General features: G+C 37.2%; 1 protein-coding gene across 1 annotated transcript; it reads left to right on the top strand.

Annotated features, from left to right (window-relative positions):
* The first annotated feature begins 25,877 nt into the window (after nt 1-25,877).
* PTH2R (parathyroid hormone 2 receptor) lies at nt 25,878-133,947 on the top strand. The gene is made up of 13 exons (XM_068543799.1): nt 25,878-26,352; nt 61,434-61,536; nt 79,959-80,069; nt 80,179-80,300; nt 88,055-88,152; nt 91,431-91,620; nt 92,551-92,704; nt 99,161-99,221; nt 105,044-105,110; nt 126,941-127,035; nt 130,174-130,312; nt 131,826-131,867; nt 133,293-133,947. The coding sequence occupies exons 1-13, from the start codon at nt 26,290-26,292 to the stop codon at nt 133,686-133,688; spliced, it is 1,641 nt and encodes a 546-aa protein (XP_068399900.1). The 5' UTR covers nt 25,878-26,289; the 3' UTR covers nt 133,689-133,947.
* Nucleotides 133,948-144,179: the final 10,232 nt, after the last annotated feature.

Raw genomic sequence — 144,179 nt, 5'->3', positions numbered from 1 at the left:
GAAATTTCATGTTACCACAAGAACTGATCAGCAGAAGCTCATTTACAATCTGTAAATTGATTTGTAAGAGGGCCCACAGGGTTTTGCTATTATTTTTGGACTTGCTCCCCAGCCCACACAGGCAATTAAGTAAGAATAAGAAAAAAGAAATCTGAATCATCAATTAAAATCTAGGTTCCACCCAATGAAGTAGCATTTTATTTCTTCATTCATAATATTTAGCACATGCCTTGGTCATATTCAAATATATGAGCTCTATCCTCTGCGGTACCCAGTCCCCCTTCCATCTTTCCTTATTATGTGCTCCCACTCCCACCCCTGTAATGGAAAATTTCTCTTTCAGGTATCTAAGATACATTTGACAGATGATTGTCTTCAGCACCTAATGCCTCCCCTTTCCTTTCCTCAGGGGCTTGAGAACATGTGCTTTTCTTTTTTCTAAAATGGGCTGTCTGTACACATAAAACCAGGAATTCAGATTCAAATGGGGGAAAAACTGTTATTCAGACATGTTTGGTCTCATAGGCATAGCTGGTATCCTTCCTTAGTGCCTAAGACTGACTTGAGCTCTTAACAGAATTCAGATCTGTTTTGGTTTAATTTAATTAAGTTATCAAGCCAACTCAGTGGGCCATTCAGGAGTTTCCAGGTGGCACTGACTTTACAGGGCACCTGACAGTATGGGTTTTCTCCCAGTTCCTACCGCTCTGTGTATTTAAAAGCATTTAACAAATATTTTAAAATGATTAACCCAGACCTTTCATATGAATAAATGTTATAACTAGTAAAAAACTATAAGTATACATGCGGGAAATATAATGGCCTCTTCATGAAAGCTCAAGAATTTCATAAGGACATGGAAAAATACAGGAAGGCAAGAAAGTAGCCAAATTATTTAAGGATTGTTGCTGGATTTGTATTAGGCTCCTATGAATTTAATTTAAGCCTGAATTCACAGGCAAGCATTTATTGCTAAATTAAGATCATGGAAGTTCTAAACAGAGCCTGATCTATGATTCTATAAATTTTGGTAGTTTTTCTTTGTTTGTTTGTTTGTTAGTTTTCTTTTTTGACTCATTTTGCTGGCAGATCTTCACTTACTGAAAACAATGACTCACATATAAAGAGTACCCTTTATTCTGGTGAAAAGTTATTTCTGTTTCAATAAAATTCAATAATAGCTACTTCCTCTCAAACAGGAGTATTGCCAGCAGTACCTTACAGAGATACCTCTTCTCAGCTATGCTCTTAGGAGTCTAACTAGTTGTTACTACAAAGGATGTAAAAAGTTTCTTTGGTGCAGTCATGATTTTTATTCTTTTTATTTTTTTTTTAAATTTATTTTTGGCTGTGTTGGGTCTTCGTTTCTGTGCGAGGGCTTTCTCTAGTTGTGGCGAGCGGGGGCCACTCTTCATCGCGGTGCGCGGGCCTCTCACTATCGCGGCCTCTCTTGTTGCGGAGCACAGGCTCCAGACGCGCAGGCTCAGTCGTTGTGGCTCACGGGCCCAGTTGCTCCGCGGCATGTGGGATCTTCCCGGACCAGGGCTCGAACCCATGTCCCCTGCATTGGCAGGCAGATTCTCAACCGCTGCACCACCAGGGAAGCCCATGATTTTTATTCTGATACACTGCCAGCCCTCACAAGCCCTGTGTGGTTCCGTCTTACATTAGAGGTAAAATTCTGGTCTATTTATATGAATCAAAGTGTATAATTGTTTTGTTTTTTCCCCCAGAAAAACAAATTTTATATTCATTTCCAATTTGTTTGCTGCATAATATTATGGATCCATAGAACCTATCTTTAGTAATTTCTTTATTCTCTAATCAGGTTTATGTTTATATCCAGAGAATAGAGAAGTTACTAAAGATAAGTTTTACAGACCTATATTCTATGCTAGTAAACAAATTGGAAATGAATGTAAAATTGTTTTCCAGGAAAAAAATAGTGTTGTTTAACTCCTGACATTTAACCAAGTGGGCATGTTTCATTCTTTCCCAAATCAGCCTTGAAATGAGAAACTGATTTCCATAAAAACTCTAGCAAACTATTTTTAGTAATAATCATACAGGCCCCATTTTTATGAAGTCAGCACCATAAACAATTGATTGGACATATTAAATATTCATATATTTTAATAAAACAAGAAACATGTGAATGATATTATTAAAATCACTATGATGGAAATATTCAGAAAAATACAGTTTTCTTAATAATGAGTTATTTTTTAAAAAGTGTTTCATTTTTTGACTACTTTTTTCCTAAACCAAACTTGGAATAAAAATCTTTCTTTCTTTCTTTCTTTTTTTTTGAGGAGATGCCATGTATAATGGAATGCCAGGTTTGGTAGAGGGGACATGCCCCTAAATATCAATCTCAGCTCCCATCACTCATTAACTCTGTGACTTTGGGCAAATCACTTACCTTTCATGGAGGCTTGTTTATAAAATGGGGGTGATAATAGCTACCTTATTAACTAAATACATAGTCGTGGAATTGCTAGGTCCTATGATAAGCATATGTTTAAGATGATAAGAAATTGCCAAACTGTTTTCCAAAATGGTTTTACCATACTTGATTTTTAAAAGAAGAAATAGGCTAGCTCTTTGGATGCTATATATACACCAACTTAGAGAATCAAAAAGCTTCCCCATCAATGTAGGAATTGTCCAAGTAATACACGGAGAATGTGGATGGAGCAGGTACATGGGAAACTTGCCTTGGAAAACTGCCCATCCCATCTCACTGCTGAGTCTGATCTCCTGAACCCCTCACCTTTAGAGGTAGTCTTCAGGCTTTAGGCCCTTTTCTGCTCTAGTTACTGAACCATCAGACAGAGGCATGAAGAACTTAAGCTATTTCAAGGAAATTTTGATATTACTCTGTACTTATGGATCCCTGGTTGGCCATACAGGTCACCCCCAGCTGCCAACTCAACCTGGGGTTTATCAGCCCAGCATTGACCAGTACGCTCTGTTATTCTCTGAGGTTCATTTTGTGCTGTTAGTGTGCCCTGGGTCATAAAGCTGGGCCTTCAGCATTGATTCCACTCTAAGCTCCTTGCTCTGCCTTCCCATTACTGTCCCCTTGGGAGACCTGGGGCTCTGGCTTATCATTATTATTAGTCTAGTCTGCCTAAGAACTGCACCTGGGCACTAACCAGTTTACTCTTTCTATTTCACGCTAATGGGTAGATCTAGGGCTGGCCCAAACCCTCAATTTCTGTGCCAAGACTGTTTTACAGTCACACTGTTATGTTCTCTAGAAATTCATCAGTGAGAAAACTACTCCAAGGGAAGTAGTTAGAGATTGTAAGGTGCTAAATATTTTTCTTTCTTTTTAAGTGTAATTTGGATATAAAGCAAGGACAATTTTCCTTTTATTATTTGTACAGCATATACCAATTGATTCTTAAACTTTGGACAGAAATTTTTTAAAGATCATGGATATGAAGTAAGGGTGTATCTGTGTTGCTTCAGAACCTTAGGCGCTCCCTGGGTGAAATCTGAAGCTGGCCCCTGGACATGGATGGCAATGAGAGACCAAAGATTGGTAGGTGGCCAGTTTAATTAGCAAAGGAACTTACATATGAAGCTTGTCTTGGGCGGCCACAAGAAGTAGATCTCTGCACCTGCCTGCCAGAATCTTAAAAGTTGATATAGAGGTTTTATTTGAGTTCAGTGTCCAGATGGTCTCAATAACACATTGCTCTCTCAAGGTTGCATCCTTGAAAATGGCTCCGGCTATGGGAACGGTGGGCAGAATGTACATTCCAAGGACAGGGGAGAGGGTGGGGAGCCTCCGATTGTCCAGGTACAGCTTATATGTCAGGTGTCGTTCACGTCCTCTTGATGACCTCCTCCAACAATCGGGCATCTCTGCTTAACTGCTCTCGTGTAGCTACAAGGCAGAGGTTTACAAGGGGAGCGGTATACACGGCCAAGGAGAAATAATAACATTGTCACGGGCCCCAAGGCACTTTAGAAGATGTAAGGAATTCTTTAAATTTCCTAGTAGAATTGTTGCAAAAGGTAGAATTGCTTAAATGTTGAAATGTCCTTGTGAAATTCAGACAACATTCAGTGACAACCCTAACGACTCTCTAAAATTTCATATATTCTGGCCATATTGTGCAGCATAGAAAAATGTGGTTATTTTTAGCTTCTTTATCTAAATTTCTTCTAGACTATAAACGGTCTCAGGAAAACAATCTAGAAATACAACATTTGATTGAAGTAATGAATGGGGAACATGTCAGTTGCTAATAGCTGAACTTAAAGTCTGGGTGTGAGGGATGGTGGTAATGATCCACAATGAAAACCATTCACTATCAATTTTGTGCTGAGACTCAGGGAATCATCCCATCCTGCACTCCCTTCTTAGAACAGAAATAAAAGCCTTTGCTTTAAAATATTGGATAGGGAAATTTTATGTGTACTTGTCATTCTCCAAGTTACAATTGTTAACCTGATAGTGATAATAATACTTTCATTTAGTACCTTTCTTTAAAAAATACAGAGGAACAATCTGTTCCAAGAAACCGTGTTCTTTAATTGGACATGTGGTATGATTATTTTCAGATGGCCTGTTAGGTAAAGGACACGAACAGGTCATTTAAAAAACAAGCAGTAAAAGTGGTTAATAAACACGTCAAAAATGTTGCCTCACTAATATTCAAAGAAATGCAAGTTAAAATGATGGGATGTGATTTTGCCTCTCAAATTAATACTTTTAAAATTGTTGCATAAATTTTATGGATAGGGTTGCAAATCAACACACATTTTGGGAGCGCAAATTGATGCACATAATAGAAACTTTAAAAATATTTTTATGTTTTGACCCAGCATTTCCACTTCTAGGCTTTGCTACGTAAAGCTCTGTGGTCATTGGAAGAAACCCTGGTGAGGTTTAGAGGTGTCAGAGTAATGTAAAGATTGGGAAACGCTGCAATCCTCTCCTGGGCTGTAGTCTTTTTTGCAGTGGTTCATTCTCTAATTTTCAACCACATATTACCAATCAATCTCCTGGGTCAAATTTATGTGTAGGGCTCTGGATTTGAAATGGAATCAGGCTTTCAGCCTTGATGTGACTTCTCCCAACTTCATAGTAAAAGACTTATGAAGACCTAGACCCGGAAGATAAAGAAACAAATTTGACAGATAACTTATTGCCAAAATTACCAACTACCAGGACAACAGAATTAAACTGAGAAAAAAGTTCTTTTATAAGAAAAAGAAGTTTTTTTCATATTAAACCAAGCAGCTCTTCCCTCCTGAAACACACATATGAAAAAACTCACCACGCCTACACTGACTCAGAGACCCAGAAATCTGGGCATTCATTTCTACCATGTTCTGTTAGTAATCATTTTAAGTAGCTAGATTACTGTTCTCCACTCTTGATTTTACTATGTCTCTTCAAATACAGAATCCTTGAAAAGATCTGAATCATCAGATCTTTCATTTGTTTCATATATCTGACAAAGAAGGTACCCCAGTTACCTTATTTCAGAGAAAGTGAGATTTAGACTTATATCCTTCATCATATTCATCTTCTGGACATCACAGGTTAATCCCTGAGGAGTTGTGCTCATATAACTCACATGAATGTGTGTATACATTGTGTATGTGTAACACATTGTGTCTGTGTTGTGATCCATGGATTTAAATGTAGATACACCCAGATGCTACAGATGGCTGTAGATACAGTATTGACATAGATACAGACAGCTGTATAATTACATCTATATACATCTATTACATTTCATATACATCTGGACTGTATCTACATCAATACAATAATGAGTTGTGAGGCTTAAATAAATTGATACTTGTGAAGCTCTGAGCACTTGGCACACTGCCATCAATTAATAATTAGTGAGAGAGTTGGAGAGACAAGCAGAGAGAGTCACAGAAAAAGAGAACCTGCTAAGAAGCATAACAGTTTATTTGTATAATGTTTTAGTTCAGGCTGCTGTAACAAAATACCATAGGCTGGGTTGCTTACATAACAGACATTTATTTCTCACAGTTCTGGAGGCTGGGAAGTTCAAGGTTAGGGTTCTTGCAGTACCCTCACATGGCAGAAAGAGAGCTCTAAACTCCACCTCCAAATACCATCACATTGGGGGTTAGGGCTTCAACATATGAATTTTGGGGGTACACAAACATTCAGCCCATAACAGGTAAGGTAAAAATTTCAAGAATTTATATTCTATATTTAAAACATAATTAATAATTGGTAGAATTTTAAGTTAAAATGTTAATCCAACAGGCAGTTCCTGACTTACAACACTACGCACCCTCCTAAAAGTCTCCCTCCAGTACATTCTCTGTCCCTGCCTTCCCAATCGCTGGAGCTCCTGACTCCGCTGCTTTGATTCCTGTAGGACAAATTCCTGGGGCTTCAGAAATGAAGAGCCACTTAATCATATGAGAATTTTATCCCCTCTTAAAAGTGTGGCTCTGTTCTTTGCAATTAGATCATTTTCCATAATGAAAATGACTGAGTCAAAATGACATTGGGGAGATTTTGCTTTGTTATTCTACCATCATACTAGTACACTTCGAGGTATTGTAATCTTTTTACTTGACTATTCTCTGAAGGGGAGAGACCACATCTGTCTCAGTCACGGATTCCATCATTGCAACAAATCTCTGATATAGGTATCGTTCTCCTCTGCTTTGCTTTACAAAAAGCAGGAAACTGGTGCTTAAGGGTTAAATAACTTATTCTAGGATCACAGATGATTCTGGCACTGACAGAACCTGGCTTTGGGTGCAAGGCTCTCGCACCCAAAGCCAGTTCACAAACTCCTTGGGGAGATAGGCTACATAGTAGTAGATGAGGTCAGGATGAACTTGCAACAGCTTAAGACCAATTGCATTGGACCTAACACCACTAAAGTTAGAATTTCACACATACCTTCAGGAAGGTCTCATCTTGGGTAACATTTCATGCCATCCCTCAACACTGCCATGAGATCTCTTTCTTCTATTCTGTCCACTCATAAGTCCCATTCCATCAAGACTTGGGGTAAACTGTTAGGTCATATTTATCTATCTACCTACTCTGTGTTGGTATCTAGCTATTGTAACTCCTGAAATCCTCTATCTTTGCATGAAATACATGTTTACGGATTGTGTGATTTGAAATATCAAGTAAGAGTAACTGCTCTGGAATAGACAAAGTAGAAGTGGTGAAATAAACATGACTTTAGAAAGAAAACTGTCAAAGATGATGGCCAAACTATTAGGATATGACACACACCAATTCACTGCCCAAATCCCTGAAACTCTGCTTCTTCTGGTTTTTGGTTATCATTCTACTCACCCAGGGTCTGATACCTGGTAAGAACTCATGGATGTAAGCAGTGAATATCCTGTAGCCCAGGTTCCTTGCAGCATAGCACACACATAATAAGAAAGCAATGAAAGAATATTTGAACCTTTAATGAATATGTTGAATTGAATAAAGTAGCCTTAGCATCAATATCTTTGCCCCCTTCATCTCAGAATCAAAAGATTATGATTATGGACTTCCCTGGTGGCGCAGTGGTTAAGAATCCACCTGCCAATGCAGGGGACACGGGTTCGAGCCCTGGTCCGGGAAGATCCCACATGCCGTGGAGCAACTAAGCCTGTGTGCCACAACTACTGAGCCTGCGCTCTAGAGCCTGTGAGCCACAACTACTGAGCCCGCGTGCCACAACTACTGAAGCCCACACGCTTAGAGCCTGTGCTCCGCAACAAGAGAAGTCACTGCAACAAGAAGCAGGTGCACTGCAATGAAGAGTAGTCCCCCACTTGCCGCAGCTAGAGAAAGCCTGCACGTAGCAACGAAGACCCAATGCAGCCAAAAATAAATAACTAAATAAATAAATTTTAAAAAGATTATGATTAATAATAAATGGGCGTTCATAATGAGAAGATGCTTTCATTATATCAGAATTTAAACATCAGAAAGTATTATACAGTCAAGCTATTGGAAAAGACTGAATTTCTAAAAATTTATTTTCCATTACTCTGAATGTTAGGAATATGCTAATACTTTATAGAATGATACATTAAAAACAAGCACACACACACACACACACACACAGTTTATTAGGGAAAATCTGCAAATAAACTGTCTACACTCTTTTGTGCAGCTCTATAGAATTATGCACCGTTTCATTAAAATTCTTCCTTCACATTATTTTTAGCTCTTGACAACTGTTCTGCTTAATTAACTCAATCAATTGTGGATTACTGCCAGTTGTATTTGCAGAAACCATGGCAGTTTATTAACTCTCATAAATGTCAAAAGATAACAGAAGCACTGGAGGACTGATAATGAAACGCATCTTTTAATTTCTAGCTTACAAATAGGATTTAGCTCCTGTTAGTTTGCAGGTTGCTGTGGGTATGTAGACCTGGAATAACACCTTCTTGCCAAGTCTAGGCTGTACATGACCCAGAAGGGGAAGTCGTGAATCACGGTTAAACTGGCTCTGCTATTACCTCTAACACAGTGCTCCAAACACTGATGTTTTATTGCAGACTATCGATGGGCAAAATTTTAAGATCCTTGAAGAAAGATTTTTTCCTGATTCTAAAAAACTATGGGTGGCATGGACATATATACACTACCAAATGTAAAATAGATAGCTAGTGGGAAGCAGCTGCATAGCACAGGGAGATCAGCTTGGTGCTTTGTGACCACCTAGAGAAGTGGGATAGGGAGGGTGGGAGGGAAGCTCAAGAGGAAGGGGACGTGGGAATATATGTATACATATAGCTGATTCACTTTGTTATATAGCAGAAACTAACACACCATTGTAAAGCAATTATATTCCAACAATGATGTTAAAAAAACAAAAAACAAAAAACTATGGTATTACCACAACCTAAAAGCATCTGGCACACAGTAGGTGTTCAATAAATATTTTTTGGAAAGATAAACAAGTTGCTTTTAGTTCTGTCTTTGAGAGCATAGTCATATTTTTCTTGGTTTCCAAATACTACATATCAGAAGATATTAATTGAAAGTATTTATTATTCAATGAATAATAGTAGAAATAATACATGTGATTTATTACTAGAAAGCAATTTATCATCCAGCCTAAAAATAAAGTCAAAGAATAGAAAATTAGTTTTTTGGATTTTTAATGTTCTGTAAGCCACAGAAATCATGGACAAAAATGAATCTACTACCCTAGGCATTTTGTTCAAAAATATTAGTTTCTTTTTCTCTCAGAATGAAATATTTTAAGTCCCATAACAGATATATCTTCATTATCTGTAATGAAATAGTGATGTTTCTGAATTTTCAATATACAGAGTCCATGTCACACTTAGTACTCCTTGGAATTCTCTTCAAGGATCTGATGCCAGAATGGCCATGAAAGGCACACACATGTTTTATGCAAGAAATGGAACAGCAAACTCACTGTGGACTTATAGTGATGGTTGGTTGGAAGTGTTTATTTTTTTGTAGCAGCTGCCATCAGTGCTTCACCCATTTCCAGTTACCATTGTGATTTAGTGGAGGAGTTAAATGTGTGTCCTTAGACATAGAATCTTAGACACAAAAAAAGGGAGAAGGAAGACAATCACACTCTTGGGTTCAAAAGGAAAAGCTTCTTTAGGGACATATATTTATTTAGAGAGAGTCATTTTAAAGCCCATACATTGGGTGTATGGATGTGGTTTGGGAATGCGATTAGAACATTCCACTAACAATATTTAAAGGGACTTCTGTCTTTCCCAAAGTTGTTATATTACCAATGTATTTGCTATTTTGATCTTGTGCCATTTGATTCATACCTAGAACAATGTGTCTTAAAGCAGAGAATAGTTGTCTCATTGACCTATGTCCTTGTGATAACACAGCAGAGGCTTGAATTTTCAAATTAGACTCTCTTGAATTCTAGCTCTTAACCAGCACCAAACTTGACTAATGATTCAAAAGATCAAGTAAACACCAGGCACAAATAAGACAGTCTTTTCGTGGAGAAGTCTGATACCTCTCAGCAAATGTCCCTCTGAAAATGTCCCTATTCTCCTGCAGTAGAATGAGCTTTGGTTTTAAATTAAACAGACGGGTTTCTTTCTAAGCAATGTAGGCAGAGACATTGTTCAAACCAAGGGTGTAATTCTGGTTATGAAACACCTCTTCTTCACACCCTGTTAATTAACTTTGCATGGTCATCTCATTTTGTAGCAAACTATATCACCCATAAATCTGTAAATTCTAAGTTTATTTGTAATAAACAGCATACATAGTCAAGATATATCCTCCTAACAACATTTTACAAATATAGATCTCTCGCCATTATCTTTCCATTCTTAGTAAATACCATTTGTATCTTTACTGGGAAGTCTGGTCATTAACGTGTGTGCAGGAGGGGGTTAGCTCAGCAGGCCTGGGTGGATCTCCTCCTGCACATTCCTGCAAAAGGCCAAGTCTTCAGGATTGGCCCTTGGGTGACTCCTGAGAGATAAGCTCTGAGCCCCGGCAATATTCTGCTGGATGAAAGTATTTTTGTATGCCTGAGACCTTGCTGACTTGACCAGATAGTTTATGCTAAAAAAGGGATCTATGTTTGATCATCCGTTTTGGCTTGAGGTAGGGGGAGGCTGGAGTAGGTGAGGTCAGTAAAAACCCTGGACACTAACGCTTGGGTGAGCTTCCCTGGTTGGCAGTGCTTTGCATGCATCATTGCTGAGAGAATTAAAGTCTGTGCAACTCCACTGGGAGAAGACACCTGGAAGCTTGTGCTTGGTTTCTCCTGAATTTTGCCCCATGTGCCTTTTCCCTATGTTGAATTTAATCTGTATGCTTTCTTTGTGACGAACTGTAACCACGCATATAATAGTTTCTGTGTCCTAGGAGTCCTTCTAGCAATTCATCCAGAGTGAAGATTGTGGGATTCCCCGCCCCCCCCCCCCCCCAATACAGCATGTTCACAAAGAGATTTGAGGGTTTTTTCTCCCTCTGATAGAGAAAAGTTCGCAGGCTTGCTGCTTACCTTTTCCTTTCCAGCATCTGAAGTAGAGATGCAAACCTCATGTTAATATTCCTCCAGCCCTTTATAATGACACTCATTTTATCTGGAGCCTTAAACCTTCATTAATTACCTCAATGAAAATAAAACTTTATTTCAACAGGTCTTCAGTTAAATCACCTGGAAAATGAAATCTTCTCTTTCTAAATCTCAGACTACTTCCTTGAGTTATTTGACCTATTTTGTCTTTGCAGATAATGCTGCTTTTTATAGCTTATGAAAATAAATATTGTATTATAGTAGTTATATGTCCAGAGGCTAGTACAGTACTTGTTTATTGCAAATAAAACAAAATATGAATTCTAACTGGTGAGGTCCAAATTCATTAAAAGGTAAGTGGTAGAATTGACTTTAGTAGACGTCTCTCTTTTGTAATATTGTAATATCCTGAGAAGTACCTGCCAAAAAAATCTGCCCAGTTATTGAGCTAGTCATCAGTACCTATCCTTGGGACCACCTGAAATGAAGGGCTATGGCTATTTACTCTGTGAAGGGATATTCTTTTATTTTCAGGAATGGCAAGAGCAATTTGAATTTCTCATTAAAGCCTCTTTTTTTTTTAGATGTCTAGTTTAACCTGGTAACCTAGTAAAAATAGCATTACCCAGGTCACTAATGGATGGTTCAGAATAAATTATGTTAGTGGTTACTTTGGTATTAGGTTTATTACATTATCTATAACTTTTTATACAGATCCCATTGATTTATTTAATTTAGGGAAAATTATTAGATCTGAAAAAATTAGACAATAACTTAACTTTATCTAAACGTTTTTCAAATCAGGTCAGCTAGAGTTCAATATATAATGGCTCTATTAAGTTTCTTTAATTTCTAAAGCCTATTTATGTCTTATTGGAAATACAGTGTATGTCTGTTATAATTCAACTAATCAAGATAGTCTTTTATCAAAAGATATTTGACGTCTGCACAGATATTTGTATCTCTTGAACTTTTCCGTACAAGCAAAAAAGTTTTGTGGAGAGAATAAACGCACATTTCATAGTGCATCTTAATAAATGTTTGACAAGTGTTGACCTCATAGTTCCAGATTAGAAACCAACTGGATATTGATATGTGAGAGTCAGTAGAGCTAGTTTACCAACATCCTGCTCATTTGTTAATTATACTCCAAACGTCTGAAGGAGGCATACAACAGGATAATGCTATACTCTATGTATTAGATGTGTGTGTACAAGTTCTATGAGAAAATAATTTATATTCTCATTACTTTGAGTTTCTTCAAGTAATTCCTGCACAGGTGGTCTCGGCTTCCACCTGTATCTGTACGATTCCTAAATCTGGCTCTAGCGCTCATCTTAGCCCCACTCTCCAATTTCACATTCTCTTCAATCCCCAAATTCTTCCCCACCTGCCACCTCTATGTTCTAATATTACCTGAAATTTAATACGAGGAAAGTCAAGATTAGCTTCTCTTCCCTCTCAAAACAGTACCCTTCCTGCCTTTCCATTACAGTCAACACTATTCCCATTCTTTTCATCCCCAAGACCTGCAAAACGTGGGACTTTCTAAAACCTCATCATCCCTTTTATCTTCCCGTGCCAGTCGGTGACCAAGTCCTGTTAATATTTGCTTTCAAGTTTTCTCTCAGCTCTGCCCTTTCTTCTGTGTTTTCCTGCTTGTCATTGTCATCCTCAGGACTTGCAGCTGCACTTCCGCTTCCTTCTCACACTGATGTTCCATCACGCTCTCCCCGATCTCCTTCCCTTTGCGCAGACTTTGCTCCCCACCTTGAATGTCCTCTTCAGCGTCCCTCCCCTGTGTTGACTCCCACGTAGCCGCTCTTCACACTCAGTTCCCACGTTTCCCCTAGAAATCTTCTCTCACCCACACAGGGTGCAGTGGGCTTCCACTGCGTCCGCTGCTCTCTCTTGGGATCACATCAGAGACAGGACGAGACTGTCCTGTCTGAAGCTCTAGTACCTAACACAATGCTTGGTGTGTTATTATTGCATGTGGACCTCTTACACAATACCCTGGCTCCTCCTCACTGCTCTACACAGAGCCAACAGAATGCTTTTCCTATACAGACATTTTCATACCTCAACTTTCCAGTCGTGTATGACTGGCTGCCATGCCATTCCACATTCCATATCTTAGCCCGGAAGGAGGGACTCCCAGCCCCTGCTGCTTCTCACCTTCCCATTCTTACCAACAAGGCAGTTTTCTTCGTGGTTTCTTATACAGATTAGAAAATTATAATATATAATATGTAATACATCCAGCTTCTTGGTAAGCTCATGCCACACAAAACACATAAAACACCTTCTCCCTCCGTCATATCACCTAAGGAGCTTTGCATATCTTCCCACCTCCTAGAACCTTTAAAGTAACCTCAGCCCCAGAGTGATCATTCCCTCACTCCGCAGCCTGTAGCTACTTTTATAATACCTTATTTTGTCTATGTTGATACTTTGCTTTGTCATATAAATTCTTTAGGACACAAAACAATATGTTCTCCTTCTTTGTTTTTATCAACATTTACTTCTTACAGTGAGCTTCTGTGTCTAGAAAGTACTGAGTATAAACTGCTAACAAACTGTTACGCTCCATAAGTCTTAAAAGCCTTAGCCAAATTATCTTTTTCAAGGGTTCTTGCACCTTTTTTTCTTTTTTTAAGAAATAGAGGAATAACTAGTTCAAAAATTTCAATGTTCTTTCCTAATCCATCCCCAAGTTAAAGGATCATTCCTTTGCTTATCTAGGTTAAATTTCTCTTTTTAGTGTTATTTGGTACATTCTTGGGAGCATATGGCTCCCTGTGTTGAAAGACTCAAAATAAATCAGTCAGAGATATGTCATACTGTCTGAGATGTGACTAATCCTGTAGTTTAAGAAGAATATCTTTAAAAATGTGATTCTACTAAGAAATTATCTTTGTCGGAGAAATGAGAAAATGAAGGAGAAGGCACTTAATAGATCTGTGAAGTTCTATACGAATGCTAAATGGTGCGTCGTATAAAGGTAGGATAGGATAGTAGGAAAAGTGATAAATGTGAAAACAGAAGACCAAAGCTTAAGTTCCTACTTGCTGCTGTGTATTCTTCTGCAAGTCACTTAGCTTCTTTCGAGTTGCAGTTTCCTCATCTAAATGGGTACCATCATTAAAATGGGCGCCTTCGTTTACCTAACTATTTGCTTGTTTGAAGGACCAGGATATTTTGCTGACACAAATATTTTGCAAGGTATGAATTTTTGAAGGGAATTTGTAAAGTTTGTAAAAATTTTATACAACACTATAAAATATGAGTTATTGTTATAGTCAGCCAGCTGTAGCCATTTAATCTATGGTATTGGCTAGTCCAATCAGTTGTTTTCCATGTAAATCTCACTACCTACTGAATTAGTAAGATTTTCATCACTTGAATTACTTTTATTGAGGAAATATCGCTTTAGATTTGTAGGGGCAATTTAAGTATTGGGAAGAAGTTGAAAGTTTGAAAATTTCAAATTCCAGTATTCTGTGTCATTTCTAGAGAAGAATCATAGTTCTTAGAAATTCTGGACAGAAGAATAAGTCAACTCTGAGAAAGCCAGTAGATTTTGGAAAGCCAAAAATAGAGTTAAAAGGACAGAGGAGGTCACCTGTCCAGTCAACAGTTGGTCAGGATTGAATCCTGGTCATGAGTGAACTAACGATGAAACCAAATTATTCTCATATCCTATGCCATCAGCTAGATAAGATTTTTTTCAAGATTTAATTTTTTTAAAGAGTAGTTTTAGGTATACAACAAACTGGAGAAAAAGGTATGGAGATTTCTCTTATACCTCCTACCCCCACACATGCATGGCTTCAATTCTGTGTTCCAGATTTTGGCCATTCTAGAGGTATGTAGTGGCATCTCACTGTTCCTTTAATTTGCATTTCCTTAATGATGCTGTGGGGCATCTTCTCATATGCTTATTTGCCATTGTGAGGTAACTGTCAAGGTCTTTGGCCCATTTTTAAATTGGGTTGTTTGTCCTTTATTGCTGAGTTTTAAGACTTCTTTGTATATTTTGGACAACAGTCCTTCATCAAATGTGTCTTTTGAAATATTTTTTCCCTCTTCTAATTCTCTTGATATTGTCTTTTGCAGAGCAGAGTTTTAAAATTTTAATAAAGTCCAGCTTATCAATTATTTCTTTCATGGATGTTTGGTGTTGTATCTAAAAAGATATCACCATACCCAAGGTCATCAGGTTTTCTCCTATGTTAACTTCTAGGAGTTCTATAGTTTTGCATTTTACATTTAGGCCTGTAATCCATTTTGAGTTAATTTTTGTAAAGGGTGTAAAGCGTGTGTCTAGATTCATTTTTTTTCTGCGTGTGGATGTCTCATTGTTTCGGCATCATTTGTTGAAGACACTGTCTCTGCTCTATTGTATTGCCTTTACTCCTTTGTCAAAGATCAGTTGACTGGATTTATGTGGGTCTGTTTCTGGGCTCTCTATTCTGTTCCACTGAAATATTTGTCTGTTCTTTCACCATTACCACACTGTCTTGATTACTATAGCTTTTTAGTAAGTTTTAAAGTAAGATAGCATCAGTCCTCGAGCTTTTTTCCTCCTTCAATATTGTGTAGGCTATTCTGGGTCTTTTGCCTTCCATATAAACGTTGGTAGGTGAGCTCATGAGGCCACAGGAGTAGCAGTTAGATGGCATGGTAGTGTTTGGTTGTGACTACAGCATAACCTGCCAACCCAAAGCGTAATGACTTAAAGTAACTATAACCATTCATTAGCTCAGAAATCTGTAACTTGGGCAGGGCTCATCTCTACTCCCCACAGCATTAGCTGAGGAAGCTCAACTTGGGCTAGAGGATCCATTTCTGACATGGCTCACTCATATGGCTGCCTTGGCATTGGCTGTTGCCTGGAATATCAGTTAAGGTTGAGAGCTAAGATCCTTAGTTGTCTGCATGTGAGTTTCTCTGTGGGCTTCTTGGACTTCCACAGAGGATGGAGGCTAAATTCCAAGAGTGAAATTGAGTCCTTAGAAGTGGAAGCTGCCAGTTTCTTAAAGCTAGGGTTTACTTCCACTGTATTTTATAGGTTGAGCAGTCACAGAATCAAGGGGAGGAGACAGAGACCATCCCCCACTTCCCCCAAGAAGGGAAGAGTTTCAAAGAATTTTGGGGACAAGTTTTAAAACCTCTATAGATAGAGAATACAAAGAGGGAACAGAGGGCAGAAGTCTTGGAGGGAAGGTTGAGTTGAGCCGTTAGTTAGCTATTGGGAAAGACATTCTCATCTAATTATTCAAGAAATGAAAGAAAAATATTGGGTATTTAACAAGCCAGGGCAAATGTAGATTTAACAGAGAAGAAGTGGTGTTTGCCTGTCTCTTTCTGACTTACTTTGCTTAGTATGATCATCTCTAGGTCCACGCATGTTGCTGCAAAGGGCATTATTTCATTCTTTTTGATGGCTGAGTAATATTCCATTATATATATATGTACCATATCTTCTTTATCCACTCATCTGTCAATGGACATTTAGGTTGTTTCTATGTCTTGGCTATTGTAAATAGTGCTGCTATGAACATAGGGGTGCATATATCTTTTCAAATTAGGGTTTTGTCTGGATATATACGCAGCAGTAGGATTGCTGTATCATATGGCAACTCTATTCTTAGTTTTTTGAGAAAAATCCATACTATTTTTCCATAGTGGCTGCACAAATTTACATTCCCACCAACAGTGTAAGAGGGTTCTCTTTTCTCCACACTCTCTCCAGCATTTGTTATTTGTAGACTTTTTAACGATGGCCATTCTGATCTCTTATCTGGGGAATCTAAAATATGACATAAATCAACATATCTACGAAGCAAAAACAGACTCACAGGTATAGAGAACAGACTGGTGGTTGCCAAGGGGGAGGGGGTTTGGGAGGGAAGGACTGGGAGCTTCAGATTAGCAGATGCAGACTATTATATATAGGACAGATAAACAACAAGGTCTTACTGTACAGCACAGGGAACTATATTCAATATCCTGTGATAAACCATAATGGAAAAGAATATGAAAAATAATATATATATATAACTGAGTCACTTTGCTGTACAGCAGAAATTAACACAACATTGTAAATCAACTATACTTCAATAAAATTTTAAAAAATTAAAAGAAAAGAGAGAGGAAGTGGAAAGGTGCCAGGCACATAAGTGTTCAAATTCTTAATTTTCTGTGGCTTTATCTTGACTAAGGTGGGTTCTGAATTAATTAATTGTTTTCTTTAATTCTCAGTAGGAAAATTTTAAGATTTGCTGTTGTTTCCTTTTCATTATTTTCTCTTAAGCTACCAATTAATTACTAAGTATTTTATAATAGGCTTTGCATATTAACAATTACAAGTTGAGTGTGATAGTGTACATGAAAGTATTCTGTAAATACCAAACTTACTATCATTTATGTAATTCTGTGCAACTGGTAAAACTTTCTTTGACGTTGTCATTATCTTGTTTAATTCTCACACAAACATTGTAAGGCGAGTGGTTATTACTAAGAACAACCTTCCCAGATGAAACACACAGGAAACCACTTGCATATGAGCCACTGAACATCATTCTGGGGTCCAGACAGAAGCCCTTTCCTTGTGGAGCACATTTTCTCTTCTGGGGTAACTGACCAATAACTGTGTTTAAATGGCCAGGCTTTTTCCTGCTGCTATCTGCCTGCTTCCTGAGTTCCAGCCAGAAAGCCTTCAAGACTGGGCCTTCAGAGGGCTAATTTCTTACAGCTCTCCAAATCTAACAGTCAGATACTCAGAAGAAACATTGCCAACTGTTTGGTAGGGGCTTTTGACATCTGGATTTGATGAATGGGATTCCGCCCTGGATAAAATGGACAGATGCTCTATCAAACCTTGCTATAATCTCTAAACGTCTTCTAGCATAGTGGCCTTATGTGGAGCCGAAGTTTTGATTTTAGAGCCATCAGCAAAGTTCATTCTCCACCTTTCTTCAAAATATCTTCCTCATTAAACGGATGGATTCTTTAATAAATGATGCTGTGTTAACTGGTTACGTACTTGGGAAAATGGTTAAATCACCATTTTTAAAAAGTCAATACTTTAAAATGTTAAATGTGAAATTACGAAATAGTAAAAAAACAGTTAGGAAAAGATCTGATGAAAAGATGTTCTAATTTTTAGAGTGCAATTTCTTTCTTGGCTTAAAAACTAAGAAAGAAACTATAAAAGATTGATAGATTTAGATCCATAAAAGTTTAAAAAAAAAAACTTCTGCACTGATTAAGACGTTTTAAATTAAGCCAGAAACAAAATTGAAAAGACATTTTAGTATTTATAACAGAAAAAGACTTAATATTCTAAATAGAGATAGTACTTTTCTACATAAATAAGAATCACTCAAACTCACCACAGTCCTTTGCCCATTCACACACTATGGTCACAAGACTAAAATCATTAATAATAGTAATAGTGGGGCTTCCCTGGTGGCGCAGTGGTTGAGAATCTGCCTGCCATTGCAGGGGACACGGGTTCGAGCCCTGGTCTGGGAAGATCCCACATGCCGCGGAGCAACTGGGCCCATGAGCCACAATTACTGAGCCTGCATGTCTGGAGCCTGTGCTCCGCAACAAGAGAGGCCACGATAGTGAGAGGACCACGCACTGCGATGAAGAGTGGTCCCCGCTTGCCGCAACTAGAGAAAGCCCTCTCACAGAAACGAAGACCCAACACAGCCAAAAAAAATTAATTAATTTTTTTAAAAAAGTGGTAATATACAGAGCAGGACAGAGAGTCAGTAGCATAACCAACTGACTGAGATATTAAGTGTTGTTGGACAAAAAAAAAAAAAAAATAGTAATAGTAAATAAAACAATACTAATCACAATAGCTAACATTTATTGAGCATTTCCGCTGAACCAGATATGTTCTTAGTGCTTATGTTTGTTAACTCACTTAACTTTTCCAACAAACTTTTGAGGGAGGTACTCTTATTTTCTCCATTTTACGATTGAGGAGATTAAGAAAAAGGAAGGACATTATGTAATTTCCCCAGGGTTACACAGCTAGGAAGTGGCAGAGATAGAATTCAAACCCAGGCTTTCTGCCTTCAAGCTGTGTGCCACTTCATTCTTCCCTCAAGAGGCAAGAATAAGTTTTGAAAAGAAGTGACACAATTGGCCAATAAATGTATGCAATAGTCAACCTTATTAATAAACTAAAAAGTGAAATTAAAACAATAAGGACATGTCGGGAATTCCCTGGTGGCGCAGTGGTTAAGAATCCGCCTACCAATGCAGGGGACACGGGTTCGAGCCCTGGTCGGGGAGATCTCACATGCTGTGGAGCAGCTAAGTCCATGCGCCACAACTACTGAGCCTGCGCTGTAGCGCCCGCGAGCCACAACTACTGAGCCTGTGTGCCACAACTACTGAAGCCCACGCACCTAGAGCCCGTGCTCCGCAACAAGAGAAGCCACAAAAATGAGAAGACCGCACACCGCAACAAAGAGCAGCCCCCACTCACTGCAACTAGAGAAAGCCTGCGTGCAGCAACAAAGACCCAACATAGCCAAAAATAAATAAATAAATAAATTTATAAAAAAAAATAAGGACATGTCATCTTTCCATAATGGACAAGATTCTAAAACAAGGATACCAGTGAAAGCAAGAGAGTAAGGAAATGCTTCACAATGACTATAAACAAGTTCAGTTTATAAATATCTACAATAAGCCTTAAATTTGAGCATATCTTTTTACAAAATTTTTGATTTAAAAATTTAAGACAATATTCAATGATTTACATAAAAATACATGTTCAAGGATAGTCATCCCAGTGGATTTTTTGTTTCTAGAATATTTAATAACTTTTTGTTTCCAGAATGTTTTATCATATAATACATAGAAAGTATAGAAAATTAAATTATAAAACCCACCCAACTGAACATTCTTACTGAGTCTGTTTTTCATCCTTTAAAAAATGTTATGTATAGGGAGTCAAGATGGCGGTGTGGAAAGATGCGGAGTTAGCATCTCCCCACAACTAGGGTGCCTGCTGGCCACTGGTGGGGGACTCTGACGCCCAAGGAGATGGGAGGAACCCCAAAGTGAACAGGTAGGATGTGGGGGGACAGAGAGGGGAGGAGAAGTGGAGGCCAGACAGGATTGGCGCCCCTGAGGCTGGGGAGATCAGGAGAGGCAGGCGAGAGGGACTCTCTGGGAAAAGCTGGAGAGGAGGGAGGGTGTTTGCCCTGCCCACTCCAGCACGGGGAGCCTGCTGAGCTCCCAGGCTGGTCCCCTGCCCTCCAAGGCCACCTCTCCTCACTGGCCATATTGGTCCTGGGGGTATAGGAGGGAGGCCGGGGAGATCAGGAGAGGCAGGTGGGAGGGGCCCTCTGGGAGGAGCAGGAGAGGAGAGGAGGGCATTTGCCCTGCCCACTCGAGCCCAGGAAGCCTGCTGGGCTCTCAGGTGAGGTCCCCTACCCTCCGAGACCAGGGGTGGGGGGCATGCCTGGGTCCCTTCTGTTCCTTGAGCCTAACCGCCCCCCCCCCAATCCCCTGGGACATTTTCCAGCCCTGTGGGTCCTAAGCATAGGCCCTGCCCACCACCCAAACCTCGCCCTTGCTTAGGCCCTGCCCTTCACAGCCAAGGCCTTTCCACCCTCACCTTTGTTTTTTCCTTTTCCCTCCTCCTCTTTTTTACTATTGTGGTACTGATGTACCTTCCATTTGTTGATTCATCTATATATTCATTTTTATATTCTTTCTAACACATCTGTTAGTTTCCTAGTCTAATTTTATTTTTTACTTTGTTATTGTTCTCTCTCTCTTTTTTTTTTTTTTTTGGCAGCCCCACGCAGCTGCAGGATCTTGGTTCATGAGCTGGGGGTCGGGCTGAAGCTCCTGCGGTGGGAGCTCTGAGTCTGAACCACTGGAGCCTTAGACAGAGAACCTCAGACCCCAGGGAATATTCATTGGAGTGAGGTCTCATGGAGTTCCTAATCTCAGCACCAAGACCCAACTCTACCCAATAGCCTACAAACTCCAGTGTTGGAAGCCTCAAGCCAAACAACCAGTAAGGCAGGAAGACAATCCCACTCATAAAATAAATAAATAAATAAAATGAGATGGGGAAAAAATCTGTCACAGATGAAGGAGTAAGGTAACCCACAAGACCAAATAAATGAAGAGGAAATAGGCAATATACCTGAAAAAGAATTCAGAGTAATGATAGTAAAGACGATCCAGAATCTCGGAAATAGAATGGAGGCACGGATTGAGAAAATACAAGAAATGTTTAACAAAGATCTAGAAGAACTAAAGAACAAACAAACAGAGATGAACAACACAATAACTGAAATGAAAAATACACTAGAAGGAATCAATAACAGAATAACTGAGGCAGAAGAACGAATAAGTGAGCTGAAAGACAAAATGGTGGAAATAACTGCCGAGGAGCAGAATAAAGGATGAAAAGAATTGAAGACAATCTCAGAGACCTCTGGGACAACATTAAATGCACCAACATTCAAATTATAGGGGTCCCACAGGAAGAAGAGAAAAAGAAAGGGTCTAAGAAAATATTTGAAGAGATTATAGTTGAATCCCTAACATGGGACAGGAAATAGTCACCCAAGTCCAGGAAACACAGAGAGTCCCATACAGGATAAACCCTAGGAAAAACACACCAAGATACATATTAATCAAACTAACAAAAATTAAGTTCAAAGACAAAATATTAAAAGAAGCAAGGGAATGCCAAAAAATAACATACAAAGGAATCCCCATGAGGTTATCAGCTGATTTTTCAGCTGAAACTCTGCAGGCCAAAGGGAATGGCGGGATATACTTAAAGTGATGAAAGAGAAAAAACCTACAGTCAAGATTACCTAGCAAGGATCTCATTCAGATTCGATGGAGAAGTCAAAAGCTATTCAGACAAGCAAAAGCTAAGAGAATTCAGCACCACCAAACCAGCTTTACAACAAATGCTAAAGAAACTTCTCTAGGCGGGAAACACAAGAGACGAAAAAGACCCACAAAAACAAACTCAAAACAATTAAGAAAATGGTAATAGGAATATACATATCGATAATAACCTTAAATGTAAATGGATTAAATGCCCCAACCAAAAGACACAGACTGGCTGAATGGATACAAAAACAAGACCCATACATATGCCATGTACAAGAGACCCACTTCAGACCTAGGGACACATACAGACCGAAAGTGAAGGGATGGAAAAAGATATTCCATGAAAATGGAAATCAAAAGAAAGCTGGAGTAGCAATACTCATATCAGATAAAATAGACTTTAACATAAAGACTGTTACAAGAGATAAGGAGGAACACTACATAATAATCAAAGTATCAATCCAAGAAGAAGATGCAACAATTATAAATGTTTATGCACCCAAAAGAGGAGCACCTCAATACGTAAGGAAATTCTAACAACCATGAAAGGAGAAATCGACAGTAACACAATAATAGTAGGGGACTTTAACACCCCACTTACACCATGGACAGATCATCCAAACAGAAAATAAGTAAGGAAGCACAAGTTTTAAATGGCACAATAGACCAGATAGATTTAATTGATATTTATAGAACATTTCACCCAAAAATTGCAGAATACAGTTTCTTCTCAAGTGCACATGGAACATTCTCCAGGATAGATCACATCTTGGGTCACAAATCAAGGCTCGGAAAATTTTAGCCAAGAGATCACTGAAGAAATCAAAGAAGAAATAAAAAAAAATACATAAAAAAAAATGACAATGAAAACATGATGAGCCAAAACCTATGGGATGCAGCAAAATCAGTTCTAAGAGGGAAGTTTATAGCAATTCAATCTCACCTCAAGAAACAAGAAAAATCTCAAATAAGCAATCTAACCCTACACTTAAAACAACTAGAGAAAGAAGAACAAAGAAAACCCAAAGTCAGTAGAAGGAAAGAAATCATAAAGATCAGAGCAGAAATAAATGAAATAGAAATGAAGAAAACAATAGCAAAGATCAATAAAACTAAAAGCTGGTTCTTTCAAAAGATAAACAAAATTGATAAACCCTTAGCCAGACTCATCAGGAAAAAAAGGGAGAGGACTCAAATCAATAAAATTAGAAATGGAAAAGGAGAAATCACAACTGACACTGCAGAAATACAAAGGATTATAAGAGACTACTACAAACAACTATATACCAATAAAATGGACAACCATGAAGAAATGGGCAAATTCTTGGAACGGTATCCAAGACTGAACCAGGAAGAATTAGAAAATATAAACAGACCTATCACAAGTAATGAAATTGAAACCATAATTAAAAATCTTCCAACAAACAAAAGTCCAGGACCAGATGGCTTCACAGGTGAATTCTATCAAACATTTAGAGAAGAGCTAACACCCATACTTCTCAAACTCTTCCAAAAAATTGCAGAGGGAGAAACACTGCCAAATTCATCCTATGAAGCCACCATCACCCTGATACCAAAACCAGAAAAAGATATCACAGAAAAAGAAAATTACAGACCAATATCACTGATGAATATAGATGCAAAAATCCTCAACAAAATACTAGCAATCAGAATCCAACAACACATTAAAAGGATCATACACCATGATCAAGTGGGATTTATCCCAGGGATGCAAGGATTCTTCAATATACCCAAATCAATCAATGTGATACACCATATTAACAAATTGAAGAATAAAAACCATATGATCATCTCAATAGATGCAGAAAAAGCTTTTGACAAAATTCAACACCCATTTATGATAAAAAAAACTCTCCAGAAAGTGGGCATAGAAGGAACCTACCTCAACATAATAGAGGCCATATACAACAAACCCACAGCAAACATCATTCTCAATGGTGAAAAACGGAAAGTATTTCCTCTAAGACCAGGAACAAGACAAGGATGTCCACTCTCGGCACTCTTATTCAACATAGTTTTGGAAGTCCTAGCCATAGCAATCAGAGAAGAAAAAGAAAGAAAAGGAATACAAATTGGAAAATAAGAAGTAAAACTGCAGCATTGTTTACAATAGCCAGGACATGGAACCAACCTAAATGTCCATCGACAGATGAATGGATAAAGAAGATGTGGCACATATATACAATGGAATATTACTCAGCCATAAAAAGAAACGAAATTGAGTTATTTGTAGTGAGGTGGATGGACCTAGAGTCTGTCATACAGAGTGAAGTAAGTCAGAAAGAGAAAAACAAATACCGTATGCTAACACATATATATGGAATCTAAAAAAAAAAAATGGTTCTGAAGAACCTAGAGGCAGGCCAGGAATAAAGACGCAGACGTAGAGAATGGATTTGAGGACACAGGGAGGGGAAAGGGTAAGCTGGGACGAAGTGAGAGATTGGCATGGACATATATACACTACCAAATGTAAAACAGATAGCTAGTGGGAAGCAGCCGCATAGCACAGGCAGATCAGCTCCGTGCTTTGTGACCACCTAGAGGGGTGGGATAGGGAGGGTGGGAGGGAGACTCAAGAGGGAGGAGATATGGGGACATGTGTATGCATATGGCTGATTCGCTTTGTTGTGCAACAGAAACTAACACAGTATTGTGAAGCAATTATACTCCAGTAAAGATCTATTTAAAAAAATGGTATGTACAGTACAAGGCCAATCTTAATTCAAAATAATTATGAGTAGACAAAAGATTAGGTAAAGAAATTTGGTTGGATTTTATTTTCCTCCTTGTGACTTTATGCATTTGCAAAATTTTCTCTTCGAATATGTATTATAATAAAAAATGTGACTAAGAATTTTAAAATATATCTTTTCCCTTGAGTTTCCAAAAAAAGTGAATGGAGAAGATACATTTATTTCTACTTGCTGTTTAAAGCACTACTGAAATGAAAGAAAATGCATATAATGTGAGCTATGGGGAGTGGCAGATGAAGCTTCCATCACTCACCGGCTGCTCACCTCCTGCTGTGCCGCCAGGTTCCTAACAGGCCGCTGACCGCTATCGGTCCGCAGCCCCGGGGTTGAGGACCCCTGATTTAGATCTTGCTATTTTCAAAAAGCACATGAAATCGTTTATAACAAATATCTGTACTATAAACAATAAAAATAGAGATAGGAGTGAACTATTTCAGGCAAATAGAATTAGAAATGAAAGTCATCTATTTCTAGTGTTTTAGACCTGGCCAGTCATTAGTTACCTGTTTTAAAAACAAACCCAGTTTTCACTTTGGCACTCAAATGAAAGCCAATGGTGACAAATGTCAGATCCTCATTGTGTAGAGGAGGTGAGGGAATTTTTGTGTTTCATCTGTGGGACTCATTCCTTCCCAACTGTATCAGATCCTCGGAGACTGTATATTCTTCAACTCAATGTCTGTGAAGCAAGGTCTCTGGCATCTTGATGATTATGCCTGTAAGAAAAATACAGAAAAAAACTTTGTGTCAAACGAAGGTGTTCACACACAAAAAACTGTTAAAGAATATTAAATAGTTGTCTTTTTTTAAATGCATGGATCCAAAAAATTTTCGACCCAGAGATTTCTGCTGGAGCAGAATCTCTCTCTCTCTCTCTCTCTCTCTTTCACTCACACACAGACGCACACACGCACGGACAGTATTATTACAGTGGTAAGGAGAAAGGCAACCAGAGAACTTTAGCGCTGTAGAGACTGCTGAGCCCAGAGCCCTGGATGGAGAATGCGCCTGGCCTCGGAAGCCTTTAACCACACTGCCAAAGTCTCGGTGGCTAGTGGTCAGCGCGCGTCTGGATAGGAGGGAACTTTCGGACACTCCCGACGACCCAGGGCGCCCCTAGAGACAGGGCGTTGGAACCTGGGACAGAGTGGAGGGAGGAAGAGACGGTGTGAGTCGGAGGTGGCGGCAGCAGCACTCTGGATCTGTCGCCCTCGGATCCACCGGGCTGCGGGACAGAGAGACTCGGAAGAGGAGCGCGAGCGCCTTCCCGCCGCTCCTGCAGCCACTCGGGGCGCGCACGGATCCACTGGGCGCTGGGGCCGCGAGTCAAGGCCGGGACTCGAGCAGCTCTCCCCGGAAGTAGCAACCAAAACGCGAGCCTCCGCGCGGCAGGACGGAGACCGAAACGCACGGGGCGCGGACAGCTTGGCTCCGGGCATTCCCCGACCAGTGGTCTCGAGCCCGACACCCCAGCTGCGCCGCGCTCCCGGCCACAAGTTTGCCTCGCGCCGGCCAAGTTGCGAGTGTGAAGCTTTCCCCGGGCTTCGGGAAGAGTGTCTCTGTTCCTCGCGCGGGCTGGCTCGGGTATGGCTGGGCCCCACCTGTGGGGGTGGCTGCTGCTCGGCGGCTGCCTCCTCGCCAGAGCCCAGGTAAGAGCTCCTGTCCCGCGGCACCTGCTTCCCGGAGCCTCCGGCCGGTGCTCAGCGTTAGGGCGGCCGAGACCAAGGCGCGCGCGGGCGCTGACGCTTACACATCCACGCACTAACACACTCAGAGACAGACAGACAGACACACACACACAAGTGCACCCGGCAAGGTTTGACAGGCATTTAGTGGAGCTGCAAAGATATGCTTTAGGTGAATGATGTCCTGGGGTGGGCACTGTTCCGACCAGCATCTTGGCATCTGCAAAGTAAGAGGATATTTATGAACAACGGGGTTCTGGATCAGGAGGGTGACGTTGAGAGGTGAAGAACTTTTCTTACTCTTAGACTCCTTGATCCCCGTTTAATTAATTCAAATTATTTTTTGTCTGCTGACAATTTACCGTCACTTTTGAGAACTTAGATTTCTAGGATTGTTTGTGACCACTGTCTGAAAGGATAATTGACTCTTCCTGTTACAGAAGCACGTATCATTAAAGCGAGGAGACTAGATAGAAAAATATATATAACTTGTTAAAGCTGAGTTGTTATGTTTAGACTAAATGGTAGTTGTCATTTTCGTACTTCTAATGTCGTTTAGAGGTTTTCTGGGTGATCTTTCACAATGGAGCCTTTCTAATGTGCAAGCCACAATTCATCCTCACATTTTTTTGAGTCAAATAAAATGTAGGGTTTACACTCAGCTTTTTAGATGAGCTAGAAAGAGATGCTTGCAGTGTAATGCAATTTAAGAGCCCTGTGACTTTAAATGGAAATCAACGTTATTTCTCTTTTCTGTTCGGAAGGGGGCGCACTTTGACCGTCAAATAAAGCCCCAAATTAGGTTTTTTTTTTTTTTTCTTTTTTTAAAAAATTCTTTCCCCATGAGAAAATTAAGGCATTAATTTATGTACTGGTTCTGTCTAAACGTAATACTATGTTCTTGGCTTTCAAATGGCCAGTTTAAATTTGTTATTCTAAACGTGCAGTTTTTTTTGTTTTTTTGTTTTTGTTTTTTAACCACATGGCTACATACATTAATAGAAATAGGTGCTCTCCTAAATACTGGGCTTTACCTAATATGACCAGGATATTTCAAGTGAACTTAATATGTTAAAAAAATCAAACGATGTGTGTTATACATTGACTAATAAGATGGTCAATGAATGCCTAAAAGTAGAGTATGCTCCAACCTGAAAAATTTCACCAAGATAACAGAAGGAATATGAATGAATGGAAAAACTCTAAGAATTTGGTGACAGTTACAGAGCTCGGGTGATCTCTAATGTATTTCCTGCATTTCTCTCTCATAAGATATTTGGATAATATGCTTGAAAACACCACTTCCTTGTATAAGGGACAAGTGACCTCTAGCCATTTATTTTATTCAGCGTTCCAGATTACTTTTTCTAAGGAAATAGAGAGACATTGTTTAGTACAACGAAGAAGAAAATCACTGTACGATTATGGGAAGAATATTTAGCTTTCAAAAAAACAATCAGGACATTGAACACTTTTTCTATAATTTTAAACCAAGGTTTCTCAACATTTTGGGCCATATTATTCTTTGTTATGGGGGCTGACTTGTACATTGTAGGACATTTAGCAGCATTCCTGTCCTCTCCACTAGAAACCCGTAGCAGCTCCCAACCCCTGCCTGGCTGTGGTAACCAAAAACGTCTCCAGATATTGCCAGACGTCCCTTGGGAGGCCAGATCGCCTCTGGTTAAGGCCCATTGCTTAAAACCCATTTCCATTTATGTTTATAGATTAAGAATTATGTGAAATGAGTTTGTGATAATACGTTACATTTTTGGCACTTTAAACAAAACCTGAAGGTTACATTAAAGTGATTTACGTTGACACACTGACACCTTCTTTGATCTTCAGTTTCTTCATTCCCAGCAAAGACATATATTAAAAAAATTAATATGTTGATAGAACAACAAAGGAAACTCATCCAAGCTGAATGAGCTTGTGTAGAATAAATGTTTACTATCTGGCAAACATTGGATTACATTACACAATAGGCAACATAGGCTAGTACTTGCAGTTGTTTTAAATATCCCTGTGGTTCTTGGTTGATGAAGATGCTGCGTTTGCCTCAGTGCACAGTTCAAAAGCCATGAGTTCATGCATCAGGCATCATTGAAGAGCCCAGCAATGCAGTTCCTAGAGTCAGCGTTTCACACGGTAATGAGGACAACTGTGTGAATATGTGTAGTATTTTCTTTACTGGAGGGTAAAACCTGAGAAAGGTAACGGGGTGGGGAAGCAGGACTGGACAAGGAGAGCCTCAGACGGGGCTGCAAACCTGACAAAGTCTTGGCCAGCCCCATGGAGAGCTCTGGGGCAAAGGTTGGCCATCATAGGCATCCCACATGGTGAAGAAATGGCCAGGTCCTGGTTCTTCCGCTGTGCTCAGTCATCGGCTAGGGTTTTTTGTATGATTGTTGACTGGGATCCAGAGCTGAGACAGATGCTTGAAAGCACTGCAGCTGGAGGCTGTCAGCCAACTGCACTCCTTCCAGACAGATAGCTGGTTCTTTCTAGAAGGACTGTCTCAGTGGTGCACCTCCATGGCTTTTCCCTCCCTTACAAAATTATCAAGGAACAACACCACTGGTTTTGCTGGGCTTGAGAATGGGCTGACGCCACATGATGCAGGCACCTTCTCCAGACTCCAGGGCTGCAGATCAGTGTGGCTCTCAGACAGTGTGTGAGAGGAAGTGAGTACAAATCCATCACCACAACTGGAAAAAATTCCCAGGAGCTCGTGACATACTGAGTGGAAGTACATCAGTTCCATAGAGGACCAGGTGTGAGCAGATGCCAACGCAGGGCAGGTTTCGTTTTCTAGTTATTACTCATTTTTGCCTGAGTGGAATCCCAGCACCACCGTGGACATTCTGGTACAGGGGAAGGAGCACTGGCCTGGGGACCCGGAAAGCTGCATTCAGATCCCTCCTCTGATAACATGCAACCTCCTCGGGCATGAAACTTGATCTCTCCATTCTTCCTTGGTGCAGTTAGGAGGATGGGCTTTACTGACCTTCTAGTGTGACGATTCAGGGTCTCCTGGAAAGTCAGAAATCTCTTACTGGGTGGGAAGAAAATGATGACCACATACCACATACTGTGTAAGCACTTTATTATTATTTCCTTTAATTCTCACAGTAACTTTATGAGCTAGGCACTGTAAATTGTTCACGCTTTATAAATGAGAAAATGGGGCTAAGAGATGTTATGTAGCTTTCTTGGGTCACACAGCTAACAAGTAGAGTGGCCATGAGTCACACAGGGTCTTCTGCTCCTGAACCCACCCCTCAGACTGGTGCCCTCATCGTGGAGATCAGCCGGGCACTGATTAGCTGGTTATGTATACACACATGCTCTTTCTCAGCAGTATCCATCCCTGGGTCTATTTCTCCAAGAATTTCTCACACAGGTCCATAATGGTTATTGCATAATTCTGTGGTGTTAGAGAGCTGGGAACAATCTGGGTGTTCAGTGGGGTATCAGGCAGCAATAAAAAGCAATGGATTCAATGTACACAAAGCAGCATGAATGAGATCCTTAAAATAGGCTGAGATACAGCACAGAAACAATGAGATGTATATTACCATTTACGTACATTCAAATACATGCACATAAAACAGCAATACATATTGTATCAACATATTTAGTTAATATTTTGTATATATATTTCACGTAAATGGTTGTGTATGGGAAGGTAGAGAAGGAGGAGTGGGGTATAGAGATACAAGGGGATAGATAATCAATCAATCAATCAATCAAATAAAGCAACATGCTGTATTGGAAATTGTGGTGATAATAAATGGAATTACCAACAAGCCATTATTGGTAGACTTAAGAATGAAGACATAGGGCTTTCCTGGTGGCACAGTGGTTAAGAATCCGCCTGCTAATGCAGGGGATTGGCAGGAACACGGGTTCAAGCCCTGGTCTGGGAAGATCCCACATGCTGCAGAGCAACTAAGCCCGTGTGCCACAACTACTGAGCCTGCGCTCTAGAGCCCACAAGCCACAACTACTGAGCCCACATGCTACAACTACTGAAGCCTGTGCGCCTAGAGTCTGTGCTCCGCAACAAGAGAAGCCACTGCAGTGAGAAGCCTGCGCACCACAAGGAAGAGTAGCCCCCGCTCGCCACAACTAGAGAAAGCCCACACACAGAATGAAGACCCAATGCAGCCAAAAATAAATAAATTAAATAAATAAATTTAAAAAAAAAGAATGAAGACTTAACTGGGTCATCGTAGCTTTTCCAAGGTGGTGAGCCGGGGGACTACCCTTAGCAAAATCAAACTGGAACTTGACTGCTCATTATATATTATTATATCGTGCTTATTTCCATAAGCACTATTTTTGTCAAAGATCCAATGGTTGGTTTGTTCTTCTTTCCTGTTGACAACTGGAACTTTTCCCATTTGTCTTCTAGTTATAGAGAAGCCTTGTATCCCTGAGGGGTAGACTTCTTGATGACTGCACTAATTCTGGGTAGTCTCTTCAGCCCCAGGGACCCAGAAGCAGCAAGATGGGAGGAGCCAGATGTGGCTTTTTCTTGGCAGTGTACAGTGAGTAGGTCTCATTTCCTCAGAGCTTCCTCAATTCTTTGTGAATAAAAGTAGAACATTTTCAACTAACTATACATGCCATTTATTCCCCTGTCTTGAGCATTGATTGGTTCTGTCATCTGCTAGAATCCATCTCCTTTCTTCCCCCCTGTTTAGTTTTTGCCTTTTCTGAGTTATTTCTTAAATCTTTAACAGCAGTGTGACTTTAGGCCATCCATTTCACCTCTTTGAGTTTCCATTTCCTCCATTCTAAAATGGGGGCAGGGGCTTCCCTGGTGACACAGTGGTTAAGAATCCGCCTGCCAATTCAGGGGACACGGGTTTGAGCCCTGGTCTGGGAATATCCTACATGCCGCGGAGCAACAAAGCCCGTGCGCTACAACTAGTGAGCCTGCGCTCTAGAGCCCACGAGCCACAACTACTGAGCCCACGTGCCACAACTACTGAAGCCCGCACACCTACAGCTGGTGCTCCACAACAAGGGAAGCCACTGCTCCGCAACAAGGGAAGCCACCGCAATGAGAAGCCCGTGCACCGCAACAAAGAGTAGCCCCTGCTTGCCACAACTACAGAAAGCCTGCGCGCAGCAGCAAAGACCCAACTCAGCCAAAAATAAATAATAAAATGGGGGCAATAATGACATTTATCTCATAGAATGTGAGAGTATTAAAATTAAAAACATATAAACAACAAAAGCCTTAAGGTGTCTGATAATGAAAATGTCACCTCTTTCCTTCTATCAGCCAATTAGTAAAGAGCTTTTTAATGGAATGATTATGAGGTTGAGATAATTTCTAAACAAGACTGGGGGTAAGTGAAGGCTTTTAAAAGGTGTGTGTGTGTGTGTGTGTATGTGAATTTTGAAAGGCTATCCCCTCTGCCTGCAACACTCTTCCTTCTATTCCTTATGCTTTCTTTTTCAGAACCCAGCTCCTTCAGATAGCAATAGGACATTTTATTCATAATGCTGATAGATGTTATAGTTTGCCATTTATTAATATGAGTCCTTGATTAACACCTATCTCCTCCTTTGAAGAAGTCGTTCTGAAGACAGTACAGCTAATCATAAGGCAGTTGCAGCAGTCTTATAATCACTGGTGTGTCCTTGTAGAAGTGGAGATGCAGGGAGGCAGACGGATTCGAGAGGTAGAAGGTACATTCAACTGAAGGAAGAGTGGGTTGGGGCAGGTATCATCGATGAGTTAGATTTTTAGATAAGCTGAGTTGGTGGAGCCTGTGAGATATTTAGGAGATGGTTGGATATTGGATTATGGAGTTTAAGAGAAGCTCTGGATTTAGCATCATTCCATTTTAAATAGGGAGTACTTGAAACCATATGAAAGAATGATATTCTCAGTGAGAGTATAGTGGAATTAAAAGGGTTGGCTAACTAGTTTGAAAAAAGACATGCAGATTGGTTTTCTATAAGATTACCCCTGAATTGTAAATTCACAGGGGAAAAGGGGCTAATAAGCAACTTGGAACCCTCTGTGACAATTAGCATGGTGCATTTGGGTGGTAGGTTCTCCGTAAATGTTTGATTAAGGTAATTTGTATTTCTTTTATTCATCTTCTTTGATCCCACTTGGAACTCAAGTCTCTGATCATTTACTCCAGTTTTAATTGAAAAAATGTCATTCTATTCTAAGGATCAGAGATGACTGCCCTGGGTACAAATGATGCAGTGGAACCTATATCTGGTCACAAAGATGGAGGAAAGAGAGCTGCTGGTAAAGCAACCCTGAGGGAGTTGGGTGCTTCCAGAGATCTCTTGTCTTAATAACTGACAAACTAGCAGGCTAAATGTTGAGCTTGCTAGTTAGTCCACTGGATGATAGAATTTTATCGACTCTCAAAGAAAGTAAATCATAGCTTTCTGGAGGAAGAGGGAACTACACAAAGTGGTCAAGATTATGGACGTTCTGATCGGAACTGAATTTGGAATCTGTGTTTCCTATTCTCATGCTATTACTTATCTCAAAAACTCAGTTTCTTCATCCCAAAAAATGGGATAAAAAAAGGAAAAAAATGGGACGACCTAATGCCAGTTATTTTTTTTTTTTGACGTGTATTACATGAAAACCTCAGGAGAAGCATTTAATGTAGTGCCTGTCACAGAGTTTGCTCACTGTACGTGTCAGCCATCACTGTTGTCGTCATCATCATTACCATAATTTCTATCACATTTTAAATTAGTTATTGTTGGTATAGAGAATCTCTATTATTTTTATTTATTGATTCATACCTATGAAGTTTATTCCTGAACAGTAACAATTTTCTCCAATATCTGTATCTGTTCTTTCTTTCTTTATTTTAGAGATAACTTTTATTTACAATAATAACATTAATAACAAACAGTTACTGAGCACTTCATCTGTGACTGTGTTTTACCATCATATTATTTATCTCTGATTATAGCCCAATAGTGTAGATTTTATTTTGTTCACTTTGTATAGATCAAGAAAAGAACTGAAGGACAGAACCTGTCTACTACATTGCTCAAGGTCATACAGCCAGTAGATGGTAAAATGGAACTCAAATTCTGGCTGCTTTAGTTAACTTGGTTTATTCCTTGCAGGGAGGATTTTTAAAATTGTTTTTGAGAACTAGTATTTCATGAATTTCTAGAAGGTACATCTTTTTTGTTTTGAATACTTTATTTTATTTTTTTGTAATTTTTATTGGGGTATAGTTGATTTACAATGTTGTCTTAGTTTCAGGTGTACAGAAAAATGAGTCTGTTATACATATACATATATCCACTCTTTTTTAGATTCTTTTCCCATATAGGCCATTACAGAGTATTGAGTAGAGTTCCCTGTGCTATACAGTAGGTCCTTGTTAGTTATCTATTTTATACATAGTAGTGTGTATGTGTCAATCCCAATCTTCCAATTTATCCCTCCCCCCTTTACCCCTTGGTAACCATAAGTTTATTTTCTACATCTGTAACTCTGTTTCTATTTTGTAGATAAGTTTATTTGTAGCCTTTATCTGTTATTTCTTCTTATCTTTTTTCTTACGTTACATTAGCTAGAAATTCCGTATAAAGTTGAATGATAACAGTAATTATTGTGGGCATCTTATCTTGCTTATTACTTCAGTGGGATGCTTCTAAAGATTTATCATTAAGTATGATAGTTGCTCTAGGTTTTTAATAGAAGTAACATCATTGCTAATTTTGTTAAGTTGTTAAATGTAAGGCTAGTATAGAACTTTTGAATGACAACATGTAATTTTTAAGTCACAAATGATATGTTATTTCTTTAAAAAATGTCATATTCGTTGTATTGAGCTCCTGTCACAGATATTGGACTACTTGAGGGCAGGAACTGATTCTTAATCACTTTTCTAGAGTGAATGGTACCAGTAGATGCTCATTAAATATTGGTAAGTGTTTTCATAATCATAGGTAGTAGGGCTATTATATATTGCTTCTTAAATTAGCAACTAAGTCAAATACTTTTGTTATTATGAGATATAGGATAACAAATTCAAATGTCTAGCAAACGAACAAAAATGTTGTTTAATACTATTTGGCCAACTTTTCAGTCCCTTGTCTGCCCTCTCTCAAGAATTTGCCTGGATTCTTTCCCCTGTATGCATCACCAAGTTAATTTCCAGTTTGTCCTCTAGATATCAGCTCATGTGTACCTTATTCAGGAAAGCCTGGCTTACCCAGTAAGGCAAAATGTCCTTACAATAAGCTCTCAGAACACTGTATATCTTACTTTCTCTTGTAGCGGTTTTCAGAGTTGTAACTTAACATTTTCTGTGATCATGGTGTAATTACTCTTTCTCCTTTACTAGACTGTAATTTTCATGAAGGCAAAGGCTGTACTTGTTTTTGCTCCTTTTTATCCCAAATGGCCAGCACAGAGCAAGAAATCATAAACACCACTTGAATAAATGAACATTTAGTCAAGTAAAATAAACATTTCTCTGTAATAAAATGTAGTTCCCAAGTTTTCTTGGTCCTGCAGAGATTATGAATATTTTGGTTGATTGAAATGGCATTAATTATACATTAATAAATTGTGTTCTGATTTTAAATAAAAAAAATACTATTTGGCCAAATATTTATATGAGAAGATTGGAAGAAACTTATGTGTATAATTAAGGTAATTAAGGTAAAACTGCCTCTCTTATGAAACCATTTACATCAAATTGCAAACTGGCTGAAATTTCCTAGATGAGAATAGTTTATACTGCTTGTCACTTTCCTTACTTTTATAATCACATTAGTTCTGTTTTCCATGATAAAAATTTTCTCAGTTATTTTTTAAAATACATTTTTTTTCTGACAGCAGAGATTGTATTTAACAATGCAATTTTGTGGCCATGAGATATGCCTAAGCTTGAATATTCTTCTGCTTACACTGAAAGAGAATCTGCCTTTAGCAAGCCACTCATGCATGTAATGAGTACCAAGGAGGGACTTCTCTCAGCATATATTCTGGCATCTCATTTGCTAGATGAATAAAGTCTGTAAGACACAATATTCAGAAGCTTTTGGTAGTTATCTAAGCAAAATTTAAGCACAATTTCATGTTGATTAATTGAGCTTAGAGATATCTAAAAACTGGAAGAAATCTTGAGTAGATACGTGGGGCTTTCCTGCATCCTCAAGAATGCCTTTTAAAATCATTCCAAAAGACACAGCATATTTCTATTTCCCATCAGATTGGTAATATTTAGTTATAACATTTTGTTTGTGAGTCTATTGCATTTCTTACCACTCATGGTTATAGTGTAGTCTGAGAGCCATATTGTACCTCTTGACCCACCCCCAGGCAAGATCCATGGCTTGAATTTCTTTTATGTCTACCTTTTGCCATAGTATCTTGCCCTTGGGAGGATTCAACGAATACCGTTGAAATAAATACTCTCAACACTCCTCACTGCTAAACCAGCACAATCAGTGTAGAATGAGTAGATGACTGGCCGAAGGCTTTTCTGTGAATTTGAGGAGCTGCCCCCAATTAAAATTCTTTTTCCCTAGGACTTCTCATTTTTAATTCAATAAAATTGCACTGCATTACTAAGTATTATGTTCATTGTGCAGGTTTCGAAAGTGGTTAAGAGATGGCTCTGTTCTCCAAGGAGCTTTCACTCTACAGGAGGAGACAAGATTGCCAGTAATGCAAAAAGGAGCTCTTGGCCTCTGCTCTTGACTTCTGTCTCCCCTCCCTGCAGGATCTGTTCCTTTTCCTTCTTTCTAATATATCTTGTCTGTCTTTGACTTCCACATTTTTGCAGTGTGAATGGTAGATACTCAACTAGAGCTGGGAAAACCTCTGCCAAAGGTTTCTCATGTTCAGCCTTTTTTTTTTCTTTTTCTTTTTACTTCACTAAATTTATTTTGGTCGAATATATTTAGAATGTAATAAAAGTATAGGCTTGGTGATAATAGCAGTAGTAATAGTTAACATTTATACAGTGTTCACTATATAAAGGCACTTAATTAGGCATCTCTATGCATTATTTTCTTTAATCCTCACAACAATCTTATGAGGAAGGTAATGGGCATTTTTATTGCCTCTCCAAAATCCACTCCATTTCTTACCAATTTTGTGGCAAACAAGGACAAGTGGTAGAGTAAGTGAAAAAAAAAATGCAGAACTGAAAATCCCTGCCCTCATGAATTTTACGTTCTCCCATTCTCCTGAAGCCTGCTCTACCTGTGTGGTCAGATATGTGCACCAGGAAATTTCCTTATGTTATCTAGTTAAGCATATTGTTGGCCCAGTCTTACGCTGAAATTACATAAGATCTGTGCTTTAATTCTGTAGATATGGGAAAACAAAGAATACCTTACCAAAAAAAAAAAGAATACCTTACCTATTGAACGTCTTCTCACTAAAATTTCAGCCATGCTAGATGACTAAGTTCTAGAGGTTGGCTGTTCAACACAAGGCCCATGGTTAACAATACAGTGCACTTTTTTTTCCCCCTTAGTTTTCTTAGTTTTTCTTAGTTTTTTTTTTCTTGGCACTTAGTGCCCTTAAGATTTGTTTAGAGGGTAGATCTCATGTTAACTGTTCTTACTACAAAAAACCGAAAACTAGCAAAAGGGTCAAAAGTACACTTTGGGAGATGTTGGCTACATCTTTTATTTTGATCATGGTGATGGTACTATGAGTATTTGCACATGTCCAGACTCATCAAATTGCACACATTAAATATGTGCAACTCTTTGTATATCAATTATACCTCAAAAAAGCTGTCTAAAAAAAAGGTATCCTATCTAATTAAAAAAAAAAAACCGAAACAAAAAAACCCATAAATTTTTATTCATGACAGTTCCAATCGGCAAGTATTGATACTTTGATGGTCTCTCATGTGCCAGACAATGTGATAGTCACTGGAAATATAAATATAGTGAAATACATGCTCACGTTTTCAAGCAGAGCATGTTCAGCATTTTTGTAAATGTTTCTAAATTTGAGTTAATGTTTAAACCAGCCTTTGAGTGATGATGGTTCCTTTGGGAGAGGAAATCAACTTGACAAAACACCTTATTGTTGAATTGCAGCCTCTTGTGTCTCTCCCCCTAGTCTCTCCAAGGTTTGTGTCCCAAGTTACCCGGATCTCTCACAATCTTATCAAATATAGCACCCCCTTTTTGCCCTTAGTGGGTTAAGTTTTGTTGGTTCAAAACCTCAGGAGCTCCCCGGGTAAAATGTGAAACTGGCTCCTGTACACGGAGGACAAGGAGAGATGGAAGAAAGAGGCAGACCACTCCACATTGGTAGGTGGCAGGTTTAATAAGCAAGCGGACTTAATATGAAGCTTGTCTTGGGCAGCAGCAAGATGAGTAGATCTCCACACTCACCTGCCACCATCTTATAAGTTGATATAGAGGCCTTACCTGGGTTCAGTCACGTGTACCATCCAGATGGTCTCAACAACATGTTCTCTCAAGGCTGCGTCCTTGAAAACAGCTCTCACTGTGGGAACAGTGGACAGAGTGTGCATTCCAAGGGCAGCAGAGGGGGTGAGGAGCCTCTGATTGCCTGGGTCCAGCTCTCAGCTCTACCTGTGGTCACGTCCTCTCGATGACCTCCCCCAACATTTTTACTTTAGCTACAGTAAGACCATAGACTTTAACTTCTTACTCGTTCAGAATCCCTTTATCATTCCCAATCTATTAACTAAACTGCTCAATACAGCCTACTTTTTCCTCCTTTTTTCTCCTATTATTCACTCAGCTATCTAAGAACTGTTACATCTTGGCCTCCTCTTTTTCATTCATAAAACTAGCTGTTGTCTGATGGAAAACTAGCTGTTTCTGATATCATTATATCAGAAATTAGGGAAACCAAAGTTTTATTCACACCTTTTTTGAGAGGCCTTAGAACATTGTTTAATTTACAAGTTCTCATTGTAATTTTTCTTTATTCACGTAATAAATGTGCACAATTTTTATAGCTAATGAGTGCACAGTGTTTCTACTATGTGAAACTTTACCTTATAGTTTGTTGACCTATTAATGGTGATTTTACTTCATTGCTTTTGCTCAAAATTATTCTCTTCACTGCTGATGATATAATACCAAACATGTTAATTTTCCAAGCCACTACTCTTTCCCAGGATCCTACAACTGTGCCACATGACAGATGTGTTGCCTGGGGTGGTAACACTAGTTATAAATGGAATATTGGACACTACAGTTTGGCCTGTAGCCTGATTTTTCTGTAACTCAAATTCTGGTTGCCTACTGCCTGAAGGAAATGATCTTCTTGATGATTTGTTATGTCCCCACAAAGGTCAACACTGTGTGTGTGTGTGGAGTGGCTTATTTGTTTATTATTTTATTTTATTCTTTTTTATATTATATAATGTGATTTGAAAAAAGGTGTACAACTTGATGATTTAATATCTCTATATATCGTGAAATGATTACCACTGTCAAGTAATCCATTCATCACCTCACATAGTTATCTTGTGTGTGTGTGTGATGAGACCACTTAAGATCTACTCTTAGTGGGAATTCCCTGGCGATCCAGTGGTTAGGACTTCTGGGTTCAGTCCCTGGTCGGGGAACTAAGATCCACAAGCTGTGCAGTGTGGCAAAAACAAACAAACAAAAACTACGCTCTTAGCAAAATTCAAGTATACATACAGTATTGTTAACTCTAGTCACCATGCTCTAGGTTAGATCCCCAGAGCTTATTCATCCTATAACTGGAAATTTGTACCCTTTGACCAGCATCTCCCCATTTCCCCCACCCCACAGTCCCTGGTAACCACCATTCTAGTCTCTGGTTCCATGAGTTTGACTTTTTAGGTTCCACATATAAGTGAGATTATATACTATTTGTCTTTCTGTCAACACAGTTTTGATAGTGCTAATTATTGTCTGCTTTCCTTTCCACATGAGATGGACTCTGTCATAGTGCAGCACATTATCGAACAGGCTTGAATGACAGAATCAGTCCTGTGTGAGAACATTTCCTTGGGAGACAGGAAACTTGGCTTTTAGTGCACATTTTACTATAACTGAGCTGGGTGACCATAGATAAGTGACTAAACTCTGGGTTTTATTTTTTATTTTTAAAGAGTAGAAGGTTTTGATCTTTAATATATTAGGGATTCAGACTTCTTCAAATTATCAATATAGTTTTAGCTTTTAGAAAGAACTTCATTGAAATTTGTATGTAAACATAATAAGAATCGAAGACAAAAACTGCCTACATTCTCATTTAGTCTTTGTCTATGCACATATTCAATGAATACATACTTTCAGTTATGTTATAAATGAAACTTTATATGTTAATTTTTCACTTGACATATAGTACATATTTTTCCAAAAAATGACTTTTTTTTTTCAGTTTGACACACACTTTTCCTCCTTCTGTCCTCTCACCACCGTTCCACCGTCCCCATCGCACTCAGGTAATATGTGTCCTTCCACCTTTTTCTGCATAACTCATTTGATTGTATAAAATATAAACATACATGTAGGGGTGAAATAGCATTTTGTTGATGGTTTCCTTTGCTGTACAGAAGCTTTTTAGTTTGATGTAGTCCTACTTGTTTATTTTTGCTTTTGTTGCCTTTGTTTTTGGTGTCAAATTAAAAAAAAACAAAAGAAACAAACAAACAAAAAAACACCTGCCAAGACTGATGTAAAGGAACTGACTTTGTATGTTTTCTTCTAGGAATTTTATGGTTTCAGGTCTTGCCTTCAAGACTTTAATCCATTTTGAGTTTATTTTTGTATATGGTGTAAGATAGTGGTCCATTTTCATTCTTTTGCATGTCCAGTTTTCCCAACACCATTTGTCGAGGAGACTATCCTTGAAAATTAGTTGACCATATATGTGTGGGTTTATTTCTGGGCTCTCTGTTCTGTTCCATTGATCTTGTGTCTGTTTTTCTGCCAGTACCATACGTTTTTCATTACCATAACTTTGTAATATAGTTTTAGATCAGGAAGTGTGATGCCTCCAACTTTGTACTTCTTTCTTGAGACGGGTTTGGCTATTCAGGGTCTTTTGTGATTCCATACAAATTTTAGAAAATTTTTTTCTATTTCTGTGAAAAATGCCATTGAAATTTTGATAGGGATTGCATTGAATCTGTAGATTATTTGGGTAGTATGGACATTTTAACAATATTAATTCTTCTAACCCATGAACATGAAATATCATTCCATTTATATGTGTTTTCTTCAATGTCTTTCATTAATATCTTATAGTTTTCAGTGTAGAGGTTTTTCACATCCTTTGTTAAATTTATTCCTAAGTATTTTATTATTTTTGATGCAATTGTAAATGAGATTTAAAAAATTTTTTCTTTCTGATAATCCATTATTAGTGTATAGAAATGCAACAGATTTTTGTATATTAATTTTGTATCCTACAACTTTACTGAATTTGTTTATTAATTCTAACAGGTTTTTTGGTGGAGTCATTAGGGTTTGCTATATATAATGTCATTTGAAAATAGAGACAGTTTTACTTCTTCCTTTCTGATTTGTATGCCTTTTGTTTCTTTTTCTTTCCTAATTGCTCTGACTAGGAATTCCAGTAGTATGTTGAATAAAAGTGGCAAGAGTGGCCATTCTTGACCTTAGAGGAAGAACTTTCAGCTTTTCACCTTTGTTTTGTTTTGTTTTCGTTTTAGCAAGTAATTAGGTTTATTTTTTTCAGGTTTCTATTGACTTTATTTTAAAAAATTTTTATTTTGTATTGGAGCATAGTTGATTAAAAATGTTGTGTTAGTTTCAGGTGTACAGCAAAGTGATTCAGTTATACATAAACATGTATCTGTTCTTTTTCAAATTCTTTTCCCATTTAGGTTATCACAGAATATTGAGCAGCGTTCCCTGTGTTATACAGTAGGTTCTTATTGGTTATCTATTTTAAATATACCAGTTTTTCACCTTTGGGTATAATGTTAGCTGTGGGCTTGTCCTATATGGTCTTTATTATGTTGAGGTACATTCCCTCTGTACCCATTTTGTTTAGAGTTTTTGTCATGAATTGATGTTGAATTTTGTCAAATGCTTTTTCTGAATCTATTGAGATGATCACATATGACTTTTGTCCTTCATTTTGTTAGTGTGGTGTATCTCATTGATTGATTTGCAGATACTGAACCATCCTTGCATCCTTGGAATAAATCCTTTGATCGTGATGTATGATCCTTTTAATATATTGTTTAATTCAGTTTGCTAATATTTTGTTGAGGATATTTACATATATGTTCATCAAGGATATAGGCCTGTAATTTTCTTGTCTTGTAGTGTTCTTATCTAGTTTTGGTGTAAGGGTAATGCTGGTCTCGTAAAACGAGTTTGGAAGTACTTCTTCATCTTCTATTTTTTGGAAGAGTTTGAGAAGGATTGGTATTAATTTTTCTTTAAATGCTTGGTAGAAGCCACCTAGTCCTGGCCTATTGTTCATTGGGAGGTTTTTATTATGATTCAATCTCCTTACTAAAATTGGTCATTTCAGATTTTCTATTTCTTCCTAATCCAGTACTGGTCAGTTGTATGTTTCTAGGAACTTATCCATTCCTTCTAGGCTGTTTAATTTGTTGGCATATAACTGTTCATCATTTAAGTGTAGTTCCAATCAAAGCCAAGAAATTTTCTTTTCCTAATTGGACTAAAACTTAATCTTTAGAAATTAATATGGAAAAATTGAATAAATAAGGGACACTTGCTCAACTAGCTGTTAAAGCTTATGTATGGCAGAAATAAATACTTGGGTGTAGATAAAACTTGAGAGAGGGTAAAAGTGTACTAATTTCCTCATTTTTCAGAAAGGTTAAGGTCAAAGGGCTAACTAAACATGTACCCTGGAAACTTAATCAGGAAGAAAGTTAAATGTTAGAATTGTATAGTGGTAAATCCAAGATTAAAAAAATACCAAAGAGAAAGGTATAATTTACAATAAATACATAACTGATATACAATTGTATATGACTAATAACATAGTACTAATATTTAAAGACAAGTAAAGGACAAATACAATTAAAATATTGGCAAAAATTTGATCACTTTGTAACAGATGATAGTAAGAATGGCCATTAAACACACAAAATTTAAATTAAAATCACAACAGGATACCATTCATACCCTCTAGAATGGCTATAATCAAAAAGTCTAATAACAATGTAAAATACTGGGGAGGATGTATACTACGTGAAGTCTCATACATTTCTAGTGGCAGTGTAAAATGGTATAATCACTTTTGAAATATTTTGGCAGATTCTAACAAAGTTAAACATATACATTCACTATTCCCTAGCAATTCCACTCATACATTTTCCAAAGAGAAATCAAAACTATGTCCAACAAAATGTACAAGAAAGTTTAGAACAGCCTTATTTATAGTAGCCAACAAGTGTAGTTGTAGTATATTTATAGAGTATAACTCAGACATAAAAACTAACAATCCATGCAACGACATGGATGAATCTCAAAAACAGTTGCTATGCAAAAGAAGACAGATGTTAAAAAATACATACTATAAGATTATATTTATATAAAATCCAAGAATAGATAAAAATGATCTGTAGTGAAAGTAGTTGCTTGGGGCTGGGGATGGGAGTGGGAATGGGTAAGAGAGGAACTGAATTGAAAGGGGCACAAGAGAACTTTCTGGAGTGTTGGAAATGTGTATAAAATTGTGAACGCTTAAACTGAAGACCTAAGGATTTTATTGTTAATTAATTAATTAATTATTTGACATGTTATTCGTATCTCAATAAAAAATTCAAAAGGCAGCTACAAATTAACTGAGAATTTTTCACATATTTCACATACATTATCTCATTCATTTAATTCATAGAACAAGATTTGGAACAACTATTTTTCCAGTTTTACAAATGAGATAACTCAAGTTCAAAAAAGTGAACAAATATCCCTAAAGTTTATACCTAATAAGAATTCACATCCAGATCTGCTTGATATTAAAGCACCTGTTCTTAGTTATGATGTCATTCTGTTTTCCAATATCTGGAAGAGGAAATCTACCAGTCTTTTTCACAGAACCTAGGCACTGCTCTGAATAATGATTGTTATAGTCATTAAACTAAACAATTCACTAAAAGCTATTATATGCATTTAAAAACTCTTTATTTTGAGAAAATTATAGATTCACATGCCATGTAAGAAATAATACAGAGAGATCGGTTCAAGATGGCAGAGTAGAAAGATGTGCTCTCACTCCCTCTTGGAAGAGCACTGGGGTCACAGCTAACTGCTGAACAGTCATCAACAGGAGGACACTGGAACTCACCAAAAAGGATACCCCACATCCAAAGACAAAGGAGAAGCCACAATGAGACAGTAGGAGGGGTGCAATCACAATAAAATCAAATCCCATAACTGCTGGGTGGGTGACTCACAAACTGGAGAACACTTATACCACAGAAGTCCACCCACTGTAGTGAAGGTTCTGAGCCCCACGTCAGGTTTCCCAACCTGGGGGTCCAGCAACGGGAGGAGGAATTCCCAAAGAATCAGACTTTGAAGGCTAGTGGGATTTGATTGCAGGACTTTGACAGGACTGGGGGAAACAGAGACACCATTCTTGGAGGGCACACACAAAGTACTGTGTGCATCTGGACCCAGGGGAAGGAGCAGTGACCCCATAGGAGACTGAACCAGACCTACCTGCTAGTGTTGGAGGGTCTCCTGCGGAGGCTGTGCGGGGGGTGGCTGTGTCTCACTGTGAGGATGAGGACGCTGGCAGTGGAAGTTCTGGGAAGTACTCCTTGGCGTGAGCCCTCCAGGAGTCCGCCATTAGCCCCACCAAAGAGCCTGGGTAGGCTCCAGTGTTGGGTCGCCTCAGGCCAAACAACCAACAGGGAAGGAACCCAGCCCCACCCATCAGCAGACAAGGGAATTAAAGTTTTACTGAGCTCTGCCCACCAGAGCACCAACCAGCTCTACCCACCACCAGTCCCTCCCATCAGGAAACTTGCGCAAGCCTCTTAGATAGCCTCATCCACCAGAGGGCAGACAGCAGAAGCAAGAAAAACTACAATCCTGCAGCCTGTGAAACAAAAACCACATTCACAGAAAGATAGACAAGATGAAAAGGCAGAGGGCTATGTACCAAATGAAGGAACAAAATAAAACCCCAGAAAAACTACTAAATGAAGTGGAGATAGGCAACCTTCCAGAAAAAGAATTCAGAATAATGAGAGTGAAGATGATCCAGGACCTCAGAAAAAGAATGGAGGCAAAGATTGAGAAGATGCAAGAAATGTTTAAAAAAGATCTAGAAGAATTAAAGAACAAACAAACAGAGATGAACAATACAATAACTGAAATGAAAAATACACTAGAAGGAATCAATAGCAGAATAACTGAGGCAGAAGAATGGATAAGTGACCTGGAAGACAGAATGGTGGAATTCACTGCGGCGGAACAGAATAAAGAAAAAAGAATGAACAGAAATGAATACAGCCTAAGAGACCTCTGGGACGACATTAAACACCACAACATTTGCATTTTAGGGGTCCCAGAAGGAGAAGAGAGAGAGGACCCGAGAAAATATTTGAAGAGATTATAGTTGAAAACTTTCTTAACATGGGAAAGGAAATAGCCACCCAAGTCCAGGAAGCACAGAGAGTCCCATACAGGATAAACCCAAGGAGAAACACGCCGAGACACATAGTAATCAAATTGGCAAAAATTAAAGACAAAGAAAAATGATTGAAAGCAGCAAGGGAAAAATGACAAATAACATACAAGGGAACTCCCATAAGGTTAACAGCTGATTTCTCAGCAGAAACTCTACAAGCCAGAAGGGAGTGGCATGATATAATTAAAGTGATGAAACAGAAGAACCTACAACCAAGATTACTCTACCTGGCAAGGATCTCATTCAGATTCGATGGAGAAATTAAAACCTTTACAGACAAGCAAAAGCTGAGATAATTGAGCACCACCAAACCAGCTCTACAAGAAATGCTAAAGGAACTTCTCTAAGTGGGAAACACAAGAGAAGAAAAGGACCTACAAAAACAAAGCCAAAACAATTAAGAAAATGGTCATAGGAACATACATATCGATAATTACCTTAAACATGAATGGATTAAATGCTCCAACCAAAAGACAGGCTCGCTGAATGGATACAAAAATAAGACCCATATATATGCTGTGTACAAGAGACCCACTTCAGATCTAGGGACACATACAGACTGAAAGTGAGGGGATGGAAAAAGATATTCCATGCAAATGGAAATCAAAAGAAAGCTTAAGTAGCAATACCCATATCAGATAAAATAGACTTTAAAATAAAGAATGTTAAAAGAGGCAAGGAAGGACATTACATAATGATCCAGGGATCAATCCAAGAAGAAGATATAACAATTATAAATATATATGCACCCAACATAGGAGCACCTCAATACATAAGGCAACTGCTAACAGCTATAAAAGAGGAAATCGACAGTAACACAATAATAGTAGGGGACTTTAACACCTCACTTACACCAGTGGACAGATCATCCAAACAGAAAATTAATAAGAAAACACAAGCTTTAAATAACACAATAGACCGGATAGATTTAATTGATATTTATAGGACATTCCATCCAAAAACAGCAGATTACACTTTCTTCTCAAGTGTGCATGGAACATTCTCCAGGATAGATCACATCTTGTGTCACAAATCAAGCCTCAGTGAATTTAAAAAAATTGAAATCATATCAAGCATCTTTTCGGATCACAACGTATGAGATTAGAAATCAATTACAGGGGAAAAAAAAGTAAAACACACAAACACATGGAGGCTAAACAATATGTTACTAAATAACCAAGAGATCACTGAAGAAATCAGAGAGGAAATCAGAAAATACCTAGAGACAAATGACAATGAAAACACGATGATCCAAAACCTATAGGATGCAGCAAAAGCAGTTCTAAGAGGGAAGTTTACAGCAATACAAGCCTACCTCAAGAAATAAGCAAAATCTCAAATAAACAATCTAACCTTACACCTAAAGGATCTAGAGAAAGAAGAACAAACAAAACCCAAAGTTAACAGAAGGAAAGAAATCATAAAGATCAGAGCAGAAATAAATGAAATAGAAACAAAGAAAACAATAGCAAAGATCAATAAAACTAAAAGCTGGTTCTTTGAGGAGATAAACAAAATTGATAAACCGTTAGCCAGACTCATCAAGAAAAAAAGGGAGAGGACTCAAATCAATAAAATTAGAAATGAAAAAGGAAAAGTTACAACATACACCGCAGAAATACAAAGCATCCTAAGAGACTACTACAAGCAACTCTATGCCAATAAAATGGACAATCTGTAAGAAATGGACAAATTCTTAGAGGGGTATAACCTTCCAAGACTGAACCAGGAAGAAATAGAAAATATGGACAGACCAATCACAAGTAATGAAATTGAAACTGTGATTAAAAATCTCCAACAAACAAAAGTCCAGGGCCAGATAGCTTCACAGGCGATTTCTATCAAACATTTAGAGAAGAGCTAACACCCATACTTCTCAAACTCTTCCAAAGAATTGCAGAGGAAGGAACACTCCCAAACTCATTCTATGGGGCCACCATCACCCTGATACCAAAACCAGACAAAGATACGACAAAAAAAGAAAATTACAGACCAATATCACTGATGAATATAGATGCAAAAATCCTCAACAAAATACTAGCAAACAGAATCCAACAACACATTAAAAGGATCATACACCATGATCAAGTGGGATTTATCCCAGGGATGCAAGGATTCTTCAATATACGCAAATCAATCAATGTGGTACACCATACTAACAAACTGAAGAATAAAAACCATATGATCATCTCAATAGATGCAGAAAAAGCTTTTGACAAAATTCAACACCCATTTATGATGAAAACTCTCCAGAAAGTGGGCATAGAGGGAACCTACCTAAACATAATAGAGGCCACATATGACAAACCCACAGCAAACATCATTGTCAATGGTGAAAAACTGAAAGCATTTCCTCTAAGATCAGGAACAAGACAAGGATGTCCACTCTATCCACTCTTATTCAACATAGTTTTGGAAGTCCTAGCCACGGCAATCAGAGAAGAAAAAGAAATTGTATTTCTAATACAAATTAGAAAAGAAGATGTAAAACTGTCACTGTTTGCAGATGACATGATACTATATGTAGAGAATCCTAAAGATGCCACCAGAAAACTACTAGAGCTAATCAATGAATCTGGTAAAGTTGCAGGATACAAAATTAATGCACAGAAATCTCTTGCATTCCTATACACTGATGATGAAAAATCTGAAAGAGAAATTAAGGAAACACTCCCATTTACCATTGCAACAAAAAGAATAAAATACCTAGGAATAAACCTACCTAGGGAGACAAAAGACCTGTATGCAGAAAACTATAAGACATTGATGAAAGAAATTAAAGATGATACAAACAGGTGGAGAGATATACCATGTTCGTGGATTGGAAGAATCAATATTGTGAAAATGACTATACTATCTAAAGCAATCTACAGATTCAATGCAATCCCTATCAAATTACTAATGGCATTTTTTACAGAACTAGAACAAAAACTCTTAAAATTTGTATGGAGACACAAAAGACCCAGAATAGCCAAAGCAGTGTTGAGGGAAAAAAATGGAGCTGGAGGAATCAGACTCCCTGATTTCAGACTATACTACAAAGGTACAGTAATCAAGACAATATGGTACTGGCACAAAAACAGAAACATAGATCAATGGAACAAGATAGAAAGCCCAGAGATACACCCACGCACCTCTGGTCAACTAATCTATGACAAAGGAGGCAAGGATATACAATGGAGAAAAGACAGTCTGTTCAATAAGTGGTGCTGGGAAAACTGGACAGCTACATGTAAAAGAATGAAACTAGAACACTCCCTAACACCATACACAAAAATCAACTCAAAATGGATTAAAGACCTAAATGTAAGACCAGACACTATAAAGCTCTTAGAGGAAAACATAGGAAGAACACTCTTTGACATAAATCACAGCAAGATCTTTTTTGATCCACCTCCTAGAGTAATGGAAATAAAAACAAAAATAAACAAATGGGACCTAATGAAACTTAAAAGCTTTTGCAAAGCAAAGGAAACTACAAACAAGACAAAAAGACAACCCTCAGAATGGGGGAAAATATTTGCAAGTGAATCAACGGAGAAAGGATTAGTCTCCAAAATATATAAACAGCTAATGCAGCTCAATATTAATAAAACAAACAACCCAATCCAAAAATGGGCATAAGACCTAAATAGACATTTCTCCAAAGAAGACATACAAATGGCCAAGAAGCACATGAAAAGCTGCTCAACATATCACTAATTATTAGAGAAACGCAAATCAAAACTACAGTGAGTTATCACCTCACAGCAGTTAGAATGGGCATCATCAGAAAATCTACAAACAACAAATGCTGGAGAGGGTGTGGAGAACAGGGAACCCTCTTGCACTGTTGGTGGGAATGTAAATTGATACAGCCACTATGGAGAACAGTATGGAGGTTCCTTAAAAAACTAAAAATAGAATTACCATATGGCCCAGCAATCCCACTACTGGGCATATACCCTGAGAAAACCATACTTCAAAAAGACGCATGCACCCCAATGTTCATTGCAGCACTATTTACAATAGCCAGCTCATGGAGGCAACCTAAATGTGCATCGACAGATGAATGGTTAAAGAAGATGTGGTACATATATACAATGGAATATTACTCAGCCATAAAAGTGAACGAAATTGGGTCATTTGTAGAGACATGGATGGATCTAGAGACTGTCATACAGAGTGAAGTATGTCAGAAAGAGAAAAACAAATATTGTATGTTAATGCATATATGTGGAACCTAGAAAAATGGTACAGATGAACCAGTTTGCAGGGCAGAAACTGAGACACAGATGTAGAGAACAAACGTATGGACACCAAGGGGGGAAAGTGGCAGGGTGGTGGGGGTGATGGTGGGATGAATTGGGAGTTTAGGATTGACATATATACACTGATGTGTATAAAATGGGTAACTAATAAGAACCTGCTGTATAAAAAAGTAAATAAAATAAAATTCAAAAATTAAAAAAAAGAAAAGAAAAGAAGTAATGCAGAGATATTGTATACCTTTCACACATTTTCTCCCAGTGGTAACATGTTATAACTGCAGTGCAACATCCCAAGCAGGAAATTGACATTGATATAATTCACCTACTTTATGCAGATCTCACTGGTTTTACATATACTCATTTATTTGTGTATTTTGTTTTATGCAGTTTTATCAGGTGTTGATGCATGTGACCGCCACCGTAGCCAAGATATAGAACAGCTTCAGTACAGGAATCCCTCCTGCTACCCTTTTATGGCCACAACCAGTTCCCTCTCCTCTCTTGCCTCCCCTGCTCCCCCAATAACTGGCAACCACTAATCTGTTCTCCATCTCTATAATCATTATATGACTCTTAAAAGAATTAAATGTGCTTTGTTTCTAATTATTAATTGGAGCTCTATAAATACCTACAATACCTACAATAAATACCTACAATACCTACAATAAATTCGTGTGGTTGAAATGAAAGAGAAAGAATGAATAATAGGTGTGAAGGATGACAGCTCTATGTGATCATGTTCCTAATACTGTCATCTTAACTGTTAATGAGCCATGCTGTAGATAGACACATTTTATTCTTTAAAGAAATTTTTTTTTATTAAAAATTAAAAAAAAAATTTATATTGTAGTTGATTTACAATGTTGTGTTAGTTTCAGGTGTACAGCAGATTCTTTTCCCATATAGGTTAATACTGAATATTGAGTAGAGTTCCCTGTTCTATACAGTAGGTCCTTGTTGATTATTTTATATATAATAGTGTGTATATGTTAATCCCAACCTCCTAATTTATCCCTCCCCACCACTTTCCCCTTTGGTAACCATAAGTTTGTTTTCTATGTCTGTGAGTCTGTTTCTGTTTTATAAATAAATTCATTTAGATACATTTTATTCTTAAACTGCTTTTGATTTGCTTCTCATATGAACAGGGTCATGGGGAATTTTATACAGCCAAATGTGCAAAATGGCCTGGTCTTCAGATTTAGTTCTGGGTTAGAGGTCAGTTTGTGAAAGGATTATAAAACTTGAGAAGTATGGACACTTTTGTGGTTTTTATGGTATTTATGCTTGTATTTTATACATATTGCTTGTTTTTCTTTGAATTAAAAAAAGGACAAATTGGGGGAACACTTCCATAGCTGGTGATTTAATTAAAGGTGGGTGGTTCAATATTTTCCCCAAAACTATCAGTTTATTATGGCAGATTCCTGTCTCTATTCTAACTGAATATTACAGACAATACATTCTAAATAATTAAAAACATGTTTCATTTTCAAACTCCCTTTACAATATAAAAACTTTGGCCACTCTCAAGGGAATCATACTCTTGAGAGTGACAGCAGCATTTAAGAATGTAAAATAAAACATTAATAGGCATATATGAACTCTTTTGAGGCCTGTGTGAAAACATGGATTAGAGAGTTAATAAAATGGATTTATTATTTGGCAGTCAATTCTAGAGTATACGAGAAACCCTAAATTCCAAGCAAATTACTTTATATTAGGCCAGCTCATCCTTCTCATGGACTATGGAAAATAGAATGTCGCCTCCAAGGGAATTCATTCTCTTTAAACATATTCTTTTTTAAAATTTATGTCCTGTGAGCTGATTGCCATCCTTGCTCTGAGGGTCAGCAGCTGTCCAGATCCCATTCCTCAGCAGAATTCAATAAACATATTCTTTTAATCCTTTCCAAATTAGAGTCTAATTTGATATATGAATGTTATAGTAACTTTCTAAGAGGACTTTTAAACGTTAAAGAGACTTCACTTTATGAAGGAAATGTTTTTGCAAAATTATAAAATAATCATATTTGAACAATTCTCACCTTTGTTTTTTACAGCCACCTTGTGGCAAATCTTCATTTACTAGAATGAGGTAATGTTTTTACATATTGTGTTTTTTAAAATTAGGACAACGTAATTCTTTTTTGAAAAATTAACTTTTGAGATAATTGAAGATTCACATGCAGTTGTAAAAAAAAAAAATGCTAAGAGAACTGTGTATCCTTTACTCAGGTTCCCCCAGGGTAACATCTTATAAAGCTATAGCACAATACACAGCCAGCACATTAACATTGATACAGTCAAGATACAGAACATTTCCATCCCCACAAGTATCCTTCCTGTTACCCTTTTACTGCCACACCCACTTCCTTTCCACTCCTCACTCCTCCTCAACCCCTGGCAACCGCTAATCTGTTCTCCATTTCTATAATTTAATATGTCTGCTCTTTTTTTTCTTGGTCTGCTTGCTAGAAGTTTATCAACTTTATTGCCTTCTCAAAGAACCAGCTCTTTGTTTCATTGATACTCTATAGTGTTTTGCTGTTTCAATTTCACTGATTTCTGCTTTTATCTTTATTGTGTCCTTCCTTTTATTTTCTTTGGTTTTATTTTATTATATTCTTGAGGTGGGAGACTATGTTGTTGATATATGACTTTTCTTCTTTTGTAATATAGGTATTTAGTGCTATAAATTTCTCTCAGCATTGCTTTATCTGTGTCCTATACATTTTGATATATTGTATTTTCATTTCCATTCAGTTCAATGCATTTAAAAAAAAATTCCCTTAAGCCTTTCTTTTTGACCCAAGGATTATTTAAAAGTGTGTTTAGTTTCCAATGTTTGGAGATTTTCCTGGTATTTTTCTCTTATTGATTTCTCGTTTGATTCCACTGTGGGCTGAGATCATATTCTGTATGATTTCAGTTCTAAACTTGTTGAGATCTGTTTTATGGCCCAGGATATGGTCTACTTTGGTATCTATTCTGTGAGCACTTGGAAAGAATGTGTATTCTGCATTGTTGAGTGAAGTGTTCTATAAACATCTATTAGATCCTCTTGGTTGAGTTCTTCTGTATCTTTGTTGATCTTCTGTCTAGTTCTATCAATTGAGAGAGGAGTACTGAAGTTTCCAACTATAATTGTGGAATTGTCTGTTACTTCTGTCACTTCTATCAGTTTTTGCTTCACATGTTTTTTTCTTTTTTGATGTATACACATTTGGGATAGCTATGTCTTGAGGGAATGACCCTTTTATCATTATATAATGTCCCTCTTGGTCTCTGGTAGTTTGCTCAGAAGTCAACTATCTGGTATTAATATAACTGAGGAAATGGGAGCATCTCTTTGTTACTGCTCAGTGGAGGTAGAAGTTGAGGTTCCCTAGCCAGCATCTGTTGCACTCAAGTTGGAGAGTTCCTTGTTACTGCTGGGTGGGGGTGTGAATTCTGCTCCCCATGTGGTCTTCACTGACACCACAGTGGGGTAGCCTCATTGTTGCTAGACTGACTCTCCACTAGGTCTTCTCTGACACCACCCCAGTGCAGGGGATGTAGGGGCATCTCGTTACTGCCAGCTCGGGGTGAAAGTCTAGGCTCCCCATGTAATCTCCACTGATACCAGGGATGGGGGGACTGTGAAGGGCCTTGTTACAGGCCACTGTGGGTAGAAGTAACGACTCTCTACTTTGCTCTGAAACCACTCTGGGGAGGGGGTAGGGACCCCTCCTTACAGCCTCTCAAGGATGGAAGTCTAGGCTCTCCACTTGGCCTTGGTAGGTATGGGTTGGGGTAGGACTGCAGTTTTTCTGTGGTGTTTGGCTTGGGTTAAGATGTTATTGTCTATAAGTTTTCTGTCTTGTCAGGCTGCCCCTTTCCTTTCTTTGCTATAGAGAGCAGGGTTTTCTTGAGGCCTTTTTTTTTTTTTTTTTTTTTTGGCCAGCACCTGTTGGTATTTCAGAGTTGCCCACTTCTCCAACTCCAAGTTCGGAATATATGAGATAAAAAGAAAACCCAGAGAATTTACCACAGTATTGTTCTTCAGGATCTGAGGTCTCTAGCTGGTCTATATTTTGCTCTCCACTTTTCAGAGTCATCTTATGTTCATTTTATATATAATGTCCAGAGTGTTTAGTTGTACTCATTGGGAGGAATAGAGGGAAATGCATATACTCCATCAATGCCAGAAGTAGAAATTCCGGAATGCTTCTTTTTGTATACTACATCTAATTTATGGATTCATGGTTGTTTGAAAATGGAACATATGTGAATATTGTAATTATGAAGATTCACATGTACTGGCACTAACAATTAATATCTATAAGGATAACTCTACGTACTTTTAATAAAATATACATGATCAAATTACAGCTTTTAGCCATCAAATATGTGACAGATTGAAATTTAACATTTAATTTCAAATTGTAAATGATCACTTGCCCAGGAAAAATTGCTAACATCTGTTTTTCTAAATGTACCACTTTGTTTTGGATGCAATTGTTGCTTTTGGAGTAATAGACATTGAATATGAAAACTGTTCTTCTCTTTTAAGTACACTGTGATTTTAATGTCCCTCTATGGTAAAGAACACTTGTTTCTGTAACAAAGGTAGAAAAGAAAACAATATAAAGGAAACATTTTCTTACTCTCACTTGCAATGACTAAAAATCAATTTAACAGATCATCAATTAGCACATGCTAATCAAACTTGCTCCTGGTTAAACTGGCCACATTTTTTAGAACAAAATTATCTTTAGAAGCTGTAGTTTATTTGATGATTATGTGCCTGAAAAGGTTATCCCGGTAAAAAGGCTACATCTGCTCAAAAGGAAACAAAAATGAATTTGTTCAGGTAAAAATGGTACAAGGGGTGACTTGAAATGTTCATGTTTAATATTTGAGGTCAGATTTCTCTGAATCAAATGTATAGTTCTGAAACCTGGTCACAGCTTACCCAGTGTTTTCTGGGATTGAAGTAAAAGAAAGTAACTATTGAACTGAAAACACAGCCAGAAAAAAATAAAATAAAATAAAAATAAAGCCAACGAATTTGAATGGTGCCTGAGTGTTTCTAGAGGATAGATGGGAAGAAGTCAGTTTTTCCTCCCGGCCCACTCACTTGGCTCGTCTCTTTCCATTTCGTCCTCCCTTTTTGATAAGTGAGATTTTTATGGCTCACGTTTTGTTTTTTTTTTTAAACATCTTTATTGAAGTTGCTCCACAATGGTGTGTTAGTTTCTGCTCTACAGCAAAGTAAATCAGCTACACATACACACATGTTCCCATATCTCCTCCCTCTTGCATCTCCCTCCCTCCCACCCTCCCCATCCCAGCCCTCTAGGCGGTCACACAGCACCGAGCTGATCTCCCTGTGCTATGCGGCCGCCTCCCACCAGCTATCCATCTCACATTTGGTAGTGTATATATGTCCATGACACTCTCTCACCCTGTCACATCTCACCCGTCCCCCTCCCCATATCCTCAAGCCCATCCTCTAGTAGGTCTGTGTCTTTATTATGGCTCACTTTTAATGTAGCTGCTTTTAACTCAGAATCTGCATTGTGTTAGCCTGATAGCTAAATTATGGTGTGTATTCCAATCCCCAAAATTAGTTTTATTTTCTCCTTTCACATTAAAATAAATACGGGCATTGAACTATGACTACTATCCAGAAATCTTTAAACTATATACCTTTTTACTGATCTACTCTTTGTATTACAAATACATTAGAAAATAATAAATAATAAATTCATAATTTTCAGGAATAAGGCAATTTTTTGATGCTAAAACTAGTTCTTATGACAGATATTGTTTCTGTATCCTTCATTTCAGTTTAACCTGACAGTCTATAATTTTATGTCATTTAAAATCTTGATTATCAATAATCTCTAAGTGTACTTCCTATAGCTAGAAATGTAAACATCTTTCTATTTCTAATGTTCAGTCCATAATGTCTTATTGCACAACATTAAAAGATTTGTTTTCCCTCTTTCCTTAAAGAACAATTCTAGAGGATAATTTTATTTGCAGCCTGATATTAAAGATTTGGGGATGGCAAAGGATTGTATTATTGAGAGGTTGTCAATTTAGGTAAATTGATAGGTTTTATTATCATATTTGATTAAAGAATCTCTAAGTCCCTAACAGAAAACAGAAATGCAAAGCTCTGGACCCTATTATTGCTAACAAATCCACAGAAAACATAATTTTCAGTATTCTCGTTCTAGAAAACAGATGACCACCTGCAGAAAATTGTGATTGTTTAAAAATATCTTGCCATTTGTGACATCACAGACCTTGAGGGTATTATGCTAAATGAAATAAGTCAGACGGAGAAAGATACATACCTTTTGATTTTGCTCATATGTGGAAAAGAAAAAGAAAAAAAGAACAAATCAAACCAAACAAAAACAAATGCATGGATATAAAGAACAGAGTAGTGGTTATCAAGGGGAAGTGGCAGGGGGAGGGCAAAATGGATAAAGGGGATCAACTGGAGACTTCCCTGGTGGTGCAGTGGTCAAGAATCTGCCTGCCAATGCAGGGGACACGTGTTCAATCCCTGGCCCGGGAAGATCCCACATGCCGTGGAGCAACTAAGCCCATGCACCACAACTACTGAGCCTGTGCTCTAGAGCCCGTGAGCCACAGCTACTGAGCCCGTGCACGCACAACTACTGAAGCCTGCACACCCCAGAGCCCGTGCGCCACAACTGCTGAGCCCGCATGCCGCCAACTACTGAAGTCCACACACCCCAGCGCCTGCGTGCCACAACTACTGAGCCCATGTGCCGCAACTACTGAAGCCCATGCGCCTAGAACCCATGCTCTGCAACAAGAGAAGCCACCGCAATGAGAAGCCCGTGCACCACAACAAAGAGTAGCCCCCACGCACCGCAACCAGAGAGGAAGCCCACGCGCAGCAACGAAGACCCAATGCAGCCAAAAAAAAAAAGGGGATCAACTGTATGGTGACAGATGAAAAGTAAATTTTTGGTGGTGAATGCATTGTAGGATATACAGAATTAGAAATATAATGTTGTACACGTGAAACTTATATAATGTTATAAACCAATATTATCTCAATAAAAATTTTTATATTATCTCAATAAAAATTTTTTTTAGAGAAAGAAAAAAATATATTTATAGATTTTTTGATATCTTTCTTTAAGAGGTAGAGATTAATTCCTCTCCCCTGGAATGAAAGTTGGTGACTTGCTTTTAACCAGTAGAATCTGATGGGACTGACTGTAAGTGATATCTGAGACTGGATCATAAAAGGCATCGAAGCTTTCTCCTTTCTTTCTCTCTAGAATCACTTACTCTGTAGGAAGCCAGTTGTCATGTTGTAGACACTCAAGCACTCAAATGGAGAGAACCATCAGCTACTGAGGAACTGAGGCCCCCTGACAATAACCATGTGAGTGTGCCATCTTGGAAGTGGATCCTTCAGTCCTAGTCAAGTCTTTAGTTAACAGCATCTATGGCTAAAGTCTTGACTGAAACCTCATAAGAGACTCTAAGCTAGAAGCACCCAGCTAATCCTCTCCTAAACTGCGAGATAAGCAATGTTTGGTGTTTTATGCCACACAGTTTTGGGTTAATTTGTTACACAGCTATAGATGAGAAATACAGATTTTTCCCTCCTTAAAACTCTGTCCCTCTGGAATCACTCTTGGTACCAAATGAACTGTATCATGTTAGATGGAAGCATGACTTTGTTATTGAGTTTTCTGGAAATTGTGTGGTTTAAAGAGCTGTATATGGGTGCCAAGTTGACAGATGTGGATTTTGGTGGCTTTGTAATGTCAACTTGGCTATGTTAAACTGTATTTCCCAGAATTCCCTTCCCTTCATATTTTTGGCTAAGATGAGCCACAAGAGACATTTTTTCATGAGTGTTTGAGGGCAAAGGTGAAGCAGCAGCTATTTTGTTTTTTACACTCAGATAGTCAAAGCAGGCACTTCTGTATCTCATGGACATTGTTGCTTGTCTGCTGGCTGGGAGAGGGATAGCAGCCAGGCCTGCAACTATGTCATCTTTCCCTGGGTCCTCCTTTAACTTACCTGATTCCTTGGCCAAGTATGTATTTAGGTCCATGATGAGAGTGCCGGCTTCTTCTGCTGGGCACCCCCAGCATGAAGGTTGGAGGCACCAAGAATTCACACGGATTCCAGTGTGTCCTCATGGTTTCTAGCTCATGCTGATGGTTCCAGCTTGTTTTCACTCTCCTTATCTTTACACTCATCTTCTCCTTTTGACTACCTGACCTACAGATTTCTAGCTTCAGCATCAGACAAAAATATTAGCCTTCTGGAGACTGTTAAACCAGCTCCCACAACTGTATAGGTCAAATCCCTGTAACAAATACTTTATTCTATTTCTAGCTTTATTTCTATTTCTACCTCTATCTTTTTATCTATAATCTATTTCAATCTCTTAATAGTTCTGCTCCTCTGAATGAACCTTGACTAATAGCGTGATCTTCATCATCAACTTGTACCTTCAAATATGTTTGTTCTCAAACCCATTAAAGTAAGTACAAGAATCAAGGGTTCCTGTGAAACATGAAAATTACCGATCTCTACCTCCAGAAAAAAATTCTGATTCACTGGGTGGGTGTGCAGCCTAAGAATCTACATTTTACATAGGCATCAGATTCAGGTGGTCCAAGCACCATACTTTGAACAAATACTTACGAATGTTTTATCATATTTAAGAGATATTTCCTTGAAATTGAAGTTTTCCATAATAGAATTGCCTTTTAATGCTGGTAGTGTTAAAACTAAATCTAGGTGAATTCATCCAACAAACATTTATTATTCATGTGTTATATGTTAGAAACATGCTCCAGGGTGGGAAAACGTATGAAGGTATCTAGTGAAAGATACCCAGGAGAAAGAAGCATTGTGTTGGAGTCCTGTAAAATGTTGTTATACATCTTTCTATTCCTATTAATAGTGATTTTTTCTGACAATGCTTTAAAAAGCCCTGTGGTTTTTCAGAGCAAGTTCAGGTATAAAGGAAGGTTCAGATTAGTGAGACAGTATGATTCTGCAGTTGCCTCTGCCTAGGTTTCAGCCAGAGAAGTTCTGTTATTTTACACACACACACACACACACACACACGAGGTTTTCTCATGAGGTGTTCTATTTGAAGAAACTGTACTACATAAAAATAATTGAAAATGAAAATCTTCACTATAAAATATTAAGCATATTATTTTTCACATAAAAAGTATTTAACAAATATTGATTAAATGGATAATGGATATGTTGATGCATCTTACCATTATAGAGTCACAGTATTAATGCAAAAAGGACAAATCATAGCTAACATCATATGCAATGATGAAGTGTTGAAAGTTTTCCCTCTAAGACCAGGAACAAGACAAGAGTGCCCACTCTCACCATTCCTATTCAACATAGTACTGGAAGTCCTAGCCAGAGCAATTAGTCAAGAAAAAGAAATAAAAGGCATCTAACTCAGAAAGGAAGAAGTAAAACTGTGTCTAATGGAAGATGCTATGATCATGTATTTAGAAAACCCTAAAGATGCTATCAAAACTAATAAATGAGTTCAGTAAAGTTTCAGAATACAAAATCAACATACAAAAATCAGTTGTGTTTGTATACACTAACAGCAAACTTCTGAAAAAGAAATAAGGAAAACAGTTCCATTTACAGTAGAATAAAAGATAATGAATAAATTTAACCCAAAAGAGTAAATATCTGTACACTGAAAATTCCAAAACATTGATGAAATAAACTGAAGAAAACAGAAATTAAGGGGAAGGTATCCCATGTCCATGGATCAGAAAAATTAATATTGTTAAAATGTCCATACTACCAAAAGCCATCTAGAGATTCAGTGAAATCCTTATAAAAATTACCATGGCATTTTTCACAGAAATAGAACAAATAATCTTAAAATTCATGTGAAATCACAAAAGTCTCTGAAGAGCCAAAGCAATCCGGAGAAAGAAGAGCAAAGCTAGAAGCATCACAATTCCTGATTTCAAACTTTATTACAAAACTATAGTAATCAAAACTGCACAGTTCTGGCATAAAAACACACATAGACCAATGGAAAAGAATCAAGAGCCCAGAAATAAACTCACGCATACATGGTCAGCTCTTCTTTCACAAGAGAGCCATGAATACCTACTGGAGAAAAGACAGTCTCTTCAATAAATGGTGTTAGGAAAACTGGGTAGTCACATACAAATGAATGAAATTGGACCCCTATTTTATGCCACTCACAAAAATTAACTCAAAATGGATTAAAGACTTAAATGTAAGACTCAAAACTGTAAACCCACCTGAAGAAAACAGGGAAAAAGCTTCTTGACATTGGTCTTGGCAATGATTTTTTTGGATATGACACCAAAAACGCAAACAACAAAAGCAAAAATAAACAACTGAGACTACCTCAATGTAAAAAGCTTCTGCACAGCAAAAGAGACAATCAGCAAAATTAGAAGGCAACCTATGGAATGGGAGAAAATATTCGCAAACCATCTATCTAATAAAGGGTTAATATCCAAAATATATAAGGAACTCATACAACTCAATAGCAAAAATTAACAATCCAATTAAAAAATGGGAAAAGGACTTGGATAGATATTTTTCCAAGGAAGACATACAGATGGTCAATAGGTACATCACTAATCATCAGGGAAGTGTAACTCAAAACCACAGTGAGATATCACCTCACATTTGTTAGAATGGCTATCATCAAAAAGACAAGACAACAGGTGTTGGTGAGGATATGAAGAAAAGGGAACCCTTGTGCACTGTTGGTGGGAATGTAAATTGGTACAGCCACTCTGGAAAAAAGTATGGAGTTTCTCAAAAAATTAAAAATAGAACTACCATATGATCCAGCAACCTCACTTCTGGATAATATCCAAAGGAAATGAAATCACTATCTCAGAGTTTAGATATCCGTACCCTTTTGTTTATTGCAGCATTGTTTACAATTGCCAAGACATGGAAACAACCTAAGTGTCCATGGATGGATGAATGGATAAAGAAAATGTGACACACACACACACACACACACACACACACACAGGAATATTATTCATCCGTAAAGAAGAAGGAAATCCTGCCTTTTGTGCAACATGGATTGACTTTGAGCACATTAGGCTAAGTGAAATAAGTCAGACAGAGAAAGACAAATACTGTATGTTCTCACTTGTTTGGAACCTAAAAAGGCTGAACTCATAGAAATAGAGAGTAGAATGGTGGCTGCCAGGGCCTGGGAGGTGGGGGAAATAGGGAGACGTTGGTCAAAGCATTCAGACTTCTAGCTATAAGATGACTAAGTTCTGGGGATTTAGTGTATAACATGGTAACTATAATTAACAGTAGTTTTATTATATACTTGAAAGTTAAGAGAGTAGATCTAAAATTTTATCATCACACACACACATAAAAGGTAATTATGTGGGGGGAAGGAGGTGTTAACTAACCTTATTGTGGTAGTCATTTCACAATATATAAATGTATCAAGTCATTACATAGTACACCTTAAACTCACTTATGTTATCTGTCAATAATATCTCAATATAGCTGGAGGTAAAAAGACAAAAAGTTAACTAGAGACCATTTGGTGTAACCCTCTTATTTCATAGATGAGTAAACCAAAGCCCCAAAACATGGAATGATTTGCCCAGTTTCACTGGTAAATTTTCAGTAGAGCTAAGCGTAGTCTTCTAGGCCATTTCTCCTTTCTATGTGCCATAACTGACATATTGTAAGAGGATTAATAAATATTGGTCTTTGTAACATTTCAGGAAATTTTCAATATGTTTATTATTTTTTCTGATTATATTATATCTATTAGACTTACCTAATTAAATTAAAAATTTCTGGGTTTTTAAACTTTTAACAAAGGGGATTTTTTTCTTTAGGCTAATCAGGTAAAAGTATGATTATTCTAAAATCTTATACGTTGATGGGTTTTTGAATTTTGATTCAGATAAAGAACTATTTCAGATAACTTCACATCAAAACTAATTTTTAATTATATTAGAAGGTGAAATAATGAAAGGTTGTATCGTGGCTTTTAAAAAAAGTAATAGGCATGTTTTTCTCCGTTTGTATTTTGTTCATGTCTACAGCTGGATTCTGATGGCACCATTACTATAGAAGAGCAGATTGTCCTTGTGCTGAAAGCTAAAGTGCAGTGTGAACTCAACATCACAGCCCAGCTCCAGGAAGGAGGTAAAGATGCTGAGAACACCATGTTCCCCATGTGTCTCACCCTGGTCTTCACAAAAAATGCACATTTCCTCCTTAGTGAGTATTAGGGAGTTCTTCATCAGTCATTCCACGCTTCCATGTGGAGAGCTGTGTAGCAGAATAACGCTCTTTTCATCTCTTTAACCTACCAGCTCTTCGCTCCCTGTGGATGAGTGACTTGCCTGGTTTGTGAGTTTGAGAATGACCGGGCACGTGCACATCAGCGTCTTCCTCAGACCTGTCTTTGGGATCTGTCTGTCTGCAGAGAGCATGCATATTGTTTTGCCCTTGACCGTGCAGTAAGCTTGGAGGAGCAGGCTCTGTACTTGTGGGTATCACCTGCAGTTTTAGGGAGTATGTAAAATTCAAAGGATCCAATAAGCAAGCCCATTGATACATACATAGACCATGTTCTCCAAAAAACTTTCTGCTTAATAAAATGATTATTTTCTCTTCATCTGCCTGACTCCTTATGTAATTTCTCAATTAGTTCCAAGTTCAAGTGGGAAACTACAAAAACAAAACTACAAAACTGCAGATGAGCTTGTGGTAGTGTTGGTGCTCTTGTGCGCCTCCACCGTTGCAGCTGCACAGGGACCTGTGGCTTGTGTTCCTTGGGGTCTGGTGGTCACTCACAGTTCTAAACGGGGCCACTGAGTAAAGTCATTTATTGAACTGGAGTAGTGGGAAGATTATAATGTTTTATATAGGGAAATGCCTTGCCTTGATAGTTGAATATATTCAAAGACATTTTTAAAAAAGAGGGAGGTGCTATTTACTGAACTCCTTAAATTCCCAACAATCTGAATGAAGTAGATAATGTCCTTAAAGCTATGCTTTAAAAAAAATTTGTGATTGATTTCTCAGTTGGTTATGATCAGAGAATGTGGTCTGCACGATACTAAGTTTTAAAAGTGTGTTGAGACTTAATGGCTTATATTGGGGTCAGTTTTGATAAATATCCTATATGGTCTTCCAGAGAATGTGTACTGTCCAGTTTCTGAGTACAGTGTTTTATAGTGTCTACTAGGTTAAGCTTATTGGGTGTGTGGTTCATGTATTCTGTATCTATGATTTTTCATCTATTTGACCTATTACTTTCTGATATATATCTCTTAAAATATCCCACTCTGAGGATGAATTTTTTTGCCTCATATATTTTGAAAATATGTTATTGGGTATATACAAGTTTATAAATGTTATATTTCCTGGTAAATCAAGCCTTCCATTGATATGAAGCAGGCTTCTTTATTTCTAGTTTACTTTTGTTTTAAATATTAACTAATAAACATCCCTATCCAAAAATGGGCAGAAGACCTGAATAGACATTTCTCCAAAGAAGATATACAGATTGCCAACAAACACATGAAAGAATGCTCAACATCACTAATCATTAGAGAAATGCAAATCAAAACTACAGCGAGGTATCACCTCACACCAGTCAGAATGGCCATCAAAAAATCTACAAACAATAAATGCTGGAGAGGGTGTGGAGAAAAGGGAACTCTCTTGCACTGTTGGTGGGAATGTAAATTGATACAGCCACTATGGAGAACAGTATGGAGGTTCCTTAAAAAACTAAAAATAGAACTACCATATGACCCAGCAATCCCACTACTGGGCATATACCCTGAGAAAACCATAATTCAAAAAGAGACATGTACCACAATGTTCATTGCAGCTCTATTTACAATAGTCAAGACATGGAAGCAACCTAAGTGTCCATCGACAGATGAATGGATAAAGAAGATGTGGCACGTATATACAATGGAATATTACTCAGCCATAAAAAGAAACGAAATTGAGTTATTTGTAGTGAGGTGGATGGACCTAGAGTCTGTCATACAGAGTGAAGTAAGTCAGAAAGAGATAAACAAATACCGTATGCTAACACATATATATGGAATATAAAAAAAAAGAAGGTTATGAAGAACCTAGGGGCAGGACAGGAATAAAGACGCAGACGTTGAGAATGGACTTGAGGACACAGGTGGGGGAAAGGTAAGCTGGGACGAAGTGAGAGAGTGGCATGGACTTATATATACTACCAAATGTAAAATAGCTAGCTAGTGGGAAGCAGCTGCATAGCACAGGGAGATCAGCTCGGTGCTTTGTGTCCACCTAGAAGGGTGGGTTAGGGAGGGTGGGAGGGAGATGCAAGAGGGAGGAGATATGAGGATATATGTATATGTATAGCTGATTCAATTTCTTATTTAAAAAAATTTTTTTATGTAAACACATACAGTGTATTGAGACCATTTGGACAGGAATTAATCTCACTCTACATATAATGGACAAAAGTGATCATTATTTCATTAGTCATTGTTGATTCAATTTCTTATAAAGCAGAAACTAACACACAATTGTAAAGCAATTATACTCCAATAAAGCTGTTAAAAATATTAACTAATATATAATATAAAATTATTATATTAAAATAATATTTAATAAACAACATTAGTTCTTTTTTCTTTGGTATTTGCCTTGCACATCTTTTCCCATCCTTAAAAAATCTTTAATTATCATACAATACACATAATATTAAATTAATCATATTAAATGTTTTTAAATGTACAGTTCAGTAGTGTTAAGTGTATTTACATTGTTGTGTAAACCAATCGCCAGAAAATTTTCATTTTGCAAAATTGACACTCTAAATCCATTAAACAGCAATTCCTTATCTTTTCCCATTCTTCTATTAAACTTTTCTGTTTACTTATGTTTTGGGAGTATCTTTTATAAACGAGACACAGGTGGACTTCTTCTTGTTATTTATTCTGTTAGGCTTTGTCTATTAACTGAAGAGTTTAGCCAATTCATTAATTATGATAATAAATATACAGTATTTGAATTTAATTTTACCATCTTATTTGGGCTTTTCATTTCACCAGCTCTTCCTGTGTGTCCTTTCAACTCCCCGCTTCCACCTTCTGTTGGCTTCTTTTGAATTGATTGAAACTTTTTTCCTCATTTCATCCTCCCTCCCCCTAGTTTGGAAGATACATGTTATATTTAATTCTTTAGTGATTAACCTAGAATTTTTTCATGTATATTTAAGAAAGTTTAATGTTATCAATAACTTCCCGCTCTCAAATAATGTAAGCATTTTGAAATACTTTGCTTCCAAATTATGTGCTATTATCATATAGTTTTATCTTAAGTGTATGTTTTTATAATTTTTCTTCTTCCTGAAATACATCTTTTTTTTAAATAGTATTTTATTTCCTTCTATATTTTTTTAACATCTTTATTAGAGTACAATTGCTTTACAATGGTATGTTAGCTTCTGCTTTATAACAAAGTGAATCAGTTATACATATACATATGTTCCCATATCTCTTCCCTCTTGCATCTCCCTCCCTTCCACCCTCCCTATCCCACCCCTCTAGGTGGTCACAAAGCACCGAGCTGATCTCCCTGTGCTATGCGGCTGCTTCCCACTAGCGAACTATTTTACGTTTGGTAGTGTATATATGTCCATGCCACTCTCTCACTTTGTCCCAGCTTACCCTTCCCCCTCCCTGTATCAAGTCCATTCTCTAGTAGGTCTGCATCTTTATTCCCGTCTTGCCCCTAGGTTCTTCTGACCATTTTTTTTTCTATTTTTAGATTCCATATATATGTGTTAGCATACGGTATTTGTTTTTCTCTTTCTGACTTACTTCACTCTGTATGACAGACTCTAGGTCCATCCACCTCATTACAAACAACTCAGTTTCATTCCTTGTTATGGCTGAGTAATATTCCATTGTATATATGTACCACATCATCTTTATCCATTCATCTGTTGATGGACACTTAGGTTGCTTGATGTCCTGGCTATTGTAAATAGAGCTGCAATGAACATTGTGGTACATGACTCTTTTTGAATTATGGTTTTCTCAGGGTATATGCCCAGTAGTGGGATTGCTGGGTCATATGGTAGTTCTATTTTTAGTTTTTTAAGGAACCTCCTACTGTTCTCCATAGTGGCTGCATCAATTTACATTCCCACCAACAGTGCAAGAGGGTTCCCTTTTCTCCACACCCTCTCCGGCATTTATTGTTTGTAGATTTTTTGATGATGGCCATTCTGACCGGTGTGAGATGATACCTCATTGTAGTTTTGATTTGCATTTCTCTAATGATTAACGATGTTGAGCATTCTTTCATGTGTTTGTTGGCAATCTGTATATCTTCTTTGGAGAAATGTCTATTTAGGTCTTCTGCCCAGTTTTGGATTGGGTTGTTTGTTTTTTTGATATTGAGCTGCATGAGCTGCTTGTAAATTTTGGAGATTAATCCTTTGTCAGTTGCTTCATTTGCAAATATTTTCTCCCATTCTGAGGGTTGTCTTTTCATCTTGTTTATGGTTTCCTTTGCTGTGCAAAAGCTTTTAAGTTTCATTATGTCCCATTTGTTTATTTTGTTTTTATTCCCATTTCTCTAGGAGGTGTGTCAAAAAGGATCTTGCTGTGATTTATGTCATAGAGTGTTCTGCCTATGTTTTCCTCTAAGAGTTTGATGGTATCTGGTCTTACATTTACGTCTTTAATCCATTTTGAGTTTATTTTTGTGTATGGTGTTAGGGAGTGTTCTAATTTCATTCTTTTCCATGTAGCTGTCCAGTTTTCCCAGCACCACTTATTGAAGAGACTGTCTTTTCTCCATTGTATATTCTTGCCTCCTTTATCAAAGATAAGGTGACCATATGTGCATGGGTTTCTCTCTGGGCTTTCTATCCTGTTCCATTGATGTATATTTCTGTTTTTGTGCCAGCACCATACTGTCTTGGTTACTGTAGCTTTGTAGTATAGTCTGAAGTCAGGGAGCCTGATTCCTTCAGCTCCGTTTTTCTTTCTCAAAATTGCTTTGGCTATTCTTTGTGTTTTTTGTTTCCATGCAAATTGTGAAATTTTTTGTTCTAGTTCTGTGAAAAATGCCAGTGGTAGTTGATAGGGATTGCACTGAATCTGTAGATTGCTTTGGGTAGTATAGTCATTTTCACAATGTTGATTCTTCCAGTCCAAGAACATGGTATATCTCTCTATCTATTTGTATCATCTTTAACTTCTTTCATCTGTGTCATAATTTTCTGCATACAGGTCTTTTGTCTCCTTAGGTAGGTTTATTCCTAGATATTTTATTCTTTTTGTTGCAATGGTAAATGGGAGTGTTTTCTTAATTTCACTTTCAGATTTTTCATCATTAGTGTATAGGAATGCAAGAGATTTCTGTGCATTAATATTGTATCCTGCTACTTTACCAAATTCATTGATTAGCTCTAGTAGTTTTCTCGTAGCATATTTAGGATTCTCTATGTATAGTATCATGTCATCTCCAAACAGTGACAGCTTTACTTCTTCCTTTCCAATTTGGATTCCTTTTATTTCTTTTTCTTCTCTGATTGCTGTGGCTAAAACTTCCAAAACTATGTTGAATAATAGTAGTGAGAGTGGGCAACCTTGTCTTGTTCCTGATCTTAGTGGAAATGGTTTCAGTTTTTCACCATTGAGGACGATGTTGGCTGTGGGTTTGTCATATATGGCCTTTATTATGTTGAGGAAAGTTCCCTCTATGCCTACTTTCTGGAGGGTTTTTATCATAAATGGGTGTTGAATTTTGTTGAAAGCTTTCTCTGCATCTATTGAGATGGTCATATGGCTTTCTCTTTCAATTTGTTAATATGGTGTATCACGTTGATTGATTTGCATATATTGCAGAATCCTTGCATTCCTGGATAAACCCCATTTGATCATAGTGTATGATCCTTTTAATGTGCTGTTGGATTCTGTTTGCTAGTATTTTGTTGAGGATTTTTGAATCTATGTTCATCAGTGATATTGGCCTGTAGTTTTCTTTCTTCGTGACATCTTTTTCTGGTTTTGGTATCAGAGTGATCGTGGCCTCATAGAATGAGTTTGGGAGTGTTCCTCCCTCTGCTATATTTTGGAAGAGTTTGAGAAGGATAGGTGTTAGCTCTTCTCTAAATGTTTGATAGAATTCGCCTGTGAAGCCATCTGGTCCTGGGCTTTTGTTTGTTGGAAGATTTTTAATAACAGTTTCAATTTCAGTGTTTGTGATTGGTCTGTTCATATTTTCTATTTCTTCCTGGTTCAGTCTCGGAAGGTTGTGCATTTGTACGAATTTGTCCATTTCTTCCAGGTTGTCCATTTTATTGGCATATAGTTGCTTGTAGTAATCTCTCATGATCCTTTGTATTTCTGCAGTGTCAGTTGTTACTTCTCCTTTTTCGTTTCTAATTCTATTGATTTGAGTCTTCTCCCTTGTTTTCTTGATAAGTTTGGCTAATGGTTTATCAATTTTGTTTATCTTCTCAAAGAACCAGCTTTTAGTTTTATTGATCTTTGCTACCGTTTCATTTCTTTTTCATTTATTTCTGATCTGATCTTTATGGTTTATTTCCCTCAGCTAACTTTGGGATTTTTTTGTTCTTCTTTCTTTAATTGCTTTAGGTGTAAGGTTAGGTTGTTTATTTGAGATGTTTCCTGTTTCTTAAGGTAGGCTTGTGTAACTATAAACTTCTCTCTTAGAACTGCTTTTGCTGCATCCCATAGGTTTTGGGTCATTGTGTTTTCATTGTCATTTGTTTCTAGGTACTTTTTGACTTCCTCTTTGATTTCTTCAGTGATCTCTTGGTTATTAAGTAGTGTATTGTTTAGCCTCCATGTGTTTGTATTTCTTACGGATTTTTTCCTGTAATTGATATCTAGTCTCATAGCATTGTGGTTGGAAAAGATACTTGATACGATTTCAATTTTCTTAAATTTACCAAGGCTTGATTTGTGATGCAAGATATGATCTATCCTGGAGAATGTTCCATGAGCACTTGAGAAGAATGTGTGTTCTGTTTTTTTTGGATGGAATGTCCTATAAATATCAATTAAGTCCATCTTGTTTAATGTTTCATTTAAAGCTTGTGTTTCCTGATTTATTTTCATTTTGGATGATGTGTCCATTGGTGAAAGTGGGTTGTTACAGTCCCCTCCTATGATTGTGTTACTGTCGATTTCCCCTTTTATGGCTGGTAGTATTTGCCTTATATATTGAGGTGCTCCTATGTTGGGTGCATAAATATTTATAATTTTTATATCTTCTTCTTGGATTGATCCCTTGATCATTATGTAGTGTCCTTCTTTGTCTTTTGTAATACTCTTTGCTTTAATGTCTATTTTGTCTGATATGAGAATTGCTACTCCAACTTTCTTTTGATTTCCATTTGCATGGATTATCTTTTTCCATCCCCTCACTTTCTGTCTGTATGTGTCCCTAGGTCTGAAGTGGGTCTCCTGTAGACAGCATATATACGGGTCTTGTTTTTGTATCCATTCAGCCAGTCTATGTGTTTTGGTTGGAGCTTAATCCATTTGCATTTAAGGTGATTATCAATATGTATGTTCCTATTACCATTTTCTTAATTGTTTTGGGTTTGTTATTGTAGGTCCTTTCCTCCTCTTGTGTTTCCTGCCTAGAGAAGTTCCTTTAGCATTTGTTGTAAAGCTAGTTTGGTGGTGCTGAATTCTCTTACCTTTTGCTTGTGTGTAAAGCTTTTAATTTCTCCATCAAATCTGAATGAGATTCTTGCTGGGTACAGTAATCTTGGTTGTAGGTTTTTCTTCTTCATCACTTTAAATATGTCCTGCCACTCCCTTCTGGCTTGCAGAGTTTCTGCTGAAAGATCATCTGTTAACCTTATGGGGATTCCCTTATGTGTTATTTGTTGTTTTTCCCTTGCTGCTTTTAATATTTGTTCTTTGTATTTAAGTTTTGACAGTTTGATTAATACGTGTCTTGGCGTGTTTCTCCTTGGATTTATCCTGTATGGGACTCTCTGTGCTTCCTGGACTTGATTAACTATTTCCTTTCCCATGTTAGGGAAATTTTCAACTATAATCTCTTCAAATATTTTCTCAGTCCCTTTCTTTTTCTCTTCTTCTTCTGGGAACCCTATAATTCGAATGTTGGTGTGTTTAATTTTGTCCCAGAGGTCTCTGACCTCAATTGAGACTGTCCTCAATTCTTTTCATTCTTTTTTCTTTACTCTGCTCTGCAGTAGTTATTTCCACTATTTTATCTTCCAGGTCACTTATCTATTCTTATGCCTCAGTTTTTCTGCTATTGATCCCTTCTAGAGAATTTTTAATTTTATTTATTGTGTTGTTCATCACTGTTTGTTTGCTCTTTAGTTCTTCTAGGTCCTTGTTAAACGTTTCTTGTATTTTCTCCCTTCTATTTCCAAGATTTTGGATCACCTTTACTATGATTATTCTGAATTCTTTTTCATGTAGACTGCCTATTTGCTCTTCATTTGTTAGGTCTGTTGGGTTTTTACCTTGCTCCTTCATCTGCTGTGTGTTTCTCTGTGTTCTCATTTTTCTTAACTTTCTGTGTTTTGGGTCTCCTTTTTGCAGGCTGCAGGTTCGTAGTTTCCATTGTTTTTGGTGTCTGTCCCCAGTGGCTAAGGTTGGTTCAGTGGGTTGTGTAGGCTTCCTGGTGGAGGGGACTAGTGCCTATGTTCTGGTGGATGAGGCTGGATCTTGTCTTTCTGGTGGGCAGGTCCACTTCTGGTGGTGTGTTTTTGGGTGTCTGTTGCCTTATTATGATTTTAGGCAGCCTCTGTGCTAATGGATGCAGTTGTGTTCCTGTCTTGCTAGTTGTTTGGCATAGGGTGTCCTGCAGGGTCGCTTGCTGGTTGTTGAGTGGAGCTGGGTCTTGGCATTGAGATGGAGATCTCTGGGAGATTTTTGCCACTTTGATATTATGTGGAGCTGGGAGTTCTCTTTTGTAGCAGTGTCCTGAACTTGGCTCTCCCACCTCAGTGGCACAGCCATGATGCCTGGCTGGAGCACCAAGAGCCTGTCCTCCACACGGCTCAGAATAAAAGGGAGAAAAAAAAGAAAGAAAGAAAGAAAGAAGATAAAATAAAGTAAAATAATGTTATTAAAATAAAAATAAAAAATAATTATTAAGAAAAAAAATTTTTTAAGTAAAAAGAAGAAAAAAATAAAACGGACAGACAGAACCCTAGGACAAATGGTAAAAGCAAAGCTATACAGACAAAATCACACAGAAGCATACACATACACACTCACAAAAAGAGAAAAAGGGAAAAAAAATATATATCATTGCTTCCAAAGTCCACCTCCTCAATTCGGGATGATTCGTTGTGTATTCAGGTATTCCACAGATGCAGGGTACATCAAGTTGATTGTGGAGATTTAATCCGCTGCTCCTGAGGCTGCTAGGAGAAATTTCCCTTTCTCTTCTTTGTTCGCACAGCTCCCGGGGTTCAGAGTTGGATTTGGACCCACCTCTGCGTGTAGGTCGCCTGAGGGCGTCTGTTCTTCTTCGCTCACACAGGACGGGGTTAAAGGAGCCGCTGATTTGGGGGCTCTGGCTCACTCAGGCCGGGGGGAGGGAGGGGTACGGGTGCGGGGTGAGCCTGTGGCGGCAGAGGCCAGCGTGACGTTGCAGCAGCCTGAGGCGTGCCATGCGTTCTCCCGGGGAAGTTGTCCCTGGATCACAGGACCCTGGCAGTGGCGGGCTGCACAGGCTCCTGGGAGTGGTGGTGTGGATAGTGACCTGTGCTTGCTCACAGGCTTCTTGGTGGCGGCAGCAGCAGCCTTAGCGTCTTATGCCCGTCTCTGGGGTCCGCGCTGATAGCTGCGGCTCGCGCCCGTCTCTGGAGCTCCTTTAAGCGGCGCTCTGAATCCCCTCTCCTCGCGCACCAGGAAACAAAGAGGCAAGAAAAAGTCTCTTGCCTCTTAGGGAGGTCCAGACTTTTTCCCGGACTCCCTCCCGGCTAGCCGCGGCGCAGTAGCCCCCTTCAGGCTGTGTTCACGCAGCCAACCCCAGTCCTCTGCCTGGGATCCGACCTCCGAAGCCTGAGCCTCAGCTCCCAGCCCCCGCTCGCCCCGGCGGGTGAGCAGACAAGCCTCTCGGGCTGGTGAGTGCTGGGTGACACCGATCCTCTGTGCGGGAATCTCTCCGCTTTGCCCTCCGCACCCCTGTGGCTGCGCTCTCCTCTGTGGCCTCGAAGCTTCTCCCCTCCACCACCCGCAGTCTCCACCCATGAAGGGCCTTCCTAGTGTGTGGAAACCTTTCCTCCTTCACAGCTCCCTCCCACTGGTGCAGGGACCGTCCCTATTCTTTTGTCTCTGTTTTTTCTTTTTTCTTTTGCCCTACCCAGGTACATGGGGAGTTTCTTGCCTTTTGGGAGGTCTGAGGTGTTCTGCCATTGCTCAGTACGTGTTCTGTAGTGGTCGTTCCGCATGTAGATGTGTTTCTGATGTATTTGTGTGGAGGAAGGTGATCTCCACGTCTTACTCTTACGCCATCTTGAAGCCGTTCCTGAGATACATCTTTTTAAAGATTTTCTTTACATTGGAATCTACTTATAGTGAATTCTCTCAGTTTTTGTTTGTCTGAAAAGGTATTTATTTCAGTCTCAATCTTCAGAGATACTTTTTCTGGACTTATGATCCTTGGATGAGAATTGTTTACTTTTAGCTCCTAAGGATATTGTTTTACTTTTCCACCCTGGCTTCCATTGTTGTTGCTGACAAATCAGTTCTCAGTCTTTGTTGGTGATTAGTTTTTCTCATTGGCTCCTTTTAAGAGTTTCTCTTTGATTTTGATGTTCTGCAGTTTCATTCTGTATCTAGGTATGAGTTCATTTGATTTCTGGAGTGTAAGGTTCTGTGTCTTTTTTCAGTGGTGAGAATGTTTTGCTATTTTGTCTTTGAAAATTTGCTCTCCCCCATTCTCCTATTCTCTCTTTCTGGAACTTTAAGTAGACAAGTATGGGAACTTCTCACATTACCCTTTGTATCTTTATGTCTTATATGATTTCCTTTTCTTTGTTTTTCTACTGCTGTTTTGTTAACTTCTGCAAATATATTTTCCAGTTCACCAACTCTTTATTCAGCTTTGTCTAATGGCTCTTTAATCCATCCATTAAGCTAATTTTGATTATTCTATTTTTCAGATTTTGGGATCTTCCTATTTAATTTTGATAGTTTCTTTATCTTAAGTATCATTTTAATCTCTTTTCTTTTTCCTTCTTAGACATATTCTGTATTCTGCATTTGATATTAAAATAACCACAGACTTTGCTTGTCAATACTGACTACCACACTAGGGGGCTTATTTCCTTGTGTGTCTAATGATTTATGATAAAGAACTTATAAGGTACTCATGTAATGTGCATTCTTCCAAAATTTCTGTTTTCTGCAAGGTGCCTAGTGGAACTATTGATCTAGTTCCACTTTAAACTAAGACCACATATTAGACCACACATGAATGTGAGCTTGTGGTTAGAAATTGTCAGAGAAGAATCTTTTTCTCCGTTGTTTCCTAGTCCAACTCTAAATGCAGCCAGGAGTGAAACAAGCCAATCTCTTTCTGAAAGATACTTTTGTTCCTTGTTCACTCACTAAGGGCTTCATATTTTGGGGATCCTGACCTTATACAGGAGTTTCCAGTCCAGTTTCCCACTTCATCAGGTCTCAGACTCATCTTTTGTTACCAGAATACAATCAAAATCCAAGGTCTTAGCCAATAAGTCAGTAGAGGCCTCTAACGTAAGCCCCAAATGCAGTGCCTACTGATCCTATGGAATAATTTCTGGTCTCAGATTTATTCCTTTAATGTGTAGCCAGCTAAGCCATGTTTTAACAAAGAAGGTTTTTATATTAATTCAGCCTTTGTAGGTGTCTTATACTAGGAAAGAGTTCTCTGAATGGCTAGACTAATAATGTCAGGAAAGGGAATCACTTACGTTACCTTTAAAGAACACTGACCCTGATATCTCAAACATGTAGGTCTACTAACAAAGAGCAACACTGTCATGAAGGAATTTATAAAGATTGTTATCTAAGAGGGCTAAATGAACTATTTTCTATGAAGTCTCATGAAATTTTGAGCTGGAAGATATCTTAGAGACTATCTAGTCCAACATTATCATCTTTATTGTCCCTTTAACAGTTCAACAAAGATGTTATGTGCCTACAGTGTGGTGCTTCTGTAGTAAGCACTGGAAAAAATGAATCAAAGTCTGTCCTTACCCCATGGAAATGATGATCTAATAAGGGAAGTAGACACCTTTCAGATGGTGTATAAGTGTAACAACAGAGGTATCACAACTATGGAACCACTGAAAAAGCATCTTAATTCATCAGGGAGGAATCAGAGAAAGCTTTCTGGGCGAGCAATGTTGAAATTAAAGGAGTAGGATTTAGATGTGTACAGGAGGAAGTAAAAAGACATTCCAGGCAGAGGGAATAGGGTCGGCAAAGACAAGCAACTGGGAATCAGTCACACCCTCAAGAGTTAAAAATAGTAAAAGATCTGGATGTAAACTTATGTAACATCTAAAATTTGTGATGGTGCAACTCATGTGAAATGTGTAGATGAATAAATATTAAAAGAGAAAAGGCACTTTCTTTGAGATCTTTCTCCATACAATAGGATAGAATTAAATCTGGTTGAACTTTGGTCTCCCTTTCAATGAAAAATGTCTATATATGTAAATTGACTCAGCATTTCTTCACTTTACAAGTGTGAAAAGATAAATGACATTTTGAATTCACTAGTTAATTTAAGAAGTTTTCATTTTAAAATTCTCCTAAAATTGAGGGATGCATATCAGAATATTTAGGAGTGAGCTGTTATGCTGCCTGCAACTTACTTTAAAATACCATAGCATTCATTTAGATGAAATAAATATGGTAAAATATTACCAACTGTAAATTCTAGATTGTGGGTATATAATATCCTCTGTTTTATTTCTGAAAAAAATTTTATAATAAAAATAAAATATAATTTTTCTTCTTGTCTATGAAAGAAAGAAAAGAAAACGTAAATGCAAATACCTCGTTATACAACTATTTAGGTATTTAAGAACAAAACCCAAAATATTAATGATCCCAGTTTTATTTCACAATTGTATGGTTGTATTATGTTATGGGTAACTGTAGAACCGAAAAGAGTCAAAGTTATATTCTCCAAATTTTAGATTGCTCTGTGTAAATATCATGGTTTGACAAGTTTCACTAATGATCAGTTTGTCCTGGCACACACAAAAGATTACAGGGAGTGTAATTAATGGTGTTAATTTATAAAGGGAGTTTGGTGACTCATTAGGCAATTAATTAGTTTCTTGCTAAATAATGAAAGTATTTACTTGCATAGAATGTGAAATGATGATCAAAGAGAAGATGTTATTTAAGATCTCTGTATTAGGTGTATGAGGGCATGGCTTTCCCAATCTTTTCAACCTTTTGTGAATATTGATTATTCTCTTTGTCAAAGAGCCACCAGAGAGATGATTACAATCTATGGAAACATTATTCTGGGGGAGTGTTGATTTTCTGAATTTTGAAATACGTCTGTGTGTGTATGTGTGTGGGATGGTATCTTTTTCTTTTTTAAAGGACATGTTATTCTATTTTTAAAAACTTTTTAAAATTGAAGTATAGTTAACTTACAATGTTGTGTTAGTTTCAAGTATACAGCAAAGTGATTCAGTTTTATATATATCTATGTTATATATGTTATTTCCGTTATAGGTTATTACAAGATATTGAGTATAGTTTCCTGTGCTCTACAGTAGGTCCTTGTTGTTTACCTATTTTATATATAGTAGTATGTATATGTTAATCCTAAACTCCTAATTTATCTCCCCCCCCCCACCTCACTATCCCCTTTGATAACCAATAAGCTCCTTTGGTAACCAATAAGCTTGTTTTCTATGTCTGTGGGTCTATTTCTGTTTTGTAAATAAGTTCATTTGTATCATCTTTTTAGATTCCACATATAAGTGATATCATATGATACTTGTCTTTCTCTGTCAGACTTTCTTCACTAAGTATGATAATCTCTAGGTCCATCCATGTTGCTGAAAATGGCATTGTTTTATTCTTTTTTATTGCTGAGTAATATTACATTGTATATATATACCACATCTTCTTTATCCATTCCTCTGTCGATGGACATTTAGGTTGCTTCCATGTCTTGGCTATTGTAAATAGTGCTGCAATGAACAATGGGATGCATGCATCCAGTAGTGGGATTGCTGGATCATATGGTAGTTCTATTTTTAGTTTTTTAAGGAACCTCCATACTGTTCTCCATAGTGGCTGCACCAATTTACATTCCCACCAACAGTGCAAGAGGGTTCCCTTTTCTCCACACCCTCTCCAGCATTTATTATTTGTAGACTTTTTGATAGCCATTCTGATAGGTGTGAGGTGATACCTAATTGTGGTTTTGATTTGCATTTCTCTAATAATTAGTGATATTGAGCATCTTTTCCTGTGCTTGTTGGCCATCTGTATATCTTCTTTGGAGAAATATCTATCTAAGTCTTATGCCCATTTTTTGATTGGGTTGTTTGTTTTTTTAGATATTGAGCTGTATGTATATTTGGACTGGTATATTTTAGGGAACAAAAATACAATTCCTTTTAAAGCGTAAGGAAAATATCAGCAGTGTTCTTTATTGCAGTTTAAAAACTACATAATTATAGAATGAACTGATCATTGGCTTTTAGACTTCTGTGAAGACCTTAGTCCATCACATGATCAACTCTTGTCAGAAAATCTCATGTGACGTTGCAGCATACATTTTAGAGGGACAACTAGTTACAAGAACACGGGAATATATGTCTGGATCCATTTTATGTAGATTGCACCATAGATACTGTATCTGGTAAAGGATTGGATCCAGATAAATAAGGATGCATGACTTATTAAAGATAAAATGAATGGATGGGAAGCCATATGGAATGCTATCAAGACGTAGAAGAGTATCTAGTACAAAGTTTATGGAAGAGATTGATTCATTATACTCTGTTTAAACAAGAAGGAAGATAAACACACAAAAAGCAGGTCATGGTGGAAAGAAGCAGGTGAAGCCGTATACCAGAAACAGGAGCCAGTGTAATGAGTTCCTGGGTTACTTGCAATATGCAAAGCCCAGGCTTTTATTATGAGAGCAAAGTGAGGCTGTTTCCAAGAAAACATTCTCTTCTATGAGAACAATGTGGGTGAAGGAAGATATTTTCTTTTTCTTATTGCTTCAGCAATTCACAAAGCAAATCAAGTACTTGTTTCCATGTGATATGGTGGACACTAGCAAGTTAATTTCAGGTTTATGCTGAATTCTTTTCTGTAGAAATTGGTGTTGGCATGAGGTTCTATCATGCTGACTATTCAAAACTGAACAACTCGACATAATGAATGTTAGCTATAACAAAAATCCTCAGCTACAGTTAGTGTAATTGGTAACTAAAAAATTGAGAGAGCTGCAATGGTACTTGTGGTAGCAGAATAATGTCCCCTCAAAGATGTCCAAACCCTAATATCTGGTGTTCTGCCTGTGTATGTTATGTTACAGGGCAAAAGGCATTGCAGATGGAATTAAGGTTGTGGGCCTTGAAATAGGAAGATTATTCTGGATTATTTGGACAGGACTAATGTAATCACATGGGTTCTTAAAAGTGAAAGAGGAAGGCGGAATAGTCAGTAATGGAAAAAAAGAATGGAGGAGAGACTTGAAATGTGAGAAGGACTTGACCTCCCTTGCTGACTTTGAAGATGGAGGAAGGGGGCCATGAGCCAAGGAATGCAAGTGGCTTTCAGAAGTTGGGAATAGCCCTCAGCTGACAGCCAGGAAGGAGATGGGAACCTCAGTCTTATCACTACAAAGAAGTAAATTCTACCAACAACTGGAATGAGTAAGGAAATGGATTTTCCCCCAGAGCCTCAGAAAGCATCACAGTGCTGCCCAGCCCTTGATTCAACCTTGTGAATCTATAAGCAGAGGTCTGGCTGAGCTCACCGGACTTCTGACCTACAGAAATAGTGAGATAATAAATTTGGGGTATTTGAAGCTGCTAAGTTTGTGCTAATTTGTTATGGAAGCAATGGAAAAAATGAATACAGCACTCATTAAAAATAGTCTCTTTTGGGTAAGTTGAAATATGACATGGCTGATAGGCTCTCTTCTTGAAAGTTTCATACACAACTAATGGAGGGGAGTCCTGAAAAACACAGAGTGACAAACGCATGAAACAAAACAGGAGAAAATATTTGCAAAGGAACCAACTGACAAAGGATTAATCTCCAAAATATACAAATAGTTCATGCAGCTCAATACCAAAAAAACACAAACAACCCAATCAAAAAATGGGTGGAAGACCTAAATAGACATTTCTCCAAAGAAGACATACAGATGGCCAAGAGGCACATGAAAAGGTGCTCAACATCACTAATCATTAGAGAAATGCAAATCAAAACTACAATGAGGTATCACCTCACACTGGTCAGAATGGCCATCATCAAAAAATCTACAAACAATAAATGCTGGAGAGGGTGTGGAGAAAAGGGAACCCTCTTGCACTGTTGGTGGGAATGTAAATTGATGCAGCCACTATGGAGAACAGTATGGAGGTTCCTTAAAAAACGAAAAATAGAATTACCATATGACCCAGCAATCCCCCTCCTGGGCATATACTGAGAGAAAACCATAATTGAAAAGAGTCATGTACCACAATGTTCATTGCAGCACTGTTTACAATAGCCAGGACATGGAAGCAACCTAAATGTCCATCAACAAAGGAATGGATAAAGAAGATGTTGTACATTATATACAATGGGATATTACTCAGCCATAAAAAGGAATGAAAGTGGGCCATTTGTAGAGATGTGGATGGACCTAGAGACTGTCATACAGAGTGAAGTAAGCCAGAAAGAGAAAAATAAATACCATATATTAATACATATATGTGGAATCTAGAAAAATGATATAGATGATCTTATTTGCAAAGCAGAAATAGAGGCACAGACGTAGAGAACAAACGTATGGATACCAAGGGGGAAGCGGGGGTGGGATGAATTGGGAGATTGGGATTGACATATATACACTATTGATACTATGTATAAAATAGATAACTAATAAGAACCTAAGTATAACACAGGGAACTCTACTCAGTGCTCTGTGGTGACCTAAATGGGAATGAAATCCAAAAAAGAGGGGATATATGTATATGTACAGCTGATTCACTTTGCTGTACAGTAGAAGCTGTCACAGCATTGTAAAGCAACTATATTCCAATAAAAATTAATTTTAAAAAACAGACAAAATTCCTCACCCTCAAGCTCCTTAAATCCTATGGTTTAAGAAAATGATAATAAAATAACACTTAATAGTGGAAGGTGATGAGAGCTCAAGTGAAAAATATAGTAGGAAAGGGGATAAGGAGTATGGGTTGGGGTAGGTGAGTGGGGAATAAGCCAGGGGAGAGAGAAGATCCTGAGGGGCCATTAGGCCTTGGAAAGACTCGACTTCTGCTCAGAGTGAGATAGGAAGCCTTTGGAGGATTTTGGGCTATTGCGTGAAGAATAAATGAGAGGATAGCAAGAATGGAATTAAGAAGACCAATTGGGGGCCATTGCAATAATTTAGTCTGGAGATGTGGTGACTTGGACCAGAGGTGTGGCAGTGGATGTTGTGAGAAGTAATAGGGTTCTGGATTCAACTCGAGGAGAGTAGAGTTTCTGAGAATTTTGTTTAAGATGAGTGTTAGACTCAAAGAAATTACTAGTAATTGGTAAAAAGGCAAACCCAAATCTTGGAGCTTACCTGTGAAGGTCAATCTATTTCATGTGTCATATTTTTTAACAGTAATTTAAAAAAAAATCCAGGGTAAAAAATGTAGCTACAACTATGATAGACTTTTACTAACAGAAATTGTTCTTATCTCCCGATTCATCCCACCCTGCCCCCTTCCCCGCTTAGTATCCATACATTTGTTCTCTACATCTGTGTCTCTATTTCTGCTTTGCAAATAAGTTCATTTGTACCCTTTTTCTAGATTCCACATATAAGCGATATTATCTGATAGATAACTAATGAGAACCTACTGTACAGCACAGGGAACCCTACTCAGTGCTCTGTGGTGACCTAAATGGGAAGGAAGTCAAAAAAAGGGGGATATACATATATGTGTAGCTGATTCACTTTGCTGTACAGCAGAAACTAACACAACATTGTAAAGCAACTATACTCCAATAAAAATTAATAAAAAAGAAATTGTTCTCAATGAATTCTGATGTTTCTTATATATTAATTGCTATAACTCATATATACTGGAGTCACTAAAATATGTTTAGTTTATGCAAATCAAATATTCCTATCAATGGGCCTTTGATGAGGCTAGGTGGATGAGTTTTGGGGTATTTGCATCATATCTACCCCATTCTAGTTTCCAAAACTACCGATTTGTTTTACAGTGCCTGTGTTTTACATAGGCGGTGACCTGAAATTTTGTATTTTGAATGCATTCATTCTCTGGTTCTAACTGCATTTTTGTTTATTTGCTTTTTAATTTTTTTCCTTATCAGAGGGAAATTGTTTCCCAGAATGGGATGGACTCATCTGTTGGCCTAGAGGAACAGTGGGGAAAATGTTGGCTGTCCCATGCCCACCTTATATTTATGACTTCAATCATAAAGGTACTGAATTTTTCTGAAATGATTAATTTGGAATAGAAATTTTTTTTTTTTTTATAATGGACTCTACAAGGACTGAGCAATCTCAGTGTTTTTCTTCATGTCTTCACAGGAGTTGCTTTCCGACACTGTAACCCCAATGGAACATGGGATTTTATGCACAGTTTGAATAAAACATGGGCTAATTATTCAGACTGCCTTCGCTTTCTGCAGCCAGATATCAGCATAGGAAAGGTAATAGTATCTTTGTATTTGTGAACCCCTAAGGGAAAGCAAAAGGTTTTTATACAATTCTTGATTGTCAACCACTATTATAAAAATCCTTATATTATATGACACAAAGATCAAAAAAGATAAAAGCAAGTTTGGAATCTTTTCAGATACCTAGTTAAGGAAAGGTCTAGGATATGAAACATTTTTTTTTTTCCTATTTTAAGACGTTAGTATTTTATTTTATTTTTTAAAAATTAATTTTTATTGGAGTATGGTTGCTTTACAATGTTGTGTTAGTTTCTACTGTACAGCAAAGTGAATCAGCTATACATATACATATATCCCCTCTTTTTTGGATTTCCTTCCCATTTAGGTCACCACAGAGCATTGAGTAGAGTTCCCTGAGCTATACAGTAGGTTCTCATTCATTATCTATTTTAGGACCTGAAACATTTTGATATTTTCTTTAGGTTAGAGTGACCTGGCTGAGATATATGCATATATACTTATAAATATGTGTCTGTTGTATTATATTATGTTTACATTACACTGTATGATGCTACATTATTTATGTATAAAAATTCAAATTGGTAGTCCAGCAACATGATGCATGACTTTTTTCTTGGTTACCTATGAATGGCTACATCTCATCTCACTCTGTATTCCTGGAGGAGCTTTGTATTTTATAGATGTATTTTCCATATCATAAGATTTGCCAGCAGGTGATTTCATTAGTATATGAAAGATTAGAGTTTCAGAATTAAAGAGGAGCAAGGGGTGTCTTATAGGTCTTCTCACACAATACCTTAATTTTACACGTGTGAGTCAATTCAGAACCAAACGTTAAGTGTTGGTCAAAGAGACACAGCTGGATCATGGCAGGGTCAGTGCTGTTTCCGGTATGGTAATCATATGTAAATTTCAAAAACTTCTAGATAGTTACTTTTAGGTTATATGTGGTGGATTAAAAGTTATGCCTAAATTCCTATCACGCAGACCTCGTCGGTAAAATGCATGATGCTATAAGCATATGATGCTAGGAATGAACATGGTGAGTTGATGTATAAATGATTTTATGAGGATCCTGAGAACAGTCATAATACATAACTCTCCTAACATTAGACATTTTTCTTTATGCTTGATGATATTTATTTTTTGGTGGGGAAGGAGGGAGAGCAGTGGCAGAAGTGGTAAGTTGGAGTTTTCTTCGTTTGATTTCTTTTTTTTTGGCCGCGCTGAGCGGCATGTGGGATCTTAATTCCCTGACCAGGGGTCAAACCCACGCCCCCTGCATTGGAAGTGTGGAGTCTTACCCACTGGACTGCCAGGGAAGTCCCTGTTTGATTTTGCATTAATAGTCAGAACTTCCTTTCTTAACTTTTTTTTCTAACACAAAGCACTACCACCTTAATGACTCTTTAGTAAATTGCCAAAAGGCCTCAGTTTTGTATTCCATTGTTGACATGCTTCTTAGATAAAATTAGTCAATGTGAGGAGAAAATTATGTACTCTACAATGGAACCAAAGCCAACAATGAGTTAATATAAAATACTTCAAAATAATTTCAATTTCATTGATATAAATAAACGTTCACAATATTTAGTATACTCTGTTATGAATTTGTGCATTAAATGATGACAAGTGCAAGTCTTCACAGCTTTTAAATGACCATTAAATTATATCATGATTTTATTTACACTGAGTAATTCAGAGTATTACAGCCATTCTTTTTAATTACTATGTATTCCAAGGATCAAAATAGCTAAGGATGGTGAAATACCCAAAATATATACTATTTTATATAAACATGATTTAAAAGTTAACTGAAAAATTTGATTAATTTTGTTAGTGTAAGTAATTTTATCTCTTTAATCAAAAATATAAAGAGTGTTTTCTATTGTTTACAATCCTTAAGCAATAATTTGAGAAAACTTAAGAAATGTAAATATCCTTTAATAAGAAAACTGGATACCTTCTAAAGTTTTGATATAGTGTAGGGCAAAATGATATTACTTATGAGATATTAATTATTAGTGGTTATAATCAGAGTTTTTGTATAAAAAAGGTAAAAATGAAAAAGTGCATTTAGAATAAACGCCACATCTTTATAGGGGAAATAAGGTGAAGATTTTTAAAACATCTATTGTTTTGTTCTTTAAATAATTTCCATATCATTGACTTGACAAAATGAGCTAATTACTTTTAATAAAAAAAGCGAGGAAACTCTTATGATGGACCATGAGGTTGTTAAATTCTTTAGAGTATGATATTTTAAATAGTAGCATACTGTACAAATTACCATATATCTCATGTCTAAAGGCTATATGGACTTTTGGACAGCAATTTAACAATATATATTAAGAAATTTCAAGGGGGTCATATCCTTTGATCTTATAATTTTACTTCTAAGATTCAAGCATAAAGATTAGAAGTGGGGGGAACTGAATGGAATAATATTCATTGAACCGTTAATTATTATAGTGAATATTCTGAAGAATTTTAATTTCCAATGAAGAAATGGTTAAATAAGCTCAAAAATATATTTTGTGTAAAGAGTTTGTGGTCTTGGGAAATTCCTTTGTTATACAGTTACCCGGAAAAAAAAATCAGATAATAAACTTGTATATAAATTGGGAATACAAATATTCAAAACAGTAGGAAATGATACATAGAAATAGAGTGAAAAGAAATACATGAAATACAGTGTTTCTTTTTGCTTGGTGGGAATTAGGGAATTTTTTTCCTTCTCTTTTTTGTATTTTACACATTATCCAGATATTTTCTATAAAAAGTTTAACATTTTATTAAGAGAAAATAATATGTAATAAATGTTTTAAAACAGGAACAAGAGACAAAGTCAGGGTGTGGGAAGTTGCAACAATAAGAATAAGTTGAATAAGATGCAAAATTAATAATTTGTAAAAACCTATCAGTAAGCTGAGGGTGCCAAGAAATCTGAATGAACCTAATTGCAGAAGTGGGAAAGCCCTTCTTATGAGAGAAAAGACCTATGGCTGCATTTATCCCTGGCCCTGCACCAGAAGAGGAGCAACCAGGCTATGGAAGGGGATAAAAAGAAAAGAACCAGACTTTTAAAACAGCATTTGTCAGACAAGGACTGGAATAAGGGCTTAGAATTCCAAGGAATGAACCCCAGTCACAGTGAGCTATTACCCATCAGCCAGTTCTTTCCCATAAGCCTTCACTGAGTGTCTGGAGCCAGTGTGCCAAAGGCTGGTGTGGAGCAGGTGGGCCACGAGAAATTTCCCAAGATGTGCGTAGGACCCTCACAGAATGAGAGGTAGCTGTTAGCTGAAGGCATGGGATGGAACAGAAGAGCTAAGAGACATCTCTTGGGGTATCTGCGGCTCTCTCTAAGTGCATGACTGCTGCAGCTCATAGACCAGGGGGAGGGCAGGAAAGCTGAGACAAACCCCAAGATGACAAATCTCACTAAGTGAAAGGCAGCAGCCTGACAAAATAGAGCTGAGAAGGATCTTTCCTAGGCACAGGAGGTCTTCATCCAAAGCAAGGCAGTGGCTAGCTGAGAACTGGAGCAGAGCAGCATAATGGAGTGACATCTTCTGAGATGCAGAAAGCCCAGGGCAGAGCTGGAGAGCAAAGTGAAATTTCCAGCAGCTCCAAAGCTGATGGATGGTTCAAAAAGCAGAAAGAGTCCTTCTGTGGCTTGGAAAACTGTCAGATGTACTAAAACCCATATACTGGCCACTAGAGGCTGCTGGTGATCAGATCCCACGGTCTGCTGAAGGAAAAGTCTCGAATCTGCTCTCAAAACCTAAAATCAGGATAAAAGGAATCATAAAAACAAAAACAAAACCAAAGCACTACAACAAACCCAATCCCAGTTTAAAAACAAAGTAATCCATCCTCCCAACCCAAGAAGCCTGGTAGAGGAAGAGGACTGCCCTTTTCAGGCTGTTAATATTACATACTCCAGTCCTTACTCTTCTTTTACCTACAATACCTGTAGTGTAATAAAAAATTACAAGGTAAGGACCCAAAATCTAGAGTAAAAACAAAAGCAGGAATGATCCAGATGTTGTAATTTGCAGATGAGGACTTGATAATAACAATTATAAATATGTTAGATGATTTAGTGAAAAAGCATAAAACAGATGGGAAAATCAGCAGAGAAATGAAAACTTAAAGAAAAAGGAAATTGTAAAATTGAAATATTCAATTAAAAAATGAAGAAGTTATTTGATATGCTCAACAGCAAACTGGACACAGCATGATAAAGATCAGTGAACCTAAAGAGAGGTCAGTAGAAATTATCCAACTGAAGCATTAGGAGAAAAAATAAATTTAAAAAACACAGAACCATCTGAGACTGTGAGATAATATGTAATTGTCTAAACATATGTGAAATTAGAGGTAAAGAGAGAGGGAAAGAATAGGACAAGATAAATATCTGAGAAGGCAATAGCCCATAATTTTCTAAAATGGATGAAATAAATCAATCCACAGGTTCCAGAGATTCAGCAAACCCTACGCAGGGTAAATAAAAAGAAAACCATACTTAGACACATCAAAGTTAAACTGCTGTGAATCAAAGTAAAAAGAAGATCTTAAAAGCAGTGAGAGAAAAAGGGCACATTATATTCAGGGGAGCAACAACTAAAAAGATGCTGTGTTTTAGTAATAAACAATGGAGGCCAGAATACAATGGAATGATATCTTTAAAGTGATAATATTCATTAAGACAGAGGCAAAATAATGATATTTTTCAGACAGAAAAAATCCAAGAGAGGTCATCTTCATCAGACTTTCAGTATAAGAAATGCTCAAAAAAATTCTCTAGGCAGGAGAGAAATATACCAGATGGAAGCATAGATTGTCAGAAAGGCATGAGGAGTACCAGAATAGGTGTATATGTGGATAAAAATGACAGACTAAAATAGTAAACAAAACTATATACCTATCCTTATTTATTGCTATGTTTATATCTGTCTTTATAATTTAATTCATTTAAAATCTGTTGACTGCTTAAAGCAAACATAATAGCCTCTTATTGGTGTTTATAAATTATGCAGAACAAAATCTAAAAGGGACAAAGGCTAGGGGAGCAAAATTGAGTACATGATTTTAAAGTTCTATTTATATGGTGAAATAGTTCAATATTACTTAAATGTAGGCTCTAATAAGTTCAGATGCATAACCAAGTCTCTATAGTAACTGCTAAAAAATAATGTAATTTCTGGGAATTCCCTGGCGTTCCAGTGGTTAGGACTCCAAACTTTCATTGCCAAGGGCCAGGGTTCAACCCCTGGTCAGGGAACTAAGATCCCTTAAGCTGCCCCCCACCCCAGAACAAAACAAGACAAACCCACATATGAAATACTAAGAAATACTTGATTGACTTCCCCATCCCCTACCCCCCAATCAAAGGTAAGGAAGTAGGTACAGAGGAAAAAAGAAAAGATAGGACATTTAGAATGCAAATACCTATATGTTAGATTTAAACCCAGCCATAGCAATGATTGTATTCAAGGTAAGTGAACTAAACATTTCGCTTAAAAGGCAGAGGTTGTCAGAATGGATAATAAAAGTATGACTCAGTAGATTGCTGTCTTTGAGAAATGTGCTCTAAATATAAAGATACAGATAAGTGTAATTACCAAGATGGAGGGACATTTCAAATTATAAAGAATCAATTTACCAAGAGGAAATAATCCCTAAATATACATGCATTTAGGAGCTTCAAATTACATGAAGCAAAATTTGTCAGAGCTAAAGGGAGAAATAACCAAATTCCAGCATGTTGACATTTTAAAGAATGCCATTTTCTTAGTAATTGATAGAACAATTGGACAAAACCTTCTATAGAATATATTTCAAACAATTTGAATAAGTTGACATTTATAGAATAGTATACACAATAACTGCAAAATTTACATTCTTTTAAAGTACTCACCAAAGTTTTCTCAAGATAGAGCATATGCTGGGCTATAAAACAAGTTTCAATAAATCTCAAGATTAAAATCTGATGAAGTATGTTCTCTGACCACAAAAGGATTAATTGAAAATAAGTTAAAATATGTATACAATTCATAAATAGTTGGAAATTATGTGACCAATGCCAAAAGTTTGAACTGAATATATATGAAAGCTCAATATATATAAAAAATTGTGGGAAACAGTGAAAGCAGAGTGTAGAGAAAGATTTATACTTTTCAATGTTTAATTAGAATAGAAGAAAGGTGAAAATTCAATGATCAAATCTTCCACATCAAGCTATATAATATAATACCGAGAACCACCACCGAAAGCACTATACAAAAATATAAGTCAAAATGGAATTCTACAAAATGTTCAAGTAACCAGGGGTGGCAGGAAAAGCAAAACACAGAAATGAAAAACATAACAGAAGATAAAAATATAAAACGATGGACTTAGCCTTAACATATCAATATTATATTAAAAGCAAATGGTCTTAACATACCAATTAACAGAGATTGAAAGAGTCTGTAAAAAACATGACCCAACTTTGTATGTTATCTACAAAGTTTGAAACTCATTTCAAATATGATATATGTAAGTTACATGCATACCATGCAGTACTATGCGGAAATAAAAAAGAACAAACTTGGTATGTGTAACAACTTGAATGGATCTTGAGGTTATTACTCTGAGTGAAAAAAACCAATCTCAAAGATCATGTTCTGTATGATTTCATTTCTATAACATTTACGAAATGACAAAATTATAGAGATAGAAAACAGATTAATGTTTGGCAGGTGATAAGGATGGTGGAGAGGAACAGGGTAGGTATGACTGTGAAGGAAACAGCACAAGGAACATCTTTGTGGTGATGGAATAGTTCTGTATCTTGATTGCAGAGGAGGTTACAAAATTTTTCATATGTAATAAAATGACACAAAACTGTAAACACATGAATTGCACCAATGCCAAATTCCTGGTTTGATATTTTAGTGAACTTATGTAAGATGTAAGCATTGGAGGATACTGCGTGAAGGGTACATAGGACTCTTTTTACTATCTTTTCCACTTCTTTTGAATCTAGAGTTATTTTAAAATACAAAAAAAAAAAAAAAAAGAATGAGTCATTGATTCATGCAACAATATCAGTGAATATCAAAACAGTATATTGACAAAAAGAGTATATACTATATAATTCCAAGAAGTATAAGAACAGTTGAGAAATATATGAAGTACATGAACAGATAAAGCCAATTTGTGGTGACAGAAATTGGAACAGTAGTTACCTGGGGGTGGATGGTGGGTGGATTTTTGACTAGCAAGCAGCACAACGAACTTGGTTTGTCAAAACCCATCAAACTGCTCATTTTAAATCTGCACATTTTGTTTCATGTAAACTACAGCTCAATAAAAAAGCTAAAGAAAACTAGAACTAATATTCCAAAAGTGACATATTTTTTTTTACCAGTTTTAAAATAGTCTGTAACATGTGTTTTATTTACTCCAAATATCACATGTTAGATATACAGTTCCAATTAGTTAAAATGAACACTGTAAAAATACATGAAGTAAATTTTGTAACATTGAATTTGGCCTCACTTAAGCAAGAAGAAATGCCAAATATTTTAATTATATCTTTAACCCTGACTTGAATTTAGGGAGTAAAAGGAAGACCAGAAAAATAACCTGTATATTATACGAATGTGGTCACACGTTGCCTATCTTTAAAGAGGTTAAAAGCACGATTTTTAAGTTTATCTACATCAAATTATTTGTTCAAACCTGCTTTTCTGATTAAATCTGTTGCCCTCCAGCAAGAATTCTTTGAACGCCTCTATGTCATGTACACTATTGGTTACTCTGTCTCCTTTGGATCTCTGGCCGTGGCTATTCTCATCATTGGTTACTTCAGGTGAGTGATTCCCAATCACTTTCTCCATGAAGGGGCAGTTCTGTTTCTTATTCATCAAAGACACAGACCTCTCATAATCTGTGTGCCTCCAAATACTTTTCCCAAACACAAGTTTCTGAATTCAGCCTAGTGTAAAATTATTTGACTTTGACAATTTATTTTTGATGAAAAATTCAGGGTTCTTCTTTGTTGTTTGTTTGTTTAAAAACTTAAAGGATCAAAGCAGTATGAAACCATTAAGCCAATAGATCTGCATTGTAGTATATTTTTGCAAAGTGACGCAGACTATTGTCAAGTGAGTTACAAAAATTTTCACTCATGATGTAAAGACTTATTTCACTTTTCCCAAGTGATTTTGGTGCCATGGGACAGAAATTCGTTTTAAATAATCTCTAATTGATTTGATATCATATATAAAGAAATACTATATATTGCTTTTGCTGCGGTTTAATTTTTAACCACTTAAACTTTTGTCTAATTCAATTCAACTTCATCTAAATCAACACAGAATTTTGAACGCCCATATGGAGATAAAACAGTGAACTATGTGTATTAGGCTGATGCTTGCAGCTCGTTTGTGACACAAATAGCTGAGAAAACAATGAGTTTACAGTTTGAGAAGTGCTGTGATTCAGGTGGCTTATAGTGATTTGGGAGGACAGAGGAGGGATAAGAGAGAAGACTTCCCAAATGAAGTGACATCTCAAATGACACATGAGTATACACAAAATTTAACCAAAAGAGGAGACTGAGGAGAGAGTTCCAAACCTGTTTAGATCAAGAAAAAGCATGGAATATCTGAGAATTGAGAATTTTGCTGTAGGCAGGTGATGGACACTGAGGCTAGAGGTAAGCAGGGTTGGGAATGTATTGAGACCTGTATATGGAATCTGAACTTCACCCTAAGAGCCAGTGAGGAGCCATGAAGGATTTTAAGCACAGGAGTGACATGGAATGTGCATTGTCAGGTGGAGTGTGAACTGGTGGTAGGAAGCCCATTTGGAAGATGCTAGTAGAGTCATCAGGACAAGAAAATGGTGGCCTGGCCTAGGGCAGTGGCCTTGGGGATTGGATAGAAATGGACAGTTTTGAGATATATTAAATTAAGATTGTACAATTGAAAAAATTTAGTGCTAAATTATATGCAGGAAAAGAAGGAGTGAGGTTAGATGATACATTAGAAAATAGAAATAGAGGATTTAGAAATTAACAGAAACTATATCTAAAAGAAAAATTTTATATTTTGTTTCCTATTATCTTACAATCCTCTCTTCCTTGAAACTTCTCATACCTATTTCCTAGTTTACTTTTCTCCTCTGATTTATAACTGTCTAATGTATTATCTGATGTTTTACTTATTTATCTTTTTATTTTTTGTCTCTCCCTCTAGAATGTAAAGCCACACAAGAGTAGGCATTTATTTTTTTCTGTTTGCTCATTGCTGCACTCTCAGTAGTACTTGATATGTCCTGGTGCTCAGTAAATATTTGTTGAATTAATAAATAATGACTAGTTGTAATATTCCAACCACTTCCAACAGTTTCTCATATAGTAGTGGTATAGTGGTGTAGTTTATATTTCCAAAGCTTTTGCTTTATTGATTTACTAGTCCATTGGTTCAACAAGCATTTTTCTCTATCATGTGATAGTCCCTTTTTGGTATTGATGGAGGCCAAGTTAAGATATGTTGAAGACCAGAAAAGTAGTATATACACCATTGAGAGAAACTGACACATTAGATGATTATCAATTAAAATATTATTAGTACTGTAATGCAGGTTTCATAAAGGGCTTTGGGAATACTAAGGAACTAGTCTAAAACTAACAAGATAAGGGAGAGATTTCCCAGAACAACTGGTGTGTGAGCTGATACTGAATGATGAGAAGGAATTTGGCATATTCCAAATGATGGGAACAGAATGTGCAAAGGTCAGAGGCACAAAGGAGCAGAGTATATGCAGGGAATATAGAAGGGTCCCATATGAATGCAGCATTTGATGCATAGGGGGGAGTGGCCATATGGGAATGGCCGGGGAGAAACTAGATTTTGTGGCATTAGGTTTTACAGACTCTTGTCAAGGGCTTTGAATTTTGTCTTATAAGGTAGTGTACAGGGAGCCAATGAAGTTTTTAAGTAGAAGGGTAACATGATCACATTTGTGGGGTTGTAGAGGGGTTCCTCAGAATAGCCTCGTGAAGTTGGCTTGGCAGGGATGATCTCATTTGAGAGACAAGAAGCTGAAGCTCAGTGTTCAAAGTCACAAGGTCATAGGTGGTCCAGCTGGAAACAGAACCTTCATCTTCTGACTTGGATCCAGAGTTCATTCCATTACATCAAACTTAGCTGTGGTTGTTCAGAATAATAGATAGATATTTATGAGAATAAAAGTTACGTGAAATTTCAGGAGGATACAAATGACTAAGTAATAATTCCTCAGTTTACATAATAGTTTATCAGAGTATTTAACAGTAGATTCTTTCTATATTATGAAATATAAAAATATATTACTGGATTAAAACATTTCTTCTTTTTCTTCTGGATTAAAACATTTCTTACTTCCTTATACTTGAGTACTTTGTCTTTTCAGGGAGAGACGTAGTATCAGTGTGTTCATTGTACACGAAAGCTCAGCTCTTTTCATAGTCAAACAATGGTAGAGCTGGGCCTTTTGACCAGATTATACATCCCTTTTCCTGGTGTTTTTGATTTAATCAAACTTAAAAGAAATCTTTTTTTTTTGGAGTTACCTTTCTGTACTAGTTGATGCTGCTATATCTACTCCTGAGTATGTTACTGACTTAACTTGTGTCTAAGATCCTTTTATAATTCCAAAGCTTTTTATATTAAAGGAAGCTTGTTTTCTCTCTAACATTCCTAGGAAATAAAACTGTGTAAGTCTATCAAAATATCTTACTTTTTCTTATAGAGAATATATTGAAAATGTGAACATTCCAGTTTTAATAAGGCTTATCCCTGTTCAAGGTAGTTCTCCATCAATTATTTATTACCTTAATATATAGTATAATGTAATGCTATAGTATAATGGAGCATAATATTTAACACTGCATAATCTGGATAACCATGGTAGCCGATCAGGATAAATTTGAAATTAATTCTCAAAAAGCTACATTTTAGTTCTTGACCCCAATTGTTTCTGTCTTTGTTCAGGTTTATTATATTTCTTCTTTTCTGGGAGGAGTTTGAGCTCATTTATGTATTTTCTTTCTCCATTTCTAATTTTATTCAAATCTAAATACTGAATATTTTCTCTCCATAGACGATTGCATTGTACTAGGAACTATATCCACATGCACTTATTTGTGTCCTTCATGCTGAGAGCTGCAAGCATCTTTGTCAAGGACAGAGTGGTCCATGCTCACATAGGAGTAAAGGAGCTGCAGTCCCTGATAATGCAAGATGACCTACAAAGTTCCATAGAAGTGCCTCCTGTGGATAAATCACAATATGTAAGTGTTTTCACCATGAGCCCTTGCATGGCTCACCACTTTCAAAAGTAAAAAGTCCACCTGCAAGACCAGGAGCTTGGGATTTAAAAACCCAGGGCATTTAGTTCCTTTACTGTAGACTCAAAGACTTGTTCCCAAATAAGATTCCATGGTACTTGATTCTGCTCTTAAATGTCCTGTTGTTATTTAGTAAGTAGAATCACCCAATAATTCAGTTAATGAGACGCATTATCACCATTGAAGCAATATATCTGGAAATTAAGTAGAATAGATTGATTGTATTGATGGTGTGAATTAACGCTGTCGGTATCTTTGCCCTTCGCCCTGCAGTTCATTGTTGTCTCTGCTGATTCTAATTCTGGATTGGCTTTGTGACTTTTTAAATGAACTAGAATGAAGTAGGTGTGATGGTGTGTCAGTTGAGGGTAGACCTCTATGAGTGAGCCTAGCCAAGATTAGCTGAGCTTTGCCCAAATCAGCAGAATCATCTAGCCAATCCATAGATTCATAAGACATATTAAATGTTTATCATTTTAAGCCATTAATTTTTGGGGCATACAAAAGACCATAATAAAATAAATTTATGGTAGAATGATGGATAATTTTTCCTCTTTATGCTTTTCTTTATTTTCCTAATTTTCTCTGATGATCAAGTATTTTTATAAACAAGAAGACTTAAGGAAAAGTGATTTCTTATAACTTCTAAAGGAATAAAAATCTTATTTTAAAAATAGAATCAAGCCAGCAGTCTTAGAAATGCTATGTTAAAATAACTTTGTTCTGGTCTCTTTCAAAAGTCTTGGCCTTCCCAGGTACAAGAGATATTAGATTATAAAAAAGAAATGTAGGAACTGCTTTTTAGTGGTCTAATGTTGGAACAAGTACGATTAGGAATTCTAATATGGTGCAATGTTGGTTTATTTGTAACAGATTGGGTGCAAGATTGCAGTTGTGATGTTTATTTACTTCTTGGCTACAAACTACTATTGGATCTTGGTGGAAGGCCTCTATCTGCATAGTTTAATCTTTGTGGCGTTCTTTTCGGACACCAAGTACCTGTGGGGCTTCACCTTGATAGGCTGGGGTAAGGCATTTCTGTCTCCTTTCCTTTTCAACTGGATTATGGATTGTAGGGCTTTCTGTCTTGCCTGTCATTAGCATTCTTTCTGTCATTTTCCTGAAATAATCCCTCCCTATACTATCTTTATCCTTTCTTTCTCTTTAATTATTTATTCAGGAAATTTATTAAGATCAAGTCTATAATCCTCCCAGCGGTAACAAACTTTTCACTTTTAACTTAGGGTTAGTGTTCTTAGGCCAGATTCTTGAAAGGATTCTTTGGGGGAAATGCCTTGTTAGCCATGCACATTTAGAACTGCTGTGCTTATGTCAATGTCTTGATTTAACAATAATTTCATCCTAAAAATTTTGAGTTTTGAATTTCTAAGCTATAATGATGCATCTTTGATTTGTAATTCTAGGTCATATGATGAGAATGCCAGAAAGGAATTTATAGGACCATCTTGACTGCATTTAACAATGCAAATTACAAACTAATTATGTAGATATACCATGTCTTTTGGAAGGAAATAATTCAAATTACTTTTGGCATAAATAATTTAAAAAAAAGGATATTCAGCTCACATTCCAAAAATGCCTTGTCAGTACTAGAGGGATTACTGAATTAGGCACTAACTCAATGTGATGTGGAGAAAGGATGTTGTTTGTTTGTTATAATTTAAGAAAATTTAAAACTCATATGTGGTTAAAATTAAGAAGTCTCAATACTAACAATTGCTATTTTAATATCCAAATTATGACGTGCTCAGCATAGGGAAAAAAATCAACCAAGTGGCTCAAGATTAAATTTGAAGGTTTTTTTTCCCATCAAAATAAGAATTTTTTGGCCTGTTTTGTCTTAATATTGTCTTAACGTTTGAAAACATGCAGTAAGGGATATTGAATTTCCTGTTAGTTAATAACCTTTAAGAAGACAAAGGGTCAATTTACTGTCAAGCGTTATTTATTATGAAATAATAATTGTTGTGAATAAAATTTTATTTCTGAAAGCAGTTTGTTTTTAGGCTCTCCCTTATCTTTGACTAACAGTTACTAAAATAAAAAAAGATACACTTTATTTGTTTAGGGTACTTTGGAAATTTTCTCAACAGTTTTTGGTAGTTTGCCTTCAAGGCAAAATTATATCTGTGTACCCACATAATTACTAGAAGTTGGTAAAGATGTTGATAGAAAATTCAACAATGAATTTGTCTGAGTTCCATTTTATTTTTTGGTTTTCTATGACATTGGTCACACTAGTAATAAACTTGTTTTTCTTTATTTACATATTGGTTTGATAACAAATTCCCCTGTCAGCTCTTATTTGGGCTGTATCACTCAGTCTGTCGCTCTATAAAATCAGGAGTTTGCCTCACTGAAACCCAGGAAACTAGTTTTCATATCTTTCTATGAAAATGAGAATTAAAAACACAGTGAGGGTTCCAGTGAGCTTCTATGCAAGTATGAGGTTCTCACCTTCCTTTACAACTTTAATTATTTGTCCACAAAATTTTGTCATAAGAGTGACAATTACAGTAGAGAAGCATCACAACTTGAAATCTTCATTTCACCGAATGGTTTAAGAACATGCATGAAAGCAAGTAGTATCTACATGGAAGATCACTTTACAAAAAGCATCTTACATGCAATATTATGTAATTAACCACAATTAAAACAGTAACAAGTAATCTTTACAGAGTTATGGTTCTATGGTTGGTCTATCTTCTGGCTTCTCTCTTTGCAACTCCAAAAAAAATAAATGCTCTAGGCTAGGGCATATATAATTAAAAAATAGTAATATTCTTTTAAGAATTTCTCTCTGCTACTGAAGTAAATATCCAACTCTATTTGATTAATAGATTATTTTCTCTTATCTCAACACTGAGAGTATGATTTTAAAATATCATTTTTATTTCAGACTCATTTTTCCAACTTTCTATAAGAAAAATAAATATCAAAACATTATAGCTGCTTTGCAGGATCCTTGCTAGACTAATCCATAGTGAACCCAGTTTCAGACTTTCTTCCAGTGATTTATTGGCTTCACTAGAGAAGAGAATTTGCTTGGATTCCTTTTTTGTTCATTTGGACCCAATTATTATAACTTTAAGCTCTCTTTAGCTAGGTAAATACTCAGCACTTTATTACTCACTTTGTAATGGTATGTGGAGTTGCATTATTTACATTGATTTTGCTGGTTCTTAATAATAAGTTGGCAGGGAAGGAAATTACCATCTAAAGAGGAACATATGCCATGTCTGCCTTAGTAAATTGAAGGCAGATATTTAAAATGACTGTTTTTTGTATATCTTTATCACAAAACAAGATGTATAGAGGAGTAAAGGCAAATTCTAATGATGACTATGCTTCTTTTCTTTCAACTAACCATTTTCTTAATTTTTCCTATCCCTGCTCAATTTTCTCATGAATAAGGCACTTTATTCTCAGTTCCAACTACATATTTAAAAAATATATTTAATTCTATATTTAAAAGGTCAGTCAAAAAGTAACAAACTTCCAGTTATAAGATAACTAAGTACTGGGGATACAATATACAACATAATAGGAAAAAAAGTGTCATTCTTGCTTCTTTATCCTTATTGAATGTGGTAATCTACCTCTGTATTAGCAGCCATTCTTAATTTTCACCTGTCAGATGAGATGCCAGAATGTACGTATTATCATATAAAAGCACCTATCCTGGTTATACCACGTAGTCACGTCCCTGTTGCCAAGCTTTCTTGTAGAATATTTTCATATTTTGTATTATCTTAAAGTAATCAGGAGAAGGTACTACACTTCCAATTTTATTATCTCTGTATAAAATGATTTCAATCCAGCAAACATTTTTTGATCATCCATTTGGCAGTATATATAATTGAAATACAAGATATATGTTAAAGTCCCAGCACACAAGAAGCACGGAGTCTGACCCTTTAGGTTATTTTATTTTTTGTAAGCCTATTCTCATCATATGTATTATATTCAAAATATTTAATTTATAAAATCTGTTCTTCATAAAATTATTTATGATAGTCAATATAACACCTTTATACAATTAAAAATCTTCGTTGTTTGCTTTAAGCTGAATTTAAAAATCTAGAAAAACTGTTTCTTCCTTGCCCTATGATTTTTAATGCCATTATTAATTCTACCTTAAAGTTATCTTAAAGTTAAAATTATATTTAACCATTAGAGTCAATAAGAGATCTATATTTTGGCCCTACATTATGAAAGATAAGGAATTTGGTTCTCCCTGCTTATTACTTTTTCCAGACCTTCAAGATGTAATTTGGGGTTTTACTACTTATCATTAAAAAAATCTACAGGTTATTATCTGTTTAAAAGAAAATAAATTATAGTCAAATTTAAATTTATATTTGTAACCATTATGTAGATTTATCTCTGTGGGTTCACCCGGTTTCAAGATTCCACCTCCTCTCCACCAATTGATCTTCTACAGTTTCTGCCCACTGGCAATATTTAATTCAGTAAACATTTTCTTTTCCATTGTAGCTCTTCTGTTTTAGATTGGTCCTTTTTCATAATGCCTTAGTCTTTTTCTAGAGCAGATTTTAGACTATGAATTAGATGTATTTTTTAAAGATTTCTTTTTTTAACTGTAGTAATTCCATCTCAGGAGAGGGTAACTCTTCTGAAGTTTCATAAATAGACACTCATCTTTGTAACAGTGGAAAACTTTAAAGGCTCTGCAGTTTTCCTTACAGAGAGAGAGGAAAGGCTCATTCAGTATTGGCCTTAGAGTCCTATGAGACTTGAGAACAATTCTATCAAAATTATATAGACGAATTTCTAGGTTCCTCAAAGAATGAATCAACAAGTGATAGATACTAAATTCCAGCATCCTGCAGTGAGTAGAGAGGGAACTGAAGACATAGCTTGGAGCTTTATGTCTGACCAATCAACATAGACTGGATTCCCAGGGGAATCAAGGTTTCTGATTAGTAAGACATTGTACGTCTGTAGCAAATCTGGGAATCCCCATGTCATGATGGGTTTCTAATTTTTAGGGTTAACTCTACACTTAATGATCAAGCTATGACTTTGCAATACCACAGTAGCATTTCAGGAGGAGGGTAAGGCTGAGGCTGGGTTCTATGAAGTCTCTGAAGTGTCCAAAACAAGATAAAATTACATGGGCCCATATGGCAAGACCCTTTTACCCCACTTGGGCTTCAAGGCATCTCTGGCTTATGCAGTGGGCTGCTGTATAAGTTTTTATTTGAAGAAAGTGTTTAATTGCTAAAGTTTTTTTGACTACTATTAGTCCAAACCTTCATTTTAAGGAAGAATAATAATGAAGCCACACCAAAACTCGAGTCTACTTATTCTTAGACCAGAGATTGCCTCCCTCTCAGAATCACTTATTTATACTGATGTATTTTATGAAAATAACTCAGCTCTTAAGATAAATACAAATATAGAATAACATTCCAATTTACATTAAATTTACTTAAAGTAACACTTAAATTTAAAATAACATCTAGACTTCAAAGATTTTTCCCTTTATTTATGTGTTCTCAATTATGTAATAATGTGATACTAAGATTGGTGACCAAAAATTCTTAAAAAGCCTCAAGGTGGTTTCTGTTCTTTATTCCTCCATGGTTGTCTCTGTGCTCATTTTGTGAATGAGGGTCTTCCAAGAGGATGAGAAAAGCAATTTCATTAAGACATGGTGTCTGATATAAAGTATTTGCTATAATTATCATTTAAAACATAATTCCAAATCCAGCACCATTAATCAATGTTCTATATATAGAACATCATTCAGGAAATTGCCTGATCAGGAGATTGTAAAGGAAGCAGAAGATGAAGACCTGCAAATGAGAAAATGTGAACATTTTGATCAAAGGCAGACACTCCTTAAAGATAACCAAGGCAGTAGAACAGCAAAGGGATCCATGTCAGACCTTTTTGAACCATTCTGTCAGAAGGAGCCGTGCTCTCTTCATTACATAGTGTCATTCTTGTTTTTTCTTCATAGCGCTAATTGATAACTGAAGTTGTGTTATTAATTTTGCCTCCCATACCAAAATGTAAGTTTCAGGAAAACAGGGATATTGTTTATTCTGTTCTTTTTTTTAATCTTCTGAGACTAAAGCAGTTCTTAACAAATGAAAAGGCATTTAATAAGTGCTAAGTGGATATATGTTTATACAGATGGATGGATAGATGGACTAGATAGATAGATAGAATAGCAAGCTGAACCTAAGAATTAACCAGAATTGGGTAGATCTCTTTTGACAAAAATTTCCTAGAACATAGAATTCGAGCAGAATTTTTAAAAAAGGAGTTATATAAAAACAATAAATAAAATTGGAATATAGAGTCATAAAGTTAAATAGCCACACAGGCAGGCGGAGGTTAAATTCAATTAGATCACTAAGGAGACCAAAGAAATTCCCTTTTGTGGGATATCACCTTATTTTAATTTTTTTCTGAAATTTTTTTCATCTGAATCTATTTTTATGTTTACTTTTTTGGCTTAGAAAATATATCTGAAAATTTAGAAATGTGTTTTTTAAAAGGTAAAGAATATTGTGTTAAAAAAATGTTCTGAGTTAAATTATTTTTCTCTCTTTGTAAGGCGCTTCCTATGGTTTCTCTTCCTTTTTTTAAAACTTCTTTCTAAAAGGCCACATAATGAAAAGTTATCCATTAAATCCTTCGATCTTCTGTTGCAGTGCTGCATAAAAGTTATGGTTTGTGATTTTTTTGTGATGTCAGAGTCCAAGTATAGCGTGAACTGAGCAGTCAACCTTTACTGGGGGCAAAGGACTCATGGAAAGTCAGTATAATAGAGTTGATGTTGCAAGCTCATAGGTGTTTATTGTTTATGAAGGACAAATATGTCATGCTCAAATCATCAAACTAATATAGCACCACCCTTTGCTAAGCTTTCAGTGCCTGCAAATGCTTCTGTCTGGAGCTGATATGAACAAAAAAAGAAGGGCTAAACTGATCAAAACTTCCTAATTTTGTAACTTGCAATATAGCCTCTCTATGCCTTCAACTTTTAGAATGAGAAAATTTGAGTATTTTAGAACAGGAGCCTTCCTGCCACTTCTCATGAGTCCCTCTTGTTGCTTCACTCCTCTTGGAAAGCATGTGGCTTTCGACATTTCAAGAGGCAAAGTTGGATGCACCGACCACCGCCTGCCTTTGACCCCGGGAACTTCGGTCCCCTCCATACATGGCTTAACCTTACACCCCTCAAAGGAAAACAGAGCCAGTCTTCATCTTCAGACTTTTGAGAACGAATAACGTCAGTGTACCACCTGCCTTCTCAAATGGACAAGATGAAAATTAAGTGGACTTTTCATATTCACATAGCAACATTTTTCATGCCTGTTTTTCTCTCTCACCTTTTAATAGTATATTTTTATGTGATGAATATAAGAAAAAAATTCCTTAATCTTAAAAGAAATATGGTCTCTGAATCCTTTTCTGATTGCAGGGTTCCCAGCGGCATTTGTTACAGCCTGGGCTGTGGCACGAGCAACTCTGGCTGATGCAAGGTGAGTGGAAACAAGAAGAGGTAAAGCAAGAGCCTGGGATTTTCTCAAGACTTGCTGCTGTTCTTGATGACATTGCCCTTTAGGGATGTTATGTGGGAAATTACCTTGTAGCCTCTGATACATTACCAGCAAGTTATCCATCCCGGAGTCATGGGACAGGAAGACTCACAGACCGGATTAGGATGGTCATAAACTCCATGGTTTATGAAATTAACTTGAAACATACAGTGAGAAGCAAGGGGAAAGAGATGGGTAAGTTAACACACTTAGGATATCATGCACACAGGTGAAAGGACTGCACTACCTGAGTCCTGGGATAGGCAGTACTCATATCTCCTCTCTGTCTCTCTCTCACTCTCTCTGCCACATCAGCATTCCCCACTGATGGTGTGGTTATGAGGACCAGAAATGTGGTTGCAACAAGGGGACCCACAGACAGAAGGTGCCTTGAGCCGGAGACACACACTTGCTGTCTCAGAGAGATATAAGGGCAAGTTCACCTGGCCATGGCTCTAGCTTGCCACTTAGCCTGCTGAGCAGCTCTGGGTTTTATTTGCGTCCTTTGGGCAAAGGATATGTGGCCGTGGGTTCCACTAATCAGTGGCTGAATTAAGACAGCAAGACTATCGAGTACTTCCTGCATATTGGGGATACTTCGTGCCTCATATATTTAGTGCATCATGAATATTTAGTGCTCAGTTGCCCCAGATATTTAGTACCTGTGCTTAACACGCATGTGCTCTACTTACTAACTACTGATCTACATTTAACGCAAACTGTAGGTTTAATCCACCCCATTTGTTCTCTTGTCTTCTATAGCATAATTAAATATTCTTAAATGATAAAACAAATGCACATTAGAAGTAGAATCCATCCTAGGGAATCACTAGCCCCCCAGTTGTCTGTTTCTCTTTGGGTGCTACATGATGAATGGATACTGAAACATTCATTTTTTCATATTATTTCTGTTTTTAGTAATGGTGAGTCAAAGAAAGAAAAGGAGAACATGGAGAAGCATTCAGTGCCTGCTCTTTGCTTTCATGGTCAAACTTATTGCTTGGAATGAATTGTGTCTCCCCAAAATTCATATGTGGGAAGCCCTAATCCCCAGTGTGACTGTATTTGGAGAGACGGCCCTTAAGGAGGTAATTAAGGTTAAATGAAATCCTAAGGGTATGGCTCTGAAATGATAGGATTAGTGTCTTCATGAGAAGAGACATGAGGGAGCTCCTTCTCTCTGTGTATGCACATGAAGTAAAGGTTTTATGAGCACACAGCAAGATGACAGTGCCTTGCATTTTGATCTCAGACTTCAGCCTCCAACTGTGAGAAAATAAATGTCTGCTGTTTAAGCCCTCAGTCTATAGTATATTGTTATGGCAGCCCAAGCAGACTAATACACTTATGATACATGAAAAGGCGATTTAAAGAGAGACAGTTTTAACTTATAGATGTAGTAATGCTGAGCATTCTTCCCTGTTAACAGAATACAGTTTAATATCCACAGATCGTGTACATTTCCTGACAGCAACTCCTTTTTGTTTGCTCCTTTCTTTCATTGAGCCCGTACATTTGTTTTGAGTCACTGAGTATTTCCTTCAGAATCATTTTGTCAGTTGTGCAGTGAAGAAAATGCCACATTATGTGAGCACCTGAATTCTGCAAAGAACCTACCACTGTTCCCCCAAATCTGAAGTCTACAGATCATTATCTTTAGGTGCAGCCTTGCTCCAGAACTCCCCATTCATCAGCTTTCCCTCAGTTGTAGAACTTACTGGCTTTGCTTTTTTTTACACAGCGATATTGGAAATCTCAAAGAAAACTTGCAGCATTGCTGTTTGGTTTCTTGGAGGAGGGAGGGAGGTTGAGTCAGTAAAGAGGTACTAAATAATGCTAAATAATTTTACCCTGAGATGTGTAACCAAATCACTTAGATTTGGAATTTTAGAGAAGGTAGAACTGAAGGCATTGTTTGGTCCAATCCCCACATTTGAGAGGTGAATAGAATGAGACCCAGAGATATCAGGTTACATCTCCAAAGCCTACAGCTAGCCTGGAGCAATTTTGACTCATTCATGCATTCAACAGCTATTCCAGGCCTTGAGCAAGGAAAGAAAGCAAATATATTCATAGTACATTTTATATTGAATTAGATAATTAGTTTTCTTAGTTATCTTGCATTTTTAAAAGAATCATAAGCTAGATATTAAATCATTAATAATCATAAGTCTTTTTGCTGAAAAAATAAGAAATACATGTTTATCATTTTTTAGAAAAAATCCATTAGGTATGTAATACTTTGAAAAATACAACTGATACTAAATATTGCTCTAAAACAGATGTATTAATGTAAAAATATTAAATATAAGTTAGATCATGTGACTCTTCTGCATAAAATATTTATTCCTACCTTACTTAGAATAAAATCTTGAATTCTATAGTGCCCTGATCTGAGTGCGATAATTGGGCTAAGGGGTCATTTTATATTTATTTTGCATAGAAAATAAAACTGTATTACCACATTCATGGCATGATTTTATAATTGCCAGATTTGATTTCTCATGAAATTCAGCTTGTCTAAGATAAAAAGTTTTTGTGGGTTTTCTTGAACGTCATCATCTGACCTATGTACAGTGCTGTGTCACAAAGTTCAAGTGGAGAGAGCAGACTTGGAGCATCTCCAAAGGACAGATGGGGCCCCTGCTCGTGTCTCTTATAGTTGCAATTTATCTTTTTCTGATCTGGCCTTTCAAAGCTAGAACTCTGATTTTCTCTGTATCTTGGACATTTAGAGATAAGCAGATGAGACCCAGTTTTAGAAGGTACTCTAAACTCTATAGAATATACAAAAGAAGTCTCTTCCAGTTCTAAAATTCTATCAAAGTGTTATTTGACTAAGGTAGGGTAAGATAATTGGGAAGTTTAGATTGGACAAATGACTTAAAAAGTGAATAATTTTGTTTTTCTTTTTACTTACAAAAGCAAAAACACCTTACAAGATACCTTATTACCTTCTCCCGGCTCATTCAAAGGAGATAAGAGATGCCAGCAGGAACCTTAGGGCTTGCAATTGAAAGGACCAAGAAAAGATACACTCCCTCATTCCTAGGAAATCTGCATGGCTCTCAGGGGACTTCACTTCCTCTACTCTTATCAGAGTGTGAGTTGTGGAGACAATACAGTATTCGATCAATATAATTCCCTGGATCCCTCTGGTGGAATAATGCATTTCCTGTTTCCAGTCCTGGCTTCAGGAAATCCTACTTTCTAGTCTGTATGCTTTACCATTCAGCATACAGACTACTGTGTTTCATGCTCTACCATTCAGAACTACGTTTTTACCGACATTTAGTCCTGCATTTCCTAGAGTGTTAAAATTTATTTTAAAAAATCTGGACAGAGGGTAGTTTCTCAGCCATATTAACAAACACGGTGTGAGCTGGGACATTGAAGAATTAATGAAAAATAAGGATTAATAGCATTTTCTTTAAAATATCTGAAACCTCAGTTGCCTCTTATCAAAGGGCAAATTTGAAACTTTGACATTGAAAATGATCAAAGTCAAGTTTTTCCTGTTTGTAGAAGTAGCTGGTTTGACCTACTTCCAGACACAAGTATTTTGTAGAGCTGAAATTGTGTAATTGAATTCCAATGTGTTAGGAGACACCACCATGAAATGTCATTGAAGCAAAGAGAGAAGATTATGAAGATATTACCAAGTGTCAAAGCTGAAAAGAAAATTTATGAAATCCAAATTTATGAAATCCAAAATTTAGTGAAGCAATGTTCAATTTATATTCTCACAATATGTGCCACTTTCCTTACAGTGGGAAGCCTTTTTAGCATAGTGTGATAGATGTTTTGCACGACTCAGTAACACTTTTATCTTTCTTGCCTGGCTGAACAATGTGGAAAATGGATGCATACAAATAATATGGGCAATGTTCAATAATGTGTAAACAAGTAAGGTGTATGCAAGTATAAAATGTCCCTGTGTTTGATTTCCATTCTTATTCAGTCTTCAAGCCCATTGACTTCTCAGATTTCAGTGTGGCTGGACCAGAATTACACTTTGGTCTAGGGGCCTGGTTGATTTAACTGTGGTACTTCCTTCCAATGGAATGCTGGGCTACTAAGCTCTCTTGGTACTGATATGGAAAGAAATTAAAAATATACTATTAAAAGGAAAGGGCAAGTTACAGAACAGAGTGTACATTGCACTTTTGTAAGATGGGGAAAATAAGATTATAATATTTGTATGTGTTTGTATATGCATAAAGAAATACTGAAAGCATATACAATAAAGTAATAAAAGATGTTACCTGTAAGGAGAAAGGCAAGGTCAGAGGTATACAGGAACATGGGGAGGACTGAGAGGTCTCAATGTCTATCTTTTTATAGTTTGTTTTTGAAATGAGAATGTATTGCCTATATACAAAATTATATTTAAAAAATATGTTGTTATTACATGTGTACTGAAAATGTTTTACCTTCAAGGAATAGTTGAAATAGCTTTTTATTATCCATAATTTGTTCATTAATTTAAAAGTAACTTTCTTAATAAGTTTATTATCCAGAATTTAAAAGTTATCATTATATCATTAAAATTTCTTTATAAAATTTCATTTACTGTTACCACAATCAATGCTAGGTTTTGTCTAAGGAGAAAGAAACTGAAGGCTTTTATTTATGTATCTTTAATTTAAAAAAAACGTTTAAAGTGCTACATTAAAGTTTCAAGTGGAACTAGTTTTTCTCAACTCTGTTACATTTATTCTAGTGTAAGACCTTTACCACGAACCAGATTGGGTGAGGTTGAGTCTAACTTACTTTGAATTCAATTCAATTCAACAAATGTTTATTGACTACCTACATGCTATGTACTGTTCTAGGCACTTGTAACAGAAAACAAAAACAACAATGATCCCTGACTATGTAAACTTAAATTCTAGTTGGAGTGAGCAGGAAGCAGAAAATAAATATAACAAATAAGTAAATCAAATCGTGTTTTTATTAAGTACTGTTAAAAACTAACTTTTTAAAATAGAAGATAAAATCATGATCTTATGCAAATATAAAATGAGCACCTATCAAGATTTTTTAACTCACTAATTAATGAGGAAACCAGTAAGATGTTGTAACTGGTTCAAAGGAGAAATAGAAGAATTACATGTTTATATCTAGTAATATGTACACTGAAATAATTTTACAAATAAATGTAAAAACTGGTCAATATTCACAGATCACAGAGCAATTACATTCCACCAAACACAGCTAATTTTCCTTTCTATGGACAAAAATCATTTGCATTCAGTTTTCTTCTACATTCCTATCAACAAGAATCATTTGCATGATTGTCAGTTTTCTGTTGCATTTCTGTGGATAAGAATATACTAATGTCAATGTTCTACAACCAATGGAGTAAATTCTGAAAGTGAGAGGACTTTCTCTATCAACAGGGTTTAATTGTTATGGATCTCCAGTGATAACAAAAATAAAGAATCAATGGTACCACATTTAGAAGACTAATTTTTTTGTGGCTCTAGAAACATAGTTTTGACTCTTTTATAAAAACAATAAACCACTATTTATAATACTTATCCCCAGGGGGTAGCTAATAGTATGGAAACCAGGACTGTTACACTTTTTTTTTTTTTTTTTTTTTTACTGTTTTGGGTGTTCTACGAGATTTTTTTATTTTCCTGTCTACTTGTTTCTTAATCAAAAACCTGGGTCTGGAATTTTGGGTAAAACAAAATGTTACATCTCACTGCTTATTTGCTTTGATGATTCTTTAATGGAAGTTCTTTTTCATGTCTCAGATGCTGGGAACTTAGTGCTGGAGACATCAAGTGGATTTATCAAGCCCCAATCTTAGCAGCTATCGGGGTAAGTTTAAAAACCTGTATAGTTTAAAGAAAGAAGAAAAAGATGCATAATTCAACTACTGCTAAAACCCAGAGAAAGTTTGTCTGTCACTTTGTTTCCTAAACCTCACATTACAGCAATAGCTGTTGGGAAAGTCTGGATTGGGGATCAGACCCTTATTCATGGTTGACACTGCGATCCATGAAGAAAGTGCATACCCTCCCTTTAATCTGCTAACACGTAGGGAAAATTCCGGGACTTCAAAATATCTATGAACATTTATAGGTTCAAGCAGTTAGGGTGGTCCTTAAACTCTTCCCCCTTTTCAGCCATTATTTTATAAAGTTCTGACCACCTGATCACCTGGTAATAGGTAGGAGGAGGGGGCAAAGATGGAATAGCAAGAGAACAGAGGAATTATCGAGAGAGAAAGATGATAGTGTGATTTATTATAAAACATTGCCTAAAGCTTTTATTTCACATACTTTCCCCAAGGAGTTAAGAGGATTCCATATTCTTTTGGACTCTCTAATCCAAAAAAGACTAGAGTTGGCAGTCATATTGCATGGGACTTATCTGCCTGTATATTACATCTGTGTTACAAAAGAAAACAAAATCACACACTTTGTGTCTAACAAAACTCACCAAAATGCTCAATATTCTGTAATAACCTAAATGGGAAAAGAATTTGAAAAAGAATAGACACGTGTATATGTATAACTGAATCACTTTGCTCTGCACCTGAAACTAACACAACATTGTTAATCAACTATGCTCCAATATAAAATAAAAATTTTAAAAAAAGAAAAGAAATGTTTACTCTTGACCTTCCCTGAAGAGTTTATGGTATTAGCTTCTCTGTGGTTTGATGAAGAAATTATACCACCTTGTGTTTTCCTGGTTTTCGTGTATTAACCCAAGGTTATAAACATCTTTAAAAAAGGACTGATGTCCCAATATTAAATGTTAAATAATTTGAAAGTAATATAGCAGCCTGATTTTTTTCTATTTTTTTAATTGAAGTATAGTTGATTTACAATGTTGTGTTAATTTCAGGTGTACAGCAAAGTGATTCAGTAATACATATCTATCTATATCTATCTATCTAGCTAGCTATCTATTCTTTTTCAGATTCTTTTCCATTATAGTTTATTACAAGATATTGAATATAGTTCCCTGTGCTATACAGTAGGTCCTTGTTGTTTATCTATTATATATATAGTAGTGTGTATATGTTAATCCCAAACTCCTAATTTATCCCCCCCCAACCTTTCCCTTTTGGTAACCATAAGTTTGTTTTCTATGCCTGTGAGTCTATTTCAGTTTTGTAAATATTTTCATTTGTATTATTTTTTTAGATTCCATGTATAAGTGATATCCTATGATATTTGTCTTTCTCTGTCTGACTTACTTCACTTAGTATGACAATCTCTAGGTCCATCCATGTTGCTGCAAATGGCATTATTTCATTCATTTTATGGCTGAGTAGTATTCCATGGTGTGTGTGTGTGTGTGTGTGTGTGTGTGTGTGTGTATACACATATATATATATACATATATATATGTGTGTGTATATATACACATATATATATACGTATATATATGTGTATATATACACACACCACATCTTCTATATCTGTTCATCTATTTATGGACATTTAGGTTGCTTCCATGTCTTGGCTGTTGTAAATAGTAGCAGCCTGATTTTTAACCAATTTTTTCAGTCTTTCTTTGTTCTCCAGTTTCTTACTTTTCTCATTTTGTTTTCTTTTGGACAAGGTGTGTCAGCATGTTGGCATGATGGATCCAGAAGGACAGCTATTAATGTGGTTGAGGTTTTGTAAGATCTATCCAGATAGTCAGATAAAAGCTTATTTATCTCATAGGAAAAATGCAGATAGCAAGGTAGAAGAGATCGAAAAGGAATCTTCATTTCAGAAGCTCATTGATGTAAATATTTAGAGGGGAAAATAAAGTACAGAAGTTTTAGAGAAGCCAGTTTGTACCCTTGCTACAGCAGCCTGTTATCAAATTAGACCTGATTCTAAGTCCTAGGGGAAGCTCAAAAATGGATTGTGGAAATGAGCATATCTACAAAACAAAAACAGACTCACAAATATAGAGAACAGACTTGTGGTTGCCAAGGGGGAGGGGGTAGGGGAGGGAAGGATTGGGAGTTTAGGATTAACAGATGCAAACTATTGTATATAGGATGGATAAACAACAAGGTGCTACTGTATAGCACAGGGAACCATTTTCAACATCTTATGATAAACCATAATGGATAAAAATATGAAAAAGAAGATATGTGTATAACTGAGTCACGTTGCTATACAGCAGAAATTAACACAACATTGTAAATCAACTATACTTCAATAAATTTAAAAAAATGGGTTGTGGATAAATGAATGTATGAATGACTTCAGTTTAGAAACTCATATTAAGTTTAATGAAGTGCTGCTGTATTAATGTAGTGATAAACCATCCCATCAAACCTAGTGATAAACTATATCCCTGAGAGATTATCAATAAACTTAAAGAAGAAAATTAACTTTATAAATTAACTGGGGTTTACTACTCTGATTTCCCTTTTATGCACTGATACGCTAACCTTATCTGCATTTCCAAGCCTTTAACTTTCCTTTCTTTCTCTTCCTTCTTTATTATGTTTGCTCCTCCATCTCTTACTACCATCTTTTTAAAGGGATAACCCATGTCTTAATACTTTTTGTGTCTTCAGTGCCTTGTACTTGATAAATAAGAGGTAATTAAATATTATAAAAATGAGGCAAATTTAAGAACATTAAGTTTGTGTTTTCATTTGATGAAAAGGAAGGGCTTATTAAAATCCAGGGGATCCTTGTAAAATTATTAGGAATTGAAGCAAAGAACAGTGGAGAAAAAAGTAAATCATAGGACATTTTCCATTGAAATAGTTGATTTTTATCCGAAGCTTTGTTGTTTATTTACAGATCTTAGTTACTCACATCACCAGTGTGGATGAGAAGTTTATTTGCTGAGGTTTCTAAATTGCAATATGAAACAGTACAGTTAGGTGATTATAGAGGTTCTGAAAGATTCACCATTGATGAAAGAGAACCAGAAATGATGGTACACTCAATAAATTTTGAAGGAAACTTAGGTGGGATGCTATTTTCGTCTTCTAGAACTAATATTATGAGCAATGCAAAGCAAGAATTCTTAAATATTTTTCCAATATTACAACATCCATTTAATCTCAAAAATCAGAGAAGAGATTCAAGAGCACCTTTCTGTTCACTTAAAGTTACCTTTCTGTTTCTTTATTACAATTCAGGGTTATCTCAGTTCCTTTTAAGGTTTCCTCATTTTACTGTGGAAACAGCCTGTATGGGAAGAGATGCACCTGGAGCCCTGGTCTCAGCACCTGGAGTGTAGTACTCCTTCCTCTGAGCTCTTCTGTGTCCTGAAGCCAGGAAGAATGATGCTAATAATAACAACATGCACAGCAAAGTGCTTACCACCATTGGGCACTGTTTTAAACACTTTATTTACATTGATTGATCTAATCCTCCCAATAACTCTAAATGAGGAAACTGCCCAAGGTCACTCAGCTAGTAAGTGGTGGAGCTCAGATTCTAACTTCAGGGTCAATGTCCCTACCTAGTGAGCTCACAGTAAATAATGTGAGCTCTTATAATAAAGAGCTTACATCCCACACTTATAATAAAAGCCAACATCCCTGATAGTCCAGAGGAGACCCTGTCACTCATGCCCGCACCCCTTTATGCTCTCTGCCTTAGCCTCGTTGTTTCCCTTTCGGTTCCTTGAACTTGTCTATGTCTGCCCCTCTCAGGACTATTCTTCATTTTGCCCTGTACCCCTGGAAGGCTGGGATATGCTTCCTTCTACTCCTCACTTTAAATGTCACTTCTTCATTGTGGCTTCCTTGTTGCCCCCAATCAAAATTAGGTCACCTATTATAACCCACAGAGCACGGTGAGGTTTTTCTTTCTCAAGATCATCATCAAGTATAATGCTTCTGATTGTTTGTTGAATGTCCATCTTGCCCACTAAACTGAAAGGTTTTTGTGAACAAGAACCATAATTTTCTCAACTTCTGTATTCTAATGCCTTGTAATTTTCCTGGCACAGAGTGGACACTCAATAAACACTTGCTGAAAAAATAAAACATGCATACAAAGTAAATATTCTGTGAAACGGTAAGAGGGAAGAAGTGAAATAAGAGCAGAAAGCCCGTATAATTACAGAACTTTTGAGTCCATTTTACACAACCTTTTTATTTTCTAGAGAAGGAAACTAAAGCCCACACAGATAAAGGTCACACAGCCAGTGTGACAAAGACTATAACCTGCATTTTTGGACCATGTTCTTTTCACTTACATTCCAAAGCATGTCAAAATTTTTTCTCTACGTTATGGGAAAATAATCTTTTCAATTTTATGGCTACATTTATAATTTTTTATATGGTAACTTTAGAATACAAGGTTCGTTTGTTTTTTAGTCTTGCATTTCGTAGTATGGATGAGAGTTCATAGGTTCTAACTTGAAGAAGTCATATCAAGAGAATTAAATTTTAGAGATAATCACAGACTTTAGTACATATTTGGAAGGAACAACTTGATTTTGGAATCGTAGAATCTAAAACTGTAGCACTATGGTTCTCTGTGTTTTGTTCATATGTGGTAAAATTATGTTTAAGAGAATTAAGGTCATCCGAAACATTAATTTTTGTTCTGAAAATAAATGTCTCTAAATATAATTAATTATTCACCCTCAACATCTTGATGTTGATTTGAAGATGATTTTAAGTTCTTCTATATACCATTAAAATATGAAAGGAATGGGCTTCCCTCATGGTGCAGCGGTTAAGAATCTGCCTGCCAATTTAGGGGACACGGGTTCGATCCCTGGTCCGGTAAGATCCCACATGCCGCGGAGCAACTAAGCCCGTGCACCACAACTACTGAGCCCGCGTGCCACAACTACTGAAGCCCGGACACCTAGAGCCCGTGCTCCGCAACAAGAGAGGCCACCGCAATGAGAAGCCTGCACACCGCAATGGAAGAGTAACCCCTGCTCATCGCAACTAGAGAAAGCCTGCGCGCAGCAATGAAGACCCAACGCAGCCAAAAATAAATAAATAAATAAATTTATTAAAAAAATATGAAAGGAATATTTCCTAATTGACAACGGGACATGAAGCATTGTTTTGGTCCTGGGCCTCCCAGAGCAGCATTAGGAGGAACAGTGTGCTTGGCCCACAGAGCAGGAGAAGCCACAGGCAGGGCAGGATGGATTAGAAGTGGTGAAGGTGAAGTTGGCAGAGGTGATAAATCCCGACCAAGTGGGACACTGCCCCCTGACACACGAGAACCTACGTTTTCACTGGCGTCAACCAGAAGAGACTATAATTGCTGAAGAGAAATAAAACCACAGACATAAAAATACAGATTGTAAAATTGAGCAGATTTGCTCATGAGCATTTACAAGATGGTCTTGAAGAGGCCAGTAATATGGGGTGGAGAGAGCGTTGGTCTTAGCAGAAATCTGAGATCTTGGATTTACAGGTTAGGGAAAAGAAAAACAGAAACTCTGCGGTATTTGTCTTTACTTGTTTCCTTCATCTTGTGTTAGTCTGCTTCATCCCTCCATCCTTTCATTCATCATCCTCTGATGTGTGATCAAATGGTCTTTCTAGTATCTGCTCAATTTCATTTTTACCAAAATGTCTTTTCTTTTGTCCCTTGACAGAGTTAAATCTCTTTCTATTTATCATTTGATGAATAAATATTTTGGGGTGTGTTTTTTTGCTTCATGTTTTGTCTCAAAACCTTTTCTTCGGGCTTCCCTGGTGGCACAGCGGTTGAGAATCTGCCTGCCGATGCAGGGGACGCGGGTTCGAGCCCTGGTCTGGGAGGATCCCACATGCCGCGGAGCGGCTAGGCCCGTGAGCCACAATTACTGAGCCTGCGCGTCTGGAGCCTGTGCTCCGCAACAAGAGGGGCCGCAATGGTGGGAGGCCCGCGCACCGCGATGAAGAGTGGCCCCCGCTTGCCACAACTGGAGAAGGCCCTCGCACAGAAACGAAGACCCAACACAGCCATAAATAAAAACAAACAAACAAACAAACAAAAACAGTTAACATCATACCAAACATACATATAATTAAAAAAAAAAAAACTTTTCTTCATTAACCCTCAAACAACTTTGAGATTGGTATTTTCATTATTCTTAGTTTGAATCCAAGAGCAGTTATGTAACTAGCTTAGGTATATACATTTAGAAAGTGCTGAAGTCGGAGTCAGGTTCAGGCAGCGTGGTTCCAGAGCCCACAGTTTTCCCTGTTTGTGGTGATTGAATTTAAGCTCGGCCAGTGTTTGCCAGGGTGAGAGCACATACCCTGGTGCATGAGAGGATTGATTTAGGTAGTGCGTGCAAGGTTATTAAGTAAAATCAGTTAACATTGAGTATATTGGTCCCTCTCCAACCCTTCTGAACACATCTCGGAGGTCTCAGTTTGATACTGATCTTTAACACTTTTCTAATGTGTGTGGTGTCTTCCTTTGGGGAATGGAGGTGGGGGACAGGCAACCCAGTCTAGGTAAAATTTCATATGACTTGTTTCCATTGTATTTATTTTTACAGTTGCCTCTTGCTTGTAGCAGCTTCTATTGGTTTTCCATTGCTGGTAATGATATGAAATTTAAATTTTAATAATTTAATAAAAGTGGATTGCTTGAAGAAGGGTATTAAGTAAATAATAGTAGATGAATAATATTGATATGGCCAAAATCATGGTGGTGGCATCCTAAGCCACTTGGAAAACGCTGAACTAGATCAGTTCCTTTGACAATGAAATTTGGAGTTACTGCAAAAGGCCTGACCAGTGTAACCAGTGAGTGTCCACATGGTTGTGGGAGGTTAGTTATGTTTCATGTGGTCAGGAACGTTAAGGGTATAAATGGACGGGTCATGTTTTCTGTGGCTGGAAGGATGGGTGCATCTGTTGAAAATGCAAGAGATCAGACTGGAAGTGGATAGGGGTTGAATCATGATTGGACTCGTATTCTGTGCTGTAAGGACATTGGAATTTTCCTTAAAATTATAAGACATTGAAAGATTTTAAGCAGGATAGTGATCTGATTAGATCTGGGTTTTGGCCTGATGGGGATGGTGCCCCAGGCACAGGATGCTCCTAACCCTGGAGATGCTGCAGAGAAAATCTGTTCACCGCAGACTCCCAAGATGAAGAAGGATAGGCTGAGTCAAGCAAACTCGGTATTCTTCCCACATTCACTCATCAAATACTTCAACCCATCCCCTCCAGGGATGGAGACAGTAAGGGGGACTGAGGAGCACAGACATGCACATCAGTTGAGCTGCCTTCCCTGGAAGGAAAAATCAGGAATGGGGATCAAATGAACTAGTCTGGAGGTATGGACATCTGTCTAAGAGGGCTATTGGCTATTCACTTTTTTAAAAAAATTTGTTTATTTTATTTATTTAGTTTTGGCTGCATTGGGTCTTCATTGCTGCACGCGGGCTTTCTCTAGTTGCTGTGAGCAGGGGCTGCTCTTTGTTGTGGTGGGCAAGCTTCTCATTGCGGTGGCTTCTCATTGTGGAGCACGGGCTATAGGTGCACGGGCTTCAGTAGTTGTGGCACGTGGGCTCAGTAGTTGTGGCTCGCGGCTCTAGAGCGCAGGCTCAGTAGTTGTGGCACACGGGCTTAGTTGCTCCACAGCATGTGGGATCTTCCCAGACCAGGGCTCGAACCCGTGTCCCCTGCATTGGCAGGCGGATTCTTAACCACTGCACCACCAGGGAAGTCCTGGCTATTCACTTTTAAGTACATAATTCTATCTGACTGACTCTGACATCAATTATGATATTTTGAAGGTCCTCAGATTTCTATATGAGAGGTCATTTTCTTGATGCAGGCTTCCAAAGAAAGATACAGGAAGTAAAGTGTTGCATTAAAATTGGAACAACCAGAACTTCCCGGTGGTCCAGTGGTTAAGACTTTGCTCTTCCAGTGCAGAGGGCCCAGGTTCGATCCCTGATCAGGGCACTAGATCCCGTATGCCACAAATGAAAAATCCCGCATGCTGCAACTAAAGACCCCGCATGCCACAACGAAGATCCCACGTGCCACAACTAAGATCCGGCGCAGCCAAATAAGTAAATAAATATTTAAAATCGGAACAACCATAAACAGTGTTAAACTAAGGTGAGCAACAAAGGGACATCAGTGCTTCAGCTGTTGGTGACCATGAGCAGGGTGACGGCAATCCTTGTTGTTTTCTTCTTTTGATAGGAGTCAAGCCCATATCTTCAATTCATATAAATCCATTCCTTTGGAGAGACCACAAACTCCCAAAATATTTCTCTGTACAATGTATTGCTTCATCATAGCTGAACTAAAATGAAAATGTGCAGTAAGAACTATTTTTTTTAAAGGTACCAAGAAAAGGTAAATATCATCAATAAAAATGTAAATGTATTACTAATTTAATTACTAATTTTAATGTATTACTATTTAATAACATATCTTTTATACTTGGAGGGTCGAAATTTCTTCCAGAGTTACTTTTCTTATAGTACATACATCTAAGCAATGTTTATACAGTGGGAGTGGTAAAATAGAAAATCCAAGATTCAGTCTTAAACCAACCCAAAGCTTTTATTAAAGACACTGAAATTGGAAATCAGGGCCAGTCACTCGTGGAGACGTTAGAATTTATGTACTTGTTTTTCTATAGGCAGTAGTTCATTTTCTGGTAACCCCTCAAAAGTAAGCCATAGAATCAAAAAATGTCCATGCTGGGAAGCATTCTGGGGTGGGGGGGCTCTTGCCTGATGTTAACCTGGCAACACTATTGCAGAGATTTTTGAGCTTTAAATAACCCTACAGAGAACTGATAACTGTGAGAGTTTATAGTTTTCTTTATATATGTTGATGGATTTTAGGAAAATACAGGGCAATAGTCCGTCCCTCCTTCCCTCTCCCCTCCCCTCCCCTCCCTTCCTCCCTCCCTTCCTTCCTTCCTTTCTCTTTCTTTCTTTTCCTTCCTTCCCTCCTTCCTTCTTCCCTCCCTCCCTCTCCTTCCTCCCTCCCCCTTCCCTTTTTCTTTCCCTTCTTTCCTTCCTTCCTCCCTTCCTCCCTTTCCTTCTTTCTTCCTTCCTTCCCTTCTTTCTCTTTCTTTCTTTTCTTTCTTTTCTTTCTTTCCTTTCTTTCTTTCTCTTTCTTCCTTCCTTCCTTCCTTCCTTCCTTCCTTCCTTCCTTCCTTCCTTCCTTCCTTCCTTCCTTCTTCCTTCCTTCCTTGTTATTGGTATATTTGCTTGTTTTTAGATGTCTACCATGGCTTACAGCACCACTGTGTACCCAAGCTAAGGACTAATGTCTGACGTCAACAAGTAGTTTGTGGTGTTTGTCATGGGCTTGCTCATTCCATGAATAACGATCTAATTTGAATGACTAACTAAGTAGTGGCCCTTGAGGAGACTGCATGCTACTCAGAGTGCATTAAATGGAGAGCTCCAGACTTTCAATTTTTTTCTTATACATGTTTTGTTCCCTGTACCTGTCAAAGGATATCTCAGGGAATTCTGGCAGGTGGAATAAGATGGTACTTCTAATAAATTCCTTTAAGAAAAATTCTAAAGTGATATGTTTAAAAAATCATATCCAGTGCACTTTATAAAATATGAAAAGAAGGGGACAAACAGAGTATAAGCTTCTCAGCTGCTGTTGAGTCAGTGATTCATTTCCGCCCAGTTGTTATTAAAGGAGGCTTGATCATGAAGCACAAGAAAGGAGCATGAGAGGGATGACTGGTAAGGGAGAAGTTTTAAGTAAAATGGATAAAATTTAATCTCTGATCTTTGATGGAATTGCAAATACAAAATTTTTTTTTTTACCCAGAGGAAAATCTCTGCTCCATAATCTCTTTCCTCTTCTAAATCAGTCAGCTATAGAACCTTGAGTGAAATTAAAGCTCTAGCATTTACCCCTAAGTTATAAATTGAATTCCAAAGGATAAGAAGTGAACTACATATTTTGTCTTCATATCTATTATACAGATAATCAAATTATAGTAGCTGATATAGATTAAGGAGTTTATTATCTATCATTTAAATGTTCAACATTTAGAATTGATACACATATAAACAAAGCAAAAATGTTTCTCATGTTCATGATATTGAAAAAGAAACCAATATATTGGGTGAGATGTGATGTTTTCAGAGAATCTCTGAGGGCAGCTAATACATAGCGTCCCTCTTTGCTGCTCAGATTCTAAATAAGTCAAGATATAAAACAAAAGAGGAGAGAGAGAAATAAAGCAAAACCCTTATAGCTGTTAGAGTCTGGGTTAGAAGTTGTGATCTTCGGTCTGTTAGCCAAGTGAACCAGTTGAAGAACCCCACAGTTAGGCAGGATCTGCCCACCCAGGCACAGATTGCTGAGGGGCAGCCTCCTAAGCCTGGAGATGCTGAAAGTCTGCTCACTACAGGCTCCCAAAGAAAAGAAGGATGGGCTGAGTTAAGCAAACTCAGTATTCGTCCCATATTCACTCATCAAATACTTCAATCCATCTTCTCCAGGGTTGGAGACAGTAAGGGGAAGTATGGAGAACAGAAGTGCACATCAGTTGACCTTCCTTCCCTGGGAGGAAAAATCAGGAAAGGGGAGATAGCAAATCTTCCCCATCATGTATCCAAAGGCATTGATGAAATTTTTAAGTGTAAATAGATAGTTTTAAAGATATTTTATAACAGTGGAATTTCTTATACATAAATTTTCACTTCTTTCTCTACTTATGTCTTTTGTGATAGACACCTAGAAGTGAAAATTCTACACTGAAGGGGGATATGCTGATTTACCTCAATATAAGTAGGGTTTAGAGAGTGCACGTTTCATTCACTCATTTATTCATTCACTCATTTAACAAATCTTGATTAAACACCAAGAACATGGCAGGTGCTGTGTGAGGCAATGGGGATGAGATGGGGGGAACAGGCATCAATTTCTCCTTAAGCTTAAGCATAGTGGGTGAGACAGACATTAAAATGTGACGAGTGCTGTGGTGGGGCTGGGGTGTGGGGAATAGCTTTTGAGAAGTGACATTCAGCTTAAAGCCTGAGAATGAGCTGTCCTAGTAAGGGTGAGAGAGCGGAGGAAGTAGGGAGAATGATCCAGGCAAAGGTGATTCTAGGAGCAGTCTCTGAGACGGTCTGAGGAGCCAGAGGTTTCACGGCTGAAATTTTGACTTTGAAACTCATCTGTGGTTCACTTTGAATAAATCTTAAAAAATTTAATTGAGAGAGACTCTAATGTTTATATTTGCATTATTTAAAAACCACATTTGCATAAAATTTATTCTATATGCTATTGGCTTATTAACAGCTTTAAGCAAAATTTTCCCTCCAAGATTACTTGAGATATGCAAGGACTCTCTAAATGATTTTTTTTCCTCTCTGAATGATACTTCATTTAAAAAAATTTTTAAAAATCTCACCAGAATGTGTTGTTCTTTTTCATTCCATTTCCCCATATATAGAGTCATTTTTCCTTCTGCAGACTTGGATCTTTCTTTAGAGCAGGATTTTTTCTTTTATGTCTTTCTTGATTTGTTCTATTTATCATTTCCTTCAGAAAGAGAAATAATCTTCATAATGACTCTGAATTCCGTGCTCTCCATGTGAGCATCTATCCCTCATCACAAAAGTCTTTGTTCTTCATCCCTTCATTTGGGAAGATTCTTCAAGTGTCTTCTAAATTGCTAAATCCACTTTCCTGCTCTGTTAGACCTAATGTTTAGGTTTCTAATACTGACTTTAAAACTGGGTTATAAGTTAGATTCTTTACAATCTTTTCTTAATCCATCCTGCTCTTTAAAAAATTTCTGTCTCCATCTCAATCTGCTATTAACTCAACTCTATTTTATGGGCAGTTTGGTGCAGTGGTTAAGAGTCCATGCTATGCATCCAGGCTGCATGGGACTCATTAGGGCTCTGCCACTTGCTGGCTGTGTGATCATGCATAATTTGTGTAAGCTGTGACTCAGATTCCTCATTTGTAAAATGGGAGCAATGTGCCTATCCCATAGAGCTGCTGTGAAGACTAAGCGTCAATTCACCTAAAACACTTAGAATAGTAAGTAAGTAGTCAATAACTTAGTTTCTAATTAACCTATATTCTATACTTTCCTAAATTATTTATAATAATTTTTTGGAAATTCATTCAACTGTTACTGTGTGTATCAATGTGTGTGTGTGTGTGTGTGTGTGTGTGTGTGTGTATGTGTATTTTGTTTACCTATCTTTTAAGGCAGCAAGTTCTATTTTTCTTAATTCTTAATTCTTTCCATAATCCACTTTGCTGTCCTTTGAGTTATAAAACCAATGGACTGATTGGTGTGTGTCTTCTTTAATAAGTTTCTGGGAGTTTGCAGTATTTACTTAGTATGGTCTACTGACTTGAGTACAGAGTCCCTGGTCATGGGCATTTTAATATGGACGGAGTTTAAGCTTGGCCCATCTGAAGCCATTTGTAATTCTTTATTTTTTCCAGGAATAAGGAGTGGCAAATGACAATACCCAGCTAACATTGCTTCCATAGCTCTGCCAGCTTCAGCTCCTAGCACTTGGTCCTTCACACAGTAGTTACACAGCATCACTCCCCACTGTTTTCACTCCCAGCTGCATTTGTATTGCCAGGGAGTATAGTCTTAGGGAGAGAGGAATTAATGAAGCATGAAATAAGTTTGGCCGTTCAGAAAGTAACGCTCATGTGATAGACAAGTAGCAGTTTCTCACCTTCTTATTGAAAAAGATTATGTGGACATGAATCAGGTGTTGTAGTGGGTGAGGATGAATGAAAATCCTCAACTCTCATGTTTTGCATCTTTTTATCCTCCTGAAAAGAAGGTATAAGATAGTGGTTAAGAGTGACATCAGCATCATGGCAGTGTGTGGCACTCTCTTTGCCTTTCCCCTTCAATCTACAACCAGTAAAAACATCCACAACTCAACAAAGGTGCCTTTGCTCAACACAGCAGGACATCAGAGAATTCCACACATCCAAAGGTGGGTGGACTGAAACACATGGAAGAGGCAGAACCAGGCGGAACGGCAGAGGTGGTGCCTGTGATCCTGGACCCTTGGCCATGATAACTGAGCCTGCAGCCCCAGAGAACCTGGTAACATCAGGGGAAGCAGAATATATGACTCCAGCCTCCCAGCCAAAGTGGTGCCCCTGGCCAAAGAGATCCAGGCGACAGTGACAGTGGGCCTATGACCCTGTCCTTCCAGTTATGGAGATGCCTATTACTCTGGCTCCCACCACCTGCCCCTATCCACAGTGACAATGCCTATGAGCCTGACAACCCTGGACATGGTAAGGACACCTGGGACCCTGGCTCCCTACCCTCCCCCCCCGGGGGGGGTAGTGGAGCCTGAGCCCCTGGACATAGCAGAAGTACCCACCAACCCAGTGTCCCAGCTAGTGATGCCAGCAGCAGCAATGCATTAATGACCCCAGAGGCACAAGCAGCAACAACCAGGGCAATGGATGACACCTCTGACAGAGGTGGTGGAGAGTGGAAAATGCTGATGCTCAAATATAACCAGAAGCAGCTCAGGTAGGAGACCAAAAACTTGTGCTATATCACCCCTACTGGAAAACAAGAGAGGCCTCTAGTTACTAATCTGTTGAACCTTTTAAATCAAGTTTTTTTTAAAAAAGCTTTACCTAAAGAAGAAAAGTGTTCTCTACTTCAAATGTGCTGGCAGAAGAACAACTCATCAAGCTCAATGAAGAACCATGGTAATACTGTATCACAAAAAGAAAGTGACAGTTCTCCAAAAACCAAACTTAGAGCCACAGAATATTGCAATCTTACTGATAGAGAATTCAAAATAGCTGTCATAAAGAAACTCAGTGAACTAAAGGAAAATACAGAAAGGCAATTCAATAAGCTCAGGAATAAAATTGATGAATAGAAGAAATATTTTGCCAAAGAGACTGAAACTCTAAAAAAGAACCAAAGAGAAACTCTGGGCCCGAAGGACTCAATAAATGAGATGAAGAAAGCACTGGAAATAGAGCAGATGATATGGAAGAGAGACTAGTGAGCTTGAAGATAGGAATCTAGAAATGATACAGATAGAAGGGAAGAGAGAATTAAAATCTTAAAAAAAGAAGACATTCTATGAGAACTATTTGACTCTATTAGGAAGGGTAGCATTATGTTAATGGGTATCCCAGAAGGAGAAGAGTGGAAGCAGGGAGGAGAAAGTTTATTTACCACAACACATTATATTAAAGCTGTCAAAATAAATGACAAGGAAAGAATTTTAAAGGCAGCCAGGGGAAAAGACTGGCAACTTACAAAGGAACCCCAGTTAGGCTATCAGCAGATTTCTTAGCAGAAACTCTACAAGCCAAGAGAGAGTGGAATGATGTACTCAAAATATTGAAAGATAAAAACTCTCAGCCAGAAATACTCTATCTGGCAAAGTTATCATTTAGAAATGAAGGAGAAATAAAATTTCTCAGACAAACAAAAGCTGAGGGAGTGCATTAGTACCAGATTTGCCTTGTAAGAAATGTTGAAAGGAGCTGTTCTTCCTAAACGAAAAGGTAAAAGTGTGCAAAACTTTGAGTAAGGTGATAAATAGAATCAGAAATTGCAACTCTATATCAGAATAGCACAGAGGTTAAAGGGAAAAAAGCAGTAAAAACAACTATAGCTATTTCAAGTTGGTCACAAACTCACAACATAAAAAGGGATAATTTGAGATGACAGAAACATAAAAACGGAAGAGGAAAGTACAGAAGTCATATAGTCAAATGACAATAAGATGCTATCGGCAGAAAAAGAACAATTTTATCTATGAGAATTTTAAACAAACATGGTAACCAGAAAGCATAAATCTAGAGCAGAGACATGAAACATAGAAAAGAGGAAATGGAGAAAATATCATAGAAAACCACCAAACTAAAATGGCAGTCAGAAACACAAGGAAAAAGAAATAATGGAGATATAGAGCAACTAGAAAATAAAAGATAAAATGGCAGTACTAAGTCCTCATTTATCAATAATCACCCAAAATGAAAATGGATTCAATTCACCAATCAAAAGACACAAAGTGGCCGGATGGATTAAAAAAACGTGACCCAATGAAATGCTGTCTCCAGGAGACTTATGTCAGCTTTAAAGACAAACAATAGACTCTAGTGAAGGGGTGGAAGATGATACTCCAAGTAAATGGTAGCCAAACGAAAGTGGATGTAGCCATTCTCATGGCAGACAAAATAGATTTCCAGCCAAAAGAGGTAACAAGAGACAAAGATGGACATTATATAATGATAAAGGGGACAACACCAACATGCACCTAACATATGATCACCAAAATATATAAAGAAATTATTAACAGACCAAAAGGGAAAGATTGACAGCAACACAGTGATAGTTGGGGACTTTAACACCCCACTTACATCAATGGATAGATCATCCAGACAGAAACTTAACAAGCAAACAGCAGCCATAAAACATTAGACCAGGTAGACTTAATAGATTTATACAGAACATTCCACCCAAATGTAGCAGAATACACATTCTTCTCAAGTGCACATGGAACATTTTCAAGGACAGACCAAAAGTTGGGACCCAAAACCAGTCTCAATAAATTTAAGAAGATTGAAAAAATAACAGCATCTTTTCTGATGAAACTAGAAATCAACTACAAGAAGAAAGCTGGAAAAATCATAAATATGTGGAGACTAAACAACATGCAACTGAACAAATATTGAGTCAAAGAAGAAATCAAAGTGGAAATTAAAAAATACCTTAAGACAAATGAAAGTGAAAATACAACATGCCAAAATCCATGGGATGCAGCAAAAGAGGTACAAAGAGGGACGTTTATAGCAATACAGGCCTACCTCAAGAAACAAGAAAAATCTCATATAAACAATCTAACTTTACACCTAAAGGAACTAGAAAAGAAAAACAAATGAAGCCCAAATTCAGTAGAAGGAAGGAGATAATAAACATTAGCGTGGAAAGAAATGAATAGAAACTAAAAAGATCATAGAAGAGATTAATGAAACTAAGAGCTGTTTCTTTGAAAAGGTTAAAAAAAATTAACAAATCTTTAGCTAGATTCACTTAAAAAAAAGAGAGAAGGCTCTGATAAATAAAATCACAAATGAAAGAGAAGAAATAATAATGGATATCACAGAAATGCAAAGGATTAAAATAGAATATTATGAACAGTTATATGCCAACAAATTGGACAATATAGAATAAATGGACAAATTTTTAGAATTATATAACCTTCCAAGGCTGAATCATGAATAAATAGAAAAATTGTAATAGACTGATCACTAGTAAGGAGATTGGAACAGTAATCAAAACCTCCCCAAAAATCAAAAGTCCAGAACCAGATAGTTTCACAGGTGAAATCTAGCAAACACTCGGAAGATTTATTACCTATCCTTCTCAAGCTCTTCCAAAATATTGAAGAGGAGAGAATGCTTCCTAACTCATTTTATGAGGACAACATTACCCTGACACCAAGGACAACACACACAAAAAAAACTTACACGCCAATATCTTTGATGAACATAGATGCAAAAATCCTCAACAAAGTATTAGCAAGCTGAATACAATAGTACATTAAGAGTATCATATCTTATAATCAAGTGAGATTTATTCCAGGGATTCAAGGATGATTCAATGGCTGCAAATCAATCATGATACACCACGTTAACAAACTAAAAGATAAAAATCATATGATCATCTCAGTAGATGCAGAAAAAGCAACTGACAAGATTCAACACCAATTTATGATAAAAATTCTCAATAAAATGAGTATACAAGGAACATACCTCAACATAATAAAGACCATATATGACAGCGTCATAATCCCAGCTAACACGTTCAACAGGGAAGAACTGGAAGCTGTCTAAGATCAGGAGCAAGACAAGTATGCTCACTCTTACCACTTTTATTCAACATAGTATTAGAAGTCCTAGCCAGAACAATTAGGCAAGAAAAAGAAATAAAAGGCATCCAAATTAAAAAGGAAGAAGTCAAACTGATGCTACTTGCAGATGACACGATTTTATATATAAAAACCCCTGAAGAGTCTGCAAAACACCTGTTAGAACTAATAAACAAATTCAGTACAGTTGCAGGATACAAATCTACAGACAAAAATCTGTTGCATTTCTATACACTAAAAATGGTCTAGCAGAAAGAGAAATTAAGAAAACAATCCCATTTACAAATGCAACAAAAAGAATAAAATACCTAGGAATAAATTTAACCAAGGAGGTGAAAAACATGTACACTGAAAACTATAAGACAGCCTGAAAGAAACTGAAGACTATGCAAAGAAATGGAAAGATGTTCTATGCTCATGGTTTGGAAGAATTAACATTGTTAAAATGTCCACATTACCTAAAGCAATACGCATATTCAGTGCAATCCCCATCAAAATCCCAAGGACATTGTTCAAAGAACTAGAATATAAAAATCCAAATATTTGTATAGAGCCACAAAAGACCCCTGAATAGCCAAAGAAATCCCAAGAGAAAAGAACAAAGCTGGTGATGACACACTCCCTGATTTCAAACTGTATTACAAAGCTATAGTAATCAAAACAGCATGGTATTGGCAGAAAAAGAGTCACACAGATAAATGGAACAGAATTGAGAGACCAGCAATAAAACCACACATATATGGACAATTAATTTAAAACAAAGGGGCAAAGAATATACAATGGAGAAAGGATGGTCTCTTCAATAAATGGTGTTGGGAAAACTGAACAGCCACATGCAAAAGAATGAAAGTGGACCACTATCTCACACAACACACAAAAATCAACTCAAAATGGATTAGACTTAAATGTAGGAACTGAAACCACAAACTCCTAGAAGAAAACATATGCAATATACTCTTTGGCATTGGTCTTAGCAATATCTTTCTGGATATGTGTCCTCAGGCAAGGGGAAAAAAAGCAAAAATAAACAAATGGGACTACAGCAAACTAAAAAGCGTCTGTATAGCAAAGGAAACTACCAACAATAAAAAAGACAACCTACCAAATGGGAGGAGATATTTGCAAATCATATACCCAATAATGGGATTAATATCCAAAGTATATAAAGAACTTGCAAAACTCAACAACAAAAGATATGTAGAGGAGCTGAATAGACAGACATACAGATGGCCAACGAGCACACAAAAAGATGTTCAATATCACTAATTATTTGGTAAATGCAAATTAAAACCACAATGAGATATCATTCCATGCCCATTAGAATGGCTATTATCAAGAAAAATGAGAAATAACGAGTGTTGGAGAGGATGTGGAGAAAAGAGAACTCTACATATTGTTGGTGGGAATGTGAATTGGTGTAGCTACTATGGAAATCAGTATAGAGATTCCTCAGAAGATTAAGAACAGAACTACCATATGACCTAGCTATTCCACTTCTAGGCATTTATATGAAGAATGCAAAGACACTAATTCGAAGTATATGCACCCCTAAGATATGATATCTGTAAGATATGATATCCGTATCTATATCTGTATCTACATACCTATATCTTTATCTATCTATCTATCTATCTATCTATCTATCTATCTATCTATCTATCTATCTATTCAGACACAATGAAATACTACTCAGCCATAAAAAGATGAAATCTTGCCATTTGTGACAACATCAATGGACCTTGAGGGTATTATGCTAACAGAAATAAGTCAGAAAGACAAGTGTTGTATGATTTCACTTACATGTGGAATATAAAAAAAAAACAATATCCCCCAAAACAAAATAAATGAAGCAACCAAATAAAAACAAACACCTAGATACAGAGAACACAGTAGTGTTTACCAGAAGGGAAAGGGGTGGGGAGGACAAAATGGGTAAAGGGGATGGATAGAAACTACCTTTTGGTAGTGAGCATGCTGTAATATATACAGAAGTCGAAATATAATGTACACATGAAACATATAATGTTATAAACCAATATTACCTCAATAAATAAAAAGTTAAATTTAAATAAAAAAATAAAGGTAGTGGTTAAGAATTCACAATACAGACTCACATAGGCCTGGTTCAAATTCCAGCTGATAGCTGGGTAGTCTAGGTCAAATCAGTTAATCTCTTTGAGCTACAGTTTCTTCATTCATAATAAATGGGCATAATAAAAATTCCTGTCTCATATTTATGTGAGCATTTAAGCTAGACAGTGTTCAATAACTAGTAGCTCTTATTAGCCTGAAAACATCCTTCTTCCACAATTTCACAGCACAGCTCTGTCCTTCCTCTAGGGTATGGGGCTCAAGACCCAGCCCCCAGTTCTTTTTTTTTTTTTTAGTCTTTATTGGAGTATAAATGCTTTATATTGTTGTGTTAGTTTCTGCTGTTTAACAAAGTGAATCAGCTATATATATATACATATATCCCCATATCCCCTCCCTCTTGCATCTCCCACCCTCCCTATCTACCCCTCTAGGTGGTCACAAAGCACCGAGCTGATCTCCCTGTGCTATGCGGCTGCTTCCCACTAGCTATCTGTTTTACATCTGGTAGTGTATATATGTCAGTGCCACTCTCTCACTTCGTCCCAGCTTACCCTTCCCCCTCCCCGTGTCCTCAAGTCCATTCTCTATGTCTGCATCTTTATTCCTGTCCTGCCCCTATGTTCATCAGAACCATTTTCTTTTTTTTTTTTTTTTTTAGATTCCATATATATGTGTTAGCATACGGTATTTGTTTTTCTCTTTCTGACTTACTTCACTCTGTATGACAGTCTCTAGGTCCATCCACCTCACTACAAATAACTCCATTTTGTTTCTTTTTTATGGCTGAGTAATATTCCATTGTACATATGTGCCACATCTTCTTTATCCATTCATCTGTCGATGGACACCTAGGTTGCTTCCATGTCCTGGCTATTGTAAATAGTGCTGCAATGAACATTGTGGTACATGACTCTTTTTGAATTATGGTTTTCTCAGGGTATATGCCCAGTAGTGGGATTGCTGGGTCATATGGTAGTTCTATTTTTAGTTTTTTAAGGAACCTCCATACTGTTCTCCATAGTGGCTGTATCAATTTACATTCCCACCAACAGTGCAAGAGGGTTCCCTTTTCTCCACACCCTCTCCAGCATTTATTGTTTGTAGATTTTTTTGATGATGGCCATTCTGACCAGTGTGAGGTGATACGTCATTGTAGTTTTGATTTGCATTTCTCTAATGATTAGTGATGTTGAGCATTCTTTCATGTGTTTGTTGGCAATCTGTACATCTCCTTTGGAAAAATGTCTAGTTAGGTCTTCTGCCCATTTTTGGATTGGGTTGTTTGTTTTTTCGATATTGAGCTGCATGAGCTACTTGTATATTTTGGAGATTAATCCTTTGTCAGTTGCTTTGTTTGCAAATATTTTATCTGATTCTGAGGGTAGTCTTTTCATCTTGTTTATGGTTTCCTTTGCTGTGCAAAAGCTTTTAAGTTTCATTAGGTCCCATTTGTTTATTTTTGTTTTGATTTCCATTTCTCTAGGAGGTGGGTCAAAAAGGATCTTGCTCTGATTTATGTCATAGAGTGTTCTGCCTATGTTTTCCTCTAAGAGTTTTTTAGTGTCTGGCCTTACATTTAGGTCTTTAATCCATTTTGGGTTTATTTTTGTGTATGGTGTTAGGGAGTGTTCTAATTTCATTCTTTTACATGTAGCTGTCCAGTTTTCCCAGCACCACTTATTGAAAAGCCAGCCCCCAGTTCTTGTAGGAGGCTGTGAAATTTGGTGAGAGTTGCCTATGGGGTAGTCCGTGGTAGGATGGCAAAGAGGGTAGTGGGAATTAAGGGCTGATGCAGATAATCAACTAGATTGGGTAGTGGGGCACATGAATCACCCAGTACCAAAATTCTCCAAATTCCAGAAATGATTGGAGACTCTGCAGGATAATTTATCCCCCAGAATGCAGAGTTGATGGGTCCTCTCTTCTAGCTGTTGCTCTGGCATTAACACAAACCCACTCTTGGCAATCCACAATTCCATTATTCCTAAGTACTAGCGCTTCCTGGACTGTAGACATCTCCCTGAATTAAGGGACCAAGGGGTTTGGGCTTCTACCTCCTTATGACCCCTGACCTGGAGATCTTTTCTTCCTCTTCATTTTGGACCTCTTCACTGATCCTTGAGGCCCTTGGACATAAAATGTCTTATCCCACCAATACTTTCCCTTCCCTCCCCTCCCCCTTTTTAAAGCCAGAACGTGATTGTCTGGTGGTGCCCACACCTCAATTTAATTGCCTACACTGGGACTTTTTCTTATACAGCATCTTACCTGGCTTTTTTTTTTAACCTTGTATACTTCACCCAGTGCTTTTCATATATCATAAGAGAGACAGCATCCCCAAAGCAACCCTATTATTCTTCTCCCTAAAATAGATACAGAAGCTGGGAATTCATTTCAAAAAGGGCTGTCAATTACATTTGTATAATAACTATTATCCTTTATCCAGAAAGTCTGCCACAGAACTTCATCTGAACTTTGGTTTGGAAATTCCCCATGGATTCTGGCAGATTATCCTCTGGTATTTCTAGTTTCTAGTGCTGTTGAAATTTTATCTCTTTGTGTTTTCATGAGGGCAAATCAAGAATCCCTATCTTTCCAATATCTTACCTCAGATTTCCTCATTCACATTTACAGAATGGGTAATGTTCAGTCTTTGAATACAAAGAAGTTCAATTTATGTAAATTTTTACAAACAACTTGAAGACTAACTTAATAATTCTTTGTAATATTACTTTCTCTTTCAGCTGAATTTTATTCTGTTTCTGAATACCGTTAGAGTTCTGGCTACCAAAATTTGGGAGACGAATGCAGTCGGGCATGACACAAGGAAACAATACAGGTAATTCCAGGACAGACATCCATCAGAGGAAATATTTTGGTTACTATTTAGAGTAAAGGACAGATATCAGTTGATCTGAAATGTCTCTAAGAGACTAAATTGTGAATGTGTATTTTTGTTTGGTTTAATTGTGCTTGTGCTATTTATCAGAAAAGTATATATATTTTAGGAAAATACAAATAACAACAAACCTTCCCAATATGCTTAAATTCTAAGTATATTTTTAAAAATCTGTTCTTAGCAGCTGGGATTTTACCATTAACTATGTAACCTATGTAACTATGTAATCTCTTGTTGATGATCTTGGCAGACAATTTTACTTGCCTTCTTAAAATAATGTCATAACTGAAAAAAAATCAAGAAAGTGTATTTGCTATATTGTTTCCAATCTTCCCATCAAATTGGTACCTCCCAAATATTGATTTTTAAGAACTTTCAAATGTACTGATTGAAGGAGGTCTGTTATTCAGTCTTTGCTAAAGAAAAGGACAAATTAAGTATTTATAATCATTATCAAACTATCTTAAGAATGAGTCCATTTCTCCCAATGATCATTTTGGAAGTTCTGAATCATTTTGGAAGTGGCTTCTATCCACCTGAACATATACACCACTAGTCAGGTGCATGTGGATTAGTTTTTGTAATCCCCAAACAGGCATCTATTTCTTTCTGCCTCACATTGTCATGAAATGCTATCGCAGACACAGAAAGGAAGAAATCATAGTCAACATTTCGATCTTCTCTCACAAACATTCTCTAAGTCCTTTGTGGAATCATTCCCGTGCACCGTGTAGGCAGCATTTACTGTCAGGCAGAAAAGAGTACAGATACAGATGGACTCAAGTCTAGAATAGGATGCACAGTATGAACAAACCGTCAGCTGCTAGCTCCAGTTATTTTCAATATGCTGCAAGTGGTAGTATTAAAATCATGCCTGTGTTTACAGTGAAGGGTCTGTGCTATACTAGAATAACTTGTCTCATGTCACATTCCATTGGTGAAGACAAAGGTCAAAGGATGATAAAAAATGGAAAATGTAAGTAGCCTTTCATTCTTCTTCATAAATGAAAAAGTGCAGTGGTGTTTGAAAGCTAATTATTTCTCTAGTTCTGAATCAAGGCTACTTATTTCTCTCATTCTGAATAAAAGCTACTTATTTCTATAGTTCTGAATAAAAGCTACTAATTTCTAGAATTTCCGAATGATGTGAAATTATACTTTCAGTAGAAAGTTGCTCAAGAGATTTGAGAAACTCTGGAGAGAACAAAGAGTGGATTTTCTTTAAACCTAGACAGAATAGACAGCTTATTTTCAAAAAAAGAAAAAAGTAAGTAGGGAAAGAAAGAAAGAAAGAGAGAGAGAGAGAAGGAAAGAAAAAGAAAGAAAGAAAGGAAAGAAAGAAAGAAAGAAAAAGGGAAAGAGAGGGAGAGAGGGAGGGAGGGAGAAAGGAAGAAAGAAACTGAAGGAAAGACTAGTGAGGAAAGGAAGGTTACAATCGTTTGAGATTACTGGGGCATTAATGATTCTTAGAAAAAGAGGGATATTTGAGAAATAAAGAAGAAGCCAGATTTGGCTGTTTCTTGGATAAAAAATGCAAAAAAACAAAACCTAACTAGAAAATGATGTGCTTGGGTCATAGACTAGCTCTTTATTGCTGCAAAATGAATTACCTCAAACTTAGTGGCTTTAAAACAACACACTGGCTATTTCATGGTTTCTGTTTGTCAGAAATCTGGGCGTGGCTTAGCTGGGTCCTCAGCTTCTGGGTCTCTTTACAAGGATGTAATTGGGATGTCAGTTGGCTGGACTAGGGAAAAATCCACTCTTAAGCTCACGTGATTGTTGACAGGATTTATGTTCTTGCTGGGTTGGTCAGATGCCACGTCTCCTTGCCACATGGGCCTCTCAGTAGAGCAGCTCACAACTTGCTTCACTGAATCAAACAAGAGAGAGAGTCTGCTACTAAAATGTATGTTACACTCTCATGCAACATAGTCACAGAAGCGGCATCCCACCATCTTGGCCATAACTGATTGGTTAGAAGTAAGTCCCAAGTCCTGCCCACACTCAAGCAGAGAGGATTAACAAGGATGTAAATACCAGAAGGTCAGGAATCATTAGGGGCCATGTTAGAGTCAATCCATTATATTGGAAACTGGGATTCCTCTAAATACACAAGAAAATGTGTATGAAGAAGCAGTTAAAGGAAATAAAGTCACATTGCTTAGTTTGTAAACAAACAAACAAACCTAGAACTATAGATAATTTGAGATAGAATATTTGACAGAGAATATTTAGGGAAGGCAAGAGGTATTGACCACATGTAGCTCATAAGAAAATATGAAATGATAAATGAAGATCCAAGTGTAAGAAGAGACCAGGGAGTAGTTGGTTCTAAAATGAACAGAACAAGCCAAAATGCTGCCTGTGAAAGTAAAGACAGTTATTGAGGATGGAGGTGGTACCTCTTTAAGTCTCAAACACAGAAGTTAAAGAAGACTTAGGACAGAAAAAAAAAAAAGGCATTTTACAATTTTATGAAAATAGTATCCTTTAAGCAAGAAGAGTGGAAATGAGATTAAAGAGATTTAGGGGATAGTAATCATGGGAAGTGAGAATAAACTACCTGATTTAGTATAGAAGTGACAGGAAGAAGAGGGAGAGAAAAAAAAAACTAGCAGAAGCAGTGGATCCAAAGAGATGGGGGAACGTCAGCCCCTGGTAGCTCTGCTAAATAAGCTTTATTTTTTTACTTTTATTTTTTAAATTTAATTAATTATTTATTTATTTTTGGCTGTGTTGGGTCTTTGTTTCTGTGTGAGGGCTTTCTCTAGTTGTGGCAAGCGGGGGGCCACTCTTCATCGCGGTGCGCGGGCCTCTCACTGTCGCGGCCTCTCTTGTTGCGGAGCACAGGCTCCAGACGCGCAGGCTCAGTAGTTGTGGCTCACGGGCCCAGTTGCTCCGTGGCATGTGGGATCTTCCCAAACCAGGGCTCGAACCTGTGTCCCCTACATTGGCAGGCAGATTCTCAACCACTGCGCCACCACGGAAGTCCCAAGCTTTATTTTTTCCAGCAAGCTGTCTCTATGGAAAGGCACTCTACATTGACTAATTAAAAGGCTTGCCATTCTCTTCCAGGAAACTCGCCAAATCAACGCTGGTGCTGGTGCTGGTCTTTGGAGTGCATTACATCGTGTTCGTGTGCCTGCCCCACTCCTTTGCTGGGCTTGGGTGGGAGATCCGGATGCACTGTGAGCTCTTTTTCAACTCCTTTCAGGTAGAGAGTGCTACTAGTAATTTGATTCCTGTATTTTGCTTTTTTCCTGTCTCTGCCCCTCCCTCTGGATTTCACGCACCTGTCTCCCAAGGGCTAGGAAAGGGGCTATTTTCTGGCACCTGCGCATTTCTATCCTGCAGCGGTCAGTCAGGTTAACCTCTGACCACAGCAGGAGCTGTTTCTCACAGACAGGCTTGGGCTATGAGACAAGAAAGCACATTGTTGTAAAATACGTGACACCTACAGAGCAGGAATCTCTGTGTGTGTGTGTGTGTGTGTGTGTGTGTGTATGTGTGTAAGGAAAGTCAATGAAAGCAAAAGAAGGGATAAGCAGGGGAGAGGAAAAACGAGAAAGGGAGACAAGTAAGAGGAAGAGGTTGCTTCCTTATATTTGATCTCATTTGAAAACATGATACCATTCTCCCTCACGTGGAGGCTACAGGCGCCTCCTAACTCTTCTTCCTGCTACTCTTTTGCTGTCACCTCCTGCCTTCAATCTAGTCTCCATACAATAGTCTGAAGAATCTTAAAAATAAATCTGATAATGTCACTGACCTGCTGAACATATCCAGAGGCTTCTCACTGCAGTCAGAATAAAATCTAAATGCCGTTTCCTGGTGTGCACAGCCCTCCCTGGCGGGGATCCTGCCCACCTGTGACCTCACCTCACACCATGCTCCCTGATGCCCACTAAGTTTGAGTCACACTAGCTCTGCCACAATTTCTGTTCCTCAAGTTCATTTCTGCCTCAGGGGTTTGTACTTGCTGTTCCCTTTGCCTGGAATGCTGTTCCCTCTAATATTCACATGGCCTGGCTTCTTCTTCTCACTCAAACCAGCTTAAATGTCTCCGCCTCAGGGAGGTCTTCATTGAGTTCCCCCTTTGATAGATCTTCTCCATCTTCTTTTTCAATACCACTTGTTTTGCCTGCATGGCCTTTATCTTATCATCTTACATTTTTCTCCTGTGGCTATTTGTTTATATTTTATCAATCTGTATTTCCTTCTAGGATGTAAGCCCTAAGAGAATAGGGACGTTGTCTGTCTTGATTAAATTGTTTATCCCTGTCATGCTGAGCATTTCACACTGTATAAACTCAATAAATATTTTTGAATGAGTGAAAAAAAAGTTTCTGTGTGTTTTCACCATATAACACCCTGTGTCTGTAGTTTCCAGCATTCACAGTGTAAAAATTTCACTTACTAACTAGGGGATGTTCTGTGGTCCTGGGGTGGCAACGCATGAAACGAATGTAACAGAAATCAGTTCTTCGTGTATCTTGGAGTGTTTTATTTAGTTATTTGGTTCAGTTCACACCAAGGAAAGATCTCACAAATTTCATGTATATTTAAGGATTTCGAAATATTAGGAGACATAATTTGCATAATTTTCTGGAGGAATCATTAAAAAAGAACCCAGTTTTTCAACGTACGCATTGTGGCACAAGACACTTTAGTGCTGTGATCTTCATAATTAAAATTAATTAATTAAAATATTCTAATTTCTCCTCCAGGGCTTCTTTGTGTCTATCATCTACTGCTACTGCAATGGAGAGGTAAGTTTGAAGGAACCCCATACCTCCTGCAGGTCTAGCTCTGAGTAAGCTCGTAAATGGCCATCACAATGTGACCAGAATCTCTTTAGAATCCTCAGGGGTTACAGGACAGAATGGACACAGAGAAGGGAGATATTTTAATCATAAATTATTTTGAGAAAGGAAGAATTCATGTAAATAAGCCAAGGTCTTCCTCTTCCAGCACTTTTCAATGTCAATTCAGTTGCAACCCTTGATATCAAAAACCCAACTTACTGGAATGCAGATTGATACTTGGAAGGACCATGAACTTCATATTCCAGTCAATGCTTCAACTTATATTTTATTTCAAGTTCTATAAGAAACTCAAATATAACTTTCCCTGGGAATAATCCATTAGAACATTTTGACATTTTATAAACTACAAGATGGTGATGGGACAATTTCAGTTCATTTAGGAGTTGGCTGGAGAGAAAGAATGGTACCGATCTTTTAGATGACATCAGCTTACCAGGTTTCCACTGCTTCCAATGGAACTTTCAAAAAGCTCCCTTCTGGGGCTTCCCTGGTGGTGCAGTGGTTGAGAATCTGCCTGCCAATGCAGGGCACACGGGTTTGAGCCCTGGTTTGGGAAGATCCCACATGCCGCGGAGCAACTAGGCCCATGAGCCACAATTACTGAGCCTGCACGTCTGGAGCCTGTGCTCCGCAACAAGAGAGGCCGCGACAGTGAGAGGCCCGCGCACCGCGATGAAGAGTGGCCCCCGCTTGCCGCAACTAGAGAAAGCCCTTACACAGAAATGAAGACCCAACACAGCCATAAATAAATAAATAAATAAATAAAATTTAAAAAAAAAACAACAAAAACTCCCTTCTGGAAAGTTGCAATAGCAGAAGTGAATCTTCAGCAGCAAGAATGGAAACAAGAGCCCCACCCTACTACGAATGCCCTTGCAGCACCCACTTTTCACCATCCAATCCTTTTCTCAATTTCCCTCCTTCAGTATGCCTGTGCAGAGCAATGGTGTTACAGTTACATTTCCAGCTGAGTACCTTCCATGCCCTTCCACAGCCTTAGCTGGCACTATTTATCCCATTTTCTCCTCCAACCCCGTGTCCTCTTTTCCTCTCCCATGAGTCAGATATATGTATTGGCTGCATTTCAATATGTACTACAGTACTGCACCATCTGGGGTTGGTTGAATCCACCAATGCAGAACCCCAGATATAGAAGGCCAATTGTGAAGTCATAGGGGATCTTCAGGGGCATGCGGCGGACACCCCTAAGCCCTGTGTTGTTCAAGGGTCAACTGTATATATAAAGTCCCTGGCGCACAGTGGAACCTTAGTGATTATTACTATCATTGAAATCAGGCAGACATCCATCTAACAAGGTTCCAGGGTCTCTGATGGTTTCTGATGCACAATATGGTCCTTGCGGTTTAGGTTCAGTCTGAGGTGAAGAAGATGTGGAGTCGGTGGAATCTCTCCTTGGACTGGAAAAGGACGCCCCCATGCGGCGGCCACAGATACGGCTCCGTGCTCACCACCGTGACGCCCAGCACCAGCAGCCAGTCGCAGATGGCGGCCAGCACACGCGTGGTGCTCATCTCCCGCAAAGCGGCCAAGACGGCCAGCCGGCAGCCCGACAGCCACGTGACTTTACCCGGCTACGTCTGGAGTAACTCGGAGCAGGATTGCTTGCCACACTTGATCCATGCAGAGACCAAGGAAAGTGACAGGAAGCAGGGAGATGCGATTCCAATGGAGGAGTCATCCACGCCATTAGAATTTAACCCAGACCCCGAAGGAAGCAAAGGAGAAACCGAGGATGCTCTGTGAATCAACATTTGTGTCTTTAAGCAGCTGGTCCATCTGGCTGTGGCAGAGGAGCTTGGCCAGCATCGCTCTGCTTGAGCCCCAGAGCTGAACAGTCAGGGTTCGAGTGTTCACAGCCTTTTTAGGCTCCATGAATTGGCTCCTGTAAATACTAAAGCCACAAAAGGAGAAGTGTCAGTGGAATAATTACCTTATTTTGGCATCACATTCTCTTCTGAATTGATGTGTAGTACTTGTAGTACTTGCTCTGTGATTGTTCATTTTTCTGCTACTTTTGGGTAGAACAAACGTTTCAGTTGCTTGACTCTAGTTTTCTCTCATAAATATCACTCGAAATATGATAGAGATCATTTAGTACGTGTCATTTTCCTTTTAACAAATTAGTATTCTCTTTCTCACTTTACGGGACCTCTATCATTGCATTCATTTAGCCTGTGCATCGGAGCAATTAGGATCTGAAAATGTATGTTGAAAGATTAAAGATCTGGGAACAAGTACACACTGGAAAATAAGCTGGCTGGACTTTGTTAAAATAATAAATTTGTGAGAAACTTGTTTTTTTTCTAGGAATAAGGAAAATTACTCAAAAAAGAATATTGCACATATTCCTCTTTTTGAATGTCCCCTCTGTGACCAGCCAAATCTCAAGTCTTCACTCTTTTGTAAACCTTGACATGTCACAAGGTTTTCTTAGTCAGTGAGCTGTGTCTGCAAGCTGATTTTGTTTGTAATCATTTATAGTGATAGTCACACTGCTTCTATGTTCTTTTTCTTTGTTCTGTTACTATATTCCAAATGGCATGTGGGATAAATTAAAAGTTTGTTTTAAAAATATATTTTGGGTCACTTTTTAAAATGTTCTCTTAGCATCTAACTTTGTTTTTGGGAATCAACCAAATGTCTCTTCTCCACATCTACAGAGATCAGCATGTAGCCCCAGAACTTCACTGAGCTTGAAATTTCAGTGTATTGCAGTAGTGAAACATTTACTGTGTGCATGTTATGTACCCAGCATCCTGCTAGGTTTTTACAAGCATTAAGTTATTTAATCCTCACCACAAAGTTATAGAGTAAGTCTTATTGCCGTCCCCCTTTTTACAGATAACAGCGTGACTCACAGAGGTGGAATGACTTGCCCAAAGTCACACAGCTAGTGATTGAGAGAACATGGTTTCAGACACAGATCTGACTTTAAGTCCCATGTTCTTAGCCATATGCATACTGTTGCCAATGTATATATTGCCCATTCACAAAAAAATAAATGAATTCCTTCTGGGTAGAGAGTGCTTTAGGAACTCTTATTGTAGTATGGTCTAGCCTCTGACCCTCATGAAGTTTCCACTCTAATGGGGGAGCCAAATACACATAGGAAATGAAAACACCACAGAGAAATGTGTTTTTAAGTGAAATGACACAGGTCAAGCTGATCCATCTCACTTTGCTGAATGGTTTAAATATGCAAATAGTGTTATGATGAAAAAGGTACTCTGATGTCTACATGCCCTCTTGAAAAATATTGCACTGTTCTCCCATGTTCATTCTTTCCTTCCTCCTCTGTGACACACAGAGGTCATTTCCTTCCCATCCTGTTTATGAAGGTGCCATTGTGCATACTTAATTCATTTGATTCAATGCTATATTGTCACATACTAATGCCACCTCCCTGTTAGGAGAACCATCATGGGCTGAGCCAGAGATTAAGTTCAGTTCCATTGCTATTTTTGTGCAAGGCTTTGTAAATCACTTACCTTTCTTTGTAGTTCAAGTTCTCTATCTTTAAAATGAAGATATCTGCCTACCTTAGAGAAATGTTCAGGCAATAAGAGAAATCACATATTGAAAGCACTTTGTAAAATAAAAATTCCATACAAATATTGATACTTGGTTTAGGTTGTTTACTGTTTAAATTTCATTTTGCCCCATTATATTATAAAAGGACTCATTGGTCATTGCAACATAATAATTATAAGAATATATATATTTTGATAATATTGAAAACATTCTAAGCCACCCCCAAATTCCAAGGCTAGACCACTATTTCTTTACACTAACAAGTACGAATAAAGCCCTCAGACTCACTTAAAGTTTAGTCATTCACAAATTGAGTAAACATTTACTTAGAGCCTATTATCTGACAGATACTATGCTATGTGCTAGGGACATAACAAAAAGTAAGGCATAATCTACTCCTTCAAGGAACAAACAACCTCTCAGTTGCTAGGACTCTTTTATCTCAACTGTGTACACACATTTTTTCTTCTAGGTTTTGATAATGTTTGCATCCAATTAAACAACTAGGACTGTAAGTTATACCTGTGTATTGATTTTATCAAGTAAAATATTGAGCACTTACCAAGGATTGCCATTAAACTAGAACTCTCTTTTTTTTATAATTTTTATTCTTTTATTAAAGTGTGGTTGATTTACAATGTTTCAGGTGTACAGCAAAGTGATTCAGTTATACATATACATATATATGTATATATATATTTTCAGATTCTTTTCCATTATAGATTATTGCAAGATATTGAATATAGCTCCCTGTGTTATACAGTAGGTCCTTGTTTTTTATCTATTTGATATGTAGTAGTCTGTATCTGTTAATCCCAAATTCCTAATTTATCCCTCCACCACTTTCCCCTTTGGTAACCATAAGTTTGCTTTCTATGTCTGTGAGTCTATTTCTGTTTTGTAAATAAGTTCATTTGTCTCATTTTTTTTTAGATTCCACATATAAGCGATACCATATGATATTTGTCTTTCTCTGACTTTTACTTCACTTAGTATGATAATCTCTAGGACCATCTATGTTGCTGCAAATGGCATTATTTCATTCATTTTTTTATGGCTGAGTAATGTTCCATTGTGTGTGTATGTGTGTGTGTGTGTATATATATATATATATATATACACACATATATATACACACACATATATATATATATATGACATTTTCTTTATCCATTCATCTGTTGATGGACATTTAAGTTGCTTCCATGTCTTTGCTATTGTAAATAGTGTTGCAATGAACACTGGGGTGCACGTATTTTTCGAGTTAAGAGTTTTCTCCAGATATATGTCCAGGAGTGGGATTGCTGGATCATATGGTAACTTTATTTTTAGTTTCTTAAGGAAACTCCATATTGTTTTCCATAGTGGCTGCACCAATTTACATTCCCACCAATAGTGTAGTAGGGTTCCCTTTTCTCCACACCCTCTCCAGCATTTATTATCTGTAGACTTTTTAATGTTGGCCATTCTGACTGGTGTGACGTGATACTGCATTGCAGTTTGATTGCATTTCTGTAATAATTAGTGATACTGAGCATCTTTTCCTGTGCCTTTTGGCCACCTGTATGTCTTCTTTGGAGAACTGTCTATTTAGGTCTTCTGCCCATTTTTTTTTTTTTTGAATATCACACTTATTTATTTATTTATTTATTTAATTTATTTATTTTTTAAAACATCTTAATTGGAGTATAATTGCTTTACAATGGTGTGTTAGTTTCTGCTTTATAACAAAGTGAATCAGTTATACATATACGTATGTTCCCATATCTCTTCCCTCTTGCATCTCCCTCCCTTCCACCCTCCCTATCCCACCCCTCTAGGTGGTCACACAGCACCGAGCTGATCTCCCTGTGCTATGCGGCTGCTTCCCACTAGCTATCTATTTTACATTTGGTAGTGTATATATGTCTATGCCACTCTCTCACCCTGTCACATCTTACCCCTCCCCCTCCCCATATCCTCAAGTCCATTCTCTAGTAGGTCTATGTCTTTATTCCCGTCTTGCCACTAGGTTCTTCATGACCTTTATTTTCCCTTAGATTCCATATATATGTGTTAGCATACGGTATTTGTTTTTCTCTTTCTGACTTACTTCACTCTGTATGACAGACTCTAACTCCATCTACCTCACTACAAATACCTCCATTTCATTTCTTTTTATGGCTGAGTAATATTCCATTGTATATATGTGCCACATCTTCTTTATCCATTCATCCGATGATGGACACTTAGGTTGCTTCCAAGTCCTGGCTATTGTAAATAGAGCTACAATGAACATTTTGGTACATGACTCTTTTTGAATTATGGTTTTCTCAGGGTATATGCCCAGTAGTGGGATTGCTGGGTCATATGGTAGTTCTATTTTTAGTTTTTTAAGGAACTTCCATACTGTTCTCCATAGTGGCTGCACCAATTTACATTCCCACCAACAGTGCAAGAGTGTTCCCTTTTCTCCACACCCTCTCCAGCATTTATTATTTGTAGACTTTTTAATGTTGGCCATTCTGACTGGTGTGACGTGATACTGCATTGCAGTTTGATTGCATTTCTGTAATAATTAGTGATACTGAGCATCTTTTCCTGTGCCTTTTGGCCACCTGTATGTCTTCTTTGGAGAACTGTCTATTTAGGTCTTCTGCCCATTTTTTGATTGGGTTTTTTTTTTTTTCTTTTTGATATTGAGCTGTATGAGCTGTTTGTATATTTTGGAAATCAGTCCCTTGTTGGTTGTATCACTTGCAAATATTTTCTTCCATTCCACAGGTTGTCTTTTAATTTTGTTTATAGTATCCTTTGCTGTGCAAAAGCTTTTAAGTTTAATTAGGTACCATTTGTTTATTTTTGTTTTTGTTTTCATCACTCTAGGAGACATCCAAAATATATTACTATGATTTATGTCAAAGAGTGTCCTGCCCATGTTTTCCTCTAGGAGTTTTATAGTATTCAGTCTTACATTTAGGCCTTTAACCCATTTTGAGTTTATTTTTGTGTATGGTGTTAGAGAATGTTCTGGTTTCATTCTTTTACATGTAGCTGTCCAGTTTTCCCAGCACGACTTATTGAAGATTCTGTCTTTTCTCCATTGTATATTCTTGCCTTGTTTGTCATAAGTGACCATAGGTGTGTGGGTTTATTTCTGGGCTTTCTATCCTGTTCCATTGATCTCTGTGTCTGTTTTTGTGCCAGTACCATACTATTTTGATTACTGTAGCTTTGTAGTATAGTCTGAAGTCAGGGACCATGATTCCTCCAGCTTGTTCTTCTTTCTTAAGATTGTTTTGGCTATTCGGGGTCTTTTGTGTTTCCATATAAATTTTAAATTATTTTGTTCCTGTTCTGTGAAAAATGCCATTGGTAGTTTGATAGGGATTGCATTGAATCTGTAGAATGTCTTGGGTAGTATGGTCATTAGAACTCACTTTCTTACCAGCAATTATTTCATTTTAGAAAAGTAAATATTTATATGGTTGAGTTTATTCAAAAATCTGTGGAGGACAGTCTCATCTTTTCTAATGAGTTATTAAATATTTTAGTTCATTTTTTCTCTCTTTAGACCTGTTCTGCCTATGTCCTCCACTCTTGGACCCTCTCCCTAAGACACACAGGGAAGCAATTGCTCAGTGAATCTCTAACCTGCTCTTCCCAGGAAGTTCTATGCTGAACAGATGGGCAGTTTAGAGATAGCATAGATAAACCGTCAGTATACACTGGCTTTGTTTTAAGAACTGAGCTCAGTATTTTCAGTATATTTTATCATATAATCTTCATCACACACTATGATGCAGTTATCATGATTTCCAAAATGTCATTATAATCAGAAGTTAAATGATTTGCTCCGGATCAAAGTGGCTGAGTCAGGATTTGAACCCAGTTCAGTTTGACTCCAAGGCCCCTGATTGTCCTCTCACCCACGTGGCCCTTTTTTACTTTCTTTATCAAGAGCTTAATAGTATGGCAAGTCAATGAGGAAATAAAAAAGATTTAGTTTCAACTATTTTGATGGTAGAATTAGCAATAGTTACAAGAATGTAAAAAAGAAATAATAACATGATTATGGTTTTTAATAAAAGCATTTTTATCTCCCAGTATTTCATGACTATCAAAATAAAAAAAAAAAAAACTTTTGACTCTAAGCTCTTTTTAAAATTTCACCCAAAATATCTAACTTAAGTTTATAAAGGTCTAAATCCTATTTTTTTAAGAACATATACATACTGTGTTTATTGACAGTTGGTATGTAAAGTAGTATTTTGTTAACTTTTTTATTTGATGTACAGTAAACAAGGTAATTTTCCCTTAATGCCCCACAGAAGAAAACATAGGGACTGAATTTCATTAAGGTCTTTTTCAGAGACAATTTGTATAACAAGTATCAGCATATATTTTAAAGTAAAATGGATTTCCAAGTGACAATTTTATTTACTAACCAAATAGTTGATCCCTGTTTTCCTAAAGTCTTCCTTTGGAATTAATAGTTAAAAGTTATTAATATATTCAACCACTTTGATTCACAATAGTGACAATTTTGTATTGTTAACCTATATTGTTAGGGAATGTAGTAATAAATATTATAATAAAGTCAAATTATTAAATGATAAATTCAATATTGTGTAAGTATAAAATTTTTTCCCTTTGGTCCCTTCTAAAAACTTACTGACCTTAATGTAGGAGCTAATGTTTACATTATAAACAGTAAGGAGGGATAAAAAAAAGAGAAGGTCATATAATTAAAGGCACAAAATGCAGAAGAGCGTCTCTAAAAGCTCTGACTCCTAAGGAATTCAGTTATTCGTCACCAGTTAACATGCAATGCTCCAATCTTTGCACATGATCTGTTCTTAGTTACTTATTTTACAAATGAAATCCCAGTCTTCTACCTAGAGAAAGGCCACAGATCATGTTTTCTTTTGGATTCTTCAATCCTGGTAAAAATAAAATATTATTATTATAAAGTATTCGGTGCAGCATCAATGACTCAAGTTATTAAAGGAAATGTAGTTTCAGTAAATATGTAAAGAGGAGGATCTTCTTCCCATGATGTATTTTGTTTCTGAACATACAATATATTTTTAAACATAAAGAACATTCTTTTTACTTTCATATTTGACACATAGATTTCCAAGCCATTAAATAACTGTTTCTATCCTGTGTATATAGGTAAAGAATCTTGATAATATCTAAGTCCTATTCTTAAGCTGCCTCATGAGACCATGGAAAATTTGCCCCCGTATTGTTGCAAAATGACTTTGAACAACTTTACCTTCAGATTACTCATCTCTCTGGCATTTAAAGAGAACTTTTATGTAGGGCTTCTATTTATTCACTATTATAAAAATCAGTCACAACAATGGAAGTATCTGTAAATGGTGTAGAGCCAGGCAAAATGGTAAATGTCCTTATTCTCTCACCGACTCTTAATTTAATGCTGTTAGCATTTAAATTCAGCCCCTACTTAGACCCTTAATCTCTTCCAAAACCGCATTTCATTTGGGTGGCTTAAGTGGCTCATTTGATTAAGGATTTAAATGGCTAAATAGGAAAACAAATTTAGTAGATGAAACTCTGAATTTGTATAACTTTTTTTCCCACAACTCTAGCACATACAGCAGATACTTGATGACCAAAGACATTTCCAGAGTCTGACCTTGACCTCCCCAGAGCATGGCAATAGAGTTCAGTGCCTCAGAAGAATGCCAACCTGAGCTGGCAAAAGGCGGGCACCCCCAATTCAGCTTAATTGAGGGGCACTGGCAGCACTCCCAATTCCATTCCAGTTGACAACCAGAACATCTAACATTTTCAAAGCTACTGTAACTTGGAAAGAGTGCCTCAATAAATCATAACAACTCTTTAAAATAAAAAATGGCAATGTGTGATTTAATCTTGCTGGATCTTGTTTTGGGGTCTGACTAGGGGCTGAATAAACTAAGAAGGTTTTCACAGGCTTTTATGGCACACAAAGAAAAGGGCTCCTTAAAATGACTACTTAAGCAAGTGCTATTTCCCTGAAAAATCTCATTTGTCTCAGTTTAGTCATGAGAAAACAGACGAACCTAGATTGGGGAACATTTTACAGCGTACTTGCCTAATACTTCTCAAGACTTTAAGTCATGAAAAGAGAATAGACTGAGGAAACTGTCATGATCAGAGGGGACGGAGAGACGGGACAACTCAATGCAATGTGTGCATGTCAATCCCAAACTCCCTAACTATCCCTCGCCACCAACCTTCCCCCTGGTAACCACAAGTTAGTTCTCTAAGTCTGTGAGTCTGAATTCTGTTTTGTAAATAAGTTCATTTCTATCATTTTTTTTTAGATTCTGCATATAAGCGATATCATACAATATTTCTCTTTCTCTGACTCACTTCACTCAGTATACAGTGCTATATTTAAAATGGATAACCAACAAGGACCTACTGTATAGCACAGGGAACTCTGCTTAATATTCTATAACAACCTAATTGGGAAAATAATTTGAAAAAGAATAAAAAAAAATAAATGTTCTTACCACAAAAAAGGCATGATAATTACATGAGGAGATGGAGGTGTTAGCTAATGCTATGGTGGTAATCATTTTGCAATGTAGAAGTGTATTAAATCGACACACTGTATACCTTAAACTTATACAATGTTATATGTCAACTATATCTAAATAAAGCTAGTAAGATACTTTAAAAAAATAAATGCAATGTATCACCCTGAATGGGATCATGGAACAGAAAGAAGGGTCAAAGGTCAAAAACTGGTCAAATCCAAATAAAGTCTGGAGTTTTGTTAATAGTAAATGTGCCAATGTTAGTTTCTGAGGTTTGACAAGTATACAATGGTAATATAAAATGCTAACAAAGGAGGAAACCCAATGTGAGATGAGGGGTGCACTGGAACTCTCTGTACTATCTTTGCAACATTTCTGTAAATACACTATTTCAAAATAAAAAGTCTTAAAAAAAATCTCATTTTAGCAAGTTAGAAATAAATTTAGGAAATCAGTATAAATACAATAGTCTAACTCCACTTGAATTTTTTTTTTTAACATCATTATTGGAGTATACTTGCTTTACAATGGTGTGTTAGTTTCTGCTTTATAAAAAAGTGAATCAGTTATACATATACATATGTCCACATATCTCTTCCCTCTTGCTTCTCCCTCCCTCCCACCCTCCCTATCCCACCCACCCCTCTAGGTGGTCACAAAGCACCGAGCTGATCTCCCTGTGCTATGCGGCTGCTTCCCACTAGCTATCTATTTTACGTTTGGTAGTGTATATATGTCCATGCCACTCTCTCACTTTGTCCCAGCTTAGCCTTCCCCATCCCCGTATCCTCAAGTCCATTCTCTAGTAGGTTTGTGTCTTGATTCCCGTCTTGCCCCTAGGTTCTTCATGACTTTTTTTTTCTTTCTTAGATTCCATATATATGGGTTAGCATACGGTATTTCTTTTCTTCTTTCTGACTTACTTCACTCTGTATGACAGACTCTAGGTCCATCCACCTCACTCAAATAACTCAATTTCGTTTCTTTTTATGGCTGAGTAATATTCCATGGTATATATGTGCCACATCTTCTTTATCCATTCATCTGTTGATGGACACTTAGGTTGCTTCCATGTCCGGGCTATTGTAAATAGAGCTGCAATGAACATTTTGGTACATGACTCTTTTTGAATTATGGTTTTCTCAGGGTATATGCCCAGTAGTGGGATTGCTGGGTCATATGGTAGTTCTATTTTTAGTTTTTTAAGGAACCTCCATACTGTTCTCCATAGTGGCTGTATCAATTTACATTCCCACCAACAGTGCAAGAGAGTTCCCTTTCCTCCACACCCTCCCCAGCATTTATTGTTTGTAGATTTTTTGATGATGGCCATTCTGACTGGTGTGAGATGATATCTCATTGTAGTTTTGATTTTCATTTCTCTAATGATTAATGATGTTGAGCATTCTTTCAGGTGTCTTTAGGCAATCTGTATATCTTCTTCAGAGAAATGTCTATTTAGGACTTTAGCCCATTTTGGATTGGGTTGTTTGTTTTTTTGATATTGAGCTTCATGAGCTACTTGTAAATTTTGGAGATTAATCCTTTGTCAGTTGCTTCATTTGCAAATATTTTCTCCCATTCTGAGGGTAGTCTTTTCATCTTGTTTATGGTTTCCTTTGCTGTGCAAAAGCTTTTAAGTTTCATTAGGTCCCATTTGTTTATTTTGGTTTTGATTTCCATTTCTCTAGGAGGTGGGTCAAAAAGGATCTTGCTGTGATTTATGTCATAGAGCGTTCTGCCTATGTTTTCCTCTAAGAGTTTGATGGTGTCTGGCTTTACATTTAGGTCTTTAATCCATTTTGAGTTTATTTTTGTGTATGGTGTTAGGGAGTGTTCTAATTTCATTCTTTTACATGTAGCTGTCCAGTTTTCCCAGCACCACTTATTGAAGGGGCTGTCTTTTCTCAACTGTATATTCTTCCCTCCTTTATCAATGATAAGGTGACCATATGTGCATGGGTTTATCTCTGGGATTTCTATGCTGTTCCATTGATCTATATTTCTGTTTCTGTGCCAGTACCATACTGTCTTGATTACTGTGACTTTGCAGTATAGTCTGAAGTCAGGGAGTCTGATTCCTCCGGCTCCATTTTTCTTTTTCAAGATTGCTTTGGCTATTCGGGGTCTTTTGTGTTTCCATACAAATTGTGAAATGTTTTGTTCT

Source organism: Eschrichtius robustus, chromosome 5 (genome assembly GCF_028021215.1).
Source record: "Eschrichtius robustus isolate mEscRob2 chromosome 5, mEscRob2.pri, whole genome shotgun sequence".
NCBI lineage: Eukaryota > Metazoa > Chordata > Mammalia > Artiodactyla > Eschrichtiidae > Eschrichtius > Eschrichtius robustus.
This window is presented reverse-complemented; position numbering and strand designations above follow the sequence as displayed.

Coding starts and splice junctions, on each gene's coding strand:
- PTH2R (XM_068543799.1), top strand. CDS start 26,290: ATGGCTGGGCCCCACCTGTGGGGGTGGCTGCTGCTCGGCGGCTGCCTC. Junction 26,353..61,433: donor GCCTCCTCGCCAGAGCCCAG/GTAAGAGCTCCT, acceptor TCATGTCTACAG/CTGGATTCTGATGGCACCAT. Junction 61,537..79,958: donor AGCCCAGCTCCAGGAAGGAG/GTAAAGATGCTG, acceptor TTTCCTTATCAG/AGGGAAATTGTTTCCCAGAA.